General features: G+C 53.7%; 2 protein-coding genes across 2 annotated transcripts; both read right to left on the reverse strand.

Moving 5' to 3' along the window:
* Positions 1-2531: 2531 nt before the first annotated feature.
* Positions 2532-46469, reverse strand: LOC133277470 (hydrocephalus-inducing protein-like). The gene is made up of 38 exons (XM_061469311.1): positions 46457-46469; positions 45449-45650; positions 44508-44679; positions 41160-41259; positions 39939-40057; positions 39347-39570; positions 37841-37908; positions 36223-36458; positions 35539-35639; positions 34246-34381; positions 33621-33785; positions 30897-31049; positions 27884-28122; positions 26111-26351; positions 24885-25028; positions 23099-23242; positions 22003-22316; positions 19931-19970; positions 16404-16613; positions 15380-15517; positions 14369-14546; positions 13765-13895; positions 12918-13051; positions 11899-12035; positions 10951-11078; positions 10672-10863; positions 10124-10273; positions 9159-9386; positions 8886-8996; positions 8562-8720; positions 7715-7995; positions 7145-7364; positions 6182-6394; positions 5292-5455; positions 4842-4992; positions 4363-4593; positions 3527-3751; positions 2532-3060 (listed from the first exon to the last, which is right to left on the reverse strand). Exons 1-38 carry the CDS (start codon positions 46467-46469, stop codon positions 2602-2604), a joined length of 6651 nt encoding a protein of 2216 aa, XP_061325295.1. The 3' UTR covers positions 2532-2601.
* A 17993-nt stretch (positions 46470-64462) lies between these two features.
* On the reverse strand, positions 64463-115487 carry LOC133277471 (hydrocephalus-inducing protein-like). The gene is made up of 43 exons (XM_061469312.1): positions 115360-115487; positions 114494-114641; positions 111010-111144; positions 110259-110458; positions 109057-109181; positions 107375-107580; positions 107229-107236; positions 106438-106609; positions 103090-103189; positions 101869-101987; positions 101277-101500; positions 99771-99838; positions 98153-98388; positions 97469-97569; positions 96176-96311; positions 95551-95715; positions 92828-92980; positions 89815-90053; positions 88042-88282; positions 86816-86959; positions 85030-85173; positions 83934-84247; positions 81862-81901; positions 78335-78544; positions 77311-77448; positions 76300-76477; positions 75696-75826; positions 74849-74982; positions 73830-73966; positions 72882-73009; positions 72453-72794; positions 72055-72204; positions 71090-71317; positions 70817-70927; positions 70493-70651; positions 69646-69926; positions 69076-69295; positions 68113-68325; positions 67223-67386; positions 66773-66923; positions 66294-66524; positions 65458-65682; positions 64463-64991 (listed from the first exon to the last, which is right to left on the reverse strand). The coding sequence occupies exons 1-43, from the start codon at positions 115485-115487 to the stop codon at positions 64533-64535; spliced, it is 7536 nt and encodes a 2511-aa protein (XP_061325296.1). The 3' UTR covers positions 64463-64532.
* Positions 115488-141234: the final 25747 nt, after the last annotated feature.

Below are 141234 nucleotides of genomic sequence, written 5' to 3' on the forward strand. Positions count from 1 at the left end.
TAAGCCTGAAACAGCTGCTCCTGAAGAGAGAAGCAACACAAGCACCTCCCGCCACATCCCTCCAAAGCCCTGCTCGGTCCCTGCTGCCACCATGGGCTCCCTCTGCCTTCCCAAATTCCCCCCATGACATCCCCGCTGCCCCAAGTCTACCTACAGGTCCATCTGGCAGCTTCACAGCACAGCAGTTGTCTTGCCAGTGAAAGTCATTCGTCTAGAAGAGAAAAGGCAACCAGCATCTGCTTCCCCAGCAGCGCTTGCAGCCGACAGGAATACTGCCACATTTCTACATGCTTTAGAATGCTTCTTTCCTCTCCCTTTCACTCCTCAAAGCACACCACATGGGTCATCGGCAGGATCAAGCACAGAACCACGCCAAAATTCAGGTGAAAGAGACTTTGCGTGTCCCCGGCCTAACGCCTCCGCACAAACGGACTGTGCAGGGATGTGTCCAGCAATGTGAAATCTCTCCTAGCATGGACATTCCCTGCTTCCCGGAATCACGTAAAACTTTCATCTCCCTTTACAGTTACCACACAGTCACGGTCGTCCTCAACCTTAGCACAGCCAAACGACTCTAAACATGGCACAAAATCAGTGAAAACAAGCAGCACATCTCTCAGCTTTAATGCAACTCAGAACAAAATCCCCACAGCATTTTCACTCAGAGGAGTACCCAATTCATCCAAGCCTCAGGCAACTGATTTCAAAATGTTACGCTGGCTCCAAAAAAACTTCTGGTTTCAGAAAAATCATGTCGCTCACAGCTAATCACCGGGCCTACATATCTGTCCTTCACTGGAAACCTGCAACAGCAGGGCTGCAAAACTAAACTGACCTCAAGTTTGCACGACTCTCGGGCACATCACAACCGACTTATACTGAGACACTTCATCAGCTTTCACCCCAAACCACATTTGCCAAAACCTGGCAGCCTCAGCGAAGGTGGGAGTCATCAGACGATCTCCCCAAAGTTAAACACGTTCCTCCTGTGCTTCCTTACATATGCCAAAAGTCACAACAGAAATTAAGTGTCACTTCTCTCCGAAACCTGGGCTCAAAAGAGAGACAGGACAAAGCAGCATTCTCACCATTAAAAGGACAAGTGCCATTCCTAACTTTGAAACTCCTGCCATTAAGCAGTAGGCATAATAATAACAATAATCATAACAGACGCGCCAAACCGCATCCTTTATTGTTAACAGAAGGAGCAGCTGCTATCAAAGCATCCTTTCTCCCATCACCTCCCTGTGTCTGCCAAGAAAAAAGCTCCAGCCTATATGGGGCATCAGGACCCACCGGACATGCATTTCCTTCAGTTTAGAGACCTGCCTTTGCGCGGAAGGGTGCGCACACATTTTTGGGGGGATACTTCCAAACAGCTGGATTCCAGTTCCCCACCAACTCAGTCCACGGGATCTTGATGTGCACAGTCAGAGAATCGGAGAATCAGAGAATAGTTAGGGTTGGAAAGGACCTTAAGATCATTTAGTTCCAACCCCCTTGCCACAGGCAGGGACACCTGGCACTAAACCGTGTCACCCAAGGCTCCGTCCAGCCTGGCCTTGAACACTGCCAGGGATGGAGCATTCACCACTGCTTTGGGCAACCTGTGCCAGGGCCTCACCACCCGCACAGTGAAGAATTTCTTCCTTCTAGCTGACCTGAACTTCCTCCAGTTCACTTTAAGCCCATCACCCCTCGTCCTGTCGCTACCGTCCCTGACCAAGAGTCCCTCCGCAGCATCCTTGTAGGCCCCCTTCACGTACTGGAAGGCTGCTATGAGCTCTCCACGCAGCCTTCCCTTCTCCAGGCTGAAGAGCCTCGACTTTCTCAGCCTGTCTTTGTACAGGAGCTGCTCCATCCCCCTTAGCAGCATGGCGGCCCTCCTCTGGATTTGCTCCAACAGCTCTATGTCCTTCTGTTCAGGACACCGGAAGTGTACACAGTGCTCCGCGCGGGGTTCTCATGAGAGCAGAGGAGAGGAGCAGGATCACCTCCCTTGACCTGCTGCTCATGCTGTTGGTGATACAGCCCAGGACACAGGCGGTTTCGGGGCTCAAGCGCACGCTGAAGCCGGCTCATGTTCCCACCCCCAGGTCCTTCTCCTCAGGCTGCTCTGAATCACTTCTCTGCGCAGCCTGCAGCTGTGCCTGGGATTGCCCTGACCCAGGGGCAGGAGCCTGCACTCGGCCTTGTTGAACTTGATGAGGCTGGACACCTCTCCAGCATGTCCGGGTCCCTCTGGATGCCATCCCTTCCCTCCAGCGCATCGACTGCACTACACCGCTCGGTGGCGTCAGCAAACTTGCTGAGGGTGCTCGATCCCACTGTCTGTGTCGCCGACAAAGACGTTGAACAGGGTCTGCCCCAACACCGACCCCTGAGGGACTCCATTCGTCACAGGTCTCCAGCTGGACATTCAGCCATTGACCGCGACTCTCTGTGCGCAGCCATCCAGCCAATTCCTTGTCCACCGGCTGTCCATCCAGCAAATTCATGTCTCTCCCGTTTAGAGACAAGGACGTCGTGTGGGAGGGATTTAAATGAAATTTATTTGCTCCAGAGAGCACGAACGTGGCGGGAAGGGCCGCGGGCAGCTGGTCACTTGAGGGTGGAGGGCAGGCCCCGGAGGTGGTAGATCCAGGAGCCCCCAGGGCAAGAGACCACCAGCCTGCTGGTGACAGGAGCCCGGCCGCCCCTGAAGGAGACGGTGATGGTGGTGCTGCTCTTGGCGCGCAGCATCTCGGGGGCCCTGACGGTGAAGGCCGGGTGCTTTACTGCATACTGGAACGCCGTGGCCTTCGGGAAGACGTTCCTGAAGGAGATGGAGGTGGAGCCGCCGGCTGGGATGAGGAAGGGGCCCTGGGCTTCAGGGGGCAGTGCAAGGCCGATGAGTGGGATGCGGTACTGCCCGCCCAATGCGGAGCTGAGCTGCAGCGTGGCCTTGGCTTCGCCCAGCTGGCAGGGCTCAAAGGTCACTTCCACGCTCAGGTCCGAGCCCCCAGCGCCAGCAGGTGCCGCACTGATGGATTTTGCCGTCTGGAAGTCGGCACAGTCGGTCTGCGCAGGGGAGACAAGAGACCATGGAGGGCGGGTCACAACAGCAGAGCCAGCACCTCGGGAAGAACACGATGGTCCCCTGGCCCTGGCCTCTCCCACCCACACCACACCCCTGGTGAGTGCCTGCCCTGAATGGGCATGACAACTGTGCAAACGTGCCCATCAGGGACAACCCTGCACCCAAGCCCCAAGACCCCTGACTGCCAGACCTGGGCTGCAAGGGGGAAGCAAGCCCAGGCACCACAGGGCCTGCAAAAGCAGCTCCGACCAGGGCAGCAGACACGCGCCCACACGGGAGGACAGTGCAGCTGGCAACAAGCCCACACGAGTGGCAAGACCCCTGGGCTCACGTGGCCACCTTGGCTCTGCCAGGCCAAGCCAGAGGCACTTGGACCCCTTGGTGGAGAGGGCTGGTGCTGGCCAGAGGAGCTGCCTGCCAGCCAGAGCCCCGGCAGCCCGGGCTCACCTGCAGCAGGTACTCGGTCTTCTGCTGGGCAAAATTCCGTATTTTGGTGGTGATGGTCTGACGGGAGCCCAGCGTGGCGCGGAAATACACGGGCTTCTCTGGCCTCTGCGAGATGGCTTTCAGCTGCAGGTTGTAAGACAGAGAGCCCAAGTCGCTGCTCTGGAGCACCAGGTGCCCGGTGCTCTCACCCGTTTTCAGGGGCTGATACTCCAAGACAAGATCCGCCTGGGAGGAAGGAAGGAAGGAAAAAGCCACTGCGTCAGGCAGAGGCAGGGAACACGCCAGCCTGAGAAGGGGGCAGCTGGTCCCTGCTGTGCTCAGGCAGTGCTGGAAGGCTGTGCCGCCTTCCCTGCTCTGATTCCCTCTCTCTCGGGCACAGCCTTGCTCCTTCTGGGAGACGGTTCACTTAGGGACAGATCCCAACAGCTCAGAGCCCTCCAGCATCATGCTAGAAGCTTCCCACCCTAGAAAGCCCCAGGGCACACACCGCCTCCTGTCAATCCAGGCTGCAGACAACCCGGCCGTGGGCTGAGGCTTGTCCTGCAGCCACTCACAGCTAGAAGCACCACACTGAACGAGGGGCACGTGGCACAAGGACCTGCCACGTGAGGCCCAGTGGCAGCGTGTTACAGGGGGCAGCAGGGCAGACTCCACCAGCGCAGGAGGATTCCCACTGGGGATATTCTCGCACCCTGCTCCCTCTCTAGATCATCGGCAGGGAGCTGCCACCACGGAAAGAAGCCCCAGAGGGCTCCTTTCAGGCATCACCCTTCAAGAGCACCCCCTCTAGCCAGGAGCAGGGAGAGCAGAGTGAGCCGGAGGAGCTTTGCTCCTACCTTCGACTGTGCAGGAACAGTAAAGTGCTGTGGAGCGCTGACGTCGGGCACTTCGCAGGTGACGTCAAACGTCACCGGGACAGGCAGAGGGTTGTCCACCTTGACGGTGGAGGACACCCTCTGCCGAACAGCGGTGCTCATTTTCACAGTGCCGATGGGTCCCGAAGCCGTCACCTTGAAAGTCACCACGTGGAACAAGTACTCTCCGGTTGTCTCGTTGAGGAAGGTCACCTGAATCAGACAGAAAGGCAAGTGCTGCTCACTGCACACATGAAAATAGACCCAAAAGAGCCCAGTGAGCTCAGCGCCCTGCTTCCAGGAATGGCTATGAGCACCCACCGAGGAAGAGTGCCAGACCAGAGAAAGCACGTGTGCTATTTCATAGGACCCGTGCACACGGAGGTATGAAAAGAGGCGTGTAGCTTCTCGGTGAGCCAACAGCTCCTTGAAGGGCCCTGCAGACCAGTGTCCTCACTCACCTTTGCCCTGAAGACTCCTTCTTTGTAGGAGAAGAAGGTGAGCTGGTAGTCCTTCTTTGCAGAGCTTGGCACGTCAATGTAGGAACACCCCTGCAGCACAGAACTGCTTTCCACGTTCTCTGGTTTCAGCATGTCAATAACCACCAGGAGCCTGTGGGTGAGAAGGATGCAGTGAAGGTCAACAGAAAGGACTCGCCTAGGATACCCATCCTGTGGGGGTACAATACAGCCCCTCTCATCCTCAGTGCCTCAGGCACAGGGCGCCAGCTCTCATCCCCCTTGGAGGAAAGCCCTCCAGGATGGCTCTGCACAGGCAGAACGTGGGGATGGCCAGACATGGCCAAGGAGAGGGAAAAGCTTCCAGGAAGGCGCTTCCAGGCACTGGAAGCTTCCTTCCTTGTGCTGCTGCAGGGATTGCTGATGGGACCAGACTTCCTGGGCTGGACTCACCTCTGTGGGCTGTGCAGCCAGTTGGACACAGGGATGAGCTCCGTGTGGGAACTCCTGCATGGAACCTGCCGGGAAATGGCCCCTGAACACCGGGGGGCTTCAGCAGTTCCTTCCAGGTGGTAGCGTAAGCCTGTCCCGTCCGGCAGGGGGAAGAAGATGGAGCCCTACAGACAACGAATAGGACAAGTCGGCTCTGCAGCACCCCGGGACAGTTCCATGCCTGAGGCTCTCACTGGAGCAGCTCCAGCACCCCAGAGCCCTTCTCAACTGACCCCTTTCATTTAGGAGCTTGTCGCTGGCGTGGCACAGAAAACATTGCAGAGGGGCTAGTCACCCCCATGTGCCCAGCCTGAGACCTGCAGGAAGGGCTCCTCCCAAAGCTCCTGCATGACTGTCAAGAGATCTCTCTCGTTTCCCACCTGCCTGCTCACGGCCAGGGGGGCACTGAGAAACTGCAGGGCACCTTTGCCCTTCTTGCTCCCTGCAAGCTGCAGGACACCAGCCAGGTGGTGCTGGCAGAAGTGGTCGTGCCCAGGGCTTGGAGAGCCTGTGCAGCCTGTGCACTGAGCATGGGGGTCTCTGAGCCCCCTGGGCTGCCACAAGCAGCAACCAGGAGCTGCGCAGAACAAACTTCATTTCTTGCCCTTCAGAAAGCCTGCCTTGTTAGCTTAGCTGCTCCAACACCTGTGGGGTCACTCCCCAGTTCCCGTCTGCCCTTTGCCCGGGCCTGGCCTCCAGCCACCACAAAACCCAGCTTCCAACAGAGAGCACAGGACACCTTCAGCTTGGACAGGACCTCTGAAGGTCATCTCCTCCAGCCTCCTGCCCAAAGCAGGGGGAGCTACGAGGGTCGTGCCACCAGGCTCAGCACGCTGGCACAGCTCACGTACCTGATGCTTCTTGTTCTCAGAGCTCATGCTTAGGGGTCTGTAGGTGACCTGGTAGGCCTTTTCTTTTTGCCTGGCCTCCAGATGGATAAATTCAGGCCCTTTCCAGTACTTCCCCTCAATGATGGGCTGCAGGGTCCAGGCCTCGTTGCTTGGGTTGGAAAGGAGGATGGTCTGGCTCTGCCTCTCACGCACACTGCAGCTGAAAGTCAGGGTCTGGAACAGAGGAGCACAGAGGCTGCTGGCTCGCACCCACAACCCTTCCCACTCTTCTCACGCTGGCTCTACACCAGCACCTGGAGCACAGGGAGCAGCTTTCCCTTGTCACGTGCAAAAATTACACTTTGGCCATAGCTTTTGGAGTAAATCCAGCTGCTTGTTGTTGAAGAAGGGAGCAGAACAAGCCTTTCGCATGCTGGCTGAAAGGAAACGGGGAGTCCTGAAAGGAAACTCCAGTGCAAGGACAAGATCTGCAGCCACACAGCCCCTTCCTTCATGGGCAGGATGAAGAGGACCTCCACGCTCTCTTTGGGAGCAAGAGCCAACAGCTGCCAAGTTGCCCGCTCCCAGGGGCTGGATGCAGATGCCTTGCCCCTTCCTACTGCTGAATGCCCTAGCCCTGGCCCGGCAGGGGGGAGAAGTGTGGCTGCGGGTGCAGTGCCGGCATCCAGCGGGGTGGCTCTGTGGGGAGGGTCTCAGAAGAGCCCGGCAGGGTGTTCCCATGGCACGGATGCTGCAGTGCAGAGCCACGACAGCCCAGCTGCTCACTGCAGGAGCAGCACCTTGAACAGGGGAGAAAGGCAATGAGAGGGCTCAGGAATTCTGGCAATCCTGCCCAGCACTTTCTCTCTGGGATACTCTGGCACGAGCAAGTCTGTGCTCACAAGTGTCCTTCAGTTCCTGCCCTGCGAGAGATGTGGTGCAAATGCTGGGCTCCAGGGGCCCATCCTGTCCCTGCTGCGTTACCTCTTTGGGGCCAGGGGCCTCCACGCAGGATCCTGACAGCGTAAGCCGCAGCGCCTCACTGCCCTGGATGAAGCACCGCAGCCCCTCGTACTGGACAGCCTGGCTCAGCTTCGAGGGGCGGAAGGTCACAACGAAGGGGACATCCCTCCCTGGGCTGATGTAACCCTTCGTGGGGCTGATGGAAAAGTCCGGCTTGAAGCTCTCCACGTCCCACGTAAACCTTGCCCAGGAAAGCACAAGCACAGGAAAGAAGGATTAGCCACGGGGAGCTCTGAAGGCAGGGTAAGTCTGAGTGTGAGGCTCTAAGTCTCTTGTGGGTTTTCCCACCACATCTCAGGCCTGATGCTGAGCCACCTGGCAATAAGGCTTCAGGCTGGGCAGGACCCACTGCACCCACAGGCAAGGGGGCTTGTACCCTTTTGCTAACTTCTAGGGCCTGACTGCACGGCCATGGCTGCACAACTCTCCACCGGGATGGAGAAGCACAGGGGAACTATCTGGGCACACTACGGCCCCACACAACCCTCATCCAAGCTCTCAGCCCTCAGAGGGGGCGGGCTTCTGCTTTACCTGACTCCTGTGACGCCCGCGTTCCGCATGACCACGCGCCGCCACGTGTAGCTCTGCTGCACCACGGCTCCAAAGCTGAGCTGCTCCTGGTCCAAGCTCACGAGGCTGCCCTGGCAGGAGCCCCGCACCACAAAGAGGGAGCGCGCCAGCCCGCCGCACTCCAGCAGCACTTCCCCGCTGAACGGCTGGATGGGGCGCTTCGGGGAGAAGGTCACCTCCACTTTGCCTCTGTCTCCTCTGGGCTTCAGCTTTAGCTCCTTGCTGGGCTTCAAGCACAGAACCTACCCCAAGAAATGAAGGCAGACTATTTCATCTGGCAAGCGAGCTGTGGAGCCTCCCTCATCAGACTCACGGAAGAGGCTTCCAATTCCTCTTCTGTCCCCACCAACACTGCCCCACTCCCACTCATTCCCTCCTAGGCATTCCTAGCTAATACCAAAGGTGTTTCTGCCACGTGTCCACCTGGTCACGCTGAGCTCAGCTCTGTCTTCTAAAGCTTTCAGGGAAGTTCAAACAGAGCTGTAAATCTCCCTCTTGCAAGATTCACCTCCCTCACCTTTCCACACCTAAAATACATGGCTGCATCCTGATGTATGTGTCTAAAACAGCTTAGAGGAATTGTGCCGCCTTCTCCCTTCTGGCTCTCCGGGTCTCCTGGCACCCAGCTCAGCTGAAGCATTCACACTGCAAGCATCTGCTGGCAGAGCAGTGCCAGCAGGGAGGACAGGGCAGGCACAGGCAGCCAGGGCAGCCCACAGTTCTCATTGGCTACTAGCTCCCACCCACAGCGCCTCATCGCCCCCTGCAGGCACACCAAAGTGCTCTGCGGAGAAGGAAAGGGCCTTACCCCAGCTTCCTGCAACTCTGGCGCGGTGGATGTGACTCTGAGCTGAAAGGCCAGAGGGGCTGCACTCTTGTTGGCTATGGTGACGATCTTCTTCACCGTCTGCCCAATGCAGACGTTTCCTAGCTTCACCACCTTTCCCGGTGGATCCACAACGTCAACCTGAGGCGGCAGGGACCGATATCAAGCAAAAGGAAAGAAGGAGAAAAGGTTTTCTGCCACTCTCCTGGCAGAAACCCAAACCATGGTAGGCTGGGGAAGAGATGAGGAAATGAGTAAAACATGCTGCTTGCCACCTGGAGTTTTAGCGTTTAGATTTCATCTCACCTTCACTTTTATGCCCCTTCCTTGGGCCTCACCGGTCAGCTTCCCGGCCGGGGCACAGGGAGGCAGCAACAAGCTGTTGTGGCTGTTGTCACCTTGCGGTGTCCGTAGGAGCTGCGCAGAGAGGGAAGAGAAACCATAGACAGGATGAGTTTCTTGACCCTCACTACGTGAACAGACTCCCCAGCCAAGCCATCCCCCCGTCTCCCTGGCACAAGCCTGGGAATGCTGGAGCGCTGGGAATCTACAGGAGTGTGCACAGACCTTCCCTCTCACCTGCTCCTCAGCAAGGCGCTGCTGGTCAAACTCCAGCGAGTAAACCTCACAGGGGGTCTTCACCACCACTGTCCCCTCTTCCCCATGGCTCTGTGGCAGCAGCGGTCCCAGCTCGAGCTCCGCGGGGCTGAACTCCAGCCGTGGCTCCAGACCACGTCCCAAGACCGGCACCTGGAGGCGTTGGCTGCTCTGGCAAATCTGGATGTGCAGCTCGCCCCGGTAGCACTTCTGCAAAGAAGCAGCACAGAAAGCTCCTCCGTGAAGCCCCAGGTGACAGCGCCTCCAAGTCAACAGTCGCCCCAGGCTCAGGGGTCTTGTCAGCACCTCTAAGCTGAACCCAAAAGAGGTATTTACTTAGAGCAGGGGCTACAGCATCTGCATGGCTCTGAGTAACTGCGGTGAGTCCTGCTGTGGACTGTAACTGGAGAGTTGGCTACCAGGTGGATCTAAAATGCGCTGTCAGAGGTTTTCACCTAGTCATGGGGGAGCGCAACGCTCATCAGAAAGGTCTGCTTTCTCAGACACAGTCTTGGCACTGCAGCACCAGGCAAACATCAGTTGTGTGAAAGAGGCAGCTGCGCTCTCACTGGACACAAATAAGGATCGTCTTCTCTGCTCAGTGCTCGGCTCTGGTCAAAGCCAGACACGAGACGGTGAAATCTCCACGAGCAATTCAAAGATCCCTGGGACTGTCCCCTGCCATGGAAGCACTTGCGTCCATCCTGTCACACGCTGCCAGTTTCCAAGTCACGGTGTCCACATGCAAACTGCCTTTGGCAATGCTCCATCATTTAAGGTGACTCCCGAACTGCGTGGGAATGTGCAGGGGAAACTGAGGCACGGTGGGCACAGGGCTGGCAGAAAGCTCCATGTGGAGGCAGAGCTCATCCCCCGCTCCCTCTGCTGGCCTCCCCTTACCACACTGCCCTGCCACACCTCCTGGGGGTGACACCCTCCAATCTCACCTCTTCCGTGGGTGAAAAACGGACTTGGACATGGCACTGCTGTCCTGGAGCGAGCGTTCCAGCTGACGGCAGCACCTCGAAGCCACAGGGCGCAGACTTCATCTCCTCGAGCAGCTTCTGATGCTCGCTCGCCGGCAGATGTTTGTTCACCTGTGCACAGAAACCACTCGCGTGAGGTCTCCTTGGTCTGGGAGGACAGAGCCTCGGCTCCTGCAGTGCTTCGACATGCTGGCACGGTGCAGGGAGCACCCTCATCCCACCCAGACGTGGCCACCACTGCCTAGAACTGGAGGGCAAACGTGTTGGCAGGGCAGGTAGATGGGGAGGCAGTGTCCTCAGAGGAGGAAGAGGAATGGGTGAAGATGGCAGGCAAGTGAAGCATCAGCTAGTCAACAGGCCCAGGTGAACCAGCCTTGCTCTGTACCCTCAAAAGCTCCCTCAAGCCAGCTGCAGCCCAAGTGCTCAGGCAGCCAGAGGGGCAGGAAAGGCAAGAGAGGCAAAGACAACCCACCCGAGAAGCTGCGTGTTACACCTTGTCTGCGCTTTACCTCCTTAACAGGCTCATTCACGCTGATGGACCATTGACAGGGGACCTGGAACGTGTTGTGGAGCTGGATGGTTTCTTCCTGGCACTGCCCACACTGGACAGCGGAGAACTCCAGCCTGTCCCTGGAGAGGCTGAGGGACGGCTCAGCCACGATGGCACGGAGGCGGACCTGCGATGTGGGGCCTCCTCTGACCTAGAGAAGGACAGAGCATCCAGTTGAGAGCCCGGCTGACACTCGCTGCTGTGCCCAACCTGCTGCCTGCCCCAGAAGCTGGAGTACCTTGATGGGCAGGAGCACATCCACCTTTCCCAGAGGCCGGCTGGCACTTTGTGGGTCGAAGCACACTTCAAATGTCTTGCTCTCACAGGAGGGCAGGCGCTTCACACGGTCCAGGCACACGCTGAAGCCTGAACACAGGAAAATAAAGCAGCTGAGATACACAAGCAACAGGAAGCAACATCAGAAGCACGGTAAGGCCACAGGGCTGTCCTGGCTGGCAGCTCCGTGAAAGACTCCTTTGCACCTCCAGAGAAGCTGCTCTTCTCCCCTTGTCACTGCCCAAAGCAAAAGGATTTTCACAGCCAGAACCCAGGGCTTGCGTGGTAGAAATGAACCACATTGGTTGAGGAGCTCCAGCAATTTCTTCAGCGGGCATCTCAGGGAAGGATGCACAGACCTCTCCAAAGGAGAATTTCCAACTAAGATACCGAATGCTCTGCTGTTCCCTGGACAGCGGCTTAGGAGAGATGCCTGACCACCCCTCAGAGACAGCAGTCACCACGTGACGGAGCTGCAGCCTTACCTCAAGGCCTCTTTGGGAAGCCTGTTTCGATACAGCAGAAGATCCCACAGAAGATGGGGGATCCCTTCAGGAAAGGCTGAGCACTATGAACTCTAAGCAAAGCACTTCCGAACCACAGAGGGGCCTTCTCCTTGCAACATAAACCCTCAGAGTGCACAAAGAAACTCAGAAGAGGCCGAGAGGCGGTCGAGGGCATCAGCCCTTCTGGCCCCTGCAATGAGTTTTTAGGGCAGCCACACGCGGACCAGGTCTCTGGGCACTGATCGCCACAACTCAGGCTCTTAACAGGGCACCCAGCAGGGGGGCACTAAGGAGGAAAAAGCTATCCAAGGAAGTACTCAAATCTCCCCATGTCCAATGGCTTCAGCTGATGTGTCAGAGACAGCTCCTTCAAGCCCCTGTGAAGCCTCTCCACCACTGGTTACCTGTGTTATCTAGGACATATCCATCAACATGGAAAGATGCAGGGAAGTGCCCGGTGTTGGTGACCTTCACGATGCGTGTGTGGATGTCACCGGGAACAACATAGCCAAGGTCCAGGACGTATTCGGGCAGCTCAGCTCTGAAAGGAGGAGTAAGAACACTCAGTAAAGCCCAGCATGGCGTGGGGTGGAGAAGCAAACGGAGTGGATAATTGCGTATTCACTGCTGTGAAAGCTCAACCCAAGCTCAGGAAACCCAAGGCCTGAGCACCCAGTAATAAGACTTGGCTAAATCATGGGGAGTGCAGGGCCTAGGATTTATCAGCCACCAGTGGGATCTTCGGCTGAGTTTCAAGTGGGTACTGGACACAGTTCCTATGCTGTGAAAAGCCATTGCAGAGAAGTGCACTGCATCTCCACTGGTCTCAGTGAAACCACTAAACGGGTGTTTGGCCCAAGCCTGAAACTGCTTCAGGACCTTGTCATAGGATTTCCTTGCAGAGGATACCTCCACTGCTCTGCAACCACATCTGTCCCCAAAGCAGCACCTGACACTATCGCATGCAGTAACCAACGCTTACAAGACTGCTGAGAGGGTCTTTTTGCAGGCAATCCCACTTGGAAAAGCACATAAGGGATCTGGACCATTCCCTGCTCTTCCTGCTTAGCACAGACCCCTCTTGGCGCAACGACGCCAGCTTTGAGATGCCCCTTTCAGAGCTGGTCAGCTGGGGCGGTGCCTGTGCTGTCTGGAAGGGCTTGCTGCTCTGCACCCCCTCAGCTCTGAGAACAGAACCCAGCAACTGTGGGGAGTGGAGCACCTCCAGAGCTCAGGGTAGCACTGTGCAAGTGAGAACACCGAGCTGCCCACAGGGAGCACATCGTAGCTCCCAGCATCAGGCCCTTTCTCAAGTCTTCAGCTATTTCCAGCTCTGAGACACAAGAGCTCTCAGGAGCAGGGCTGCACTGCTGGCTGTTACCCTCGGGGCCCCTGGAGACAGGCCACAGGAGTCCCTACTAACTTGAGAAGCCTCCGATGTACACGCTGGTGAAAGGCAGTGTCCTCCGCAGGACGGGACGTGAGAGCTTTCTGCTGCTCCAAGGCATGCTCCTCAATAAGCATCTCCTCCATCTGCATCTGCAGCTCAGCATCCCACTGAGGAAAGTAAACACAGGGGCTGGTTAGCAGAGGTCCTTCCCAAGGCACAAGCTTGTCTCACGTGCAGGATCCCACCCTGCTCTTGTTGAGAGGGGTGACGGAGTCATTCTGTCTCACTGCTCAGTGTCTGTGACACTCCCTGCTCTCTCAGGCAGGATCGTATCTCCAAAGAAATGAACTCAAGCACCTCTGCCTGCCCACTTATCAAAGCTGATCTGGACAGACGGACAGGCAAGCCAGAAACCTTCCAAAGCTCCAAGTATGGCCCTGCCTCCAGTCAGTGCCAAAGCAGCTTGCACAAAAGCTCTCCTGCAAAGGGAACCATGAGAGAGCTGGAGCCTCTTGGAGATGACAGAACACAGCACAGCCTCAGGGGGCATTCAGGCTGCCGCTTTACGCTCAGTAAACCTGGCAGGGCTTGGCCGGTGAGCAACAAACCCCCCTGCACCGACCTGTGTGTCCTTCAGAGCCCCATAAACCCAACTGCTTGAGCACAGCCTTTAGCATCTCCCTGGGGTAGTCAGGAGCTGGGGACAACTCCCAGAGGCGGGCAGCCCACGGGGCACGCTGAGCTGACACAGTCCGTTGCCAGGGCTGTGCAGGGAGGCCCCCAGTGCCAGCAGGGCCCTGGGCAGGTGCCGTGGGGCGCAGGGGCTCCAGTGACACGCAGCAGGGTGGCACGTGCGGGACAGGGCAGCAGCTCTACTCACCACGGTGCCCGAGTCGTCCATGCGGGGCTCGCCTGCCACAGCCTCCCCCAGAGCAATGGCCTCCTCTCTCTGTCTGCCTTTGTCCACCTTTTCTTTGGCCTTTTGGAGGATCTTCTCATATTTGGCATTGCCTGAAAGCGCAGAACACCACCAATAGCAGTGGGGCAGCACAAATCCCACGCAAGACGAGAAGCCCCGTTCCCCCGACACCCGGACACAAACTGCTCCAGCAATGCAGGGAAAGGAGATCCTGCTGCTTCTCACCCCCACCCGTCTTTCTCGCCACACAGGTGCATCTCAGCCACCAAACGGGATGCAAACCCAACCCTGTCAAAATCCCTGCCGGCCTCTCTTACAGCTTTCCCAAGCTTTTCTGCCCAGCCATCATCTTCCCAGACCTCTGGCAAGCTGTGCAGGATGGTTCCTGCGGCAAAGCCCACATGGGCTTGTCTGCCAGAGACTAAGGAAGCAACCAGAGGGCTGAGTTTGCCTGACAGCCCTGAAACCTCCAGGCCTGCTGGAAGTGCCTGTGAGCTGCCCTATGGGCATATGGCACGAGGGAAAGCCAGGGCACCTTCCTGGCGAGCACACAGGCAGTGCTCACCTTTGATGTTCCTGGGCAGGTCCAAGTGGATCCTGGGAAAGGTCCCTTCTCCTTTCAGCGTGATTTTCTCTGGCTCCAGGTGACCCACTTGGATCTGGAAAGCCCTGCAGAAGACTCCAGGCACTCCTGGCAGGTAATAGACTTTGAGCACTTGCTGCTTGCCAGGTTCAGCGTAACCCTGCAGGGCACAGAAGAGGGAGGGAGGGAGTGTACCAAAGAGGATTCAGTGGGGGGATGGCTCACATGACAGACACGCTGAGAAGGCAAGACAGGTTCTCATACATAAGGAAACTGATATCAGACATCACTACCTCCAGCTTTCTTGGATCCAAACGCCCCAGTCTCCTACACCAAGATGCAGTATGTCTTTCAGAGGCCTCGCAAGGCTGCCCTCTGCTCAGCATGAGCACAGCTCTTCTGCTGACAGGGTTTACCCTCTGCTAGCCAGAGCCAGGCACAACAAACCAAAGCTTTGCACCAGCTGCTCTGGAAGAGCAGCGAAGGGCCTGTGCTTCCAGCAGGGCCAGCAGCTCCTGGCAGCAGCTTGCAGGACAGGACATCAGCGTCTCATCCCTCAGACGCACAGGCGCTGAGGAAGGTGGAAGCCACTTGGCCCTTTGGCTTCCTCTTCCCGTTGTAAAAGGGCACCAAGGCAGGAACACTGCTCCAGCTCTGAGACACCCAGGCAGGACGACAAGCTGGAATGGAGTGATGCTCCAGTGATGGCACAACCCAGGAGCTCAGCACTCAGCTCCAAAGAGCTCCCGGAGCACTCGTGCCTCCCACTGGTGGTTGCTGTAGGACAGCAGAGCCAGCGGCGGCCAAGGCCACTCAGCGGCTCCATTAGGATTGGGCTCGATGGACCTCCTCTGCATCTGCAGCAATCGCTCACAGCCCTGTCTCTCCTGGCTGGTTTTGGACGGGGCTTGTGTCTTCATTCCCCCTGTTTTCCCCCAGAACTCTCTCCTGGGCAGCCTGACACAGGCCGGCTGAAGCCCTTGTGCTACTCACCGTGCTAGGCACGACCAGGGGCACGCCAGGCAGAGGGCTGGCTGCAGTGCCTGTGCCGGGGCTCAGCACCACAAAGGCAAATCCCAGCTTCCCGCTGTTCTGCAGGGTCACCGCTGCTTCCGTGACTTTGTTAAACACCTGAGGAGAGGACAGAAGAGCAGGAAGTTACAGGCACACGTCTGCTGCTGAGAATGTCATTCCTCTTCCATTGCGTTGAAAGCAAAGGAGCACAGCCCAGAAGCAGGCAGCGCACAGGAGAGATGGGCACTGGGCTCTCTGCGTTAACCTGGGCAACCCGCGGCCACAGGGTACCTCTGAGCCCTGCACGGGAACAGCTATTTGTGGCAGAGGTGCGATAACAACCGTGGAAAGATCAGAAACAAACCAAGTAGGGGACACAAGCCCTCTGCACTTGAAGGTGTCACCCAACAGCGAGCTGAAACACAGGAGGAGGCATTGAAGCACTTCAGGAGAAAAGGCACCTGCACGCAAGTATTTGCGGGCACAACACAAGCCGAAAGGGAGGGAGACAGGGCAACGCGCACAGGGCCAACAGCTGGAAACAGCTGTGGGGGTCGTAACTGGAAAGACGTACAGTGGGGGCTATTCTGGGACATTCTCTGCAGCTACAGCGACTGGAAGCCCAAGTCAGCTGCCTCCTGGCTTCATGAATCAGGAGCATTAAAAGAGAGAGCACCTCCTTGGACCTCTGGCTTTAGGAGCAGATCAGCGGATGGATGTCTGAGGGACACGTCCCTCTGGAGATCACCACTGGGATCCTGCCTGCCCCAGGAGGCAGCGTTACTTACCTCCAAGAGGAGGGATTCCCAGCTTTGGGCTGGGCTGGGCTGGGCTGGAGATGGCCATTAAACACCAGCTTGGAGGTATCACCCAAATGTTGGACTTCCAAGCCACAGAGCCAGCAAAGCAGCTGGGAAGGGGGGAGAGCCCTCGCCCCGGGTGGGCAGCAACCCACCGGTCATGGGTGGAGACAAGGAGCTCTGACAAGAGCAGCGTGCGGTACCTGCAGCCCGCAGTCGATCTCGGTGGTGTCCAGGAGGTAGCTGATGCGCGAGGCCTCCCCACGCAGAGCCACCTCGTAGCTCGGGCCTCCCTCCACCCTGCACAGCGCCGTGACCTGGGTGACGGTGTTGGCGTGGCCGAAGAAGGAGAAGGTGACACGCTGGCTCTGGCCCGGCTGCAGCTCACCGTGCAGCGGCAGGATATCGAAAACCTGCAGGCAGGGAGGAGAGATCCACACGTGGAGCACGGCAATTGATGCAGAAGAGCAGCCTCGGCTTGGCCCAAAGGACAGACGGGGCTGCAGGGGCCTCTTCCTCAAACACCGGCAACATCAGCCTCATCTCACCCTGCAGCCATTCCACTTACCAACGGGGTAAGAGACCATGGGGAAAACCTTCTCCCACACTCCTAATTAATGCAGGAGTGCTACGCTACATTCATTTCTGGTGTCTCCTGGCAGCAAGAAATGCTCTCTGCTGCAGAATTTGCCTTCAAAAACACCTTTTCCTGCCCTCACAAGAACACGAGACTGGGAGCTGAGAGCCCGGGGGCAGGATCCAGCCCAGCTCCTCGCACTCCTGGTGCTTTTCCCTGGCTCTGATTCACATCCTGCTCTCTCCAGATGCTGCAGCAAATGCTGCTGCAGGAATTTCCTACCCACCACCTGATCAGGACCAAGATGGAGAATGGACTCCATAGGTGCCGCACAAGGAGTGCTCTTGACCAGCCCTACAGCACCTCCCATGTGGCCTCTCCAGTGACCAGCCATGCGCTTGTGTTGTGGTTTAAACCCAGTCAGGTAACTCGTTCACTCACTCCCCCACTTCTTTCCCTCCCCCTGCCCCCGGAGGGACGGAGAGGAGAGGCAAAAAGAATGCAACTCCCACGGGTTGAGATAAGAACAGTTTAGGAACTAAGGTATAACACAAATCACTACTGCTACCACCAATGATAATAATGATAAAGGAAAATAACAAGGGAAGAGAATACAACACCTCACCACCAGCCAACCGATAACTTGCCACCCCCCCAGCCCGACCAAGCTGCGACCGATACCTCCTCCAACCCTGCAGTCTCCCAGCCCTTCCGGCTAACTCCCACTTACATCCTGGGCATGATGTGCTGTGGTATGGAATACCTCTTTGGTCAGTTTGGGTCAGGTGTCCTGTCTCTGCCTCCCCCCGGCCTCCCCTCCTCCCTGGCAGAGCACGAGGCTCACAAAGTCCTTGGCCAAACCAAAACATCGCTATCAGCTCTGTTCCCAGGCCGAAAGCCAAAACACCGCACTGCACCAGCTACCAAGAAGGAGAAAAATGACTGCTACTGCTGAACCCAGGACATTATCCACCCCTTATCCCATACCATCCACGTCATGCTCAGATCCCACATTTTCAATATACCATCACTCTTATCTAAGTGCATGGACCAGTAGCTATAAAGCTGCTGCGTCCATCTGGTCCATGATGCCAGGCTCCATCTCTTTTAACAGTCTTTCAGAGCAGGAGAGACTGTGTGCAGTGTTCACACTTGTGAATAACCTGGGCAATAGTGTCCATTGCTAAGTCCACCCCTCGATCATGAGTCCATCTCTATGTTGCATCTCTGCCCTGATGGCCTGAAGTGCCATGGGCCCACCAGGCTCAAAATAATTCACTGTCCCCTTCAGCAGTTTCTGCAGCTTGTTGCTGGGGACTCCATACGGCTGCCTTCCATCTCCGATGCTTCCAAAGCACTGGAGGGGCCCAGTGGACTAGATACTTGCCCATACTGTCCCACACACCCTGCCACTCATGACTGTCCAGCCTTGGGGAAAATCTCTTGGTCCCCCTGCATCGTCGTCTAACCCCAGACAAGACCCAAACCTCACACTGCTTAACTTTTGAGATCAGACAAAATGGTGGTGGGTAGAAGACAGTCTGTGTGTGTGCCAACATACTAATCCCCATCACAATCAGCAGGCAGGTCCCAAGGATACCCAAAGGCCATTCAAAACCTTCAGAACTCTCAAACGATGCTGCTGCACTTGTCACTGGGGCTGGTGCAGCTGCTGGGCTTGCCGGCTCTCCCACCGCCAGCTTCTCTTTTCCTGAGTCCAGCTCTTCCTCCTCTGCCTTGCTGGGAAATGCTGCGTGGTCTCCTGCACCCTCCTGGGGCTCTGCGGGCGGCTGCCGGGGAATGCTCTCGGCCGTCGCAGGGCTGGGCTCCTCCGCGGGCCTGGGCTCGGCCGCGGGGCTGGGCTCCGCCGCGGGCCTGGGCTCGGCCGCGGGCGCCTCCGCGGGGCTGGGCTCCTCCGCGGGGCTCGGCTCCGCCGCCGCCGCCTTTTCCCGCTGCTCAGCAGCCGCCTCCTTCCGCTCCTCGACCGCCCCAACCTCCTCCACCCGCAGCCGTCCCCTCGCGGCCTCCGGCCCCGCTCCCGCCGCCGTTTGGTCCCAGGAGCCGCTCTCCCGGGCCGCTTCAGCAGCCGCCGGCTCCCGGGGCCGCTCCCCCTCGGCTCCCCGCGGCCTCACGAAGATGGAGGCGAGGGCGAGGGCCAGGCCGGTGAAGAGCAGCGGGACGGGCAGGTACAAGTCCACGGCCACGTCCGTCCCGCCCTGCTGCTGGAGCCCGCCCGTATTACAAGTCATTGCCATAAAGCACAGTGAGACAAGAACCTTAGCCCAAGCAACACACTTGATAAACACTAACACAGCAAATACCGGCTCTAAGTAATGTACTGCATTCTGAAGCTGTGAGATCAACAAGAACAACTCTGAGAGCCAATAAATCAGCATTGTGACAGATGACTATTAATCCGATCAGATCTGTCGTTATCTCAACCCCTCGTGCCCCACGTTGGGCGCCAAAAACAATTGTCGTGGTTTAAACCCAGTCAGGTAACTCGTTCACTCACTCCCCCCCTTCTCTCCCTCCCCCTGCCCCCGGAGGGACGGAGAGGAGAGGCAAAAAGAATGCAACTCCCACGGGTTGAGATAAGAACAGTTTAGGAACTAAGGTATAACACAAATCACTACTGCTACCACCAATGATAATAATGATAAAGGAAAATAACAAGGGAAGAGAATACAACACCTCACCACCAGCCAACCGATAACTTGCCACCCCCCCAGCCCGACCAAGCTGCGACCGATACCTCTTCCAACCCTGCAGTCTCCCAGCCCTTCCGGCTAACTCCCACTTACATCCTGGGCATGACGTGCTGTGGTATGGAATACCTCTTTGGTCAGTTTGGGTCAGGTGTCCTGTCTCTGCCTTCCCCCGGCCTCCCCTCCTCCCTGGCAGAGCACGAGGCTCACAAAGTCCTTGGCCAAACCAAAACATCGCTATCAGCTCTGTTCCCAGGCCAAAAGCCAAAACACCGCACTGCACCAGCTACCAAGAAGGAGAAAAATGACTGCTACTGCTGAACCCAGGACAGCTTGTTAGGACATGAGGCCACTCTGGGAGCAGCACCCAGGACCGCAGTGACAGTGGCAGTACGTAACTGCTTGCTACACAGGAAACGTGGAAGTGAGACACACTGCCACTTACCTCCTCCACACCCAAGGCGAGGGGCTCTGTCTCCAGGAACCTGCAAAAAGAACAGAACTTTGCTCAGGGACCTTGCAGTGGAGGGAGGGAGGGAGGGAGGGAAGTCTGCACAGCAGCTCCTCGGCAGGATGGGGCCCCTGGGTGGGCATCAGTGGTGTGAGCTCAGTAATGAGCTCCAAAACCGGGATGGAGCAGGTCGACGCTTCGCGTTGACACTGCTAGAGCAGTGGTGCAGGCAGCTGGCCACTGCTTGACTCCACATCTGCTCTCTCCTGCTGCGTGATTCTGAAGATCCATTCTGGCACGGGAGGAAACAGCTTGGTGCAAAGGCTTAGCTCAGCTTTGAGCTCTCAGAGGTCCAAGGGGTGAGGGTTAGGGTGTCTCTAACCACGTGGGTCTAGAACAAGAGTAACCATGAGAGATTCATGGCTCAGAAGTCAGAGAAGGGGCACAGGTTGGTGTACGCTGCCTATGTCCAACCACACAGCAACCGTCGGATTGTCTTGCTCAGGTGATCACTCTGCCCCAGGTAGCAGCAATGACCAAAGAGTAGGGAGGAAAGAAGGGGTTGGACAATTAGAAGGATAAAAATGTAAGCACACAAAGTCTTGTTGAGGCAGAGAAACAGCATTTTTCTCTCCGGACCAAAATAAATGTGCGTGACTGATCCTGGGAGTCTCTGATGACCAGCTCCAGCAAGGTTCGAGGTAGGGAAAGTCCCAATCTTTGATCTCACCTTCATGAGACCTGATGTTTGATTCCCTCCATGTCAGACTGAGTTAGAGCTGATAATTTAGAATACCAACAGTGCTTAGTGTGGACCAGAAATAACATCTGACACGCTGCCCGTCTGCAGGCTCCTAATGAGCACCTTGGAGACCATCTTCGTTTCCAGCTCTGGCACAGAGCATCCCACGGTGTCTGCTGAGCGCCCCAGAGGGGTCACAACACTGCTTAAGGACCATGCAGAGCAGCAGAGGAGCTCTCGTCACGTCCACAGCACTAAGGAGCAGCCAAGGGGCTGTGCAAACCCTCTGGAGAGGTGGACACCCCTCGGCAGGGGCAGGACAGAGGCCGTGTCCTGCCGAGGTGCTCAGCACCCTCTGCTGCCAACAACGCAACCACTCAGCACCCACCACTGATCTAAGTTACGGGAGAGGGCAGGGGGCTCCCAGCAGAGCTGACAGCCCTGCTCACCTCCCTCCAGCTGCTTTTTCAGACTTGCCTCTGCATTTTAGGGTCTGCTCTTGAAGGTGTCGTGCATCAAGCAGGGCCCCACTAAAGACTTGGTGTTACTTGGGAAGACTCAGCTGAGAATGGGCCACCCCAGTGCCCTGCTCATCTCCCCCAAGCCCTCCTAGTAGCCACAGCTCATCGCCAGTTCCCACGAGGTCACCTCCTGCGAGTCAGATCCCAATTCCCTTCACACAACTGCTTCTTGATCAGCTCTCTTGTTTGGAATAGCAGCACTGCAGTGCGCCACGGTGAACTTTGCTGGCTTTCCTAGGGCATTACAGAAAACCGTTTGCTACTGTCCTTCAAACTGCCTACACCAGACTTTTGTACCATGCAGAGAAGCCACAGCAGGAGGACCACTAGGAATGTGCTTCTAGATGGGCTTCAGCACCACTACAAGATTGCTCTTGGGCTTGGAAACCACAGACCACCACTGGATGGTCCTCCTCCCCAGGGATGTCCATACAAGGGCTCCCTCCAGCATCTACAGCTGGACCTAAAGCCACAGCAGAACCTGCCATTCCTCTCTAAAACTCTAAATAGCTCTTCTGTGAATGTGACGTGCAGTTCAACAGATGAACACTCGCTTCGAGGGGCTGTTTGCCTCAGGCCCAGAAGCTCTGAGAAAGCAGCTTTCTACATCAGCCTTCCCAGCATCAAACTGGCGCAGATCACCTATTCCCTGAGCACCTTGGCTGAGCACAGCTGAGAGGTGGGATTTCCTCAAGGCAAGGTTGAAAACAATTTGGCAGATCAGACAAACGGCCTCGGCCTTTGCAAACCACAAACAGGACATCAGGAAGAAGAGCTTCCAGGAGAGGGAAAGGTGCACATACCTCACTGGGTTCACCTGGCTGTCCTTCAGGAATGACCAGTGGTACTGGACAACCAGCGGGCTGCAGTTGCTCATCTCCATGTAACGCACATCCTTGGTGTCATTCAAGATGCAGCCAAAGTCCAGGGCCGTGGTCTGGAGCTGGAGATTCGGGAAGTAGACTTCTCCCCGAACAGTGACCTGCTCTTCATGAGGATGCTCCAGGAACCTGATCTTCAGAGCCTTCTCTGCTGCCCGGATAAGCAAGTCCTCCTCGTAAGCAGGGTTAAATGCGATGCAGAGTTGAAGTTCCTCCCCTCTCCTCAGCTTCGTGGGCTGCAAGGAGATGAAGAGAAAATGTTCCACGTGTGACCCCAACATGAGCTTCTCGCTTCATCCTCCGTTTTCTTCACAGCGTCTGACCAAGCACCACACTTCTGTCTGAAGCTAGCTGAGGCTCACGCTTCTGTGCTCTGCACCAATACAAGAGGAAATCCACACTGGTCTCCTCAATTCTGGATCCCCAGAAGCCACGTGCTAAACACAACCAAAGCAGCACTCTGGCATCCAGGCCTCCGCCCTGACTCTGGAGGAACTCCTTCATCCTGCAGCACAAGCACAGTGGCTTTGCAGCCTCACCCATGCAGGCGCTGATCACTGGCAGGCACAGAAACGGTGGCTGGACCTATGACAACACGTGCCTCACAGAGCCCATGCCCAGCACCTTCCGCAAACACCAGGGCAGGAGCCAGACAGCAGCTGGAGAAGCCTACCTCAGCCTTCCCAAAAGCAGGGCTGCCCTCAAAGACAGCAAGCTGCTCCCCACGTTATCTGAGGATGGCTGCTAGAGAGCTGGCATGCTTTCCAGGAGGCACCTTTCCTACAGCTTGCCCAGACCTGCTCCCTCCTCCTCCTCTCTTCAAGCCAGGAGGTCTCCTCCCGATTCAGATGGCATTCTGTTTCCTTCAGCAGCTCATTTTACATCTGATTTAGCTCGGCCCAGTTTACTGCAGACTCTACAGAACACACTTCCCTGCTGGAAGACCTCCCAACAGAGACACACCACCACGTTCATCCCTCTTCAAAGCTCAGCAGCAAGAAGGTCCAGGGCTGCTCACCTGAGCATCTGCAGGGAGAGGCTGCTGGTCCGCACCGCAGATGGAGAAGGGCTGCTCTAAGGCAAGGACCACAGTGAGGGGCAGGCAGCAGATGTTCTTTAAAGAGAGAGGCTTGTACTGAAGAGTCAGGACATCACTGGGGTGCTACAGAAACAGGAAACAAGAAAAAAGGACCTTGAAGCGGCCATGGACTTCCTCCCCAACCCCAAAAGCGCATCCATCTCTATTTACTCTTTTGATTGGTTTCTACCCCTCTGGAAAGTTTGTCCTCCAACTGTATCAGACGCTTTCATGTTTAGAACCCACAGCATCCCCCAGGGGACAGGCAAACAGGCTCGCCTACAGATGAAGGAGCAGGCCCCCAGAGGAGGCAGCTGCTTCAGCAAGATCCAAACCAGAAAGTGAACCCAGTCTGGCTCCACTTGCGTGTCCTCTCCTGGGCAGAGAGGACACACAGGCACAAGGCCATTTCCACTCACATACAGTACTTTCTTACCACCTTATCAGCTCTGCCAGGCCCGTAAAGCAGTGACGCTGCTCACAGGAGACAAGGCCTGCAGCGGAGAGCCTGCAGCAGCCCGAGGTCAGCTTTGAACAATTACGGGCACACGCAGACAGCTCCAAACCTCAACAGTCTGGCCGCAACCTGCTGCCCCTGCTCCAGTGACAAGATGTTGCAGTCTCAAAGCTAAGCCCAGCCGAAGCCTTTTCCTCCTGTCCGTGCATTGCTCCGGGCTTCCGGCAGGGTTTAGCTAACCTAGACAGTGGTTGGGAAACTAATTCTGGATGTATTGACATCCAACTCCTGCAGTGTCGTAGCACTCAATACATGGGAGCATGTGGCATCAAGCAGACCCCAGGCAGACAGCAGGGGGAGCTGAAAAGCTTCTGATTAGATGTGAACTGCCTGCTCGCAGGATCTGGGCTTCTCCGGAAGCCTGGGAACCGGAGGAGGGACCTGAAACCACAGAAACTAAATCAAGAGCTATCTGCTCTTTTTCAGACACCTGGCACGAGGGGGAAAGATGATGCAGGAGTCGGGATCCAGACACTAAAGGGCACACACTTTGCACTGGTGCTCTCGTCACTGCAGCTGAAGGGCACCCGTGGGTCCTTTGAAGAAGGTGAGGCTTGGGAAAGGCAAAGAGGCAGCATCCACAGCGACAGCAGGGAAGGCAAAGAGGCACAAGAGACGCCAGTTTTTCCTCATCAGCTTGAGGAGTTGACAGGAATGGCAGGTTTTCTCAGCTTCCCTACACGATCGCTGCTCAGACATCACCACGCCTTGGAAGATCCTCAAAACCCTGAGTACAGACACTGGTGTCTCTCGAGAAGGGGCCATGCTCCCCCTCGGCAGAGCAGCTGCAATCTCAGTTTTACCTGGGTGAAGTTAGAGAACAGCCTCATCTCTAGCAGCATCCTCACTCCTTTCACCACCAGCTCAGGGAGAGTGAGCAGGGATCTGCTCTCCACCTGCAGCCCCAGCACACGAGGTGGCTCTTCCAAAGCCCACGCTGCTCTCACGGCTCCCACACCTCGGCCCGTGCCCTTGGCTCAGCAGCTCAATTCCCTCTCCACATCAAGAAGGGCAGAATAGAGCCGTGGAGACTGTCCCCAGCCCCAGAGGGGTGAAAGAACGAGCTCGCCATTCATGACAAAAGCTTGGCCTGGCTTAAATCAACAGCCAAAGCTCTGTGGACTTGGAGAAGCTGTTGAGCTTCCTCCTTTGGACACAGGCACACCCCAGCCACACCAGTCAGTGCCAGCATGCAATCCAGAGACTCACCTTCTCCACCCGGAAAGGGATTTCTCTGCTGGATATTTGCAGGGCGGGAGCAATGAACTCGCACGTGACGTCCACCTGCATGATCAGATTCTTCACTCCCTCCTTGCCCACGATGGCGTGACACAGCAGCTTCTCCTTCACCACCTGCATGCGAGTCACACGGCACCCAGGGGGTGTTACCAGGGTGTCCAGAAAACATACTGCAGCTGTGAGCCACCCACCCACAGACCCCATTACTGCAGGAAGTTACAGCCATTGGTCTCCTCAGGAGCTCTCTCTTCTTTAGATGCTGCATCCTCTTCCTTCTGCACTCACATGTCCCTGATGTTACAACCCAACCGCCACAAAAGGCCCTCGGGAGTCTTGTGCTGCCTACAGCTGTCACAAGAATCCCTGCCACAAATGATTATTGGTTTGATTTGTCCCACTGACAAGCAAAATGCTTACTGAGAGCTCTAGGAACTCATTCAAAAAACCAAACCAGACGGTATGAAGGGAAACAGGTGATAGAAGGATCAATGCCAGCAAATCCTCCCTTGGAAGTTTAGTGGAAAGGATCCGTGGGAAAACCCCAAACAGCCAGCCTGCCTTCCTAGGATGTACTGTGTCCTCCGAGAGCTGGCTTTAAACCAAACCTCCCCAGGAAACAGACGTCTTCCACTTGGCATGAAAACCCTTTCCTTAAGCTGGATGCCCTTACATCCAAGACTTTTCCTCATTCCTCATGGTTTCACTTCCCCACATTCCTCCCTTTATTCCTCTCCCTTCCCTCTGACACACCACCACAACCCAACTCCTCCTCAGAGCCTACACACTTCAGAATCACCTGTGCTGCACGTGCAACGCAGGGTCTTGGGCTTCTAACCAACCTCAAGAGTGTGAAGTTCTCAAGACCCAGGGAAGGTGGAAAACCCAGTCCCAGGGTCTTGGCTTGGACTGCAGGAGCCAGGTAGCCACGGCTGAGCTCACAGATGCCCATTTGGCTTTCCAGGTAGGACACCCTCACCAGTGGCCTGACCACTTCATTCCCTTTCCGGTACCTTCTTCCCCCTTCAGCAAAGCCTTACGGGCTCAGGACTGCACAGGGACAGTCCCGTCGGAGTCAACCAGCTGAGAAATCAAGTCTTCCTCAAGCTACCACTGAGGCAATCCTTTAAAACACCTCTCAAACTCTAGGAGCAAATGTCAAGGGGCTGCAGAAATGCCCTGATGCGGACGGAACTCACCTGGGGGGTGCTGCAGGAGCCTTCCAGCACCATCTCCGCTGTCTGGCCAGGCATCAGCTCCGTCCTCAGCGGCTGAAGCTTAAACACGGGGCCGCAGGAGGAAACCTTGCCCTTGGTGTTCCTGACGGGAGGGAGATGCTTGCGCTGCTCAAGTGTGGTGCCACCTTCTGTGGTCCAATAGAGCAGATGGGTGCGTTGTCCTTTGTTTGTCATCTTGAAGCGGTAACAGCAGGGATCCAGGCTAGAGGAGAAGCAGAAACACAAAATGGCAGGGGAGCTGCTATTTGCCAGGGGTCACCCAGCGTCAGCACCCTGAGGGCACGACCTGATTGCACACTCGGCAACAAAACCACCTCCAAGAAGGCTGACCGAGCGTAAAGCTTCACCAAAAGGCAGACCTTGGCTGCCCCTAGGTTTGTCACCATCCACCAGCTGCTCTGCTTGCAGCCAGCAAGGAAGAGCTTCGTACACAGCCTGCCCCAGATGCAAGTGGGGGCAGGAACAGCCTCGCTGCCGTTCCACCTTCCCCTTGGCACCTGTTGTTCATGCCTCTGAGGCGTCTCTTAGGGAGCATCCAACCCTCATTGCCCCCAGCGTACCACCCTCTGGGGGCAGCCGACAGCAATGGCAACAGCTCCAAACTCAGCCCGCAGGCAAAGGCATGAAGGGCGGCAGAAGACGTGAATCACATGGACGCTGTCCCCTCCCTTGTGCAGCCACCCTGTGCAACCACACTGAGCGCAGCAAACTCCGGACAAGCACCAACCTCCCTGCAATGGCCCTGCTTACGTGGACGGCTCGTGGCTGCCTATTTTACCTCTCCAAATCTGTCCCAAGTGCTTAAGGTAGGATTAACCTGCTCTTTCTGCCCCAAGAATTCAGGTATCGGAGCACCACGGACCCCCTCTGCAGCCAGAGAAAGGAAGAGGCACCCCAAGAAGACGGTTCTTCTTGCCTGAGGAGGTCTCCAACACAAGGCAAACAGCACTTTTTTCCTCCCGTCTTTAAGAACATGCCTGCTTTCAGACACACACGTTGGGACCAGTGAATCCTCTCCTGCCAGCTCAGCGATTTCAAGTCAGACTCTTTGTTCATCCCACTCCACCTCAGCAGACTTCCACACTTCCTTCCCCTTCCAGGGCTGGTCCTGCACCCACCCTCGCTTGCCCGTGCCTCGCAAAGCAGGCAGGAGAAACCAGGAAAGAGCCACCACGCCTAATAAAGAGCAACCGGGCACGGAGTGCGGTAGAGGAGCCAACTGGGGAGTGACACAGGGCAAAGAAATTCTGCTGCTCCTCCAGGGCTCCCCGGCAGAGGTAGAAATAAACCAGCACCATTCATTCAGTCGAGGAGCTGCTAACAAGCTACTGCCCAGGCTTGCTGCTGCTCTGAGATGATACTCCAGAGCGAATGGGAAAGCAAGCAATATCACTGCAAAGAGAAACCTGGTTACACTTGCAAGGCAGCATTTCCCAGCTGGAGGCTTCCAGGACCTGCTCTTTTCCTCCAAATCTTTCTTCCATAAAGTGAGGAAATAAATGGATTAGGACTAAAGATATAATTTAGCAGCAACAATTTAGCAACTGGTCTGCAGCTGGGTGGCTTTTCAGAGTACCTAACGACTTTCAGATGGCCATCAAATGTTTCTAAAGGAACCCCTGTGGCTTCAGGGAAGCAGAGCCAGGACCTTGAGCACTGAAGAAGCTTGAGGGACTGCAGCAGAACTCCTCCTTGCTGAGCCCATGGGGAAGTGGGAGCCGAGAGATTCCCTACCTGAAGCAGGGGCCCAGCTTGAGCTCCGGGCCAAAGGGTTTGTCAACGACAATCGTGGTGCCAACGCCAACAGCCTGGACGGGGATGACGCAGGCATGACTGTTCTCAATGAACAGCACCACCTCGTCCTTGAATTGCTCCGTGTCATCCAAATTCGCAGTGACAACCACAGACACCTCGGCCTTGGCAGGGATCACTCCTTGACTGGGTCCAATACTCCACCACGCGTTTTCGCCAGCCTGCAAGACAACCAAACACTCATTTAGGATGCAAACCACGGACCTGGCTGCCACCAGCCAAGGGCTGCCCAGACAACACGGTCACACCAAGCCAGTGGCTGGGAAGATTCCACTGACATTCACGTACGACTTCTCGGGTTCATGCTGACACAGGGCAGCTCGCTTGGAAAGGAGCCCTGAGAGCACTGCTCCAAAGGTGAATCTGCGAGTCTGCTCCCTCACAAAGCTCATTTATCAAAGCTTGGCAACAAGCCCGCCAGAAAATTGTACCCCAGAAACTATTCCTGAGGAGTGAGGATGGGCGTCTCGACGGAGCCAGACCTTCAACTCCCTGGGGTGACCCGGCACAGCCCTGCTGTCCCAGCCAGGCCAACAGCCCGTGTCAGGGGAGGAGGATTTGCAGCCTGCCCTCATTCTTTCAGTCAGCATCTGCTCTGGCTCCAAGGGGCAGCACAGCGCAGTGCTGAACAGGAGACCTGCCAGGGCCACAAGGCTCTGCCGAGACACTTTCTCTTGGCTTTCTAGGTCAGCTTGCCTGCCCCCAATCCAGCCTGTGTCCCACAGACAAGAAATCTCTTGGAACCACGCTACAAAATCCCCCCACTTTCCAGACAAATACCCAACCTCTGATAACATCTCTGCTACTTGCTTATCCTTGAGTGTGCCGGAAAACGATGCCACAGCTGCATGCATTCGATGCACAAAGGCAGTGGCTATTTCTGACCCTGTAGGAGCTTCTTATACTATTGGACATCAGAGTTCCTGAGGAACCAGTAAGGGTTGGGATCCATCACTTCAGAACTTCACCACAACAGTCAGAATCTTATCCCAGCACAGACGTCCATCGTGAACAAAAGCTTCCACAGTCTGCTTACAATGGACACCAGTGCGCAGCTGATGGATAGAGGGAGGGAGGGAAGGAGAGAGGGAGGAAGGGATGGAGAGCTGCCCTAAGGGACGACTGAGGAGACACCAGTCAGTTCTCTTGAAGCTACTTACAGCTGATTCACTGAAGTGATCTGGTCACTCTGGCCTTGCACAAGTGACAGAGGAAGCAGAACACCGCATTACAAATGCAGCTGCGCTTGATCAAGCCGTGGCTCTAGCAAGAGCCATAGCTCTAACAACAGCATTCCCACTTTGTCAGGCTGACCCACTGGCCTCGTAGGGCTGCTCATGAAGGGGAAATAAACCCCGTCCTGCACCGGCTGGGTGCAGAGCCTTGTCCTGGGTGGTTCAGCATTCCTGGTGGCGGGGGACCCTCTGTTCTTCATTTCAAAGCTGCTCCTTATCCACACAAACAGCCAGCGCCAGGAAACAGCCCAAAAGCACCCCGAGCCCTGCACGAGGAGGAGATCAGAGCCTGAGGCTGGCTACCTGCTCCCACCACCAACCGGCCTCCTCCTGGCTCCTCAGCATCAGCATCTCCTCAGCACAAGCGTGGGGACCACTGCGGTTTAGCCTCTGCCCCGAGCACCAGCAAGGGGATGTTTCACAGAATCAAGGGGCAGAGCTTGTCTCCGTTTGTGTTCCCTGTCCACAGCTCACCCCTCCAGGATCGCATCTGCCCTCCCTGCCAGGCTGGGGAGGTCAGGGACACCACTCTGACCATCGCGGTTCTCCAGGACACGGCTACGGCTTGGCCAGCTGTTGCCACGCACAACGTTTCATAACCAAACTGCCCCTGCTTTTCCTCTGGGAAAAGCTCTCAGCTTGCTTCTAGAAGCACAGCCGTCTTGAAGACTTCTAAGCCTCTGTAATTCAGCTGCCAACAGGCACAGCACAACAGGACATGTTTGCTTTCCCCTGACGAGCAGAGTAACAAGTGCTTTGGTTACCAGCAAGTCAGAAAGGGCACTCAAGGAGGCAGCTGCTGAGGGCACTGGGGTGCTTGCTCTTTGCAGAGATGGAAAGCAGATTTTTATGGTGCGGACAAAGAAACCTGCCTGGGAATCTCCCACTTTGAGGGTCTCTTGAACCCCCAAACAGCTGCAAAAGCAGCAGGAGGGAAATTCAGCCCCCTCCTCCTTGCCCAGGGGGCTGAGCCTCTGCTCTCACACACTGCTGCTTGCTCCATGCGCGGACACAACCAAGTCCCCAGCGACAGGCCTGGGTGAAGCAGCTCCACAGCTTCAACAACCCAGCCTGCACCAGAACAAACCTCCTCTGAAGCCCCTCACAGACTCCCCTCCGCTGGGAAGCACCCCCCAGCCCCAGCACACTAGCCCTTCCCGCCCGCATCAGCCCATCAGAGGATCCCACAACCTTCTTCTGCTCCGCAGCCTGTTCCACCACGCGGCTTCCAGGAATTAAACAGCCTTCTTCTGCAGCCACACGCTCTACAACGCTACAGAGCCCACAGGCTCTGCAGGTACACAGACCTTACGAGTCTACTTCTGGCCAACAACCCAGCTGGTTTCACCCCCAGGGAGGTGTGAAACCCACTTCACCGTAAGCACCTTGAGGACAGACCTCTCAGTTCCAAAAACAAAGACTCCCACAGCTAAACGCCTTCCACAGAATAAAGGGAGAACTTGCAGAAATGAGCTCCTTTCTGCTCAAACATCTCTGCAAACTCTGCTTTACTGACGGGTGCCCCAGCTACAACTGCCCCCAGAGCCAGGCTTCTCTTGCTCCACTGGGATGGAACATCTTGCTTTCTCTCTCAAGACACGTCTCAGGGATGTGGAAATGTTGCACAGAAATAAAGAATTCAGTCACAGGCTGCTATGGGCCAGTCACTTGCACTGGAAAACAGCCCCAGCGACACTTACCATCTTTGCCGAGAAGGATGCAGGGATGACAGACTGATTGCAGAGGTGGAGGCTTCGGGAAGCATCTTGTAGAACTTGGATGCAGCCAAAATTTATCTCACTTGGGTGCACGTGGACAACTGGTCCTTCGCCAGTGCTCAGTAAATGGATTTTCTGCTCCAGGAGGCAGGCAGGAAAAAGAACAAAACAACAGGGAAAGTCTACAATGACTGGACAGCTCTAAGGGTGCTCGTAGGCTGGGGGAATTCTGACTCTTTGAAGCTCTCAGGGTTGGGAGGCTGAAACAGGAAGGCTGGAGCAAAGGTGGCACCTGGAGTGATCCCTGCGGATCGGAAAGCCACAAGATCCCATCATGAGGGGATACAGAACCCCCATCTCCCATGCATGCTTTTCACACCTCCTCCACGCTGTCAGCTCTCCTTCCTCTACCCTGTGCCTACGCCTGCTCCTTCTACTGCTCCATCACGCCATAAACCACCCTCCCTGACTGCTGCGGCTGCACGGCCACACTGCACAGCAACTTCTTCAACCTTCCGAAAGCTTCTCCTGTCAAAACCAGCACAGCCTGGAAGCAAAGCTCCTCTGCACAGTAGAGATCATGCAAGCTAGCTGCCTCTCATTTCTGCTTGTGTGCATTCCTGGGATTAGTTCTTTCTTGCATTGAGACATTCATTATTAATTGCATCATTCCAGCAGTATTTTTTCTGGTGACAGCCTGAGACCCAAAAGTTTCTTCCTGCAGAAGGGGCACAAACTAGTGGAGGAGGAATGGGGATCCTTTTGATAAGCCCCCTTCTCACGTCACTAAAACCAATGAGAATTCATTCAGTCTGGCTGGATCTCCCCAGCTCCAAACACCCCAAGCCTTAACCAGGCTTGTAGAGCCTCAAGAAAGCAAGGCTCTAGGGAGACCTTAAAGCAGCTTCCAGTGCCTAAAGGGGCCAACAAGAAACCTGGAGAGGGGCTTTGGATAAGGGCCTGTGGGGACAGAACAAGGAAGAATGGCTCTAAATTGACGGGGGGGGGTGGGGTTGTGTGTGATCAAGATGGGATCCCGGGAAGAAGTTCTTCCCTGTGAGGGGTGGTGAGGCTCCGGCACAGATTGCCCAGAGGAGCTATGGCTGGCACAGGCTGCCCCATCCCTGGTACTGTTCAAAGCCAGTCTGGATGTGGCTTGGAGCTACCAGGTTTAGTGGAAGGTGTCCCTGCCTGTGGCAGGGAGTTTGAACTGGAGGAGCTTTGAGGTCCCTTCCAACACAAACCACTCTGAGACGCTGCAATATCTTGCGTTCTGGAATAAAAACCAGCCACTCCCCTGAGCTCAGGTTTGCATCAGATGATGCACAGGATGTGTAACAGGACAGCGGTGGTTCTGCTGGCCCTGAAAGCTCTGCAGCAGTCAGCTACCAGGGAACTCCTGAAGCTGCACTCAAGCCATAAGGCAGAGCCAGAGAAAATGACACCCAGAAACTCCCATTTGCGCAGGCAACAGCCAGCCAGGTTTTGACCGGCATTTGCTGGCTGCGAGCAGCAGCCCAGCACGAGCGCAGCGCCTTGAGGATGGACTGACCGGGCACAGGGTCACTCAGTCCCATGTGTCGTGTCTTTAGGGACAGCCACGATCCTCCGACTGAAATGCTCACCCTTTGGGCAAAAGATTGACACGTTCACCTCCACGTCCAAAAGATTAAGTTAGGGCGAACTTTGAAACTAAAAACTGTTAGCCCAAGGGCAAAAGCTGTGCAAGAAACCAGTACTTAAAAAGCAGCTCACAGTTAAACAACTGGTTATTCTAGTGGGGAGAAACCTTCCTCTTCAAGGGAAATATTCCTTCTATATAAAGAGAAGTTGCTCCTAAGAGCAGCTGTGGTCAAACTTCAGACCTCCAGCACTGCCTGGCCTTCCTCTTCACTCTTTACACACATATCCACAACAGGGTGGAGTGGAGATACTTGGTGGCACCCAGGGGATTTAGGAGCAGCATTTCTGTTCACTTTCAGAAAAGTCTGAATGCCTGCAAGTACTTTCAAAATGTCAGCCTTATTTGTCGTTGCAGAAAGCATCAGGTTCCCAGCAACCCTCTGACATCCTCTTTCATGCCCCAAGGTTTGACAAGACTTTTTAATACAGCTGCTTCAAAAGTTAGTACCATTTTAAAGTTTCATTAACTAGATTCATTCTCAGTTTCAGCCAGATGAAGCCAGGAGACTACAGACACCACCCCCTTGTCTACATTTTGTTGTCATTGCTGCTGTTGCGAACTACATCTTTTAGCAGGCTTCAGCCCACGAAGGCTTTGCCTCATCCGCTTCCAAGCTTGGTGGACAAAGAAAGACTGTGCTCCAGATGCAAGCCCTGTGGAGACTCTGGTGTCCTTGGTGGGGCTTTTGGCAAGGACATCTGATGGATGGCTGTTGCTCACACATGACGGACCTGACTTTCAGCAAAGCTCGGGGTTTCAGGTTAAGCTCGTTATCCTGTCTCACATCCCCGTAATTAAATGCTGTGTCAGACACTTCCACACAGACACACGCAAGTGTCAGACACACCACCTAAGGGGATACCAGCCTCCCTCTCCTCCAGGCATTAGTGTTGCTTATGCCACGAATCCCTTCTTTCCTTGTAGACAACAGCCATAGATCATTTTCTCTGGAAGATCCCCTACACGCTTTACACGCCACCAAGATGAGAGGCACAAAGCTGCAGGTCTGCCCCAGCACTCACCAGTGGGGATTCTTTACTCCCAAACACCGCAACATGAGCAACGGTGTCCTGCTCTCCTGTCACCTGGACTTCCAGTGTGAACGGGATCTCCACCGAGCTGTGAGGCTGGATAATCCCACGGGGCTCAGGGCTGGAGTACCACACAGCAGCAGCATCCTTGTTCTCCTGTAAGGGACAGAATCAAGCACGACTTCAGAGCGACCTTTGAGGAAACTTTCAACTCTTCAACATCTACCACAACGGCAACTCGCACACGGGCCTAAAAATCCCTAGGAGGAAGCAGAAAGGCACAACTCAAGATGCAAGACATGTATGGGTTCAGCATCCTGAGGGGGTTCAAAGCTGCTGCCTCCACAACCCCCCGTCCCGTGCCGACAGCCTCCTTGCAGCAGCTTTTCACAACCCTGCAAGCTCTCCTGCATTGAAAGCATCCTGAAGACTAGAATATAATCTGCTTCCTGGAGAGTTTAAGCTGCTTCCTCAAGCTGATATTCAGGTAGCTTCCTGTTCCCAGCAAACCTTTAGGCTTGAATACAAACCAGCAACATCTTAACCAAGCCTGTTGTTTCCCTAACAACAAACCCCTAGGTGACATTGGAGCCAAGAGGCGGATGCGATGGCAAACCTGAGGAAGAGCCCAGTAGCAGCCTGGCAGGTTGCTGTCGTTCACAAGGGTCAGCATCTGCTGATAAGGGACTTTGAGAGAGCATCGTCCAAATGTCACAGCTGGGTGGAGCACTCGCAGCAGGGGAATGCCACATCTAGGCAGAGAGATGAGCAAAAGGGAATTAGGTTCTGAGACAGTGTTGCTTGCTTGTTTACTTCTCAATGAGCACCAAATGGAGCAGATACATTTGTCACCGTCAAGTAGACATCTGATACCCCTACAGTGACAAACAGCCTTTAATTTCTTTTCACCCAACAACCTCTTGCAAAAGAGGGGCAGACCCCGAGTCTCAGCATCACAAAAGCTGCTCAGTGCCCAGGCAGAGCACGTTGCCCTGTCCCAGGTCAGCTTTGCCCCTCCTTTGCCCCAGGAGGCTTGCAAGGACCCTCTCAGTGGCCCCAGCAAGGTGTGAGCTCTGAGGGAGCTTTCCCACTGAGGAGCAGCGCCCTGTGCCGTCAGCCGTAACCCTCTCCCACGCCCTGTGGCTGCCTTGGTCCTTTCCCCACGGGTCCACACACCAGCTGCTCCCATTTGCACTTGTTCTACTCAACTGCAGCCCAGGCACTGACTGCGCAACTCTGCCTGGGAGAGGGAACAGCACCGCTGAGCTGCATCCCTCTTGCCATTGAACTGACGCCCACCGCAGCACAACAGGCCTGAATCTGCCTGAAGCAAGAACAACTTTTAGCTTAACTCTGAGAACATCAATGCTCAACAGAGCCAGAGGGAAGCACAAAAACCTGAGCTCACCTTCCACACCAAGGACTACTTTGTCTTTCAGAAGATCTCACCTTTACTTTTCCCTCACCACTCCTGCCCTAAGCCCCTCACCCATCTGCACGCCCCCTCCTTAACTGAGACAGACAACACCTTGCAGCAGCTGCTCGCTGTAGCCCAAACCAGCGTTGCATTCTGGTCACAACCCAGCACAAGTCCAACGCTTGCAGGAAGGAGGAGAGGCGGCCCTTTGGAAACATTACACCTCAAGCCCCCAGAGCAGGCCAATAGGGAATAGAATCACAGTTTCCTGTAGGAAAAGGCTCTGGGCCGTGCCTGTGGCTGAGCACAAGTGCTGCTCATCATGGACTGCTTTCCATGCGCTGCTCTTCTCCTGTCTAGCTGGGCACAGCTAGCTCATTGAGCAATGCTCCTCGTTTGGAGCTGGAGCCAGCCAGCTCTGTGCAAGGCACCACCACTTGCTCGTGGCAGATGCACAGCGAAAGAAGACGGGCTGCAAGGAAGCGCTGGTACCTGGCTCTGATGGGCAGTGATAACACCTCTCTGCCAACACCATCCACATCGACCACCAGGGCCAGCTTGTATCTCTTCACGGTGTTGGAGCACAGGGTGACCTGGGAGACAAGAGCATCAAATACTTCATCACTCCCCAAACCCATCGTCCATACGCAGAGCCCTCCAGATCTCGTTCCACGGCAAGGAAAGGGAGGATTTAGTAGATATTAGGAAAATGAGGTATCAGGAAGAAGTTCTTCCCTGTGAGGGTGCTGAGGCCCTGGCACAGGTTGCCGAGAGAAGCTGCGGCTGCCCCATCCCTGGCGCTGTTCAAGTCTAGCTTGGACGTGGCTTGGAGCAACCTCATCTGGTGGAAGGTGTCCCTGCCCATGGCAGGGGGTTGCAACTGGATGAGCTGTAAGGTCCCTTCCGACCCAAAACAGCCTAGGGTTCTCTGATGTTTGCCTTTAACTCTTCTGCTGGTTCACGTGTAGAGCACAGTCTCTGGCAGTAACAGAAGTCTTTGGACAATATCTGAATTACTGAATACGCTTTGCGGTTGCCAGGGCAGATGTAGAGCCCAACACTAGCGCACATCTCTTACTCGCATGATGCTCAGAGCCAGCAGTGCTAAAGCCCCCTCAACATCACTGAAGCTCCAGCTCCACCTCTGAAGCACGCAGGGCTGGACTCTTCCCGTACCTGGATATCCAAGTGTCCCTTGGAGCAGACGGTCCCTGTCAAGGGCCTGATAGTAAATTCAGCTGGCTTCTTGGCACCTCGCGCTGGCTTTCTCCACGACGGACCAGTGCTGTCTGACACCTGAGCAAAACTGGTCACGCTGGGTGCTCCTGAGCCGTCCCCAGGAATGCGAAGGTTGAAGTTGAAGGGCACCGGGGAAGTGTTAGTGAGGCGGCAGCACAGGGTGCGAGGAAAGCCTGGGAAAAGAACACAACAGCAGTTTATTACCCCCTGATTCCTGGGGTGGACATCCTGCTGTGATGAAACTGCGCTTGGAGTTTGCCTCCTTTCAACGGCAATTACAGCCGATTGAGAAGCTCTGTGGGGAAGTCGTCCTCAATTAAGTTCCCTTCTACGCTTGTCACACAGAAATGCCCACTCTGTGTGACGCTGAACACCGCAAGTGTCTCTCTCTAACTGTGAGGAGCTCTCACCTCCCCCAAACCAGCACCAACTCCTTCTCAACCATGACGGTGCATCCAGAACATTTACTCTGAAAAGTCAATCCGGAAAAGTCCCTGTGAACTCCACAAACACTCCCACAGTTTTCAAGAGATAAAAGCAGTATGTTGGCATCAAAGGGATGACCCAGGAAAGGAAAGGAAAGGAAGGATGAACTTGGGAGCCACAGCATGATGCAGAGCACTCTAAAGCACCTTCTCCAGACAGGAACCCCGATGCATCTCCTGGTTTGGGACAACCAAGACTGAGCCCGTGACAGCTCACAGCCCACTTCACTGGAGGCAAACCTGATGCTTGCTCAAGAACAAGCAGGACCTGTGTCTCACCCTCCCAAAGGAGTGGGGTCACACAGCCACGCTGCACGCTGGCTTTCATTACCCCACAAAGGCTGACATGGCTTCAGCTTTGCTACTTGCTTTCCATAATGGAAGCCACTGACACAACCACAGCTCATCTGGGGGGTTGAGTTCACATTTAAACTTTAGACCATCTCAGAGACAAGTCCTTTGTGAGACTGAGATGGAGAACCAGAATCTGCATCTCAGCGGACATGCTCTGCGTGCACAGCCACCAGCTCTGCCAGCAGAGCTGGCCTTTTGGTGGGGAAGGAGGAGCCCACGTCTGAAGACATGGCTGCCCCATGCAGAGCTACTGCTTGGCCATGTTACCCGGGAGCTGACAACGAGTTGGCCTCGCAGCACTAATTGATTTCTCACGCTAACGGTCAGGTGGGGAAATGGTGCCCTTGCCTCACAACAGCAAAATTCACCCAGGGCACCTACAACGGGCCTTCAGCTCCCGGGAGAAAGACTTTCACAGTCATTCTGTTGCCAGGGACTGGGAGACTGGGGCTGGACTGACTGTGAGGGACACCAGAGAACACTGACTTTCTACTCCTTAGGTTCTATTTGAACCATTCAATTGGCTCCGTGCCGTTCTATCTGGTAATGTTTGAGCTCACCACGGCAAAATACTGCCTAGCAGCTGGCAGTCCTGCTTTTGACACGCTGAAGGTGGCTACGGAGGAACACAAGTGACAATGCTGTCCTGGCCAAGTGCTCCATTTGGGTAAGGCTCAGACCTCCCACCCTGCAGCCCAAGCCCAGGGCACACTCACCAAAGGAGACTTCACCGAAGCTGAGGGACGACACATTGAAATGAAATGCCGGCCCGATGACACAGCCGCTGTGAGGACAAAGGCAGACGAGACATTGCCTTGGTTAAAGAGAACTGCAAAGCCTTCAGCTTTCCTTGCCGTTGCGGTGGGTAAAAGCCGGCCTGAGAACCTCAGCGCCTTTCAAATCAACCCCTCACCCTCATGCTCAGCACAGCATCCAGGTGGACAGGAGGCAGCCAAAGCAAAGTGGTCAGCAGCCCATAGCTGCTGGTGGGGCTTGGGGCACAGTGTCGTGCAGGGTATGCCCCCAAGTTGGTGATGGCCTGAGGAAGGACACCAAACGAGTGACGGCTGCGTGCCTCACTTTCCCCATCTGGAACGTGTTGGACGCAGGGGTGTCCCCACTCAAAGAGGGTCAAGGTAACTACCCTTGCCAGCCACAGGTTTCCTGCTTTGGCATTTCTTAGCTGGAACTGCTCTTCCCATGGAGTACACGAGCACCTTTCTAAGAAGATCTTGATCCACGCAATCGTTACGGGGGCAGGACTTTGAGACATGAAGCCAGGGGAGCCCCAAACATCCCTTGACAACAGCAGCAACAATTCAACACAGTGGACAGTTGAAGCTGGGACGAAAGCATCAGCTTATCACCAGGGCACCAGCTGACACATCCAAGAGCAACACGTCTTAAACCACCCAACACAGAAGCGTCAAATCATCTACGGTGCAAAAGATTTTTAGGATCATCAAGTCCAACTGTCACCCCAGCACTGCCAAGGCCACCACTAAAGGGTGGTGTCACCGTGTCACTAAGGGCCTCATCTACACGGTTTGGGAACACTTCCAGGGATGGTGACTCCACCACTGCCCGGGGCAGCCTCTTCCAATGCCTGACCACCCTTTCGGGGAGAAACTCTTCCTAACATCCAGTCTAAAACTGCCCTGCGCAGATTGAGGCCGTTTCCTCTTGTCCTTTCCCTTCTTACCTGGGAGAAGAGACCAGCCACCTCCTGGCTCCATCATCCTTTCAAGTAGTTGCAGGGATAATGAAACCTGAACCCACCACACCACCTCACCTGCCCTTAAATTCATCAGACTTTGAGGCTCCAAATTCCAGAACTCACCAACATCCACCTGAATCACCACGTGAAGCTGCACAACACCCATTCATATATTTCATGGCTCATGCCAACCAATGCCAGCTCTGCCTCTCAGTTCAAAATCAAGGACCACAGCAAATGGTGCCTTCAACCCAAACTATTCCATGGCTCCCTCTTGCTGACAATTACACTGCATTTGCTGCTGCCGCTGTTGCAAGGAGTCAGGGTCAAACTGGAGTCGAGGTTAGCGTGGGCTCTTAGTGTGGGGATGCCAGGATGACAGCCAAGATCAAGACCTCAGACAGGCCTTTTCTTTCTCTGCTCCGTCAGCAAATGAGGGAGGTGGGACATGATTACCCAGAGAGAGCTACAAAGGTGACCACCAAGCTCTTAGAACCCGCCTCACCTCACAGTCAGCGTCAGAGGCTCAGGGGATCCCTTCACCCTGAACTGGAATTCTTCTGTGAACTGCCCCAGGACAGTAGCATTGAAGGAGATCCAGATGACCTGATGCTCGAAAGGCAAAAGCACGCCCTCCCGGGGGGCAAAGGTGAAGCAGGAGCCCAGAGCTCTCTCCGCATAGACCACGCCGAAGGGAGCCTCAAGAACTCCTCTGTTGAGCAGGATCACCTGCAGCAGCAGCAAGAAAGCAACACGGAAATACATGAGGAATCCTCCTTGCTTACAGAAGGCTCACTTCTTTCCTAATTTTGCAATTAACGTCTGTAAAAGGCAGAAGATGCTGAGCACTGCTGCCAAATACAAGAGGCCAAGTTCTGCCTCGGGGGGGGGGTTCATGCAAAGCAGGGATAACTTCACACAAATAGAGCCACTCTGGGCTTATTCCCCTGACACAGAGCAGTCCACTTGCCCTGCAGTGCCAAGGACCTGCTCAGCACCACCAAGTTCATTCAGACCCATCCCACAGCTCCATGAGGCTCACTGCTGCCCAGGAGCCATCCGCATCCACCCCATGCCCTGCGACCCGTCCTGCTCACCCTGTAGCTGTGGCTTGAGCCCACAGACACCTCCCCGATGCTCAGCTGCTCACAGCTGAGTTCCACCTGGGGCCCGACGCCTTCCCCGCTGATGCACAGGGGCAGCCTGCTCTCACAGCCTGTGGAGGGAAATCTCTGTGAGTGCAATTCCCTCTGCTACCCGGCAGTTCCCAGCTTGTCTCAGTGCTGCTGCCGGTCCCTGGGCTGCATGGAACCAGCTCTACGTCCTCCAGGAGAAGACAGGGGACCCATCTCATCCCTCAGGAGATACGGCTTGGGGCTGGGTTCTCCTTTCTAACCAACGGCCTGGGCTGGTGTCTCAGAGAAACACAGACTGCTTTGCGTTAGAAAGGACCTCAAGATCATCCACTTCCAATTCCTTGCCATGGACAGGGACACCTTCCACTAGACCAGGTTGCTCCAAGTCCCGACCAGCCTGAACTTGAACATTGCCACGGATGGAGCAACTTCCTTGGCCAGCCTGTTCCAGCGCCTCACCACTCTCACAGGAAAGAATTCCTTCTGTATATCAAAACTAAATCTCCCCTGTTTAAGCTCGAACCCACCACCCCCCTTGTCTTATCTCTCCAGTCCCCGATGAAGGGTCTCTCTCCAGTCGTGGAAAACCAGCCTCCTCATTGAGCAGATCACATAAGCCATACCCGTACTGCTAACGTACACATCCCTCGGTGCAAAGGCAAGCGAGACCTCGACGCTTACAGCCAAACTCCAAGGTGGGTCCTTTCCCTTAAATTTGCTACAGATGACAGAGCACAAGATCTTCAGGCTGAAAGCTGCTCTCAGCCACTGAAGCAGCCTAAGGTGCCTGAATCCTGGCTCAAACTTTGGATGAGGTCTCACTGCCATCCCATTCTACTCTGCACACAAAGCGAGCAGCACGAGGAGGAGGAGAGAGCCACGCAACAAAGACTCATCTTGGACGTAAATGGTCTACAGGGGCCTGGTGCTCCTTCACTAAAGCTGTGTTGCAAATGCTGCCAAACCCATGGCAGGAAAGCTTATTCCTTCACTGCTTTGTCTCTTCTGGCATCAGGAAGCCAGAGCCCTGCTCTCGGACAGGAGACCACCAGGAACCACAGGGACAGCGGCATGTGCCAGCACTGCTCTCTTGAGCCCTCCAGAACTACATGAGATCCGAGTGGGCTGGAAGAGTGTTTGTATCTCCTCTGTGGCAACAGGAGCAGGAGGAAGGAGCTGTACCTGAGATGTCACAGTAGACTGTCTCTTGGTAGACTCCGGCTTCTTTGGGCTTAAAGATCACGCTGATTTCAAGTGAAGAATTTGGCAAGATATCTCCCTCCTGAAACAGAAGTGACAGCAAACCATTTATCTTCAAACATCACATTCTTGTTTCCACTACAGCCCTGTAAGCCTTTCTTTAGAGCACCAGCAAAGAGCAAGGAGCAAGCGACACTTGTCAACAGAATTTATAGGAGAGCTTGCAAGCAGCTGTAGAAACACCTTCCAAAGTCCCTCGCCTTTACTGGCACCCGCAAGGGGCATTTTGTTACCCTCAGAAGAGATTGAGCTCTTGCTCAGGGATTTAAGTCTGGGCCACGCTACCACTTTCTGCAACTGTCTGCTGCTTCCTCAGGGTCTTCTCTCTCCGCTGCTCTCCCAGAGGATCCTGGCACTGGTGCTCAGTCCCAGGAAGCCTTGTCACACATTTCAGGAGGCATCCCTGGTTTCTATAGGCTCTCGCTTCCTGCAACTGGTTTAAGCAAAGGCACCTCTTACAGCCCTTCAGCCCTTAGCATTACAAAGACAGCTGACCTAAGTAGCTACACCTCTGGCAACTGTAATACTGCCCTACAAGAATTAAATATTTAGTTTACAGAAGCAGATAAAAAGAACAGAGTCGCTTTTCTAGCAGCACAGCCAGGCTTTGATTCTGCTCTGCCGTTGGGTATTCTCAGGAATTTGCCCAGAACGGCCTTGAACTGAGTGGAGCCTCCAGCACTCCTGCAGCATAAATATTCACTAGCTACGGTTCTTCCCACTGACACAGCACTTACAGCTTAGAGGACAGCCCCCACAAAAATTAAAGAGCTAGAGCATGGGAAGTTATTGGCCTCCAGCTGTAAAAAAATCCCCAATGCACAACCTGCTCTGAGTCAGGAGAACACGGCGAAGGACAGGTAGAGAAGAACCCTTTCAAACACCAACCGACCAGTAACTGGAAAAGTCTGAAAGAAGAAAGTCACTTGCAATCTTCTCAAAACCTAGAGAAACTCTCCGTGTGGGGCAGGAGACACTGCCCGTGACACAAAGCCCTTGCTCTCCCGGCCTCCTCCCTTTCCTGCCTCCCCGTTCCTCTTGCCAGGGCAACTGGAGCTGGCTCAGTGCCTCAAGGCATCTGTCTGACTCTGCATTTGATCCTAGCCCCACATAACTCAAACTCAACATCACGACGGTGAGCTGCCACTGCACCAAAAAGTACAGTTTCAGCAAGAACCTGGAGAACACCGCAAAGGTGCATCTCAAACAGTGAGGACTCTAAAGGAGTTTCTCAGAGTGGTCAAGTCCCTAGGGGCATGATTTGCTCCATACCAAGACCACACCGATTGCTGGGATCATTCTGTACGCACTCGTTAACTAGTGCAGGAGGCAGCTTTGAGCTTTGGGCACGTGCCATTTCTTCCTTTACAAGCTAATCAGAGGAGGGTGAAGCACACAAACCCCCTTGCCAGGGATGATGTCTTGCCATCCGCCAAGCACCAGGAAGCCATCCACTCATGCATCACGATCCTCACAAGGGACACATCTCCATACATCCAAGGTGCTGCTGGGTCCCAAGGCACAGCAGATGAAACTCCTCTAAGGCACCTGAGGAACAAGCTTATGGACTAGCATTAAGGCCTCTCCTTTTCCAGGGATCAGCACAGCTCTCAGGAACAATGCTAATACAGCACCCCTACTGGAGCCTTGCATTCGTATCCTCGCTCCCAAGAGAACCGGCCCAGCAGTTAACAGGCTCAGGTCTCTTGAGCTCCTGACAGGAAATCACCATCCAGCGGGATTCAGCGTATCGGGGTGGAAACTTCTGGCAGTCCATCCACAGAGATGTTCCCTGCATTGGCAGTGAAGCTGTAAGCCAGAGCGTTTGACTCCAATGACGGAAGGCCAGGAGAAATCATCACTTTATCCTACTATTATTATTATCCTATTTATCCTACTAGTCCATGGCCAAACCCCATTCTTTAAAGACAGAACTATGATGGGAAACCCTTCGTCACTTCTCCCTTCATTCCTGCTCTATGGCAGGCTATAAAAGCAGAACGTTATTTCTCTCGGGAAATTCCAATAGGCTGTTGAAGAGGTTCTTCACGTGCCTGCTACTCCCCAGGAAAAAGAACTGCTGCATAAAAGGATGTCATAACACTGCACAAGACAGCAGGGGAGAGACTCGTGTAGGAGCCTGCTTTGATTCAGCCCTAGAGCAAACTGTGTCACAGAAACACGGCCATTTAGGAAAGGTTTCCACTCCCAGCTTGGGGCTTCATGTCGCTACATCATCACATCTTGATGTGGACAGGACTCGGCCAGAATTCCAGAGCTCCCCTTAATGCACCTCAGGAGCTCAAGAGCAGGTGAAGCTCATTGTGGAGACATAGTGACCGTAATGAAGCAGGAGCCCTGGGGCACACTCCAGAACCAGCTCTGACACACCACAGGATGCTCTGAATGCTCAGCTCAGCAGCTCCCACTCTCCCCGATATCCTTGCTGCTCTGACACACTGGTGGCTCTCAGCCTTACATGGGTTGCAGGAGCAACCGAGAAGAGAACAGCAGCCCCTTCCTCGGAAAACAAAATAAAACAAATAAACTAGTTTCACCCACTGTAAAAGAAAGAAGAGGTTGGGATTATTCCAGGCTTTACTCCAAGATGAGAAGGGATGTTGCACTGCTCAGACAGCAGGCATTCTTCATCCCAGACCATGCAACTATTCAGAACGACGGCTCTGGCTGATTGAAGGACATGGGCGTTTTGCTTGCATCACCAGGTAAGGGAGCACTTTTCTCTACCTATCTGCAGTAGAACTCAAAAAGCCTGTTTAAATCTGAGAGCCTCGTGTCCAGGCTCACAGACGACACTGGAAGGGAGACTCAGATGTGGTATACATCCAGGTTTTAGGAAGGGATTGCTGTTCCCGTGATTAAACCTGGGCTCAATGGGGGCTCCTTTCCACAGGGGACCATTTCATTCTGCAGGTCAGTATGTGAACCAACAGTGCACCAGTGTCCTTTCTTCAGCCCCATGCGCTACGTGGAAACGTGTCCTTACAGAGAATAACTGATAACCTCTGGCCACTGTGAAGACACTCACAAAGTGCCCTTAATTCACAGCCCTTGCAGCAGAGCCCAGCCTGGGGGCGGCTCTTGCTGCTGTTCAGAAAGGCTTTTTGCAACAAGCGCCCCCAGCCTCACCAGAAACCTGAGGTCTCCTCTCTTGGCACATCAAGCAGCTGACGTGGGATCTGCCAACGGACCTCATTCAGAGATGACAAGGAGGAGGAGCAGGAAGGGAGGTTCTCAGCCATCACTCACCATGGGCACAATGGTGAAAATATCATTGCAGAAAGGCACGGAGTCTCCCTGCACCTCTGTCCCCTGGTTCTGGGAGGTGCAGATGGGAAGGGAAGGCTGTTCTCCGAGAGGGCGCACCACCCCGTGCTCCTTAGGAACATCAACCAGCTTGTCCTCTTCCTGCCTCTGCAGCCTGTGCCATGGGAGAGACGAGCCAAACAGATAACTGAAGAAGCAGCACATTTGCAGAGCCTGTGCATGAGCAGCAAAGCACCTGGGGAGGAAGAGCAGCAGCTCTGCATGGGGCTGCCCTGAGACAGGGGCTCCCACATGGATCCCATTATTCCCCTCGTTCCCAGCACAGCAGGGCCTTTTACTCCTCACTGACAAGCTAACAAGAGGTTTCTTAAAGCTGGCAGCCCTCAAGAAAAAGCCTCCTGCACTGGGAGGAGGGGCCACAAACCAGGACACTGAAAGGCAATTCCCCAGCCTACAGCAGGTCGGCCTCCACCTTCTGGGCCAACTAAGCACTCTACCCTGCGTGTGACTGCAAAAGGAGCCTGCCAGCTTATCAAAGAAGAAACCGCTTGACTATCACAATAGTTGTGCCACCTGCAGCTCTTCAGTGCTACTGCTCAGTGCAGTCCCAGGTACCGAGTGCCGACACCTTCCTCAGCCTCACGGACCCTCCGTAGTGCACGGAGCTCTGAACTCAATAGTCTGCGGCTCCCAAATGTGAATTTGCCCTCTGAGGCAATCCAGGGATTGCAATCAACCTTCTCTCCCCAGAACATCATCCTCAGCTGTAGCACGGGTGGCACTGGAATGGCAAGGGTTAAGCTCCACGCTGTGCATGGCTTCATGGGCCCTAATCCGTTCAAAAGCCCCAACAGCCCTCTGAGGCTGTGCGTTAGTTTTCCCCTGGGGCATCTATCTTTCTGAGGTGAATCTCTCAAACAAACCTCAGCTTCTGCCGCTCCTCCTCTTCCTGATCAACAGAACGCTTCCACTGGAAGTGAGCCGTGATGGCACTCTGATTGTGGATGACCACGCATCTTTGGTTTGACAGCGTGACGGAAGTCTTCTCAACCGTCAAGGAGCTCTTGTCAAGCCTGATGTTGACATTTACAGCTCTTCCACAAAGGCTTTTGTGAACATCTTCACCTGGAACAAAGCAAAGGCAAGACTCAGCTCATCTCACTCGCTGATGGAAGTACAAGGAACAGAGCAATCTGCAGGCAACGGAAGAAAGAGCTGCAGCTTTGAGCTGCATCAGCAGTTCCCCGCACCTGGACATACATCATATCCTGACAGCTGCACACGGTACAGCATGAGGATGTCCTAGCACCACCTTAGGCACCTTATTCTGGGGGGGTGTTCGTGGAGGTTTATCCCCAAGGTGACAGCATTTACAGTGAGACTTTTCACTTCTGCCCAGCTGCCTTTGGGCCGCCATCCCACTCAGCTCACAGGGAATTCTACATCCAAGTCACTCAGTGACGCTGAGGACCCTCACCTCAGTCAACCCTTGCCCACGCTCTCCTGCAGGCAGGAGATGCCCCCGTGTCGTCTCATCCTCATCTCCTGGTCCTGAAAGATTGGGCAGAGCTCTCATCTCAGAATCCGAGCGGGAGCATTTGAAATGAAATGGAGAAGGGAAGAAGGAACAATGGAAAGCACAGAGCAGCTTCTGTGCTGAGCTCTGCACTTAAAAGGGTGCTACTGGGCCCTCAGATCCACCTGCCAACTCCTTCTTTTGCTCCTGCTACTCTCACAGCCGAGTGCCTCACCACTGCCAGCACGTCCTTCCTTGTCAAACGTGCTGCTGTTACCACTTCACCACTGGAGAAGTGAGTCCCTTCACTAGGGTAAGTGTCCTCTGGAAAGCTGGAGACTTCCAGCACCAGAGCAACACGCACAGCAGCACAGCCATTTCAAAGTGTTTCTCCAAGGTGGTCTTCACAACCTACCTTCAGACATCATTACCCCCCTCACATTACTGACTCCAGCCCTAGCAGCAGCTTGTTCATAAACCCCACCATTAAATAACTGCTGCTAACATGGGGGTTTCTACAGAATCATTCCCAGGCTACAGCAAAGCTCAGAGCACCCTAATGGCTACCGCTGCCACAGTTACTGCTCCTCACGGTCACAAGTCCTCAGCATGGCCCAGCTCTCAGCACAGCACCCACTGCACCCACGCGGCACATCACAAGAAGAGGGTCTCTACCTCAAAGGCCTTGCCAGGAACTGTAACACAACAGATCGGGATGAAAAGCAATGACCAGTCAGGAGAGCTCTACGGGACAGGTTGCAGGCTCTTCAGACAGCTCTCCTGCACGTTAAAAGCCATCTCCTTTTCAATCAGGCTCCTTGCTATGCACCCTTCTGCAATGGAGCACTCAGAATATTCACCGTCGCCCCCTGTGCACCGTGCTTAGGAAGATCTGCCGGCCTTGTTACAGGCTGAAATAGTCCAGCCCAGGAATATCTGGCAGCCAGCATGGAAGCTTTGCTCTACCCAGTGTGAAGGAGCCTTGCAGAAGGGATTCAACGGACAATGAAGCCATCAGATGATGACAGACAGTGCAGACACCGCTCTGTTTGGAAGGACACACAGAGGGTGCACCACGCACTTACCTGTGTCATAATGAACTATCATGGGACTGGAATAAACACCGGTCTTTGGCGGGTGAAATTCCACCGTGACTTGCATCGCTTCTCCAACGCCAAGAGTCCCAATGGAGGGATCCACAGAGAACGGGCTGCAAGGCAAAGAGAGAGATCAGGACTGTACGGGAGATCTGGGCCCTCCGTTAATTTTGCAGTCCACCTCACTTCAGCTCACTTGTGCAAGCAAGGAGCAAGCAAACCACCGTCGGTACAACAAAACCAGAACATCCAGGATCAGAAACAGAGCGGGTGACTCTCCCTGCTGAAGAGAACCAGACCTCAGAAGATCCCGGGGCATAACATGACCTCAGGCCCCCATACTCTGCACCCAGTTCTCAGTTCTCAGCTCTCCACCTCTGCACACGTGCAATCCAGTTACTCAGAATTCCACTTTTTTGTGGAGTTCACTTCAAACTTCTGTAATGCTTCCCATTTCTTTATTGCAAATCGGGACTGAAATAGTTCATTGCTGAAGTTGGGGAACTCCTAAAACCCTTGTCAAGGAGCTCTCGACACACGCTCTAGCACCCAAGCGAGTAGTTGGCAAGTGCATTGCAAATAGCAGGTCTTGGAGTATCTTTCACCTGCACCCTCCCTAGCTTTCTGGTTTGGGCTGTAGTCCAGTTCTGAAGGCACTGCCTGCTCCTCTCCACTTCAGAGCTCCTTCTGCTTAGGCATATTTGGTCCCAGGCATCAGACCAAGCCCACGGGAAAACAAAGTCCCCGCACCACACACTCGTATTGCCAGGGCCTCCACAGCAATTGCTTTCATCTATGATCTCTGCTTGCTAATGTAGACACAGCTGCTGATGAACTCTTCAGTGCCTCTCACCAGCTCATTGCTCGCCCATTTCTTGATGCTGCGTTTGGCCTCCGTGACCTGAGCCCCTCGAGCTCTCCTCTGCCACGCAGCACCTTCTTCAGCAGTCAAGCTGCCTTCCTACCTTGGCTCTTCCAATCTAACAGCATCAGACCTGCAAGATGCTGCCTTGGAGACACCACTGCACTGTAAAACTTGCTTGCAGAGCTTTCTCAAAACACTCTAAGCAATGGCAAACCCCACGGATCCTGCCCATGTCCAGCACCTCAGATACTCTGCCTCCTTTTTCTCACTGTTTACAACTCCATGACCACGCAACAGCGTCTGCACAAGACATGAGCTCCTTTACCTCAGAGTGGTGATGCTGTAGCAAGCCTCCCGATTCCCCACGTTGCGCACCAGCAGAGTTTTCTGGGTGCTGAACCTGACTGGACAGTTGGAGAAGTTCAGCTGCTCAGGGAAGTCCAGGCTGGCTCGGGCACCTATGGCTCGGATAGGCACAAAGAACTTCTCCCTCTCTGTGATGATGATAAGCTCGTCGAAATAATCCTGCAGGGAAAGAAACAATCTCAGCACAGTGCCTTTAGCACCATGCCCATGGCAGAAGAAGAGCTGCTGCTTTCTGGGACTCTCGCAGTAGCATTCCATAATGCACTCGCACTTTTTACCTTCATGGCCTTTCATGACACATTATTGCACAAGCAGGGGCAGCCAGGGACCATGGGGCAGGTCCTCTTTAGTTTTCTATAGGCATGCTGCTTGAGGATTGCACAGAGTATTCAACTACATTTAAGCAGCAAACAGAAGATGAGTAAAAGGCCATGCACAGACAGCAGACTCTCGGCCCTGAAGCCAACAGACATTACCTTAGATATTCCACCACGGAAGGAGAAAACAGCCTGAAACTGGCAAGAGCCTCCAGCCTACGGGAGCACAACCTTCACCACCAGGAAAGAGTCTCCCCCACGTCTAGATCCAGTGCAACCCTACTGAACCCAGCACCAGTTCTTCAAAACACACACCAGATGCCTGCTTTGGAATCCAGCCCTGCAGGTTCCCCTTCCCCTCAAGGCGCCATCTCTCGAGACCTTCAGTCTCACCTTGTTCTCATCAGGTCTGAAAAGGATGCGGTAGGTTGAAGACATGCCCGGTGCTACCTTATAGTCCTCATCACTCGGGCTGATCAACTCGAAGTAAGGAGAGTTCCCCAGGATGACGTTCAGCAGACGAGGAACCTGCAGGAAAGACACAGAACTATGATTTTGTCGCTTGTGGAAACATGAGAAGGGACCAGGACGGGCCACGTGCCATCCTTCCTTACCACCTTTCCAAAACACTTTTAGCTCTGCGTAACGCACAAGGGTGGACTTGAATCCCTTCTGCTTAGCTACATAGCTGCAGGACAGAGGCCGTAGGAACAACATGCCCTGCTGTGAAGGAAGCAGGAAGGAGATGCAGTACCTCAAGTCATTCAACAAGCCCAGAGAACATGCCTGCTTCTGCCTGCACACACCCGTGCAATCATGCCTCTGGAGGCGGAATGTATTATCTGAAGGCAACCCAGCGTGGGTTATACGGGGGGGGGGGGGGAGGGGGCGGGAAGGAAGTCACTTCTGACACACCAGCGTGGAGTGCGGCGGTCAAGCTGCGGTGCTACTCATGGGGGTGGACCAGCAAGAGAAGGAGACCACAAACACTCTGGCCTTCCTGAGAATAAAAGCTTACCTCAAGAGCAACCATCCCCAGGAGGAAGCAGATGGCAAAGAGAATTTAAAGGGGGCTGCAAAGCAGCAAGGGAGATCCATAACAAAAGGAAAGGCTGGTGCAGAGATGAGAACTAACGTGCCTGTATGAACCCCCACAGGCCGTGCCTACCAATGATGGTCCTCAAAGGCACTTTCTGCTTTGAGATAGGTGGCCAGCACTGCCTCACACTGTGGTGGCTTCATCACCGAAAGCCACCCTGAGCTCTCTGGAGGCTCTTGCTGCCTGGGGACTGCAGCCAGGCCTCTGCCAGTGCAGGAGAGCCACATTTCTGGGTATCCCTCCTCAGAGCCAGCCTTTCCTGCAGGCATCCTGCTGCAAGTGTCTGTCCTCTGCGATACCACAGGCACGGGGACAGCAAACAGGCATTCTCTAGCACACAGGCAGCAACCCCCCAGCACCCAATCCCAGCTCATAAAGTATAACAAGGAGACTTTGAATGACAGGCAGCTCCACTGATGAACACACGAGGCTTGGAAAAAAGGGAGGCTCATTCTGCACCCCCGACCCAAGCCTCATAACCCATGGCCAAGGCAGCCCTGGACGCTCTAAACACCCTTTGCTCCCAGCAATGCCCTGGGGCAGACAGCTCCAGGAGCCCATTTCCCACTGCAGCCACACGTTCCGGTCGCCAAATCCCTTGGCACGTGAGCCCAGGTGGCAAAGATCTTCAGCAGGAGCCACCCAGGGCACCTCTTGAGGGTGGGGAGGAGCAGCCTGAAGACAGGAAAGCAATTCCACAGCAAGTAGGCAAGAGCACTGAGCAGAGAGCGAAGCACTTCCGTACTGGAGTGATTACAGAGCACCTACTGGGCTCCATTACACTTTGCCTCTCCTACACTTTGCTGCTAGCTGCAGTTCTAGGGAGCAGACAACCTCAGCACCAGGCAGGATACATCAGTAGGACTCAGAGGAGTCTGGGGAACTCCTGAGACAGAGCGCAATGGTCCTTTTCTCCAGGACATGACCAAAACCCAGCAAAATTAGAACATGATACGCTCTCTTGGCATTATCATCTCTAGCTTTGCGCATTTAAAGATGACAAGGCTTTTCCTTAGAGCTGATCTTCCTTTTACACCAGGGCCGTCCAATGCCTGAGGTCGTACTAGCTTCACAACTAATACATTTGGGCTAAAATCAACAGTTCACACACTGCCTCCCCTTCACAGGGCATAGAAATCCCAAGCTGCAGCTGTACCCGCCTATTACGTTTTATTGGGAATGGCACCAACATCAGTGCAGATGTTGTTTTCCACTTGGGAAGCACGAATAGAGCAAATTCACTGCTTGCCTCTTCGCTGCTACTTGGCAAAGGCAAACATTCTGCGGTGCTGCATGGATGAGGGAGCAGCTGAAGCCAAAAGACACAGTGGGAATGAAGCAGAGCAGTAGGAAAAGAGAAACTGAGGCCCATTTTAATAAGCAAAGGCTACACCTACAGCAAAGATTGCCCAAAGTCACTGTGAAACACACCACTGGTGTCCCTTGGGCATAGGTAGCCACGCTGCAACTTCCCAGTATTCCCAAGCTATACCAGGAACGATACACAACTCTCTGGGGGTAACTGAGCGACCATACCTTCATCCTTTCTTGCCAAAGGGTCTTCCATGCTCCACCACGTCCCTGTAAAACCTGTTCTCTCAGGAGATAACTTTGACTTCTCTTGCTCTTCCTCCCCCTACATTAAGCCCTGACAGTGTCACTCCTTTTGTCCCCCTCTTTGTTTCTCCCAACAGGGGGATTTGAGGAGGGGGTTAATTCACCTGCACACTTCCACCTCCCCCGTGCCCTCCTCTCACGCACACATCTTGCTCTTTCTTACGCAACAGGAGCTTGAATTACGCCTGTTTCTGACCTTTCTCTGCTTCCAGCACACTTCCTGTTACGTACCGAGAGAATCCCTGTGTGGAAGAAAGTGCTCCGGGACAGGACACTCAACTCAGCCCCTTTCCTCCCTCCTGTCTTTTCCCATCAGCTTGCTCTTGGCACATGCCTCTCTGGAGCAAATGTTTCCCCAACTGAAATTCAAAAGCTCTCCATTTCCCCCTTTACAGCAGAGCAGAACAAAATTGCTGACATTTCTCAACTTTTCCCTGCTCAAGTTTCTCAGGACATCTCCAAAGGATCACAATCTTTCCAGCTCAAGTTGGAGACCTTCTGGAGCACATTACCCTGCCCGTGCTGGGATTCTCCAAAGAGAACGCACAGCCACGCTGCCTTAGAAACACCTGAGCAGAACTGAGCTAAGCTTAGCAGGAGCCTCAAGTGGCACCTCAAGTCCTCCCCTTTAACTGCTCCTGCTAAGCCAGCCTCTTTCCACTGCTCTTCTGAAACACCCGGCCTGGAGTGCTAATGCCAGCAGTTACAACTTACTCCAGCACAAAGTGGAGAAGACTCAACCCCTGTGCTGTGACAGGGAGCTGCACACACGTGGCTGAACAGGCTGAGAGAGGGAAACATGCCCTGCCAGAAACCAACATTAACCAAGGAGCCAGCGGGATACGCTGCGCACTCGAGGTAAAGCATGACAGCAGGCAAGAACTGCACAGCCCTCGACATTCCCATCAGAGCAGGGCTTTCAAGGGCAAGCACGCTGGCTCAAAAAACTCCTTTGGCTTAGATACCACCAGTGCACGGCCAAAACCAGCGGCAGAACCCCCAGCACGGGAACATTTCCCCCATTTGCAGAATAACGCTGGTGAGACACTGGATTCTGCATGCGATGTGCTGCAGCAGGTAACTTGCTCTGCTGCACACCGTGTGAATTCCACTGCTCTCCTCCTCCAGCCCAGTGCTCAACCTCCACAGCCCAGCACTTACCCTGTCCGTGTTCCTCAGAGCTAGCGCCGCTATGTAGAACTGCTGGGGAACGTAGTTCTCAAACACCACCTCGGATGGGAAAGGCTGGAACAACCTCTGGTCCACGTCAACTGCTGACAACTGCAGACGCAAGACAGAGCAGAGAGAGCTTCAGCTGCTGGCAGAAACATCGACGAATGAAGATCCCACACTGATCTCCGGTAAATACAATCTCTTGGCGAGTACATCTGCCCAGCTCACACTAGGAGATGGCAGCTCACCCACCTCTGCTCTCAGCTGAGCAAAGCTTTCTGGACCAGCTTGAGCAGCCTCAAGCTAAGAAGCTCTTTTGGAGGCTGTTTCTCCACGTTGCCTTCTCCAAAAGGAAAAGCAGCGCTCACCTCCAGCAGAGCCCTCTGCTAAGGTGCTCACTCAGCTCCAGACACTTCCTGGAACAGCCACGAGCACTCGGGGAGCAAGCAAAACCCACGAGTTTCCATGGGCCTCCACAGGAAACAATTTGCGGGTGAACTTCCCCCTGACGCAGCAAGACTGAGTCCCACGCATCCCAAGTATCTTTTTTTTGATGTAGAGCCCAGAAACCAGTTGCAAGACACCAGTACCAGGGAGGAAAGGCCAACAAGAAAGTAACAGGGCAGTCGGGAAACAGACAAATGAGGTGAATGCTGGATGGGGATGAAGTTCAGCTCTTTCCCCAGCATTACTGGGCAACTGGAGCTAGACTGTAATTCGTATCCCCTTTCCCCGTGAGCTTGAAGTTGATGCTTCTCTGTATTCTATTACTGCTGGTTTATTTAATACTGCTGCAGAAGCAGCTCTGAAAAAATACACACAAAGACCAAACGCTGACCCAGCAGAGGCATTACTTGCAGATAATTCCTCCCTGCTTGCTCTCCCCTCTCCCAGCTGCACTGCTGCCACTCGAGAGACACAGGCAGGTCTCCTGCTTCTCCACGGTCAGGCTGAGGCCAGTAGCTGTAGCACTGCCAGTCATTTGGGCGCCCGTCTTACGTGTTCCCACCTCGTGCGCTGTCTGGGGCAACCCTTAACTGATGTGATACAGGTCTCTTGCTGGCAACTTTCTGCTCAACAGCCTACCTCAGTCATGCACCCACCTGGACTGTGTGTTAGAATGAGCAGTCCTGCAAGAAAAGCAGCTTTAAACATCCATCTAGGAGAGCACTGAGCCAGGTAAAGCGCATCCACTCTCCTCTGCCCAGGGCGATTCCCCTGGGTAGCCAGCAGACTGAAAACTCAAACACCCTGGAAGGGTTCCACGCCTTCTTACAAACCAAAGCATTAATGCAATTGGGTTTGTTACGGCTTAAGTAATTGCCACAGGCCCTCAGCCTTCAAAGGCCACTACTGCCACCATTGAGGGAGTCCTGTCACCCCATGCACGGGGCACTTGACTACACCAAAGCAAGAGGTGGCTGTTTGAAGAGCAGGATGAGGAACAGCAGCTCCTGCCCTTGTCTCCTGCCCCAGCCCTCCCCCACTAGCATGCTTTAGCGACGGTAGCTCAACTCCAGCAAAACCCACCAACTGCAGGAGAGCTTCCACTGGCTTCGTGCAGATAAGGACTTCAATGGCTCACTGGAGAAACACGGTTTGCTTTTCCCCCAGCAGAAAGAACTCCACCACCACCAGTTGGAAATGACAACAGGACCTAATCACCAAGCTGCTCGGGTGAGCTGGAGGCAAGCCTGCCCCAAGCACGTGCCCTCTTCAAATGTCACATCAAACAGCAAGGAAAAGGGCAGGGAAAGGCTACCTTTTGATGGGAGACGTCACCCACGTCCCGAAGCTGGAGAGGCCGGCGCCGCCTCATCTCCCGAGGGCTGGCCAGCCTCTGCTTGCTGCTGAGAGACTCTTCTGCCTCTCTGACCACCTTTGGATTACGAGATGCTACCACTCTGCTCTGGAATCCATCCGCCCTTCTGGAGGACCTCAGGGGCCGCGGGGTCTTGCCACTGGCCATGTCGCAGAGGTCACCTGGAAGAAGCAACAGTTGGACAATCCACAACCCCAGAACCTTAAAACCCTGGACCCGTGGAACCCCGCAACCTTAGGGAAGGGCCCTTAAAACTCACCCAGTTCCAACCCCCTGCCACGGGCAGGGACACCTTCCACTAGACCAGCTTGCTCCAAGCCCCTGTGTCCAACCTGCTCTTGAACGTTGCCAGGGATGGGGCAGCCACAGCTTCTCTGGGCAACCTGTGCCAGGGCCTCGCCATTCCTCGCACACCCAAAGGACTCAGCTGTGTCTCCAGCCTCTGGCATCCTTCCTAAGCAGAGAACACGGGGCCTCCCCACCCTCACTCATCATTAGACCATATTTAGGCTCCAGTCATAGACGGAAAACCCCACAACAAACAGCCCCTGAGCCAAAACAGCCTTTTGCTCTGGGGGCACTCCCACCAGCCACAGAGACACTCCAGGGGCTGCTGGCACTTCTCACCCTTTCTGCAAGGAGCCTGCTCCTGTTTCTAACTAACGCAGCACACAGCTCAAGACCCTGATTAAGAACTAGAGTTTCTCAAGGCTACTTTGCCTGCTTGAAGGTACAAAGGTTATCTGGCAAAAAACGCCTCCTTCCAGGCATCAAATCACCCCACTGCCCAAGAGCATTTCTCTGTGTCAAAGGACGCCCTCATTTCCGCTTCTTAACACCCAAACTCGAGGCTTCCTACAGGCATTCCAGGCTGTCACAGCAGGAAAAAAGCAGGAAACCATCAAAGGCACATGAGCAATTAGCTCAAATCTAAGTAAAATCCAGGATGATATTCCCTCCCGCTTCCCTGTGTTCCACATCACCTCTCTTGCGTGCACTTACTGCGCACACACAGCAAGACAGCATCTAGGCAAAGATGGCCATTCCCTGCCCCTCGACTGTTCCCCACGCTCTGCAAGGCAATGCAATCACCTCATTCCTTTACTCCCAAGGCAGCTACAGCACTGCACGTGTTTGTGGTGCTGGGCCCTTCCCAGCTTCAGGAAACAAGGCTACCGTTCCCTTTTGTTCTTGCAAGAAACACCAGAGCTCTGCACCACCCTATGGACAGGAGGCCCTGCTGCAGCAAGAGCTGGGATTTAGAGGTGGAAATAACTCCTTTTCAGGGGAGAAACCTAACGGGGATGATCCAACATTGATCTGGATTTGAGTGGTTTCTTACCGGGTCTTGAGAGTAACGGGCTCATTCGTTCCAATTCTCCAAACTGTGATTTCACTTCACTTGAAAGGAAACCTGTCGTCACCCCCACAACGCTTATTTCCAGAGGGCTTCCAACCTCCACATCCCAGCCAGCCCAGCAGCTTCCCCCCGAGCCCTGGAGCAAGGCTCTTCCACAGCCGCAGAGCCCGCAGGGACCAACCTCCCAGAGGAGCAGGAAAGGAGCACAACGGAGCAACGGGGCACATCTCCGTGCAGGGGCAGGACAAAGCAGCAACCAGGACACAGCACCCCTCCAGCCCCCCCCGCCCCCTGCCGTGGCTCCCTGCTCCCCACCTCAGACAGCCAAGGCTCCCTTTGCTGCAGGACCTACAGCCTAGCTCCAAGTCTCTACCATCACTGCAAGCTGCACGGCAATTGCAGAGCCCCTCCAAGCCCTTCTACTTGCCCAGCCCTGCTCTTAGCCCAGGGACATTTAAATCCTGCCGGCTATCACACAACTGCCCCATCCCTGCTGCCAACGGAGCCGCCTCCTCCCTGCTGCCCAGGGCCAGACGCTACCTGAGGACGGGTGATTCACGCTTCTCCTGGAGGATTCCTCCGGGCAGGGCCCAGCCTTGGCTCCTGAATGCCCTCGCGCTGCTCGGCAGCTGTGGGCAGCTGGAGGGACAGGAGCTGCCCAGGGACGCCTCGGGGTGGCTGTTGCCCACCAGCACAGAAGATAACTGCTGCTGGGCTGCCAACAGCCAGGGGAACCTGGGCAGCAAAGGACAGGGCGTGGACCTGGGCTGCCCAGCCCCTCTCCTCAATGCTCTGCCTTTGCCACCTAGGGCAGGCTTTCACCAGCGCCTCGAGGAAGCAGAGCTCAGAGCCTCACAGTAGCTCAAGCCTGCTCCTGTCTCAGCGGCTGAGCAACTCCTGCTCTGACTGCGCCACGGCTGCTGCTCGCATTTAACAGCAGCAGCTCCCCTCTACGTCACAATAGGCGAGCTCCACACGCCCTGTCAAGAAGGTGCTCACCCCCCCGCACCGCTTCCACACCAAGGCCGCCACCACTTGTGGCTCTGGCATTTCTCCAGCTCCAGCCTGGAGTGGGGACCGTGCTTCCTGCCTCCAGCTCTCTCGCTATCACTCTCGGCCACCTTGTCTCTCCTCTGCTGGCTTGCTTCCACGGCCACTGCAGGGCCTTGCTAAAGTTACAGCCTCGCAGATCCCTGCAGCGCCCCCCTACGCCTTCAAGGTCTCCCCGCAGTGAAGGCCTGCAGCAGGATTCAAGTGCACCTCACAGCAGCATTTCTTCACGCTCCGTCAGCGTCAGATCACTTGGTTTATACACTGCAGAGGAGACAATCATTTCTCTGCTTCAGGAGGAAAGAAAAAAGCCTCCACACTAACTACAAAGCAACGATTTCATTCCGACTTCGCTGGCCCTGCTGAGCACCCATCGATGACTTTGGACCCATTAAGCCTGCGCACACGGGCACACGCACCAGCCAAGGCCACCCAACTTCCCGGGGCATCTCAGCTGCCAGGAGCTTCACACGTTTGCCGCACAGCGTTTGCCGGAAACAAAAGCTATCCGTGAGACTCTCGGCCACACGCAAAGCAAATCCTCACATCGGCTTGGCGGGGAACGTGGAGCCCTCAGTTTGAAACCAACACGCACCAGCTGGGGCTTTACAACCCACTCAGGGAGGATAGGAGCCCCGAGTGCTAACTGGCTCTCCAGGCAGCCAGCCTCTGGAAACACTCCAAAACATGTCCCGCATGAACGTGTCCAGCCATGAATCCAGGTGGAAACTGGAGAGCTCAGGCAAAGACACCTCAGGTGTGGCACCCTTGTGTGCTGAAGGCACCAAGACAGAAGCTCTCTAAGGAAAGGAAACCTGTGACAAAAGCTCTACCACAGCTGAGATAATGAACAGGAGACCAGTAGTAGAGCTTCCTGCTATTTCTTTGATAACCTTCAACTGCCAGCCGACACTGAGACAGCCCAAGCTCCCTTCAAGGCTCTGCTGGAGGCTCCCCCGCTCCACATGCCACCATTCACAACTGCGCCTCCTGCCTTCAGTCCTTACACTACTACTGTCCCTTCCCACCTGCCTCTCCCGGCGTCTGCTCTCCGGATCCTGACTTTGCAGCTCCCTTTTAACCTCTTTTGTCCTGGCACCTGGATGTCATTTCAGAGACTCAAAGAGTCATTTAGCTTGGAAAAGACCCTTACGAGCAAGTCTAACCCAGTGTTGTGCTTTAAGGCCAGACGCTAAGTCAGACCCATGCAGCCGCTCACTCACTGCCCCCCATCCCAGCTCAGGCTCCCCCGAACACCAGCTCCTTCGCACCCAGCACTGCCAAGTCCACCACTAAACCCTGGAGCACCGCATCTACGGGTCATTTGAATGCCCCCAGGGATGGTGACTCCACCACAGCCTTGGGCAGCCTGTTCAGGGCTTGACAGCCCTTTCTGGGAAGGAATTTCCCCTAATAGCCAACCCAAGGTTTTCTTTTCCCTTCACACTAGGAAACCATTTAACCCAGCAGCTGCAACCCTTTGTGTAAATTTCAGAACATTCAAGAAGTTACTCCCAGTTCGGGGGGAATCTCTGACACGAGCAGGGCAGCAGCCGAGGCTGTGACTGCCAGCAGACAGTGCACACAAAGATGGGTGCATTCGGGACGGAGGTTCAGGCCCAATTCCGCAAGGTACCACGTCTCACTTTAAACAAGAAAGGGGACAGATGTCAGGGGCACTGAGAACTCTGCACTTACAGAATGGTTCGACAGTCGCTCCTGGGGCTGACACTGCCTTCACCCTAACTGCCTTGGCCTCGTGTCTCCACTGGCAGCTAAAAACCATCTAAGTCACCACGATACTGAGGACAGAAACATCCTTCAGTACCCCCACACTGCAGGACCAGGGCTTAGTCAAAGTCACACAGGCAGAGCAGGGCTCAGCCTCTCTTCCCTCACACCCAGCTCTTCTCCCCCTCCTGCCAGGGCCTTCTCCATGCCACCCAGCACCACAGGACACTACAGGCTAGGGAGTACAGGGTCCTCCTCTCCTCCTCCCGAGATACAGAGCTTCCTTCAGAGCCTGAGCAGCAGCACCTACAGCCCAGCAAGATCCTCCCATGGTCAGCTCCAAGGGCCACACTAAGTGCCACAGGCGCTCCTTCCCTCCACCTTCTCCTGACCAAGAGAAAAAACAGCAAGCACGGCCTTTACCTGCTCCATCACAGCTTGCTTGGCATTTGCAGCTTCAGACATCCCCTGGCAGCTCCATTTGCAGCAGGACTGCTCTCCTTGGCTCCTGCCTTCACAGCAAGCTGCTCATCCACAGCAGGGCTACCACTTCTGCTGCGAGGCACCTTCAAACACCAGCATGTGCTTCTGTGATTGGAAGCAAGGGAGAGAAAGATCAGACCAGGAGACACAGGGAGGGGACAAGCCCAGCCCATGACGGGCCTTTCAACCTGAGCCCACAGGAGCACTGGGCACAAGCCCAGCAGCTACCAAGCCCCACAGGCTCTTCAGAAGCTGTGAAAGGAGCAGCTTGCCTTATTTCTCACTTGTGAAGCACTGCAGGGACAGGCCTATCTCTTGCTGCTCCCAGGCAGCTAGGGCAGCTCCCTGCAGCACACACGCTGTGCTGAGAGCTGCTGGGCAGGCTGCAGGCACCAGCCCTGCTGTGCAAGGAGCTTCCAAACTGAAGCAGGCACCAAGAAATAAAAGCAAAGCTGAATGTGGCTTTACCTGCTCCAGGCAGGTGCCTTCACAGGCCCATTACAACCATGCAACAGCCACAACCCTCTCAACTCAAGCCAAACCCCAAAGCAATCGCTGCTCGCTGAAGAAGGGACCACTGCATTGCCTTTTGCTTAGCCAGCTCTTTGACTGCATTTGTACCTGAAAGTCTTTTGCCAAAAAGACTGGGAGTTTTGTCAAAGAACAGCCCTGCAGAGGCTCTCCTGGGCTGCAACCCGAGCCAGGGCTTTGATTTTAGAAGACAAGACAGCAGCCACACCCAAAACCACACAAACAAACAAACCAAAGAAAGAGGATAAAAAGATGAAAAGACAGGCACCCAGTGGGTCAGGAGCAGCCACCTTGGCAACTGTGACCATCGACACAAGCATCTCTGACTTTCAAGGCTCAGAGCTGCAGGACAGACCCACTCGATCTGGAGCCGTCAGCCTCACTGCAGGGGTTTTGTTTCCCATTACAAGGTCTGTTACAGGAGCAGCTCAAGGGGGTGCAGGTTTCATTTGAGCAGCCTCTCCCTGCCAAGGATGAAAGCAAGGACCCCAGTACCCCATTGGTGACTTCCTCTCACACTGGGAAGTCTTCTCATTAAAAGGGAAGAGAGGGGATGGATGGAAACGGAAAAGGAAGCCGGAGGCTGCCAGCCACTGGCCCATCCTGACTCCATCCCTCTCCCCACTGCAGCAGGAGCACAACTGGCTGCTCTTGGAAGGACAACAAGGCCATCGGGAGACAAGGAGGATTTCAGGTGGGCAACAGACAGCAGGAGCAGACGAAATCTTGGTCAAGAAGAGCTCCTTTTGTCAGGAAAGGACAGTCCTTTCCTGTCTGCCATCAGGAAAGACGACACATGAGGACTGTCTGGAAGCCTCCCGTCCCTGCAAACAGCAAGGGGTGCTTGTGCTGGCCCAAAGAGCCACGATGCCCAAAGCCTTTCTTTCCAGCATGCCTCTGCCTCCCAGCACCAGCAAACCCTGGAGCAAAGTCCCTGTATGGGAGCTGAGATCCCCAGCAGGGCCTGCAGGAATCTCACGCTCCCAGCTCCCAGCCTGTAGCTCGGGTATTCCAGCATTCCAGGAAGCCTCAGCACACCCAGGTGATGTCCTAATCCCAAGAACATAAGAGAAGCTTCACAGAGCCACCACCCTTCCTGTGGGGGTGGGCCTTTGCTTCATTCCTGTCCCCAGGGCAGCCCTGCAAAACTCTCCCTTACAAAGCAGCACAGGGACTCCAAGAGCAGGGGAGGTGGATGGACCAAGGGTGACACAGCAGGTGACAAATTTGCGCTTGTCTAATTACAGCTCTGCCAGGCACCAGGCAAGGGGGTTGATCTCACAGGGAACCAACTTTCCTACCTGTGAGGCAAGGCCAGCCCTACCTGCTTGGGAGCAGCAGAGTCACAAGGGCTGGCAAACAACTCGCACCCAACACAGTGCTGTGGGTACTACGGAGAGCCTGATCTACCCCCTCTCTCTGTAATCAGCCTCTCTAACACCTCAAACAACATACGCAATGAGCTTTCGTAGCAGAAAACGGTATCTTTTACCAGACTAACTCACTGGGAGCAACAAGCATGGCTGACAAACCTTAACTTACCTTTCAGCACGCTGCCTGGACCAACATGTCTTTAAAACAGGTGCCTGCAGCAGTCCTGAAGGCAGACAGAAAAGCACCTCAGCTTGGCGGGTAGAACAGACGATAATGCGCAGGAAAACTAACGTCTACCTTTATGACACATCAGCTTTTCTCCAGCAACTGCCTACAAGCAAGGTCTTGTCCCACGGGGGACACAAGGTTTCACAGTCCAGATCTGCTGTGGGCTTCGATGCCCATCACATCTGCAGTCAGGTTACAGCTGCTGCCTCCTGCCTCGGTCACCCACCTAAACACCTTCAAGAGGGACGTGGAAGGGCACCGAGCATCCAGCTGGTGTCTTCAGCGCCCTCTATTGATGAAGAAAACCAGAACAGGGCAAGGAAAATCAGCCGCATCAGGGCAGCCCTTTCTCCAGCCTCCCTGGCAAAGGGAGCTGAAATGCAGCTGGGGAGGAGCATCCACTTGGCAGAGAAGGATTTCTCCTCCCCAGCGAGCAGCACTTGCACGGCAGCAGACAAACTGGCTGACATCTACAGAGAGCTCTGAAGGCACAGAATCCTCTAGAAATGCCAATCCTTAGTCCTGCTCTTCCTGGCCCACCAGGCTTCTTTGTCTCCCACAAAAGCTACGAGACACCACAACTTACACACCTCCTGTCTCCCTGAGAACTGATCCTGCGCTCGTCCTCCTTGACTTCACTGTCCATTTGAGCCCACAGCACAATTTCAAGGCCTAGAAACACCAGGCACAAAGTGAAAACAAAGGGCAGGCATAGTGCACCCCTCCTGGGGACGTAGGCCCAACAAAACCCCTCTCTCGTTACCGTCATCATCCAGGTAAGCCTGAAACAGCTGCTCCTGAAGAGAGAAGCAACACAAGCACCTCCCGCCACATCCCTCCAAAGCCCTGCTCGGTCCCTGCTGCCACCATGGGCTCCCTCTGCCTTCCCAAATTCCCCCCATGACATCCCCGCTGCCCCAAGTCTACCTACAGGTCCATCTGGCAGCTTCACAGCACAGCAGTTGTCTTGCCAGTGAAAGTCATTCGTCTAGAAGAGAAAAGGCAACCAGCATCTGCTTCCCCAGCAGCGCTTGCAGCTGACAGGAATACTGCCACATTTCTACATGCTTTAGAATGCTTCTTTCCTCTCCCTTTCACTCCTCAAAGCACACCACATGGGTCATCGGCAGGATCAAGCACAGAACCACGCCAAAATTCAGGTGAAAGAGACTTTGCGTGTCCCCGGCCTAACGCCTCCGCACAAACGGACTGTGCAGGGATGTGTCCAGCAATGTGAAATCTCTCCTAGCATGGACATTCCCTGCTTCCCGGAATCACGTAAAACTTTCATCTCCCTTTACAGTTACCACACAGTCACGGTCGTCCTCAACCTTAGCACAGCCAAACGACTCTAAACATGGCACAAAATCAGTGAAAACAAGCAGCACATCTCTCAGCTTTAATGCAACTCAGAACAAAATCCCCACAGCATTTTCACTCAGAGGAGTACCCAATTCATCCAAGCCTCAGGCAACTGATTTCAAAATGTTACGCTGGCTCCAAAAAAACTTCTGGTTTCAGAAAAATCATGTCGCTCACAGCTAATCACCGGGCCTACATATCTGTCCTTCACTGGAAACCTGCAACAGCAGGGCTGCAAAACTAAACTGACCTCAAGTTTGCACGACTCTCGGGCACATCACAACCGACTTATACTGAGACACTTCATCAGCTTTCACCCCAAACCACATTTGCCAAAACCTGGCAGCCTCAGCGAAGGTGGGAGTCATCAGACGATCTCCCCAAAGTTAAACACGTTCCTCCTGTGCTTCCTTACATATGCCAAAAGTCACAACAGAAATTAAGTGTCACTTCTCTCCGAAACCTGGGCTCAAAAGAGAGACAGGACAAAGCAGCATTCTCACCATTAAAAGGACAAGTGCCATTCCTAACTTTGAAACTCCTGCCATTAAGCAGTAGGCATAATAATAACAATAATCATAACAGACGCGCCAAACCGCATCCTTTATTGTTAACAGAAGGAGCAGCTGCTATCAAAGCATCCTTTCTCCCATCACCTCCCTGTGTCTGCCAAGAAAAAAGCTCCAGCCTATATGGGGCATCAGGACCCACCGGACATGCATTTCCTTCAGTTCAGAGACCTGCCTTTGCGCGGAAGGGTGCGCACACATTTTTGGGGGGATACTTCCAAACAGCTGGATTCCAGTTCCCCACCAACTCAGTCCACGGGATCTTGATGTACACAGTCAGAGAATCGGAGAATCAGAGAATAGTTAGGGTTGGAAAGGACCTTAAGATCATTTAGTTCCAACCCCCTTGCCACAGGCAGGGACACCTGGCACTAAACCGTGTCACCCAAGGCTCCGTCCAGCCTGGCCTTGAACACTGCCAGGGATGGAGCATTCACCACTGCTTTGGGCAACCTGTGCCAGGGCCTCACCACCCGCACAGTGAAGAATTTCTTCCTTCTAGCTGACCTGAACTTCCTCCAGTTCACTTTAAGCCCATCACCCCTCGTCCTGTCGCTACCGTCCCTGACCAAGAGTCCCTCCGCAGCATCCTTGTAGGCCCCCTTCACGTACTGGAAGGCTGCTATGAGCTCTCCACGCAGCCTTCCCTTCTCCAGGCTGAAGAGCCTCGACTTTCTCAGCCTGTCTTTGTACAGGAGCTGCTCCATCCCCCTTAGCAGCATGGCGGCCCTCCTCTGGATTTGCTCCAACAGCTCTATGTCCTTCTGTTCAGGACACCGGAAGTGTACACAGTGCTCCGCGCGGGGTTCTCATGAGAGCAGAGGAGAGGAGCAGGATCACCTCCCTTGACCTGCTGCTCATGCTGTTGGTGATACAGCCCAGGACACAGGCGGTTTCGGGGCTCAAGCGCACGCTGAAGCCGGCTCATGTTCCCACCCCCAGGTCCTTCTCCTCAGGCTGCTCTGAATCACTTCTCTGCGCAGCCTGCAGCTGTGCCTGGGATTGCCCTGACCCAGGGGCAGGAGCCTGCACTCGGCCTTGTTGAACTTGATGAGGCTGGACACCTCTCCAGCATGTCCGGGTCCCTCTGGATGCCATCCCTTCCCTCCAGCGCATCGACTGCACTACACCGCTCGGTGGCGTCAGCAAACTTGCTGAGGGTGCTCGATCCCACTGTCTGTGTCGCCGACAAAGACGTTGAACAGGGTCTGCCCCAACACCGACCCCTGAGGGACTCCATTCGTCACAGGTCTCCAGCTGGACATTCAGCCATTGACCACGACTCTCTGTGCGCAGTCATCCAGCCAATTCCTTGTCCACCGGCTGTCCATCCAGCAAATTCATGTCTCTCCCGTTTAGAGACAAGGACGTCGTGTGGGAGGGATTTAAATGAAATTTATTTGCTCCAGAGAGCACGAACGTGGCGGGAAGGGCCGCGGGCAGCTGGTCACTTGAGGGTGGAGGGCAGGCCCCGGAGGTGGTAGATCCAGGAGCCCCCAGGGCAAGAGACCACCAGCCTGCTGGTGACAGGAGCCCGGCCGCCCCTGAAGGAGACGGTGATGGTGGTGCTGCTCTTGGCGCGCAGCATCTCGGGGGCCCTGACGGTGAAGGCCGGGTGCTTTACTGCATACTGGAACGCCGTGGCCTTCGGGAAGACGTTCCTGAAGGAGATGGAGGTGGAGCCGCCGGCTGGGATGAGGAAGGGGCCCTGGGCTTCAGGGGGCAGTGCAAGGCCGATGAGTGGGATGCGGTACTGCCCGCCCAATGCGGAGCTGAGCTGCAGCGTGGCCTTGGCTTCGCCCAGCTGGCAGGGCTCAAAGGTCACTTCCACGCTCAGGTCCGAGCCCCCAGCGCCAGCAGGTGCCGCACTGATGGATTTTGCCGTCTGGAAGTCGGCACAGTCGGTCTGCGCAGGGGAGACAAGAGACCATGGAGGGCGGGTCACAACAGCAGAGCCAGCACCTCGGGAAGAACACGATGGTCCCCTGGCCCTGGCCTCTCCCACCCACACCACACCCCTGGTGAGTGCCTGCCCTGAATGGGCATGACAACTGTGCAAACGTGCCCATCAGGGACAACCCTGCACCCAAGCCCCAAGACCCCTGACTGCCAGACCTGGGCTGCAAGGGGGAAGCAAGCCCAGGCACCACAGGGCCTGCAAAAGCAGCTCCGACCAGGGCAGCAGACACGCGCCCACACGGGAGGACAGTGCAGCTGGCAACAAGCCCACACGAGTGGCAAGACCCCTGGGCTCACGTGGCCACCTTGGCTCTGCCAGGCCAAGCCAGAGGCACTTGGACCCCTTGGTGGAGAGGGCTGGTGCTGGCCAGAGGAGCTGCCTGCCAGCCAGAGCCCCGGCAGCCCGGGCTCACCTGCAGCAGGTACTCGGTCTTCTGCTGGGCAAAATTCCGTATTTTGGTGGTGATGGTCTGACGGGAGCCCAGCGTGGCGCGGAAATACACGGGCTTCTCTGGCCTCTGCGAGATGGCTTTCAGCTGCAGGTTGTAAGACAGAGAGCCCAAGTCGCTGCTCTGGAGCACCAGGTGCCCGGTGCTCTCACCCGTTTTCAGGGGCTGATACTCCAAGACAAGATCCGCCTGGGAGGAAGGAAGGAAGGAAAAAGCCACTGCGTCAGGCAGAGGCAGGGAACACGCCAGCCTGAGAAGGGGGCAGCTGGTCCCTGCTGTGCTCAGGCAGTGCTGGAAGGCTGTGCCGCCTTCCCTGCTCTGATTCCCTCTCTCTCGGGCACAGCCTTGCTCCTTCTGGGAGACGGTTCACTTAGGGACAGATCCCAACAGCTCAGAGCCCTCCAGCATCATGCTAGAAGCTTCCCACCCTAGAAAGCCCCAGGGCACACACCGCCTCCTGTCAATCCAGGCTGCAGACAACCCGGCCGTGGGCTGAGGCTTGTCCTGCAGCCACTCACAGCTAGAAGCACCACACTGAACGAGGGGCACGTGGCACAAGGACCTGCCACGTGAGGCCCAGTGGCAGCGTGTTACAGGGGGCAGCAGGGCAGACTCCACCAGCGCAGGAGGATTCCCACTGGGGATATTCTCGCACCCTGCTCCCTCTCTAGATCATCGGCAGGGAGCTGCCACCACGGAAAGAAGCCCCAGAGGGCTCCTTTCAGGCATCACCCTTCAAGAGCACCCCCTCTAGCCAGGAGCAGGGAGAGCAGAGTGAGCCGGAGGAGCTTTGCTCCTACCTTCGACTGTGCAGGAACAGTAAAGTGCTGTGGAGCGCTGACGTCGGGCACTTCGCAGGTGACGTCAAACGTCACCGGGACAGGCAGAGGGTTGTCCACCTTGACGGTGGAGGACACCCTCTGCCGAACAGCGGTGCTCATTTTCACAGTGCCGATGGGTCCCGAAGCCGTCACCTTGAAAGTCACCACGTGGAACAAGTACTCTCCGGTTGTCTCGTTGAGGAAGGTCACCTGAATCAGACAGAAAGGCAAGTGCTGCTCACTGCACACATGAAAATAGACCCAAAAGAGCCCAGTGAGCTCAGCGCCCTGCTTCCAGGAATGGCTATGAGCACCCACCGAGGAAGAGTGCCAGACCAGAGAAAGCACGTGTGCTATTTCATAGGACCCGTGCACACGGAGGTATGAAAAGAGGCGTGTAGCTTCTCGGTGAGCCAACAGCTCCTTGAAGGGCCCTGCAGACCAGTGTCCTCACTCACCTTTGCCCTGAAGACTCCTTCTTTGTAGGAGAAGAAGGTGAGCTGGTAGTCCTTCTTTGCAGAGCTTGGCACGTCAATGTAGGAACACCCCTGCAGCACAGAACTGCTTTCCACGTTCTCTGGTTTCAGCATGTCAATAACCACCAGGAGCCTGTGGGTGAGAAGGATGCAGTGAAGGTCAACAGAAAGGACTCGCCTAGGATACCCATCCTGTGGGGGTACAATACAGCCCCTCTCATCCTCAGTGCCTCAGGCACAGGGCGCCAGCTCTCATCCCCCTTGGAGGAAAGCCCTCCAGGATGGCTCTGCACAGGCAGAACGTGGGGATGGCCAGACATGGCCAAGGAGAGGGAAAAGCTTCCAGGAAGGCGCTTCCAGGCACTGGAAGCTTCCTTCCTTGTGCTGCTGCAGGGATTGCTGATGGGACCAGACTTCCTGGGCTGGACTCACCTCTGTGGGCTGTGCAGCCAGTTGGACACAGGGATGAGCTCCGTGTGGGAACTCCTGCATGGAACCTGCCGGGAAATGGCCCCTGAACACCGGGGGGCTTCAGCAGTTCCTTCCAGGTGGTAGCGTAAGCCTGTCCCGTCCGGCAGGGGGAAGAAGATGGAGCCCTACAGACAACGAATAGGACAAGTCGGCTCTGCAGCACCCCGGGACAGTTCCATGCCTGAGGCTCTCACTGGAGCAGCTCCAGCACCCCAGAGCCCTTCTCAACTGACCCCTTTCATTTAGGAGCTTGTCGCTGGCGTGGCACAGAAAACATTGCAGAGGGGCTAGTCACCCCCATGTGCCCAGCCTGAGACCTGCAGGAAGGGCTCCTCCCAAAGCTCCTGCATGACTGTCAAGAGATCTCTCTCGTTTCCCACCTGCCTGCTCACGGCCAGGGGGGCACTGAGAAACTGCAGGGCACCTTTGCCCTTCTTGCTCCCTGCAAGCTGCAGGACACCAGCCAGGTGGTGCTGGCAGAAGTGGTCGTGCCCAGGGCTTGGAGAGCCTGTGCAGCCTGTGCACTGAGCATGGGGGTCTCTGAGCCCCCTGGGCTGCCACAAGCAGCAACCAGGAGCTGCGCAGAACAAACTTCATTTCTTGCCCTTCAGAAAGCCTGCCTTGTTAGCTTAGCTGCTCCAACACCTGTGGGGTCACTCCCCAGTTCCCGTCTGCCCTTTGCCCGGGCCTGGCCTCCAGCCACCACAAAACCCAGCTTCCAACAGAGAGCACAGGACACCTTCAGCTTGGACAGGACCTCTGAAGGTCATCTCCTCCAGCCTCCTGCCCAAAGCAGGGGGAGCTACGAGGGTCGTGCCACCAGGCTCAGCACGCTGGCACAGCTCACGTACCTGATGCTTCTTGTTCTCAGAGCTCATGCTTAGGGGTCTGTAGGTGACCTGGTAGGCCTTTTCTTTTTGCCTGGCCTCCAGATGGATAAATTCAGGCCCTTTCCAGTACTTCCCCTCAATGATGGGCTGCAGGGTCCAGGCCTCGTTGCTTGGGTTGGAAAGGAGGATGGTCTGGCTCTGCCTCTCACGCACACTGCAGCTGAAAGTCAGGGTCTGGAACAGAGGAGCACAGAGGCTGCTGGCTCGCACCCACAACCCTTCCCACTCTTCTCACGCTGGCTCTACACCAGCACCTGGAGCACAGGGAGCAGCTTTCCCTTGTCACGTGCAAAAATTACACTTTGGCCATAGCTTTTGGAGTAAATCCAGCTGCTTGTTGTTGAAGAAGGGAGCAGAACAAGCCTTTCGCATGCTGGCTGAAAGGAAACGGGGAGTCCTGAAAGGAAACTCCAGTGCAAGGACAAGATCTGCAGCCACACAGCCCCTTCCTTCATGGGCAGGATGAAGAGGACCTCCACGCTCTCTTTGGGAGCAAGAGCCAACAGCTGCCAAGTTGCCCGCTCCCAGGGGCTGGATGCAGATGCCTTGCCCCTTCCTACTGCTGAATGCCCTAGCCCTGGCCCGGCAGGGGGGAGAAGTGTGGCTGCGGGTGCAGTGCCGGCATCCAGCGGGGTGGCTCTGTGGGGAGGGTCTCAGAAGAGCCCGGCAGGGTGTTCCCATGGCATGGATGCTGCAGTGCAGAGCCACGACAGCCCAGCTGCTCACTGCAGGAGCAGCACCTTGAACAGGGGAGAAAGGCAATGAGAGGGCTCAGGAATTCTGGCAATCCTGCCCAGCACTTTCTCTCTGGGATACTCTGGCACGAGCAAGTCTGTGCTCACAAGTGTCCTTCAGTTCCTGCCCTGCGAGAGATGTGGTGCAAATGCTGGGCTCCAGGGGCCCATCCTGTCCCTGCTGCGTTACCTCTTTGGGGCCAGGGGCCTCCACGCAGGATCCTGACAGCGTAAGCCGCAGCGCCTCACTGCCCTGGATGAAGCACCGCAGCCCCTCGTACTGGACAGCCTGGCTCAGCTTCGAGGGGCGGAAGGTCACAACGAAGGGGACATCCCTCCCTGGGCTGATGTAACCCTTCGTGGGGCTGATGGAAAAGTCCGGCTTGAAGCTCTCCACGTCCCACGTAAACCTTGCCCAGGAAAGCACAAGCACAGGAAAGAAGGATTAGCCACGGGGAGCTCTGAAGGCAGGGTAAGTCTGAGTGTGAGGCTCTAAGTCTCTTGTGGGTTTTCCCACCACATCTCAGGCCTGATGCTGAGCCACCTGGCAATAAGGCTTCAGGCTGGGCAGGACCCACTGCACCCACAGGCAAGGGGGCTTGTACCCTTTTGCTAACTTCTAGGGCCTGACTGCACGGCCATGGCTGCACAACTCTCCACCGGGATGGAGAAGCACAGGGGAACTATCTGGGCACACTACGGCCCCACACAACCCTCATCCAAGCTCTCAGCCCTCAGAGGGGGCGGGCTTCTGCTTTACCTGACTCCTGTGACGCCCGCGTTCCGCATGACCACGCGCCGCCACGTGTAGCTCTGCTGCACCACGGCTCCAAAGCTGAGCTGCTCCTGGTCCAAGCTCACGAGGCTGCCCTGGCAGGAGCCCCGCACCACAAAGAGGGAGCGCGCCAGCCCGCCGCACTCCAGCAGCACTTCCCCGCTGAACGGCTGGATGGGGCGCTTCGGGGAGAAGGTCACCTCCACTTTGCCTCTGTCTCCTCTGGGCTTCAGCTTTAGCTCCTTGCTGGGCTTCAAGCACAGAACCTACCCCAAGAAATGAAGGCAGACTATTTCATCTGGCAAGCGAGCTGTGGAGCCTCCCTCATCAGACTCACGGAAGAGGCTTCCAATTCCTCTTCTGTCCCCACCAACACTGCCCCACTCCCACTCATTCCCTCCTAGGCATTCCTAGCTAATACCAAAGGTGTTTCTGCCACGTGTCCACCTGGTCACGCTGAGCTCAGCTCTGTCTTCTAAAGCTTTCAGGGAAGTTCAAACAGAGCTGTAAATCTCCCTCTTGCAAGATTCACCTCCCTCACCTTTCCACACCTAAAATACATGGCTGCATCCTGATGTATGTGTCTAAAACAGCTTAGAGGAATTGTGCCGCCTTCTCCCTTCTGGCTCTCCGGGTCTCCTGGCACCCAGCTCAGCTGAAGCATTCACACTGCAAGCATCTGCTGGCAGAGCAGTGCCAGCAGGGAGGACAGGGCAGGCACAGGCAGCCAGGGCAGCCCACAGTTCTCATTGGCTACTAGCTCCCACCCACAGCGCCTCATCGCCCCCTGCAGGCACACCAAAGTGCTCTGCGGAGAAGGAAAGGGCCTTACCCCAGCTTCCTGCAACTCTGGCGCGGTGGATGTGACTCTGAGCTGAAAGGCCAGAGGGGCTGCACTCTTGTTGGCTATGGTGACGATCTTCTTCACCGTCTGCCCAATGCAGACGTTTCCTAGCTTCACCACCTTTCCCGGTGGATCCACAACGTCAACCTGAGGCGGCAGGGACCGATATCAAGCAAAAGGAAAGAAGGAGAAAAGGTTTTCTGCCACTCTCCTGGCAGAAACCCAAACCATGGTAGGCTGGGGAAGAGATGAGGAAATGAGTAAAACATGCTGCTTGCCACCTGGAGTTTTAGCGTTTAGATTTCATCTCACCTTCACTTTTATGCCCCTTCCTTGGGCCTCACCGGTCAGCTTCCCGGCCGGGGCACAGGGAGGCAGCAACAAGCTGTTGTGGCTGTTGTCACCTTGCGGTGTCCGTAGGAGCTGCGCAGAGAGGGAAGAGAAACCATAGACAGGATGAGTTTCTTGACCCTCACTACGTGAACAGACTCCCCAGCCAAGCCATCCCCCCGTCTCCCTGGCACAAGCCTGGGAATGCTGGAGCGCTGGGAATCTACAGGAGTGTGCACAGACCTTCCCTCTCACCTGCTCCTCAGCAAGGCGCTGCTGGTCAAACTCCAGCGAGTAAACCTCACAGGGGGTCTTCACCACCACTGTCCCCTCTTCCCCATGGCTCTGTGGCAGCAGCGGTCCCAGCTCGAGCTCCGCGGGGCTGAACTCCAGCCGTGGCTCCAGACCACGTCCCAAGACCGGCACCTGGAGGCGTTGGCTGCTCTGGCAAATCTGGATGTGCAGCTCGCCCCGGTAGCACTTCTGCAAAGAAGCAGCACAGAAAGCTCCTCCGTGAAGCCCCAGGTGACAGCGCCTCCAAGTCAACAGTCGCCCCAGGCTCAGGGGTCTTGTCAGCACCTCTAAGCTGAACCCAAAAGAGGTATTTACTTAGAGCAGGGGCTACAGCATCTGCATGGCTCTGAGTAACTGCGGTGAGTCCTGCTGTGGACTGTAACTGGAGAGTTGGCTACCAGGTGGATCTAAAATGCGCTGTCAGAGGTTTTCACCTAGTCATGGGGGAGCGCAACGCTCATCAGAAAGGTCTGCTTTCTCAGACACAGTCTTGGCACTGCAGCACCAGGCAAACATCAGTTGTGTGAAAGAGGCAGCTGCGCTCTCACTGGACACAAATAAGGATCGTCTTCTCTGCTCAGTGCTCGGCTCTGGTCAAAGCCAGACACGAGACGGTGAAATCTCCACGAGCAATTCAAAGATCCCTGGGACTGTCCCCTGCCATGGAAGCACTTGCGTCCATCCTGTCACACGCTGCCAGTTTCCAAGTCACGGTGTCCACATGCAAACTGCCTTTGGCAATGCTCCATCATTTAAGGTGACTCCCGAACTGCGTGGGAATGTGCAGGGGAAACTGAGGCACGGTGGGCACAGGGCTGGCAGAAAGCTCCATGTGGAGGCAGAGCTCATCCCCCGCTCCCTCTGCTGGCCTCCCCTTACCACACTGCCCTGCCACACCTCCTGGGGGTGACACCCTCCAATCTCACCTCTTCCGTGGGTGAAAAACGGACTTGGACATGGCACTGCTGTCCTGGAGCGAGCGTTCCAGCTGACGGCAGCACCTCGAAGCCACAGGGCGCAGACTTCATCTCCTCGAGCAGCTTCTGATGCTCGCTCGCCGGCAGATGTTTGTTCACCTGTGCACAGAAACCACTCGCGTGAGGTCTCCTTGGTCTGGGAGGACAGAGCCTCGGCTCCTGCAGTGCTTCGACATGCTGGCACGGTGCAGGGAGCACCCTCATCCCACCCAGACGTGGCCACCACTGCCTAGAACTGGAGGGCAAACGTGTTGGCAGGGCAGGTAGATGGGGAGGCAGTGTCCTCAGAGGAGGAAGAGGAATGGGTGAAGATGGCAGGCAAGTGAAGCATCAGCTAGTCAACAGGCCCAGGTGAACCAGCCTTGCTCTGTACCCTCAAAAGCTCCCTCAAGCCAGCTGCAGCCCAAGTGCTCAGGCAGCCAGAGGGGCAGGAAAGGCAAGAGAGGCAAAGACAACCCACCCGAGAAGCTGCGTGTTACACCTTGTCTGCGCTTTACCTCCTTAACAGGCTCATTCACGCTGATGGACCATTGACAGGGGACCTGGAACGTGTTGTGGAGCTGGATGGTTTCTTCCTGGCACTGCCCACACTGGACAGCGGAGAACTCCAGCCTGTCCCTGGAGAGGCTGAGGGACGGCTCAGCCACGATGGCACGGAGGCGGACCTGCGATGTGGGGCCTCCTCTGACCTAGAGAAGGACAGAGCATCCAGTTGAGAGCCCGGCTGACACTCGCTGCTGTGCCCAACCTGCTGCCTGCCCCAGAAGCTGGAGTACCTTGATGGGCAGGAGCACATCCACCTTTCCCAGAGGCCGGCTGGCACTTTGTGGGTCGAAGCACACTTCAAATGTCTTGCTCTCACAGGAGGGCAGGCGCTTCACACGGTCCAGGCACACGCTGAAGCCTGAACACAGGAAAATAAAGCAGCTGAGATACACAAGCAACAGGAAGCAACATCAGAAGCACGGTAAGGCCACAGGGCTGTCCTGGCTGGCAGCTCCGTGAAAGACTCCTTTGCACCTCCAGAGAAGCTGCTCTTCTCCCCTTGTCACTGCCCAAAGCAAAAGGATTTTCACAGCCAGAACCCAGGGCTTGCGTGGTAGAAATGAACCACATTGGTTGAGGAGCTCCAGCAATTTCTTCAGCGGGCATCTCAGGGAAGGATGCACAGACCTCTCCAAAGGAGAATTTCCAACTAAGATACCGAATGCTCTGCTGTTCCCTGGACAGCGGCTTAGGAGAGATGCCTGACCACCCCTCAGAGACAGCAGTCACCACGTGACGGAGCTGCAGCCTTACCTCAAGGCCTCTTTGGGAAGCCTGTTTCGATACAGCAGAAGATCCCACAGAAGATGGGGGATCCCTTCAGGAAAGGCTGAGCACTATGAACTCTAAGCAAAGCACTTCCGAACCACAGAGGGGCCTTCTCCTTGCAACATAAACCCTCAGAGTGCACAAAGAAACTCAGAAGAGGCCGAGAGGCGGTCGAGGGCATCAGCCCTTCTGGCCCCTGCAATGAGTTTTTAGGGCAGCCACACGCGGACCAGGTCTCTGGGCACTGATCGCCACAACTCAGGCTCTTAACAGGGCACCCAGCAGGGGGGCACTAAGGAGGAAAAAGCTATCCAAGGAAGTACTCAAATCTCCCCATGTCCAATGGCTTCAGCTGATGTGTCAGAGACAGCTCCTTCAAGCCCCTGTGAAGCCTCTCCACCACTGGTTACCTGTGTTATCTAGGACATATCCATCAACATGGAAAGATGCAGGGAAGTGCCCGGTGTTGGTGACCTTCACGATGCGTGTGTGGATGTCACCGGGAACAACATAGCCAAGGTCCAGGACGTATTCGGGCAGCTCAGCTCTGAAAGGAGGAGTAAGAACACTCAGTAAAGCCCAGCATGGCGTGGGGTGGAGAAGCAAACGGAGTGGATAATTGCGTATTCACTGCTGTGAAAGCTCAACCCAAGCTCAGGAAACCCAAGGCCTGAGCACCCAGTAATAAGACTTGGCTAAATCATGGGGAGTGCAGGGCCTAGGATTTATCAGCCACCAGTGGGATCTTCGGCTGAGTTTCAAGTGGGTACTGGACACAGTTCCTATGCTGTGAAAAGCCATTGCAGAGAAGTGCACTGCATCTCCACTGGTCTCAGTGAAACCACTAAACGGGTGTTCGGCCCAAGCCTGAAACTGCTTCAGGACCTTGTCATAGGATTTCCTTGCAGAGGATACCTCCACTGCTCTGCAACCACATCTGTCCCCAAAGCAGCACCTGACACTATCGCATGCAGTAACCAACGCTTACAAGACTGCTGAGAGGGTCTTTTTGCAGGCAATCCCACTTGGAAAAGCACATAAGGGATCTGGACCATTCCCTGCTCTTCCTGCTTAGCACAGACCCCTCTTGGCGCAACGACGCCAGCTTTGAGATGCCCCTTTCAGAGCTGGTCAGCTGGGGCGGTGCCTGTGCTGTCTGGAAGGGCTTGCTGCTCTGCACCCCCTCAGCTCTGAGAACAGAACCCAGCAACTGTGGGGAGTGGAGCACCTCCAGAGCTCAGGGTAGCACTGTGCAAGTGAGAACACCGAGCTGCCCACAGGGAGCACATCGTAGCTCCCAGCATCAGGCCCTTTCTCAAGTCTTCAGCTATTTCCAGCTCTGAGACACAAGAGCTCTCAGGAGCAGGGCTGCACTGCTGGCTGTTACCCTCGGGGCCCCTGGAGACAGGCCACAGGAGTCCCTACTAACTTGAGAAGCCTCCGATGTACACGCTGGTGAAAGGCAGTGTCCTCCGCAGGACGGGACGTGAGAGCTTTCTGCTGCTCCAAGGCATGCTCCTCAATAAGCATCTCCTCCATCTGCATCTGCAGCTCAGCATCCCACTGAGGAAAGTAAACACAGGGGCTGGTTAGCAGAGGTCCTTCCCAAGGCACAAGCTTGTCTCACGTGCAGGATCCCACCCTGCTCTTGTTGAGAGGGGCGACGGAGTCATTCTGTCTCACTGCTCAGTGTCTGTGACACTCCCTGCTCTCTCAGGCAGGATCGTATCTCCAAAGAAATGAACTCAAGCACCTCTGCCTGCCCACTTATCAAAGCTGATCTGGACAGACGGACAGGCAAGCCAGAAACCTTCCAAAGCTCCAAGTATGGCCCTGCCTCCAGTCAGTGCCAAAGCAGCTTGCACAAAAGCTCTCCTGCAAAGGGAACCATGAGAGAGCTGGAGCCTCTTGGAGATGACAGAACACAGCACAGCCTCAGGGGGCATTCAGGCTGCCGCTTTACGCTCAGTAAACCTGGCAGGGCTTGGCCGGTGAGCAACAAACCCCCCTGCACCGACCTGTGTGTCCTTCAGAGCCCCATAAACCCAACTGCTTGAGCACAGCCTTTAGCATCTCCCTGGGGTAGTCAGGAGCTGGGGACAACTCCCAGAGGCGGGCAGCCCACGGGGCACGCTGAGCTGACACAGTCCGTTGCCAGGGCTGTGCAGGGAGGCCCCCAGTGCCAGCAGGGCCCTGGGCAGGTGCCGTGGGGCGCAGGGGCTCCAGTGACACGCAGCAGGGTGGCACGTGCGGGACAGGGCAGCAGCTCTACTCACCACGGTGCCCGAGTCGTCCATGCGGGGCTCGCCTGCCACAGCCTCCCCCAGAGCAATGGCCTCCTCTCTCTGTCTGCCTTTGTCCACCTTTTCTTTGGCCTTTTGGAGGATCTTCTCATATTTGGCATTGCCTGAAAGCGCAGAACACCACCAATAGCAGTGGGGCAGCACAAATCCCACGCAAGACGAGAAGCCCCGTTCCCCCGACACCCGGACACAAACTGCTCCAGCAATGCAGGGAAAGGAGATCCTGCTGCTTCTCACCCCCACCCGTCTTTCTCGCCACACAGGTGCATCTCAGCCACCAAACGGGATGCAAACCCAACCCTGTCAAAATCCCTGCCGGCCTCTCTTACAGCTTTCCCAAGCTTTTCTGCCCAGCCATCATCTTCCCAGACCTCTGGCAAGCTGTGCAGGATGGTTCCTGCGGCAAAGCCCACATGGGCTTGTCTGCCAGAGACTAAGGAAGCAACCAGAGGGCTGAGTTTGCCTGACAGCCCTGAAACCTCCAGGCCTGCTGGAAGTGCCTGTGAGCTGCCCTATGGGCATATGGCACGAGGGAAAGCCAGGGCACCTTCCTGGCGAGCACACAGGCAGTGCTCACCTTTGATGTTCCTGGGCAGGTCCAAGTGGATCCTGGGAAAGGTCCCTTCTCCTTTCAGCGTGATTTTCTCTGGCTCCAGGTGACCCACTTGGATCTGGAAAGCCCTGCAGAAGACTCCAGGCACTCCTGGCAGGTAATAGACTTTGAGCACTTGCTGCTTGCCAGGTTCAGCGTAACCCTGCAGGGCACAGAAGAGGGAGGGAGGGAGTGTACCAAAGAGGATTCAGTGGGGGGATGGCTCACATGACAGACACGCTGAGAAGGCAAGACAGGTTCTCATACATAAGGAAACTGATATCAGACATCACTACCTCCAGCTTTCTTGGATCCAAACGCCCCAGTCTCCTACACCAAGATGCAGTATGTCTTTCAGAGGCCTCGCAAGGCTGCCCTCTGCTCAGCATGAGCACAGCTCTTCTGCTGACAGGGTTTACCCTCTGCTAGCCAGAGCCAGGCACAACAAACCAAAGCTTTGCACCAGCTGCTCTGGAAGAGCAGCGAAGGGCCTGTGCTTCCAGCAGGGCCAGCAGCTCCTGGCAGCAGCTTGCAGGACAGGACATCAGCATCTCATCCCTCAGACGCACAGGCGCTGAGGAAGGTGGAAGCCACTTGGCCCTTTGGCTTCCTCTTCCCGTTGTAAAAGGGCACCAAGGCAGGAACACTGCTCCAGCTCTGAGACACCCAGGCAGGACGACAAGCTGGAATGGAGTGATGCTCCAGTGATGGCACAACCCAGGAGCTCAGCACTCAGCTCCAAAGAGCTCCCGGAGCACTCGTGCCTCCCACTGGTGGTTGCTGTAGGACAGCAGAGCCAGCGGCGGCCAAGGCCACTCAGCGGCTCCATTAGGATTGGGCTCGATGGACCTCCTCTGCATCTGCAGCAATCGCTCACAGCCCTGTCTCTCCTGGCTGGTTTTGGACGGGGCTTGTGTCTTCATTCCCCCTGTTTTCCCCCAGAACTCTCTCCTGGGCAGCCTGACACAGGCCGGCTGAAGCCCTTGTGCTACTCACCGTGCTAGGCACGACCAGGGGCACGCCAGGCAGAGGGCTGGCTGCAGTGCCTGTGCCGGGGCTCAGCACCACAAAGGCAAATCCCAGCTTCCCGCTGTTCTGCAGGGTCACCGCTGCTTCCGTGACTTTGTTAAACACCTGAGGAGAGGACAGAAGAGCAGGAAGTTACAGGCACACGTCTGCTGCTGAGAATGTCATTCCTCTTCCATTGCGTTGAAAGCAAAGGAGCACAGCCCAGAAGCAGGCAGCGCACAGGAGAGATGGGCACTGGGCTCTCTGCGTTAACCTGGGCAACCCGCGGCCACAGGGTACCTCTGAGCCCTGCACAGGAACAGCTATTTGTGGCAGAGGTGCGATAACAACCGTGGAAAGATCAGAAACAAACCAAGTAGGGGACACAAGCCCTCTGCACTTGAAGGTGTCACCCAACAGCGAGCTGAAACACAGGAGGAGGCATTGAAGCACTTCAGGAGAAAAGGCACCTGCACGCAAGTATTTGCGGGCACAACACAAGCCGAAAGGGAGGGAGACAGGGCAACGCGCACAGGGCCAACAGCTGGAAACAGCTGTGGGGGTCGTAACTGGAAAGACGTACAGTGGGGGCTATTCTGGGACATTCTCTGCAGCTACAGCGACTGGAAGCCCAAGTCAGCTGCCTCCTGGCTTCATGAATCAGGAGCATTAAAAGAGAGAGCACCTCCTTGGACCTCTGGCTTTAGGAGCAGATCAGCGGATGGATGTCTGAGGGACACGTCCCTCTGGAGATCACCACTGGGATCCTGCCTGCCCCAGGAGGCAGCGTTACTTACCTCCAAGAGGAGGGATTCCCAGCTTTGGGCTGGGCTGGGCTGGGCTGGAGATGGCCATTAAACACCAGCTTGGAGGTATCACCCAAATGTTGGACTTCCAAGCCACAGAGCCAGCAAAGCAGCTGGGAAGGGGGGAGAGCCCTCGCCCCGGGTGGGCAGCAACCCACCGGTCATGGGTGGAGACAAGGAGCTCTGACAAGAGCAGCGTGCGGTACCTGCAGCCCGCAGTCGATCTCGGTGGTGTCCAGGAGGTAGCTGATGCGCGAGGCCTCCCCACGCAGAGCCACCTCATAGCTCGGGCCTCCCTCCACCCTGCACAGCGCCGTGACCTGGGTGACGGTGTTGGCGTGGCCGAAGAAGGAGAAGGTGACACGCTGGCTCTGGCCCGGCTGCAGCTCACCGTGCAGCGGCAGGATATCGAAAACCTGCAGGCAGGGAGGAGAGATCCACACGTGGAGCACGGCAATTGATGCAGAAGAGCAGCCTCGGCTTGGCCCAAAGGACAGACGGGGCTGCAGGGGCCTCTTCCTCAAACACCGGCAACATCAGCCTCATCTCACCCTGCAGCCATTCCACTTACCAACGGGGTAAGAGACCATGGGGAAAACCTTCTCCCACACTCCTAATTAATGCAGGAGTGCTACGCTACATTCATTTCTGGTGTCTCCTGGCAGCAAGAAATGCTCTCTGCTGCAGAATTTGCCTTCAAAAACACCTTTTCCTGCCCTCACAAGAACACGAGACTGGGAGCTGAGAGCCCGGGGGCAGGATCCAGCCCAGCTCCTCGCACTCCTGGTGCTTTTCCCTGGCTCTGATTCACATCCTGCTCTCTCCAGATGCTGCAGCAAATGCTGCTGCAGGAATTTCCTACCCACCACCTGATCAGGACCAAGATGGAGAATGGACTCCATAGGTGCCGCACAAGGAGTGCTCTTGACCAGCCCTACAGCACCTCCCATGTGGCCTCTCCAGTGACCAGCCATGCGCTTGTGTTGTGGTTTAAACCCAGTCAGGTAACTCGTTCACTCACTCCCCCACTTCTTTCCCTCCCCCTGCCCCCGGAGGGACGGAGAGGAGAGGCAAAAAGAATGCAACTCCCACGGGTTGAGATAAGAACAGTTTAGGAACTAAGGTATAACACAAATCACTACTGCTACCACCAATGATAATAATGATAAAGGAAAATAACAAGGGAAGAGAATACAACACCTCACCACCAGCCAACCGATAACTTGCCACCCCCCCAGCCCGACCAAGCTGCGACCGATACCTCCTCCAACCCTGCAGTCTCCCAGCCCTTCCGGCTAACTCCCACTTACATCCTGGGCATGATGTGCTGTGGTATGGAATACCTCTTTGGTCAGTTTGGGTCAGGTGTCCTGTCTCTGCCTCCCCCCGGCCTCCCCTCCTCCCTGGCAGAGCACGAGGCTCACAAAGTCCTTGGCCAAACCAAAACATCGCTATCAGCTCTGTTCCCAGGCCGAAAGCCAAAACACCGCACTGCACCAGCTACCAAGAAGGAGAAAAATGACTGCTACTGCTGAACCCAGGACATTATCCACCCCTTATCCCATACCATCCACGTCATGCTCAGATCCCACATTTTCAATATACCATCACTCTTATCTAAGTGCATGGACCAGTAGCTATAAAGCTGCTGCGTCCATCTGGTCCATGATGCCAGGCTCCATCTCTTTTAACAGTCTTTCAGAGCAGGAGAGACTGTGTGCAGTGTTCACACTTGTGAATAACCTGGGCAATAGTGTCCATTGCTAAGTCCACCCCTCGATCATGAGTCCATCTCTATGTTGCATCTCTGCCCTGATGGCCTGAAGTGCCATGGGCCCACCAGGCTCAAAATAATTCACTGTCCCCTTCAGCAGTTTCTGCAGCTTGTTGCTGGGGACTCCATACGGCTGCCTTCCATCTCCGATGCTTCCAAAGCACTGGAGGGGCCCAGTGGACTAGATACTTGCCCATACTGTCCCACACACCCTGCCACTCATGACTGTCCAGCCTTGGGGAAAATCTCTTGGTCCCCCTGCATCGTCGTCTAACCCCAGACAAGACCCAAACCTCACTCTGCTTAACTTTTGAGATCAGACAAAATGGTGGTGGGTAGAAGACAGTCTGTGTGTGTGCCAACATACTAATCCCCATCACAATCAGCAGGCAGGTCCCAAGGATACCCAAAGGCCATTCAAAACCTTCAGAACTCTCAAACGATGCTGCTGCACTTGTCACTGGGGCTGGTGCAGCTGCTGGGCTTGCCGGCTCTCCCACCGCCAGCTTCTCTTTTCCTGAGTCCAGCTCTTCCTCCTCTGCCTTGCTGGGAAATGCTGCGTGGTCTCCTGCACCCTCCTGGGGCTCTGCGGGCGGCTGCCGGGGAATGCTCTCGGCCGTCGCAGGGCTGGGCTCCTCCGCGGGCCTGGGCTCGGCCGCGGGGCTGGGCTCCGCCGCGGGCCTGGGCTCGGCCGCGGGCGCCTCCGCGGGGCTGGGCTCCTCCGCGGGGCTCGGCTCCGCCGCCGCCGCCTTTTCCCGCTGCTCAGCAGCCGCCTCCTTCCGCTCCTCGACCGCCCCAACCTCCTCCACCCGCAGCCGTCCCCTCGCGGCCTCCGGCCCCGCTCCCGCCGCCGTTTGGTCCCAGGAGCCGCTCTCCCGGGCCGCTTCAGCAGCCGCCGGCTCCCGGGGCCGCTCCCCCTCGGCTCCCCGCGGCCTCACGAAGATGGAGGCGAGGGCGAGGGCCAGGCCGGTGAAGAGCAGCGGGACGGGCAGGTACAAGTCCACGGCCACGTCCGTCCCGCCCTGCTGCTGGAGCCCGCCCGTATTACAAGTCATTGCCATAAAGCACAGTGAGACAAGAACCTTAGCCCAAGCAACACACTTGATAAACACTAACACAGCAAATACCGGCTCTAAGTAATGTACTGCATTCTGAAGCTGTGAGATCAACAAGAACAACTCTGAGAGCCAATAAATCAGCATTGTGACAGATGACTATTAATCCGATCAGATCTGTCGTTATCTCAACCCCTCGTGCCCCACGTTGGGCGCCAAAAACAATTGTCGTGGTTTAAACCCAGTCAGGTAACTCGTTCACTCACTCCCCCCCTTCTCTCCCTCCCCCTGCCCCCGGAGGGACGGAGAGGAGAGGCAAAAAGAATGCAACTCCCACGGGTTGAGATAAGAACAGTTTAGGAACTAAGGTATAACACAAATCACTACTGCTACCACCAATGATAATAATGATAAAGGAAAATAACAAGGGAAGAGAATACAACACCTCACCACCAGCCAACCGATAACTTGCCACCCCCCCAGCCCGACCAAGCTGCGACCGATACCTCTTCCAACCCTGCAGTCTCCCAGCCCTTCCGGCTAACTCCCACTTACATCCTGGGCATGACGTGCTGTGGTATGGAATACCTCTTTGGTCAGTTTGGGTCAGGTGTCCTGCCTCTGCCTTCCCCCGGCCTCCCCTCCTCCCTGGCAGAGCACGAGGCTCACAAAGTCCTTGGCCAAACCAAAACATCGCTATCAGCTCTGTTCCCAGGCCAAAAGCCAAAACACCGCACTGCACCAGCTACCAAGAAGGAGAAAAATGACTGCTACTGCTGAACCCAGGACAGCTTGTTAGGACATGAGGCCACTCTGGGAGCAGCACCCAGGACCACAGTGACAGTGGCAGTACGTAACTGCTTGCTACACAGGAAACGTGGAAGTGAGACACACTGCCACTTACCTCCTCCACACCCAAGGCGAGGGGCTCTGTCTCCAGGAACCTGCAAAAAGAACAGAACTTTGCTCAGGGACCTTGCAGTGGAGGGAGGGAGGGAGGGAGGGAAGTCTGCACAGCAGCTCCTCGGCAGGATGGGGCCCCTGGGTGGGCATCAGTGGTGTGAGCTCAGTAATGAGCTCCAAAACCGGGATGGAGCAGGTCGACGCTTCGCGTTGACACTGCTAGAGCAGTGGTGCAGGCAGCTGGCCACTGCTTGACTCCACATCTGCTCTCTCCTGCTGCGTGATTCTGAAGATCCATTCTGGCACGGGAGGAAACAGCTTGGTGCAAAGGCTTAGCTCAGCTTTGAGCTCTCAGAGGTCCAAGGGGTGAGGGTTAGGGTGTCTCTAACCACGTGGGTCTAGAACAAGAGTAACCATGAGAGATTCATGGCTCAGAAGTCAGAGAAGGGGCACAGGTTGGTGTACGCTGCCTATGTCCAACCACACAGCAACCGTCGGATTGTCTTGCTCAGGTGATCACTCTGCCCCAGGTAGCAGCAATGACCAAAGAGTAGGGAGGAAAGAAGGGGTTGGACAATTAGAAGGATAAAAATGTAAGCACACAAAGTCTTGTTGAGGCAGAGAAACAGCATTTTTCTCTCCGGACCAAAATAAATGTGCGTGACTGATCCTGGGAGTCTCTGATGACCAGCTCCAGCAAGGTTCGAGGTAGGGAAAGTCCCAATCTTTGATCTCACCTTCATGAGACCTGATGTTTGATTCCCTCCATGTCAGACTGAGTTAGAGCTGATAATTTAGAATACCAACAGTGCTTAGTGTGGACCAGAAATAACATCTGACACGCTGCCCGTCTGCAGGCTCCTAATGAGCACCTTGGAGACCATCTTCGTTTCCAGCTCTGGCACAGAGCATCCCACGGTGTCTGCTGAGCGCCCCAGAGGGGTCACAACACTGCTTAAGGACCATGCAGAGCAGCAGAGGAGCTCTCGTCACGTCCACAGCACTAAGGAGCAGCCAAGGGGCTGTGCAAACCCTCTGGAGAGGTGGACACCCCTCGGCAGGGGCAGGACAGAGGCCGTGTCCTGCCGAGGTGCTCAGCACCCTCTGCTGCCAACAACGCAACCACTCAGCACCCACCACTGATCTAAGTTACGGGAGAGGGCAGGGGGCTCCCAGCAGAGCTGACAGCCCTGCTCACCTCCCTCCAGCTGCTTTTTCAGACTTGCCTCTGCATTTTAGGGTCTGCTCTTGAAGGTGTCGTGCATCAAGCAGGGCCCCACTAAAGACTTGGTGTTACTTGGGAAGACTCAGCTGAGAATGGGCCACCCCAGTGCCCTGCTCATCTCCCCCAAGCCCTCCTAGTAGCCACAGCTCATCGCCAGTTCCCACGAGGTCACCTCCTGCGAGTCAGATCCCAATTCCCTTCACACAACTGCTTCTTGATCAGCTCTCTTGTTTGGAATAGCAGCACTGCAGTGCGCCACGGTGAACTTTGCTGGCTTTCCTAGGGCATTACAGAAAACCGTTTGCTACTGTCCTTCAAACTGCCTACACCAGACTTTTGTACCATGCAGAGAAGCCACAGCAGGAGGACCACTAGGAATGTGCTTCTAGATGGGCTTCAGCACCACTACAAGATTGCTCTTGGGCTTGGAAACCACAGACCACCACTGGATGGTCCTCCTCCCCAGGGATGTCCATACAAGGGCTCCCTCCAGCATCTACAGCTGGACCTAAAGCCACAGCAGAACCTGCCATTCCTCTCTAAAACTCTAAATAGCTCTTCTGTGAATGTGACGTGCAGTTCAACAGATGAACACTCGCTTCGAGGGGCTGTTTGCCTCAGGCCCAGAAGCTCTGAGAAAGCAGCTTTCTACATCAGCCTTCCCAGCATCAAACTGGCGCAGATCACCTATTCCCTGAGCACCTTGGCTGAGCACAGCTGAGAGGTGGGATTTCCTCAAGGCAAGGTTGAAAACAATTTGGCAGATCAGACAAACGGCCTCGGCCTTTGCAAACCACAAACAGGACATCAGGAAGAAGAGCTTCCAGGAGAGGGAAAGGTGCACATACCTCACTGGGTTCACCTGGCTGTCCTTCAGGAATGACCAGTGGTACTGGACAACCAGCGGGCTGCAGTTGCTCATCTCCATGTAACGCACATCCTTGGTGTCATTCAAGATGCAGCCAAAGTCCAGGGCCGTGGTCTGGAGCTGGAGATTCGGGAAGTAGACTTCTCCCCGAACAGTGACCTGCTCTTCATGAGGATGCTCCAGGAACCTGATCTTCAGAGCCTTCTCTGCTGCCCGGATAAGCAAGTCCTCCTCGTAAGCAGGGTTAAATGCGATGCAGAGTTGAAGTTCCTCCCCTCTCCTCAGCTTCGTGGGCTGCAAGGAGATGAAGAGAAAATGTTCCACGTGTGACCCCAACATGAGCTTCTCGCTTCATCCTCCGTTTTCTTCACAGCGTCTGACCAAGCACCACACTTCTGTCTGAAGCTAGCTGAGGCTCACGCTTCTGTGCTCTGCACCAATACAAGAGGAAATCCACACTGGTCTCCTCAATTCTGGATCCCCAGAAGCCACGTGCTAAACACAACCAAAGCAGCACTCTGGCATCCAGGCCTCCGCCCTGACTCTGGAGGAACTCCTTCATCCTGCAGCACAAGCACAGTGGCTTTGCAGCCTCACCCATGCAGGCGCTGATCACTGGCAGGCACAGAAACGGTGGCTGGACCTATGACAACACGTGCCTCACAGAGCCCATGCCCAGCACCTTCCGCAAACACCAGGGCAGGAGCCAGACAGCAGCTGGAGAAGCCTACCTCAGCCTTCCCAAAAGCAGGGCTGCCCTCAAAGACAGCAAGCTGCTCCCCACGTTATCTGAGGATGGCTGCTAGAGAGCTGGCATGCTTTCCAGGAGGCACCTTTCCTACAGCTTGCCCAGACCTGCTCCCTCCTCCTCCTCTCTTCAAGCCAGGAGGTCTCCTCCCGATTCAGATGGCATTCTGTTTCCTTCAGCAGCTCATTTTACATCTGATTTAGCTCGGCCCAGTTTACTGCAGACTCTACAGAACACACTTCCCTGCTGGAAGACCTCCCAACAGAGACACACCACCACGTTCATCCCTCTTCAAAGCTCAGCAGCAAGAAGGTCCAGGGCTGCTCACCTGAGCATCTGCAGGGAGAGGCTGCTGGTCCGCACCGCAGATGGAGAAGGGCTGCTCTAAGGCAAGGACCACAGTGAGGGGCAGGCAGCAGATGTTCTTTAAAGAGAGAGGCTTGTACTGAAGAGTCAGGACATCACTGGGGTGCTACAGAAACAGGAAACAAGAAAAAAGGACCTTGAAGCGGCCATGGACTTCCTCCCCAACCCCAAAAGCGCATCCATCTCTATTTACTCTTTTGATTGGTTTCTACCCCTCTGGAAAGTTTGTCCTCCAACTGTATCAGACGCTTTCATGTTTAGAACCCACAGCATCCCCCAGGGGACAGGCAAACAGGCTCGCCTACAGATGAAGGAGCAGGCCCCCAGAGGAGGCAGCTGCTTCAGCAAGATCCAAACCAGAAAGTGAACCCAGTCTGGCTCCACTTGCGTGTCCTCTCCTGGGCAGAGAGGACACACAGGCACAAGGCCATTTCCACTCACATACAGTACTTTCTTACCACCTTATCAGCTCTGCCAGGCCCGTAAAGCAGTGACGCTGCTCACAGGAGACAAGGCCTGCAGCGGAGAGCCTGCAGCAGCCCGAGGTCAGCTTTGAACAATTACGGGCACACGCAGACAGCTCCAAACCTCAACAGTCTGGCCGCAACCTGCTGCCCCTGCTCCAGTGACAAGATGTTGCAGTCTCAAAGCTAAGCCCAGCCGAAGCCTTTTCCTCCTGTCCGTGCATTGCTCCGGGCTTCCGGCAGGGTTTAGCTAACCTAGACAGTGGTTGGGAAACTAATTCTGGATGTATTGACATCCAACTCCTGCAGTGTCGTAGCACTCAATACATGGGAGCATGTGGCATCAAGCAGACCCCAGGCAGACAGCAGGGGGAGCTGAAAAGCTTCTGATTAGATGTGAACTGCCTGCTCGCAGGATCTGGGCTTCTCCGGAAGCCTGGGAACCGGAGGAGGGACCTGAAACCACAGAAACTAAATCAAGAGCTATCTGCTCTTTTTCAGACACCTGGCACGAGGGGGAAAGATGATGCAGGAGTCGGGATCCAGACACTAAAGGGCACACACTTTGCACTGGTGCTCTCGTCACTGCAGCTGAAGGGCACCCGTGGGTCCTTTGAAGAAGGTGAGGCTTGGGAAAGGCAAAGAGGCAGCATCCACAGCGACAGCAGGGAAGGCAAAGAGGCACAAGAGACGCCAGTTTTTCCTCATCAGCTTGAGGAGTTGACAGGAATGGCAGGTTTTCTCAGCTTCCCTACACGATCGCTGCTCAGACATCACCACGCCTTGGAAGATCCTCAAAACCCTGAGTACAGACACTGGTGTCTCTCGAGAAGGGGCCATGCTCCCCCTCGGCAGAGCAGCTGCAATCTCAGTTTTACCTGGGTGAAGTTAGAGAACAGCCTCATCTCTAGCAGCATCCTCACTCCTTTCACCACCAGCTCAGGGAGAGTGAGCAGGGATCTGCTCTCCACCTGCAGCCCCAGCACACGAGGTGGCTCTTCCAAAGCCCACGCTGCTCTCACGGCTCCCACACCTCGGCCCGTGCCCTTGGCTCAGCAGCTCAATTCCCTCTCCACATCAAGAAGGGCAGAATAGAGCCGTGGAGACTGTCCCCAGCCCCAGAGGGGTGAAAGAACGAGCTCGCCATTCATGACAAAAGCTTGGCCTGGCTTAAATCAACAGCCAAAGCTCTGTGGACTTGGAGAAGCTGTTGAGCTTCCTCCTTTGGACACAGGCACACCCCAGCCACACCAGTCAGTGCCAGCATGCAATCCAGAGACTCACCTTCTCCACCCGGAAAGGGATTTCTCTGCTGGATATTTGCAGGGCGGGAGCAATGAACTCGCACGTGACGTCCACCTGCATGATCAGATTCTTCACTCCCTCCTTGCCCACGATGGCGTGACACAGCAGCTTCTCCTTCACCACCTGCATGCGAGTCACACGGCACCCAGGGGGTGTTACCAGGGTGTCCAGAAAACATACTGCAGCTGTGAGCCACCCACCCACAGACCCCATTACTGCAGGAAGTTACAGCCATTGGTCTCCTCAGGAGCTCTCTCTTCTTTAGATGCTGCATCCTCTTCCTTCTGCACTCACATGTCCCTGATGTTACAACCCAACCGCCACAAAAGGCCCTCGGGAGTCTTGTGCTGCCTACAGCTGTCACAAGAATCCCTGCCACAAATGATTATTGGTTTGATTTGTCCCACTGACAAGCAAAATGCTTACTGAGAGCTCTAGGAACTCATTCAAAAAACCAAACCAGACGGTATGAAGGGAAACAGGTGATAGAAGGATCAATGCCAGCAAATCCTCCCTTGGAAGTTTAGTGGAAAGGATCCGTGGGAAAACCCCAAACAGCCAGCCTGCCTTCCTAGGATGTACTGTGTCCTCCGAGAGCTGGCTTTAAACCAAACCTCCCCAGGAAACAGACGTCTTCCACTTGGCATGAAAACCCTTTCCTTAAGCTGGATGCCCTTACATCCAAGACTTTTCCTCATTCCTCATGGTTTCACTTCCCCACATTCCTCCCTTTATTCCTCTCCCTTCCCTCTGACACACCACCACAACCCAACTCCTCCTCAGAGCCTACACACTTCAGAATCACCTGTGCTGCACGTGCAACGCAGGGTCTTGGGCTTCTAACCAACCTCAAGAGTGTGAAGTTCTCAAGACCCAGGGAAGGTGGAAAACCCAGTCCCAGGGTCTTGGCTTGGACTGCAGGAGCCAGGTAGCCACGGCTGAGCTCACAGATGCCCATTTGGCTTTCCAGGTAGGACACCCTCACCAGTGGCCTGACCACTTCATTCCCTTTCCGGTACCTTCTTCCCCCTTCAGCAAAGCCTTACGGGCTCAGGACTGCACAGGGACAGTCCCGTCGGAGTCAACCAGCTGAGAAATCAAGTCTTCCTCAAGCTACCACTGAGGCAATCCTTTAAAACACCTCTCAAACTCTAGGAGCAAATGTCAAGGGGCTGCAGAAATGCCCTGATGCGGACGGAACTCACCTGGGGGGTGCTGCAGGAGCCTTCCAGCACCATCTCCGCTGTCTGGCCAGGCATCAGCTCCGTCCTCAGCGGCTGAAGCTTAAACACGGGGCCGCAGGAGGAAACCTTGCCCTTGGTGTTCCTGACGGGAGGGAGATGCTTGCGCTGCTCAAGTGTGGTGCCACCTTCTGTGGTCCAATAGAGCAGATGGGTGCGTTGTCCTTTGTTTGTCATCTTGAAGCGGTAACAGCAGGGATCCAGGCTAGAGGAGAAGCAGAAACACAAAATGGCAGGGGAGCTGCTATTTGCCAGGGGTCACCCAGCGTCAGCACCCTGAGGGCACGACCTGATTGCACACTCGGCAACAAAACCACCTCCAAGAAGGCTGACCGAGCGTAAAGCTTCACCAAAAGGCAGACCTTGGCTGCCCCTAGGTTTGTCACCATCCACCAGCTGCTCTGCTTGCAGCCAGCAAGGAAGAGCTTCGTACACAGCCTGCCCCAGATGCAAGTGGGGGCAGGAACAGCCTCGCTGCCGTTCCACCTTCCCCTTGGCACCTGTTGTTCATGCCTCTGAGGCGTCTCTTAGGGAGCATCCAACCCTCATTGCCCCCAGCGTACCACCCTCTGGGGGCAGCCGACAGCAATGGCAACAGCTCCAAACTCAGCCCGCAGGCAAAGGCATGAAGGGCGGCAGAAGACGTGAATCACATGGACGCTGTCCCCTCCCTTGTGCAGCCACCCTGTGCAACCACACTGAGCGCAGCAAACTCCGGACAAGCACCAACCTCCCTGCAATGGCCCTGCTTACGTGGACGGCTCGTGGCTGCCTATTTTACCTCTCCAAATCTGTCCCAAGTGCTTAAGGTAGGATTAACCTGCTCTTTCTGCCCCAAGAATTCAGGTATCGGAGCACCACGGACCCCCTCTGCAGCCAGAGAAAGGAAGAGGCACCCCAAGAAGACGGTTCTTCTTGCCTGAGGAGGTCTCCAACACAAGGCAAACAGCACTGTTTTCCTCCCGTCTTTAAGAACATGCCTGCTTTCAGACACACACGTTGGGACCAGTGAATCCTCTCCTGCCAGCTCAGCGATTTCAAGTCAGACTCTTTGTTCATCCCACTCCACCTCAGCAGACTTCCACACTTCCTTCCCCTTCCAGGGCTGGTCCTGCACCCACCCTCGCTTGCCCGTGCCTCGCAAAGCAGGCAGGAGAAACCAGGAAAGAGCCACCACGCCTAATAAAGAGCAACCGGGCACGGAGTGCGGTAGAGGAGCCAACTGGGGAGTGACACAGGGCAAAGAAATTCTGCTGCTCCTCCAGGGCTCCCCGGCAGAGGTAGAAATAAACCAGCACCATTCATTCAGTCGAGGAGCTGCTAACAAGCTACTGCCCAGGCTTGCTGCTGCTCTGAGATGATACTCCAGAGCGAATGGGAAAGCAAGCAATATCACTGCAAAGAGAAACCTGGTTACACTTGCAAGGCAGCATTTCCCAGCTGGAGGCTTCCAGGACCTGCTCTTTTCCTCCAAATCTTTCTTCCATAAAGTGAGGAAATAAATGGATTAGGACTAAAGATATAATTTAGCAGCAACAATTTAGCAACTGGTCTGCAGCTGGGTGGCTTTTCAGAGTACCTAACGACTTTCAGATGGCCATCAAATGTTTCTAAAGGAACCCCTGTGGCTTCAGGGAAGCAGAGCCAGGACCTTGAGCACTGAAGAAGCTTGAGGGACTGCAGCAGAACTCCTCCTTGCTGAGCCCATGGGGAAGTGGGAGCCGAGAGATTCCCTACCTGAAGCAGGGGCCCAGCTTGAGCTCCGGGCCAAAGGGTTTGTCAACGACAATCGTGGTGCCAACGCCAACAGCCTGGACGGGGATGACGCAGGCATGACTGTTCTCAATGAACAGCACCACCTCGTCCTTGAATTGCTCCGTGTCATCCAAATTCGCAGTGACAACCACAGACACCTCGGCCTTGGCAGGGATCACTCCTTGACTGGGTCCAATACTCCACCACGCGTTTTCGCCAGCCTGCAAGACAACCAAACACTCATTTAGGATGCAAACCACGGACCTGGCTGCCACCAGCCAAGGGCTGCCCAGACAACACGGTCACACCAAGCCAGTGGCTGGGAAGATTCCACTGACATTCACGTACGACTTCTCGGGTTCATGCTGACACAGGGCAGCTCGCTTGGAAAGGAGCCCTGAGAGCACTGCTCCAAAGGTGAATCTGCGAGTCTGCTCCCTCACAAAGCTCATTTATCAAAGCTTGGCAACAAGCCCGCCAGAAAATTGTACCCCAGAAACTATTCCTGAGGAGTGAGGATGGGCGTCTCGACGGAGCCAGACCTTCAACTCCCTGGGGTGACCCGGCACAGCCCTGCTGTCCCAGCCAGGCCAACAGCCCGTGTCAGGGGAGGAGGATTTGCAGCCTGCCCTCATTCTTTCAGTCAGCATCTGCTCTGGCTCCAAGGGGCAGCACAGCGCAGTGCTGAACAGGAGACCTGCCAGGGCCACAAGGCTCTGCCGAGACACTTTCTCTTGGCTTTCTAGGTCAGCTTGCCTGCCCCCAATCCAGCCTGTGTCCCACAGACAAGAAATCTCTTGGAACCACGCTACAAAATCCCCCCACTTTCCAGACAAATACCCAACCTCTGATAACATCTCTGCTACTTGCTTATCCTTGAGTGTGCCGGAAAACGATGCCACAGCTGCATGCATTCGATGCACAAAGGCAGTGGCTATTTCTGACCCTGTAGGAGTTTCTTATACTATTGGACATCAGAGTTCCTGAGGAACCAGTAAGGGTTGGGATCCATCACTTCAGAACTTCACCACAACAGTCAGAATCTTATCCCAGCACAGACGTCCATCGTGAACAAAAGCTTCCACAGTCTGCTTACAATGGACACCAGTGCGCAGCTGATGGATAGAGGGAGGGAGGGAAGGAGAGAGGGAGGAAGGGATGGAGAGCTGCCCTAAGGGACGACTGAGGAGACACCAGTCAGTTCTCTTGAAGCTACTTACAGCTGATTCACTGAAGTGATCTGGTCACTCTGGCCTTGCACAAGTGACAGAGGAAGCAGAACACCGCATTACAAATGCAGCTGCGCTTGATCAAGCCGTGGCTCTAGCAAGAGCCATAGCTCTAACAACAGCATTCCCACTTTGTCAGGCTGACCCACTGGCCTCGTAGGGCTGCTCATGAAGGGGAAATAAACCCCGTCCTGCACCGGCTGGGTGCAGAGCCTTGTCCTGGGTGGTTCAGCATTCCTGGTGGCGGGGGACCCTCTGTTCTTCATTTCAAAGCTGCTCCTTATCCACACAAACAGCCAGCGCCAGGAAACAGCCCAAAAGCACCCCGAGCCCTGCACGAGGAGGAGATCAGAGCCTGAGGCTGGCTACCTGCTCCCACCACCAACCGGCCTCCTCCTGGCTCCTCAGCATCAGCATCTCCTCAGCACAAGCGTGGGGACCACTGCGGTTTAGCCTCTGCCCCGAGCACCAGCAAGGGGATGTTTCACAGAATCAAGGGGCAGAGCTTGTCTCCGTTTGTGTTCCCTGTCCACAGCTCACCCCTCCAGGATCGCATCTGCCCTCCCTGCCAGGCTGGGGAGGTCAGGGACACCACTCTGACCATCGCGGTTCTCCAGGACACGGCTACGGCTTGGCCAGCTGTTGCCACGCACAACGTTTCATAACCAAACTGCCCCTGCTTTTCCTCTGGGAAAAGCTCTCAGCTTGCTTCTAGAAGCACAGCCGTCTTGAAGACTTCTAAGCCTCTGTAATTCAGCTGCCAACAGGCACAGCACAACAGGACATGTTTGCTTTCCCCTGACGAGCAGAGTAACAAGTGCTTTGGTTACCAGCAAGTCAGAAAGGGCACTCAAGGAGGCAGCTGCTGAGGGCACTGGGGTGCTTGCTCTTTGCAGAGATGGAAAGCAGATTTTTATGGTGCGGACAAAGAAACCTGCCTGGGAATCTCCCACTTTGAGGGTCTCTTGAACCCCCAAACAGCTGCAAAAGCAGCAGGAGGGAAATTCAGCCCCCTCCTCCTTGCCCAGGGGGCTGAGCCTCTGCTCTCACACACTGCTGCCTGCTCCATGCGCGGACACAACCAAGTCCCCAGCGACAGGCCTGGGTGAAGCAGCTCCACAGCTTCAACAACCCAGCCTGCACCAGAACAAACCTCCTCTGAAGCCCCTCACAGACTCCCCTCCGCTGGGAAGCACCCCCCAGCCCCAGCACACTAGCCCTTCCCGCCCGCATCAGCCCATCAGAGGATCCCACAACCTTCTTCTGCTCCGCAGCCTGTTCCACCACGCGGCTTCCAGGAATTAAACAGCCTTCTTCTGCAGCCACACGCTCTACAACGCTACAGAGCCCACAGGCTCTGCAGGTACACAGACCTTACGAGTCTACTTCTGGCCAACAACCCAGCTGGTTTCACCCCCAGGGAGGTGTGAAACCCACTTCACCGTAAGCACCTTGAGGACAGACCTCTCAGTTCCAAAAACAAAGACTCCCACAGCTAAACGCCTTCCACAGAATAAAGGGAGAACTTGCAGAAATGAGCTCCTTTCTGCTCAAACATCTCTGCAAACTCTGCTTTACTGACGGGTGCCCCAGCTACAACTGCCCCCAGAGCCAGGCTTCTCTTGCTCCACTGGGATGGAACATCTTGCTTTCTCTCTCAAGACACGTCTCAGGGATGTGGAAATGTTGCACAGAAATAAAGAATTCAGTCACAGGCTGCTATGGGCCAGTCACTTGCACTGGAAAACAGCCCCAGCGACACTTACCATCTTTGCCGAGAAGGATGCAGGGATGACAGACTGATTGCAGAGGTGGAGGCTTCGGGAAGCATCTTGTAGAACTTGGATGCAGCCAAAATTTATCTCACTTGGGTGCACGTGGACAACTGGTCCTTCGCCAGTGCTCAGTAAATGGATTTTCTGCTCCAGGAGGCAGGCAGGAAAAAGAACAAAACAACAGGGAAAGTCTACAATGACTGGACAGCTCTAAGGGTGCTCGTAGGCTGGGGGAATTCTGACTCTTTGAAGCTCTCAGGGTTGGGAGGCTGAAACAGGAAGGCTGGAGCAAAGGTGGCACCTGGAGTGATCCCTGCGGATCGGAAAGCCACAAGATCCCATCATGAGGGGATACAGAACCCCCATCTCCCATGCATGCTTTTCACACCTCCTCCACGCTGTCAGCTCTCCTTCCTCTACCCTGTGCCTACGCCTGCTCCTTCTACTGCTCCATCACGCCATAAACCACCCTCCCTGACTGCTGCGGCTGCACGGCCACACTGCACAGCAACTTCTTCAACCTTCCGAAAGCTTCTCCTGTCAAAACCAGCACAGCCTGGAAGCAAAGCTCCTCTGCACAGTAGAGATCATGCAAGCTAGCTGCCTCTCATTTCTGCTTGTGTGCATTCCTGGGATTAGTTCTTTCTTGCATTGAGACATTCATTATTAATTGCATCATTCCAGCAGTATTTTTTCTGGTGACAGCCTGAGACCCAAAAGTTTCTTCCTGCAGAAGGGGCACAAACTAGTGGAGGAGGAATGGGGATCCTTTTGATAAGCCCCCTTCTCACGTCACTAAAACCAATGAGAATTCATTCAGTCTGGCTGGATCTCCCCAGCTCCAAACACCCCAAGCCTTAACCAGGCTTGTAGAGCCTCAAGAAAGCAAGGCTCTAGGGAGACCTTAAAGCAGCTTCCAGTGCCTAAAGGGGCCAACAAGAAACCTGGAGAGGGGCTTTGGATAAGGGCCTGTGGGGACAGAACAAGGAAGAATGGCTCTAAATTGACGGGGGGGGTGGGGTTGTGTGTGATCAAGATGGGATCCCGGGAAGAAGTTCTTCCCTGTGAGGGGTGGTGAGGCTCCGGCACAGATTGCCCAGAGGAGCTATGGCTGGCACAGGCTGCCCCATCCCTGGTACTGTTCAAAGCCAGTCTGGATGTGGCTTGGAGCTACCAGGTTTAGTGGAAGGTGTCCCTGCCTGTGGCAGGGAGTTTGAACTGGAGGAGCTTTGAGGTCCCTTCCAACACAAACCACTCTGAGACGCTGCAATATCTTGCGTTCTGGAATAAAAACCAGCCACTCCCCTGAGCTCAGGTTTGCATCAGATGATGCACAGGATGTGTAACAGGACAGCGGTGGTTCTGCTGGCCCTGAAAGCTCTGCAGCAGTCAGCTACCAGGGAACTCCTGAAGCTGCACTCAAGCCATAAGGCAGAGCCAGAGAAAATGACACCCAGAAACTCCCATTTGCGCAGGCAACAGCCAGCCAGGTTTTGACCGGCATTTGCTGGCTGCGAGCAGCAGCCCAGCACGAGCGCAGCGCCTTGAGGATGGACTGACCGGGCACAGGGTCACTCAGTCCCATGTGTCGTGTCTTTAGGGACAGCCACGATCCTCCGACTGAAATGCTCACCCTTTGGGCAAAAGATTGACACGTTCACCTCCACGTCCAAAAGATTAAGTTAGGGCGAACTTTGAAACTAAAAACTGTTAGCCCAAGGGCAAAAGCTGTGCAAGAAACCAGTACTTAAAAAGCAGCTCACAGTTAAACAACTGGTTATTCTAGTGGGGAGAAACCTTCCTCTTCAAGGGAAATATTCCTTCTATATAAAGAGAAGTTGCTCCTAAGAGCAGCTGTGGTCAAACTTCAGACCTCCAGCACTGCCTGGCCTTCCTCTTCACTCTTTACACGCATATCCACAACAGGGTGGAGTGGAGATACTTGGTGGCACCCAGGGGATTTAGGAGCAGCATTTCTGTTCACTTTCAGAAAAGTCTGAATGCCTGCAAGTACTTTCAAAATGTCAGCCTTATTTGTCATTGCAGAAAGCATCAGGTTCCCAGCAACCCTCTGACATCCTCTTTCATGCCCCAAGGTTTGACAAGACTTTTTAATACAGCTGCTTCAAAAGTTAGTACCATTTTAAAGTTTCATTAACTAGATTCATTCTCAGTTTCAGCCAGATGAAGCCAGGAGACTACAGACACCACCCCCTTGTCTACATTTTGTTGTCATTGCTGCTGTTGCGAACTACATCTTTTAGCAGGCTTCAGCCCACGAAGGCTTTGCCTCATCCGCTTCCAAGCTTGGTGGACAAAGAAAGACTGTGCTCCAGATGCAAGCCCTGTGGAGACTCTGGTGTCCTTGGTGGGGCTTTTGGCAAGGACATCTGATGGATGGCTGTTGCTCACACATGACGGACCTGACTTTCAGCAAAGCTCGGGGTTTCAGGTTAAGCTCGTTATCCTGTCTCACATCCCCGTAATTAAATGCTGTGTCAGACACTTCCACACAGACACACGCAAGTGTCAGACACACCACCTAAGGGGATACCAGCCTCCCTCTCCTCCAGGCATTAGTGTTGCTTATGCCACGAATCCCTTCTTTCCTTGTAGACAACAGCCATAGATCATTTTCTCTGGAAGATCCCCTACACGCTTTACACGCCACCAAGATGAGAGGCACAAAGCTGCAGGTCTGCCCCAGCACTCACCAGTGGGGATTCTTTACTCCCAAACACCACAACATGAGCAACGGTGTCCTGCTCTCCTGTCACCTGGACTTCCAGTGTGAACGGGATCTCCACCGAGCTGTGAGGCTGGATAATCCCACGGGGCTCAGGGCTGGAGTACCACACAGCAGCAGCATCCTTGTTCTCCTGTAAGGGACAGAATCAAGCACGACTTCAGAGCGACCTTTGAGGAAACTTTCAACTCTTCAACATCTACCACAACGGCAACTCGCACACGGGCCTAAAAATCCCTAGGAGGAAGCAGAAAGGCACAACTCAAGATGCAAGACATGTATGGGTTCAGCATCCTGAGGGGGTTCAAAGCTGCTGCCTCCACAACCCCCCGTCCCGTGCCGACAGCCTCCTTGCAGCAGCTTTTCACAACCCTGCAAGCTCTCCTGCATTGAAAGCATCCTGAAGACTAGAATATAATCTGCTTCCTGGAGAGTTTAAGCTGCTTCCTCAAGCTGATATTCAGGTAGCTTCCTGTTCCCAGCAAACCTTTAGGCTTGAATACAAACCAGCAACATCTTAACCAAGCCTGTTGTTTCCCTAACAACAAACCCCTAGGTGACATTGGAGCCAAGAGGCGGATGCGATGGCAAACCTGAGGAAGAGCCCAGTAGCAGCCTGGCAGGTTGCTGTCGTTCACAAGGGTCAGCATCTGCTGATAAGGGACTTTGAGAGAGCATCGTCCAAATGTCACAGCTGGGTGGAGCACTCGCAGCAGGGGAATGCCACATCTAGGCAGAGAGATGAGCAAAAGGGAATTAGGTTCTGAGACAGTGTTGCTTGCTTGTTTACTTCTCAATGAGCACCAAATGGAGCAGATACATTTGTCACCGTCAAGTAGACATCTGATACCCCTACAGTGACAAACAGCCTTTAATTTCTTTTCACCCAACAACCTCTTGCAAAAGAGGGGCAGACCCCGAGTCTCAGCATCACAAAAGCTGCTCAGTGCCCAGGCAGAGCACGTTGCCCTGTCCCAGGTCAGCTTTGCCCCTCCTTTGCCCCAGGAGGCTTGCAAGGACCCTCTCAGTGGCCCCAGCAAGGTGTGAGCTCTGAGGGAGCTTTCCCACTGAGGAGCAGCGCCCTGTGCCGTCAGCCGTAACCCTCTCCCACGCCCTGTGGCTGCCTTGGTCCTTTCCCCACGGGTCCACACACCAGCTGCTCCCATTTGCACTTGTTCTACTCAACTGCAGCCCAGGCACTGACTGCGCAACTCTGCCTGGGAGAGGGAACAGCACCGCTGAGCTGCATCCCTCTTGCCATTGAACTGACGCCCACCGCAGCACAACAGGCCTGAATCTGCCTGAAGCAAGAACAACTTTTAGCTTAACTCTGAGAACATCAATGCTCAACAGAGCCAGAGGGAAGCACAAAAACCTGAGCTCACCTTCCACACCAAGGACTACTTTGTCTTTCAGAAGATCTCACCTTTACTTTTCCCTCACCACTCCTGCCCTAAGCCCCTCACCCATCTGCACGCCCCCTCCTTAACTGAGACAGACAACACCTTGCAGCAGCTGCTCGCTGTAGCCCAAACCAGCGTTGCATTCTGGTCACAACCCAGCACAAGTCCAACGCTTGCAGGAAGGAGGAGAGGCGGCCCTTTGGAAACATTACACCTCAAGCCCCCAGAGCAGGCCAATAGGGAATAGAATCACAGTTTCCTGTAGGAAAAGGCTCTGGGCCGTGCCTGTGGCTGAGCACAAGTGCTGCTCATCATGGACTGCTTTCCATGCGCTGCTCTTCTCCTGTCTAGCTGGGCACAGCTAGCTCATTGAGCAATGCTCCTCGTTTGGAGCTGGAGCCAGCCAGCTCTGTGCAAGGCACCACCACTTGCTCGTGGCAGATGCACAGCGAAAGAAGACGGGCTGCAAGGAAGCGCTGGTACCTGGCTCTGATGGGCAGTGATAACACCTCTCTGCCAACACCATCCACATCGACCACCAGGGCCAGCTTGTATCTCTTCACGGTGTTGGAGCACAGGGTGACCTGGGAGACAAGAGCATCAAATACTTCATCACTCCCCAAACCCATCGTCCATACGCAGAGCCCTCCAGATCTCGTTCCACGGCAAGGAAAGGGAGGATTTAGTAGATATTAGGAAAATGAGGTATCAGGAAGAAGTTCTTCCCTGTGAGGGTGCTGAGGCCCTGGCACAGGTTGCCGAGAGAAGCTGCGGCTGCCCCATCCCTGGCGCTGTTCAAGTCTAGCTTGGACGTGGCTTGGAGCAACCTCATCTGGTGGAAGGTGTCCCTGCCCATGGCAGGGGGTTGCAACTGGATGAGCTGTAAGGTCCCTTCCGACCCAAAACAGCCTAGGGTTCTCTGATGTTTGCCTTTAACTCTTCTGCTGGTTCACGTGTAGAGCACAGTCTCTGGCAGTAACAGAAGTCTTTGGACAATATCTGAATTACTGAATACGCTTTGCGGTTGCCAGGGCAGATGTAGAGCCCAACACTAGCGCACATCTCTTACTCGCATGATGCTCAGAGCCAGCAGTGCTAAAGCCCCCTCAACATCACTGAAGCTCCAGCTCCACCTCTGAAGCACGCAGGGCTGGACTCTTCCCGTACCTGGATATCCAAGTGTCCCTTGGAGCAGACGGTCCCTGTCAAGGGCCTGATAGTAAATTCAGCTGGCTTCTTGGCACCTCGCGCTGGCTTTCTCCACGACGGACCAGTGCTGTCTGACACCTGAGCAAAACTGGTCACGCTGGGTGCTCCTGAGCCGTCCCCAGGAATGCGAAGGTTGAAGTTGAAGGGCACCGGGGAAGTGTTAGTGAGGCGGCAGCACAGGGTGCGAGGAAAGCCTGGGAAAAGAACACAACAGCAGTTTATTACCCCCTGATTCCTGGGGTGGACATCCTGCTGTGATGAAACTGCGCTTGGAGTTTGCCTCCTTTCAACGGCAATTACAGCCGATTGAGAAGCTCTGTGGGGAAGTCGTCCTCAATTAAGTTCCCTTCTACGCTTGTCACACAGAAATGCCCACTCTGTGTGACGCTGAACACCGCAAGTGTCTCTCTCTAACTGTGAGGAGCTCTCACCTCCCCCAAACCAGCACCAACTCCTTCTCAACCATGACGGTGCATCCAGAACATTTACTCTGAAAAGTCAATCCGGAAAAGTCCCTGTGAACTCCACAAACACTCCCACAGTTTTCAAGAGATAAAAGCAGTATGTTGGCATCAAAGGGATGACCCAGGAAAGGAAAGGAAAGGAAGGATGAACTTGGGAGCCACAGCATGATGCAGAGCACTCTAAAGCACCTTCTCCAGACAGGAACCCCGATGCATCTCCTGGTTTGGGACAACCAAGACTGAGCCCGTGACAGCTCACAGCCCACTTCACTGGAGGCAAACCTGATGCTTGCTCAAGAACAAGCAGGACCTGTGTCTCACCCTCCCAAAGGAGTGGGGTCACACAGCCACGCTGCACGCTGGCTTTCATTACCCCACAAAGGCTGACATGGCTTCAGCTTTGCTACTTGCTTTCCATAATGGAAGCCACTGACACAACCACAGCTCATCTGGGGGGTTGAGTTCACATTTAAACTTTAGACCATCTCAGAGACAAGTCCTTTGTGAGACTGAGATGGAGAACCAGAATCTGCATCTCAGCGGACATGCTCTGCGTGCACAGCCACCAGCTCTGCCAGCAGAGCTGGCCTTTTGGTGGGGAAGGAGGAGCCCACGTCTGAAGACATGGCTGCCCCATGCAGAGCTACTGCTTGGCCATGTTACCCGGGAGCTGACAACGAGTTGGCCTCGCAGCACTAATTGATTTCTCACGCTAACGGTCAGGTGGGGAAATGGTGCCCTTGCCTCACAACAGCAAAATTCACCCAGGGCACCTACAACGGGCCTTCAGCTCCCGGGAGAAAGACTTTCACAGTCATTCTGTTGCCAGGGACTGGGAGACTGGGGCTGGACTGACTGTGAGGGACACCAGAGAACACTGACTTTCTACTCCTTAGGTTCTATTTGAACCATTCAATTGGCTCCGTGCCGTTCTATCTGGTAATGTTTGAGCTCACCACGGCAAAATACTGCCTAGCAGCTGGCAGTCCTGCTTTTGACACGCTGAAGGTGGCTACGGAGGAACACAAGTGACAATGCTGTCCTGGCCAAGTGCTCCATTTGGGTAAGGCTCAGACCTCCCACCCTGCAGCCCAAGCCCAGGGCACACTCACCAAAGGAGACTTCACCGAAGCTGAGGGACGACACATTGAAATGAAATGCCGGCCCGATGACACAGCCGCTGTGAGGACAAAGGCAGACGAGACATTGCCTTGGTTAAAGAGAACTGCAAAGCCTTCAGCTTTCCTTGCCGTTGCGGTGGGTAAAAGCCGGCCTGAGAACCTCAGCGCCTTTCAAATCAACCCCTCACCCTCATGCTCAGCACAGCATCCAGGTGGACAGGAGGCAGCCAAAGCAAAGTGGTCAGCAGCCCATAGCTGCTGGTGGGGCTTGGGGCACAGTGTCGTGCAGGGTATGCCCCCAAGTTGGTGATGGCCTGAGGAAGGACACCAAACGAGTGACGGCTGCGTGCCTCACTTTCCCCATCTGGAACGTGTTGGACGCAGGGGTGTCCCCACTCAAAGAGGGTCAAGGTAACTACCCTTGCCAGCCACAGGTTTCCTGCTTTGGCATTTCTTAGCTGGAACTGCTCTTCCCATGGAGTACACGAGCACCTTTCTAAGAAGATCTTGATCCACGCAATCGTTACGGGGGCAGGACTTTGAGACATGAAGCCAGGGGAGCCCCAAACATCCCTTGACAACAGCAGCAACAATTCAACACAGTGGACAGTTGAAGCTGGGACGAAAGCATCAGCTTATCACCAGGGCACCAGCTGACACATCCAAGAGCAACACGTCTTAAACCACCCAACACAGAAGCGTCAAATCATCTACGGTGCAAAAGATTTTTAGGATCATCAAGTCCAACTGTCACCCCAGCACTGCCAAGGCCACCACTAAAGGGTGGTGTCACCGTGTCACTAAGGGCCTCATCTACACGGTTTGGGAACACTTCCAGGGATGGTGACTCCACCACTGCCCGGGGCAGCCTCTTCCAATGCCTGACCACCCTTTCGGGGAGAAACTCTTCCTAACATCCAGTCTAAAACTGCCCTGCGCAGATTGAGGCCATTTCCTCTTGTCCTTTCCCTTCTTACCTGGGAGAAGAGACCAGCCACCTCCTGGCTCCATCATCCTTTCAAGTAGTTGCAGGGATAATGAAACCTGAACCCACCACACCACCTCACCTGCCCTTAAATTCATCAGACTTTGAGGCTCCAAATTCCAGAACTCACCAACATCCACCTGAATCACCACGTGAAGCTGCACAACACCCATTCATATATTTCATGGCTCATGCCAACCAATGCCAGCTCTGCCTCTCAGTTCAAAATCAAGGACCACAGCAAATGGTGCCTTCAACCCAAACTATTCCATGGCTCCCTCTTGCTGACAATTACACTGCATTTGCTGCTGCCGCTGTTGCAAGGAGTCAGGGTCAAACTGGAGTCGAGGTTAGCGTGGGCTCTTAGTGTGGGGATGCCAGGATGACAGCCAAGATCAAGACCTCAGACAGGCCTTTTCTTTCTCTGCTCCGTCAGCAAATGAGGGAGGTGGGACATGATTACCCAGAGAGAGCTACAAAGGTGACCACCAAGCTCTTAGAACCCGCCTCACCTCACAGTCAGCGTCAGAGGCTCAGGGGATCCCTTCACCCTGAACTGGAATTCTTCTGTGAACTGCCCCAGGACAGTAGCATTGAAGGAGATCCAGATGACCTGATGCTCGAAAGGCAAAAGCACGCCCTCCCGGGGGGCAAAGGTGAAGCAGGAGCCCAGAGCTCTCTCCGCATAGACCACGCCGAAGGGAGCCTCAAGAACTCCTCTGTTGAGCAGGATCACCTGCAGCAGCAGCAAGAAAGCAACACGGAAATACATGAGGAATCCTCCTTGCTTACAGAAGGCTCACTTCTTTCCTAATTTTGCAATTAACGTCTGTAAAAGGCAGAAGATGCTGAGCACTGCTGCCAAATACAAGAGGCCAAGTTCTGCCTCGGGGGGGGGGTTCATGCAAAGCAGGGATAACTTCACACAAATAGAGCCACTCTGGGCTTATTCCCCTGACACAGAGCAGTCCACTTGCCCTGCAGTGCCAAGGACCTGCTCAGCACCACCAAGTTCATTCAGACCCATCCCACAGCTCCATGAGGCTCACTGCTGCCCAGGAGCCATCCGCATCCACCCCATGCCCTGCGACCCGTCCTGCTCACCCTGTAGCTGTGGCTTGAGCCCACAGACACCTCCCCGATGCTCAGCTGCTCACAGCTGAGTTCCACCTGGGGCCCGACGCCTTCCCCGCTGATGCACAGGGGCAGCCTGCTCTCACAGCCTGTGGAGGGAAATCTCTGTGAGTGCAATTCCCTCTGCTACCCGGCAGTTCCCAGCTTGTCTCAGTGCTGCTGCCGGTCCCTGGGCTGCATGGAACCAGCTCTACGTCCTCCAGGAGAAGACAGGGGACCCATCTCATCCCTCAGGAGATACGGCTTGGGGCTGGGTTCTCCTTTCTAACCAACGGCCTGGGCTGGTGTCTCAGAGAAACACAGACTGCTTTGCGTTAGAAAGGACCTCAAGATCATCCACTTCCAATTCCTTGCCATGGACAGGGACACCTTCCACTAGACCAGGTTGCTCCAAGTCCCGACCAGCCTGAACTTGAACATTGCCACGGATGGAGCAACTTCCTTGGCCAGCCTGTTCCAGCGCCTCACCACTCTCACAGGAAAGAATTCCTTCTGTATATCAAAACTAAATCTCCCCTGTTTAAGCTCGAACCCACCACCCCCCTTGTCTTATCTCTCCAGTCCCCGATGAAGGGTCTCTCTCCAGTCGTGGAAAACCAGCCTCCTCATTGAGCAGATCACATAAGCCATACCCGTACTGCTAACGTACACATCCCTCGGTGCAAAGGCAAGCGAGACCTCGACGCTTACAGCCAAACTCCAAGGTGGGTCCTTTCCCTTAAATTTGCTACAGATGACAGAGCACAAGATCTTCAGGCTGAAAGCTGCTCTCAGCCACTGAAGCAGCCTAAGGTGCCTGAATCCTGGCTCAAACTTTGGATGAGGTCTCACTGCCATCCCATTCTACTCTGCACACAAAGCGAGCAGCACGAGGAGGAGGAGAGAGCCACGCAACAAAGACTCATCTTGGACGTAAATGGTCTACAGGGGCCTGGTGCTCCTTCACTAAAGCTGTGTTGCAAATGCTGCCAAACCCATGGCAGGAAAGCTTATTCCTTCACTGCTTTGTCTCTTCTGGCATCAGGAAGCCAGAGCCCTGCTCTCGGACAGGAGACCACCAGGAACCACAGGGACAGCGGCATGTGCCAGCACTGCTCTCTTGAGCCCTCCAGAACTACATGAGATCCGAGTGGGCTGGAAGAGTGTTTGTATCTCCTCTGTGGCAACAGGAGCAGGAGGAAGGAGCTGTACCTGAGATGTCACAGTAGACTGTCTCTTGGTAGACTCCGGCTTCTTTGGGCTTAAAGATCACGCTGATTTCAAGTGAAGAATTTGGCAAGATATCTCCCTCCTGAAACAGAAGTGACAGCAAACCATTTATCTTCAAACATCACATTCTTGTTTCCACTACAGCCCTGTAAGCCTTTCTTTAGAGCACCAGCAAAGAGCAAGGAGCAAGCGACACTTGTCAACAGAATTTATAGGAGAGCTTGCAAGCAGCTGTAGAAACACCTTCCAAAGTCCCTCGCCTTTACTGGCACCCGCAAGGGGCATTTTGTTACCCTCAGAAGAGATTGAGCTCTTGCTCAGGGATTTAAGTCTGGGCCACGCTACCACTTTCTGCAACTGTCTGCTGCTTCCTCAGGGTCTTCTCTCTCCGCTGCTCTCCCAGAGGATCCTGGCACTGGTGCTCAGTCCCAGGAAGCCTTGTCACACATTTCAGGAGGCATCCCTGGTTTCTATAGGCTCTCGCTTCCTGCAACTGGTTTAAGCAAAGGCACCTCTTACAGCCCTTCAGCCCTTAGCATTACAAAGACAGCTGACCTAAGTAGCTACACCTCTGGCAACTGTAATACTGCCCTACAAGAATTAAATATTTAGTTTACAGAAGCAGATAAAAAGAACAGAGTCGCTTTTCTAGCAGCACAGCCAGGCTTTGATTCTGCTCTGCCGTTGGGTATTCTCAGGAATTTGCCCAGAACGGCCTTGAACTGAGTGGAGCCTCCAGCACTCCTGCAGCATAAATATTCACTAGCTACGGTTCTTCCCACTGACACAGCACTTACAGCTTAGAGGACAGCCCCCACAAAAATTAAAGAGCTAGAGCATGGGAAGTTATTGGCCTCCAGCTGTAAAAAAATCCCCAATGCACAACCTGCTCTGAGTCAGGAGAACACGGCGAAGGACAGGTAGAGAAGAACCCTTTCAAACACCAACCGACCAGTAACTGGAAAAGTCTGAAAGAAGAAAGTCACTTGCAATCTTCTCAAAACCTAGAGAAACTCTCCGTGTGGGGCAGGAGACACTGCCCGTGACACAAAGCCCTTGCTCTCCCGGCCTCCTCCCATTCCTGCCTCCCCGTTCCTCTTGCCAGGGCAACTGGAGCTGGCTCAGTGCCTCAAGGCATCTGTCTGACTCTGCATTTGATCCTAGCCCCACATAACTCAAACTCAACATCACGACGGTGAGCTGCCACTGCACCAAAAAGTACAGTTTCAGCAAGAACCTGGAGAACACCGCAAAGGTGCATCTCAAACAGTGAGGACTCTAAAGGAGTTTCTCAGAGTGGTCAAGTCCCTAGGGGCATGATTTGCTCCATACCAAGACCACACCGATTGCTGGGATCATTCTGTACGCACTCGTTAACTAGTGCAGGAGGCAGCTTTGAGCTTTGGGCACGTGCCATTTCTTCCTTTACAAGCTAATCAGAGGAGGGTGAAGCACACAAACCCCCTTGCCAGGGATGATGTCTTGCCATCCGCCAAGCACCAGGAAGCCATCCACTCATGCATCACGATCCTCACAAGGGACACATCTCCATACATCCAAGGTGCTGCTGGGTCCCAAGGCACAGCAGATGAAACTCCTCTAAGGCACCTGAGGAACAAGCTTATGGACTAGCATTAAGGCCTCTCCTTTTCCAGGGATCAGCACAGCTCTCAGGAACAATGCTAATACAGCACCCCTACTGGAGCCTTGCATTCGTATCCTCGCTCCCAAGAGAACCGGCCCAGCAGTTAACAGGCTCAGGTCTCTTGAGCTCCTGACAGGAAATCACCATCCAGCGGGATTCAGCGTATCGGGGTGGAAACTTCTGGCAGTCCATCCACAGAGATGTTCCCTGCATTGGCAGTGAAGCTGTAAGCCAGAGCGTTTGACTCCAATGACGGAAGGCCAGGAGAAATCATCACTTTATCCTACTATTATTATTATCCTATTTATCCTACTAGTCCATGGCCAAACCCCATTCTTTAAAGACAGAACTATGATGGGAAACCCTTCGTCACTTCTCCCTTCATTCCTGCTCTATGGCAGGCTATAAAAGCAGAACGTTATTTCTCTCGGGAAATTCCAATAGGCTGTTGAAGAGGTTCTTCACGTGCCTGCTACTCCCCAGGAAAAAGAACTGCTGCATAAAAGGATGTCATAACACTGCACAAGACAGCAGGGGAGAGACTCGTGTAGGAGCCTGCTTTGATTCAGCCCTAGAGCAAACTGTGTCACAGAAACACGGCCATTTAGGAAAGGTTTCCACTCCCAGCTTGGGGCTTCATGTCGCTACATCATCACATCTTGATGTGGACAGGACTCGGCCAGAATTCCAGAGCTCCCCTTAATGCACCTCAGGAGCTCAAGAGCAGGTGAAGCTCATTGTGGAGACATAGTGACCGTAATGAAGCAGGAGCCCTGGGGCACACTCCAGAACCAGCTCTGACACACCACAGGATGCTCTGAATGCTCAGCTCAGCAGCTCCCACTCTCCCCGATATCCTTGCTGCTCTGACACACTGGTGGCTCTCAGCCTTACATGGGTTGCAGGAGCAACCGAGAAGAGAACAGCAGCCCCTTCCTCGGAAAACAAAATAAAACAAATAAACTAGTTTCACCCACTGTAAAAGAAAGAAGAGGTTGGGATTATTCCAGGCTTTACTCCAAGATGAGAAGGGATGTTGCACTGCTCAGACAGCAGGCATTCTTCATCCCAGACCATGCAACTATTCAGAACGACGGCTCTGGCTGATTGAAGGACATGGGCGTTTTGCTTGCATCACCAGGAAAGGGAGCACTTTTCTCTACCTATCTGCAGTAGAACTCAAAAAGCCTGTTTAAATCTGAGAGCCTCGTGTCCAGGCTCACAGACGACACTGGAAGGGAGACTCAGATGTGGTATACATCCAGGTTTTAGGAAGGGATTGCTGTTCCCGTGATTAAACCTGGGCTCAATGGGGGCTCCTTTCCACAGGGGACCATTTCATTCTGCAGGTCAGTATGTGAACCAACAGTGCACCAGTGTCCTTTCTTCAGCCCCATGCGCTACGTGGAAACGTGTCCTTACAGAGAATAACTGATAACCTCTGGCCACTGTGAAGACACTCACAAAGTGCCCTTAATTCACAGCCCTTGCAGCAGAGCCCAGCCTGGGGGCGGCTCTTGCTGCTGTTCAGAAAGGCTTTTTGCAACAAGCGCCCCCAGCCTCACCAGAAACCTGAGGTCTCCTCTCTTGGCACATCAAGCAGCTGACGTGGGATCTGCCAACGGACCTCATTCAGAGATGACAAGGAGGAGGAGCAGGAAGGGAGGTTCTCAGCCATCACTCACCATGGGCACAATGGTGAAAATATCATTGCAGAAAGGCACGGAGTCTCCCTGCACCTCTGTCCCCTGGTTCTGGGAGGTGCAGATGGGAAGGGAAGGCTGTTCTCCGAGAGGGCGCACCACCCCGTGCTCCTTAGGAACATCAACCAGCTTGTCCTCTTCCTGCCTCTGCAGCCTGTGCCATGGGAGAGACGAGCCAAACAGATAACTGAAGAAGCAGCACATTTGCAGAGCCTGTGCATGAGCAGCAAAGCACCTGGGGAGGAAGAGCAGCAGCTCTGCATGGGGCTGCCCTGAGACAGGGGCTCCCACATGGATCCCATTATTCCCCTCGTTCCCAGCACAGCAGGGCCTTTTACTCCTCACTGACAAGCTAACAAGAGGTTTCTTAAAGCTGGCAGCCCTCAAGAAAAAGCCTCCTGCACTGGGAGGAGGGGCCACAAACCAGGACACTGAAAGGCAATTCCCCAGCCTACAGCAGGTCGGCCTCCACCTTCTGGGCCAACTAAGCACTCTACCCTGCGTGTGACTGCAAAAGGAGCCTGCCAGCTTATCAAAGAAGAAACCGCTTGACTATCACAATAGTTGTGCCACCTGCAGCTCTTCAGTGCTACTGCTCAGTGCAGTCCCAGGTACCGAGTGCCGACACCTTCCTCAGCCTCACGGACCCTCCGTAGTGCACGGAGCTCTGAACTCAATAGTCTGCGGCTCCCAAATGTGAATTTGCCCTCTGAGGCAATCCAGGGATTGCAATCAACCTTCTCTCCCCAGAACATCATCCTCAGCTGTAGCACGGGTGGCACTGGAATGGCAAGGGTTAAGCTCCACGCTGTGCATGGCTTCATGGGCCCTAATCCGTTCAAAAGCCCCAACAGCCCTCTGAGGCTGTGCGTTAGTTTTCCCCTGGGGCATCTATCTTTCTGAGGTGAATCTCTCAAACAAACCTCAGCTTCTGCCGCTCCTCCTCTTCCTGATCAACAGAACGCTTCCACTGGAAGTGAGCCGTGATGGCACTCTGATTGTGGATGACCACGCATCTTTGGTTTGACAGCGTGACGGAAGTCTTCTCAACCGTCAAGGAGCTCTTGTCAAGCCTGATGTTGACATTTACAGCTCTTCCACAAAGGCTTTTGTGAACATCTTCACCTGGAACAAAGCAAAGGCAAGACTCAGCTCATCTCACTCGCTGATGGAAGTACAAGGAACAGAGCAATCTGCAGGCAACGGAAGAAAGAGCTGCAGCTTTGAGCTGCATCAGCAGTTCCCCGCACCTGGACATACATCATATCCTGACAGCTGCACACGGTACAGCATGAGGATGTCCTAGCACCACCTTAGGCACCTTATTCTGGGGGGGTGTTCGTGGAGGTTTATCCCCAAGGTGACAGCATTTACAGTGAGACTTTTCACTTCTGCCCAGCTGCCTTTGGGCCGCCATCCCACTCAGCTCACAGGGAATTCTACATCCAAGTCACTCAGTGACGCTGAGGACCCTCACCTCAGTCAACCCTTGCCCACGCTCTCCTGCAGGCAGGAGATGCCCCCGTGTCGTCTCATCCTCATCTCCTGGTCCTGAAAGATTGGGCAGAGCTCTCATCTCAGAATCCGAGCGGGAGCATTTGAAATGAAATGGAGAAGGGAAGAAGGAACAATGGAAAGCACAGAGCAGCTTCTGTGCTGAGCTCTGCACTTAAAAGGGTGCTACTGGGCCCTCAGATCCACCTGCCAACTCCTTCTTTTGCTCCTGCTACTCTCACAGCCGAGTGCCTCACCACTGCCAGCACGTCCTTCCTTGTCAAACGTGCTGCTGTTACCACTTCACCACTGGAGAAGTGAGTCCCTTCACTAGGGTAAGTGTCCTCTGGAAAGCTGGAGACTTCCAGCACCAGAGCAACACGCACAGCAGCACAGCCATTTCAAAGTGTTTCTCCAAGGTGGTCTTCACAACCTACCTTCAGACATCATTACCCCCCTCACATTACTGACTCCAGCCCTAGCAGCAGCTTGTTCATAAACCCCACCATTAAATAACTGCTGCTAACATGGGGGTTTCTACAGAATCATTCCCAGGCTACAGCAAAGCTCAGAGCACCCTAATGGCTACCGCTGCCACAGTTACTGCTCCTCACGGTCACAAGTCCTCAGCATGGCCCAGCTCTCAGCACAGCACCCACTGCACCCACGCGGCACATCACAAGAAGAGGGTCTCTACCTCAAAGGCCTTGCCAGGAACTGTAACACAACAGATCGGGATGAAAAGCAATGACCAGTCAGGAGAGCTCTACGGGACAGGTTGCAGGCTCTTCAGACAGCTCTCCTGCACGTTAAAAGCCATCTCCTTTTCAATCAGGCTCCTTGCTATGCACCCTTCTGCAATGGAGCACTCAGAATATTCACCGTCGCCCCCTGTGCACCGTGCTTAGGAAGATCTGCCGGCCTTGTTACAGGCTGAAATAGTCCAGCCCAGGAATATCTGGCAGCCAGCATGGAAGCTTTGCTCTACCCAGTGTGAAGGAGCCTTGCAGAAGGGATTCAACGGACAATGAAGCCATCAGATGATGACAGACAGTGCAGACACCGCTCTGTTTGGAAGGACACACAGAGGGTGCACCACGCACTTACCTGTGTCATAATGAACTATCATGGGACTGGAATAAACACCGGTCTTTGGCGGGTGAAATTCCACCGTGACTTGCATCGCTTCTCCAACGCCAAGAGTCCCAATGGAGGGATCCACAGAGAACGGGCTGCAAGGCAAAGAGAGAGATCAGGACTGTACGGGAGATCTGGGCCCTCCGTTAATTTTGCAGTCCACCTCACTTCAGCTCACTTGTGCAAGCAAGGAGCAAGCAAACCACCGTCGGTACAACAAAACCAGAACATCCAGGATCAGAAACAGAGCGGGTGACTCTCCCTGCTGAAGAGAACCAGACCTCAGAAGATCCCGGGGCATAACATGACCTCAGGCCCCCATACTCTGCACCCAGTTCTCAGTTCTCAGCTCTCCACCTCTGCACACGTGCAATCCAGTTACTCAGAATTCCACTTTTTTGTGGAGTTCACTTCAAACTTCTGTAATGCTTCCCATTTCTTTATTGCAAATCGGGACTGAAATAGTTCATTGCTGAAGTTGGGGAACTCCTAAAACCCTTGTCAAGGAGCTCTCGACACACGCTCTAGCACCCAAGCGAGTAGTTGGCAAGTGCATTGCAAATAGCAGGTCTTGGAGTATCTTTCACCTGCACCCTCCCTAGCTTTCTGGTTTGGGCTGTAGTCCAGTTCTGAAGGCACTGCCTGCTCCTCTCCACTTCAGAGCTCCTTCTGCTTAGGCATATTTGGTCCCAGGCATCAGACCAAGCCCACGGGAAAACAAAGTCCCCGCACCACACACTCGTATTGCCAGGGCCTCCACAGCAATTGCTTTCATCTATGATCTCTGCTTGCTAATGTAGACACAGCTGCTGATGAACTCTTCAGTGCCTCTCACCAGCTCATTGCTCGCCCATTTCTTGATGCTGCGTTTGGCCTCCGTGACCTGAGCCCCTCGAGCTCTCCTCTGCCACGCAGCACCTTCTTCAGCAGTCAAGCTGCCTTCCTACCTTGGCTCTTCCAATCTAACAGCATCAGACCTGCAAGATGCTGCCTTGGAGACACCACTGCACTGTAAAACTTGCTTGCAGAGCTTTCTCAAAACACTCTAAGCAATGGCAAACCCCACGGATCCTGCCCATGTCCAGCACCTCAGATACTCTGCCTCCTTTTTCTCACTGTTTACAACTCCATGACCACGCAACAGCGTCTGCACAAGACATGAGCTCCTTTACCTCAGAGTGGTGATGCTGTAGCAAGCCTCCCGATTCCCCACGTTGCGCACCAGCAGAGTTTTCTGGGTGCTGAACCTGACTGGACAGTTGGAGAAGTTCAGCTGCTCAGGGAAGTCCAGGCTGGCTCGGGCACCTATGGCTCGGATAGGCACAAAGAACTTCTCCCTCTCTGTGATGATGATAAGCTCGTCGAAATAATCCTGCAGGGAAAGAAACAATCTCAGCACAGTGCCTTTAGCACCATGCCCATGGCAGAAGAAGAGCTGCTGCTTTCTGGGACTCTCGCAGTAGCATTCCATAATGCACTCGCACTTTTTACCTTCATGGCCTTTCATGACACATTATTGCACAAGCAGGGGCAGCCAGGGACCATGGGGCAGGTCCTCTTTAGTTTTCTATAGGCATGCTGCTTGAGGATTGCACAGAGTATTCAACTACATTTAAGCAGCAAACAGAAGATGAGTAAAAGGCCATGCACAGACAGCAGACTCTCGGCCCTGAAGCCAACAGACATTACCTTAGATATTCCACCACGGAAGGAGAAAACAGCCTGAAACTGGCAAGAGCCTCCAGCCTACGGGAGCACAACCTTCACCACCAGGAAAGAGTCTCCCCCACGTCTAGATCCAGTGCAACCCTACTGAACCCAGCACCAGTTCTTCAAAACACACACCAGATGCCTGCTTTGGAATCCAGCCCTGCAGGTTCCCCTTCCCCTCAAGGCGCCATCTCTCGAGACCTTCAGTCTCACCTTGTTCTCATCAGGTCTGAAAAGGATGCGGTAGGTTGAAGACATGCCCGGTGCTACCTTATAGTCCTCATCACTCGGGCTGATCAACTCGAAGTAAGGAGAGTTCCCCAGGATGACGTTCAGCAGACGAGGAACCTGCAGGAAAGACACAGAACTATGATTTTGTCGCTTGTGGAAACATGAGAAGGGACCAGGACGGGCCACGTGCCATCCTTCCTTACCACCTTTCCAAAACACTTTTAGCTCTGCGTAACGCACAAGGGTGGACTTGAATCCCTTCTGCTTAGCTACATAGCTGCAGGACAGAGGCCGTAGGAACAACATGCCCTGCTGTGAAGGAAGCAGGAAGGAGATGCAGTACCTCAAGTCATTCAACAAGCCCAGAGAACATGCCTGCTTCTGCCTGCACACACCCGTGCAATCATGCCTCTGGAGGCGGAATGTATTATCTGAAGGCAACCCAGCGTGGGTTATACGGGGGGGGGGGGGGAGGGGGCGGGAAGGAAGTCACTTCTGACACACCAGCGTGGAGTGCGGCGGTCAAGCTGCGGTGCTACTCATGGGGGTGGACCAGCAAGAGAAGGAGACCACAAACACTCTGGCCTTCCTGAGAATAAAAGCTTACCTCAAGAGCAACCATCCCCAGGAGGAAGCAGATGGCAAAGAGAATTTAAAGGGGGCTGCAAAGCAGCAAGGGAGATCCATAACAAAAGGAAAGGCTGGTGCAGAGATGAGAACTAACGTGCCTGTATGAACCCCCACAGGCCGTGCCTACCAATGATGGTCCTCAAAGGCACTTTCTGCTTTGAGATAGGTGGCCAGCACTGCCTCACACTGTGGTGGCTTCATCACCGAAAGCCACCCTGAGCTCTCTGGAGGCTCTTGCTGCCTGGGGACTGCAGCCAGGCCTCTGCCAGTGCAGGAGAGCCACATTTCTGGGTATCCCTCCTCAGAGCCAGCCTTTCCTGCAGGCATCCTGCTGCAAGTGTCTGTCCTCTGCGATACCACAGGCACGGGGACAGCAAACAGGCATTCTCTAGCACACAGGCAGCAACCCCCCAGCACCCAATCCCAGCTCATAAAGTATAACAAGGAGACTTTGAATGACAGGCAGCTCCACTGATGAACACACGAGGCTTGGAAAAAAGGGAGGCTCATTCTGCACCCCCGACCCAAGCCTCATAACCCATGGCCAAGGCAGCCCTGGACGCTCTAAACACCCTTTGCTCCCAGCAATGCCCTGGGGCAGACAGCTCCAGGAGCCCATTTCCCACTGCAGCCACACGTTCCGGTCGCCAAATCCCTTGGCACGTGAGCCCAGGTGGCAAAGATCTTCAGCAGGAGCCACCCAGGGCACCTCTTGAGGGTGGGGAGGAGCAGCCTGAAGACAGGAAAGCAATTCCACAGCAAGTAGGCAAGAGCACTGAGCAGAGAGCGAAGCACTTCCGTACTGGAGTGATTACAGAGCACCTACTGGGCTCCATTACACTTTGCCTCTCCTACACTTTGCTGCTAGCTGCAGTTCTAGGGAGCAGACAACCTCAGCACCAGGCAGGATACATCAGTAGGACTCAGAGGAGTCTGGGGAACTCCTGAGACAGAGCGCAATGGTCCTTTTCTCCAGGACATGACCAAAACCCAGCAAAATTAGAACATGATACGCTCTCTTGGCATTATCATCTCTAGCTTTGCGCATTTAAAGATGACAAGGCTTTTCCTTAGAGCTGATCTTCCTTTTACACCAGGGCCGTCCAATGCCTGAGGTCGTACTAGCTTCACAACTAATACATTTGGGCTAAAATCAACAGTTCACACACTGCCTCCCCTTCACAGGGCATAGAAATCCCAAGCTGCAGCTGTACCCGCCTATTACGTTTTATTGGGAATGGCACCAACATCAGTGCAGATGTTGTTTTCCACTTGGGAAGCACGAATAGAGCAAATTCACTGCTTGCCTCTTCGCTGCTACTTGGCAAAGGCAAACATTCTGCGGTGCTGCATGGATGAGGGAGCAGCTGAAGCCAAAAGACACAGTGGGAATGAAGCAGAGCAGTAGGAAAAGAGAAACTGAGGCCCATTTTAATAAGCAAAGGCTACACCTACAGCAAAGATTGCCCAAAGTCACTGTGAAACACACCACTGGTGTCCCTTGGGCATAGGTAGCCACGCTGCAACTTCCCAGTATTCCCAAGCTATACCAGGAACGATACACAACTCTCTGGGGGTAACTGAGCGACCATACCTTCATCCTTTCTTGCCAAAGGGTCTTCCATGCTCCACCACGTCCCTGTAAAACCTGTTCTCTCAGGAGATAACTTTGACTTCTCTTGCTCTTCCTCCCCCTACATTAAGCCCTGACAGTGTCACTCCTTTTGTCCCCCTCTTTGTTTCTCCCAACAGGGGGATTTGAGGAGGGGGTTAATTCACCTGCACACTTCCACCTCCCCCGTGCCCTCCTCTCACGCACACATCTTGCTCTTTCTTACGCAACAGGAGCTTGAATTACGCCTGTTTCTGACCTTTCTCTGCTTCCAGCACACTTCCTGTTACGTACCGAGAGAATCCCTGTGTGGAAGAAAGTGCTCCGGGACAGGACACTCAACTCAGCCCCTTTCCTCCCTCCTGTCTTTTCCCATCAGCTTGCTCTTGGCACATGCCTCTCTGGAGCAAATGTTTCCCCAACTGAAATTCAAAAGCTCTCCATTTCCCCCTTTACAGCAGAGCAGAACAAAATTGCTGACATTTCTCAACTTTTCCCTGCTCAAGTTTCTCAGGACATCTCCAAAGGATCACAATCTTTCCAGCTCAAGTTGGAGACCTTCTGGAGCACATTACCCTGCCCGTGCTGGGATTCTCCAAAGAGAACGCACAGCCACGCTGCCTTAGAAACACCTGAGCAGAACTGAGCTAAGCTTAGCAGGAGCCTCAAGTGGCACCTCAAGTCCTCCCCTTTAACTGCTCCTGCTAAGCCAGCCTCTTTCCACTGCTCTTCTGAAACACCCGGCCTGGAGTGCTAATGCCAGCAGTTACAACTTACTCCAGCACAAAGTGGAGAAGACTCAACCCCTGTGCTGTGACAGGGAGCTGCACACACGTGGCTGAACAGGCTGAGAGAGGGAAACATGCCCTGCCAGAAACCAACATTAACCAAGGAGCCAGCGGGATACGCTGCGCACTCGAGGTAAAGCATGACAGCAGGCAAGAACTGCACAGCCCTCGACATTCCCATCAGAGCAGGGCTTTCAAGGGCAAGCACGCTGGCTCAAAAAACTCCTTTGGCTTAGATACCACCAGTGCACGGCCAAAACCAGCGGCAGAACCCCCAGCACGGGAACATTTCCCCCATTTGCAGAATAACGCTGGTGAGACACTGGATTCTGCATGCGATGTGCTGCAGCAGGTAACTTGCTCTGCTGCACACCGTGTGAATTCCACTGCTCTCCTCCTCCAGCCCAGTGCTCAACCTCCACAGCCCAGCACTTACCCTGTCCGTGTTCCTCAGAGCTAGCGCCGCTATGTAGAACTGCTGGGGAACGTAGTTCTCAAACACCACCTCGGATGGGAAAGGCTGGAACAACCTCTGGTCCACGTCAACTGCTGACAACTGCAGACGCAAGACAGAGCAGAGAGAGCTTCAGCTGCTGGCAGAAACATCGACGAATGAAGATCCCACACTGATCTCCGGTAAATACAATCTCTTGGCGAGTACATCTGCCCAGCTCACACTAGGAGATGGCAGCTCACCCACCTCTGCTCTCAGCTGAGCAAAGCTTTCTGGACCAGCTTGAGCAGCCTCAAGCTAAGAAGCTCTTTTGGAGGCTGTTTCTCCACGTTGCCTTCTCCAAAAGGAAAAGCAGCGCTCACCTCCAGCAGAGCCCTCTGCTAAGGTGCTCACTCAGCTCCAGACACTTCCTGGAACAGCCACGAGCACTCGGGGAGCAAGCAAAACCCACGAGTTTCCATGGGCCTCCACAGGAAACAATTTGCGGGTGAACTTCCCCCTGACGCAGCAAGACTGAGTCCCACGCATCCCAAGTATCTTTTTTTTGATGTAGAGCCCAGAAACCAGTTGCAAGACACCAGTACCAGGGAGGAAAGGCCAACAAGAAAGTAACAGGGCAGTCAGGAAACAGACAAATGAGGTGAATGCTGGATGGGGATGAAGTTCAGCTCTTTCCCCAGCATTACTGGGCAACTGGAGCTAGACTGTAATTCGTATCCCCTTTCCCCGTGAGCTTGAAGTTGATGCTTCTCTGTATTCTATTACTGCTGGTTTATTTAATACTGCTGCAGAAGCAGCTCTGAAAAAATACACACAAAGACCAAACGCTGACCCAGCAGAGGCATTACTTGCAGATAATTCCTCCCTGCTTGCTCTCCCCTCTCCCAGCTGCACTGCTGCCACTCGAGAGACACAGGCAGGTCTCCTGCTTCTCCACGGTCAGGCTGAGGCCAGTAGCTGTAGCACTGCCAGTCATTTGGGCGCCCGTCTTACGTGTTCCCACCTCGTGCGCTGTCTGGGGCAACCCTTAACTGATGTGATACAGGTCTCTTGCTGGCAACTTTCTGCTCAACAGCCTACCTCAGTCATGCACCCACCTGGACTGTGTGTTAGAATGAGCAGTCCTGCAAGAAAAGCAGCTTTAAACATCCATCTAGGAGAGCACTGAGCCAGGTAAAGCGCATCCACTCTCCTCTGCCCAGGGCGATTCCCCTGGGTAGCCAGCAGACTGAAAACTCAAACACCCTGGAAGGGTTCCACGCCTTCTTACAAACCAAAGCATTAATGCAATTGGGTTTGTTACGGCTTAAGTAATTGCCACAGGCCCTCAGCCTTCAAAGGCCACTACTGCCACCATTGAGGGAGTCCTGTCACCCCATGCACGGGGCACTTGACTACACCAAAGCAAGAGGTGGCTGTTTGAAGAGCAGGATGAGGAACAGCAGCTCCTGCCCTTGTCTCCTGCCCCAGCCCTCCCCCACTAGCATGCTTTAGCGACGGTAGCTCAACTCCAGCAAAACCCACCAACTGCAGGAGAGCTTCCACTGGCTTCGTGCAGATAAGGACTTCAATGGCTCACTGGAGAAACACGGTTTGCTTTTCCCCCAGCAGAAAGAACTCCACCACCACCAGTTGGAAATGACAACAGGACCTAATCACCAAGCTGCTCGGGTGAGCTGGAGGCAAGCCTGCCCCAAGCACGTGCCCTCTTCAAATGTCACATCAAACAGCAAGGAAAAGGGCAGGGAAAGGCTACCTTTTGATGGGAGACGTCACCCACGTCCCGAAGCTGGAGAGGCCGGCGCCGCCTCATCTCCCGAGGGCTGGCCAGCCTCTGCTTGCTGCTGAGAGACTCTTCTGCCTCTCTGACCACCTTTGGATTACGAGATGCTACCACTCTGCTCTGGAATCCATCCGCCCTTCTGGAGGACCTCAGGGGCCGCGGGGTCTTGCCACTGGCCATGTCGCAGAGGTCACCTGGAAGAAGCAACAGTTGGACAATCCACAACCCCAGAACCTTAAAACCCTGGACCCGTGGAACCCCGCAACCTTAGGGAAGGGCCCTTAAAACTCACCCAGTTCCAACCCCCTGCCACGGGCAGGGACACCTTCCACTAGACCAGCTTGCTCCAAGCCCCTGTGTCCAACCTGCTCTTGAACGTTGCCAGGGATGGGGCAGCCACAGCTTCTCTGGGCAACCTGTGCCAGGGCCTCGCCATTCCTCGCACACCCAAAGGACTCAGCTGTGTCTCCAGCCTCTGGCATCCTTCCTAAGCAGAGAACACGGGGCCTCCCCACCCTCACTCATCATTAGACCATATTTAGGCTCCAGTCATAGACGGAAAACCCCACAACAAACAGCCCCTGAGCCAAAACAGCCTTTTGCTCTGGGGGCACTCCCACCAGCCACAGAGACACTCCAGGGGCTGCTGGCACTTCTCACCCTTTCTGCAAGGAGCCTGCTCCTGTTTCTAACTAACGCAGCACACAGCTCAAGACCCTGATTAAGAACTAGAGTTTCTCAAGGCTACTTTGCCTGCTTGAAGGTACAAAGGTTATCTGGCAAAAAACGCCTCCTTCCAGGCATCAAATCACCCCACTGCCCAAGAGCATTTCTCTGTGTCAAAGGACGCCCTCATTTCCGCTTCTTAACACCCAAACTCGAGGCTTCCTACAGGCATTCCAGGCTGTCACAGCAGGAAAAAAGCAGGAAACCATCAAAGGCACATGAGCAATTAGCTCAAATCTAAGTAAAATCCAGGATGATATTCCCTCCCGCTTCCCTGTGTTCCACATCACCTCTCTTGCGTGCACTTACTGCGCACACACAGCAAGACAGCATCTAGGCAAAGATGGCCATTCCCTGCCCCTCGACTGTTCCCCACGCTCTGCAAGGCAATGCAATCACCTCATTCCTTTACTCCCAAGGCAGCTACAGCACTGCACGTGTTTGTGGTGCTGGGCCCTTCCCAGCTTCAGGAAACAAGGCTACCGTTCCCTTTTGTTCTTGCAAGAAACACCAGAGCTCTGCACCACCCTATGGACAGGAGGCCCTGCTGCAGCAAGAGCTGGGATTTAGAGGTGGAAATAACTCCTTTTCAGGGGAGAAACCTAACGGGGATGATCCAACATTGATCTGGATTTGAGTGGTTTCTTACCGGGTCTTGAGAGTAACGGGCTCATTCGTTCCAATTCTCCAAACTGTGATTTCACTTCACTTGAAAGGAAACCTGTCGTCACCCCCACAACGCTTATTTCCAGAGGGCTTCCAACCTCCACATCCCAGCCAGCCCAGCAGCTTCCCCCCGAGCCCTGGAGCAAGGCTCTTCCACAGCTGCAGAGCCCGCAGGGACCAACCTCCCAGAGGAGCAGGAAAGGAGCACAACGGAGCAACGGGGCACATCTCCGTGCAGGGGCAGGACAAAGCAGCAACCAGGACACAGCACCCCTCCAGCCCCCCCCGCCCCCTGCCGTGGCTCCCTGCTCCCCACCTCAGACAGCCAAGGCTCCCTTTGCTGCAGGACCTACAGCCTAGCTCCAAGTCTCTACCATCACTGCAAGCTGCACGGCAATTGCAGAGCCCCTCCAAGCCCTTCTACTTGCCCAGCCCTGCTCTTAGCCCAGGGACATTTAAATCCTGCCGGCTATCACACAACTGCCCCATCCCTGCTGCCAACGGAGCCGCCTCCTCCCTGCTGCCCAGGGCCAGACGCTACCTGAGGACGGGTGATTCACGCTTCTCCTGGAGGATTCCTCCGGGCAGGGCCCAGCCTTGGCTCCTGAATGCCCTCGCGCTGCTCGGCAGCTGTGGGCAGCTGGAGGGACAGGAGCTGCCCAGGGACGCCTCGGGGTGGCTGTTGCCCACCAGCACAGAAGATAACTGCTGCTGGGCTGCCAACAGCCAGGGGAACCTGGGCAGCAAAGGACAGGGCGTGGACCTGGGCTGCCCAGCCCCTCTCCTCAATGCTCTGCCTTTGCCACCTAGGGCAGGCTTTCACCAGCGCCTCGAGGAAGCAGAGCTCAGAGCCTCACAGTAGCTCAAGCCTGCTCCTGTCTCAGCGGCTGAGCAACTCCTGCTCTGACTGCGCCACGGCTGCTGCTCGCATTTAACAGCAGCAGCTCCCCTCTACGTCACAATAGGCGAGCTCCACACGCCCTGTCAAGAAGGTGCTCACCCCCCCGCACCGCTTCCACACCAAGGCCGCCACCACTTGTGGCTCTGGCATTTCTCCAGCTCCAGCCTGGAGTGGGGACCGTGCTTCCTGCCTCCAGCTCTCTCGCTATCACTCTCGGCCACCTTGTCTCTCCTCTGCTGGCTTGCTTCCACGGCCACTGCAGGGCCTTGCTAAAGTTACAGCCTCGCAGATCCCTGCAGCGCCCCCCTACGCCTTCAAGGTCTCCCCGCAGTGAAGGCCTGCAGCAGGATTCAAGTGCACCTCACAGCAGCATTTCTTCACGCTCCGTCAGCGTCAGATCACTTGGTTTATACACTGCAGAGGAGACAATCATTTCTCTGCTTCAGGAGGAAAGAAAAAAGCCTCCACACTAACTACAAAGCAACGATTTCATTCCGACTTCGCTGGCCCTGCTGAGCACCCATCGATGACTTTGGACCCATTAAGCCTGCGCACACGGGCACACGCACCAGCCAAGGCCACCCAACTTCCCGGGGCATCTCAGCTGCCAGGAGCTTCACACGTTTGCCGCACAGCGTTTGCCGGAAACAAAAGCTATCCGTGAGACTCTCGGCCACACGCAAAGCAAATCCTCACATCGGCTTGGCGGGGAACGTGGAGCCCTCAGTTTGAAACCAACACGCACCAGCTGGGGCTTTACAACCCACTCAGGGAGGATAGGAGCCCCGAGTGCTAACTGGCTCTCCAGGCAGCCAGCCTCTGGAAACACTCCAAAACATGTCCCGCATGAACGTGTCCAGCCACGAATCCAGGTGGAAACTGGAGAGCTCAGGCAAAGACACCTCAGGTGTGGCACCCTTGTGTGCTGAAGGCACCAAGACAGAAGCTCTCTAAGGAAAGGAAACCTGTGACAAAAGCTCTACCACAGCTGAGATAATGAACAGGAGACCAGTAGTAGAGCTTCCTGCTATTTCTTTGATAACCTTCAACTGCCAGCCGACACTGAGACAGCCCAAGCTCCCTTCAAGGCTCTGCTGGAGGCTCCCCCGCTCCACATGCCACCATTCACAACTGCGCCTCCTGCCTTCAGTCCTTACACTACTACTGTCCCTTCCCACCTGCCTCTCCCGGCGTCTGCTCTCCGGATCCTGACTTTGCAGCTCCCTTTTAACCTCTTTTGTCCTGGCACCTGGATGTCATTTCAGAGACTCAAAGAGTCATTTAGCTTGGAAAAGACCCTTACGAGCAAGTCTAACCCAGTGTTGTGCTTTAAGGCCAGACGCTAAGTCAGACCCATGCAGCCGCTCACTCACTGCCCCCCATCCCAGCTCAGGCTCCCCCGAACACCAGCTCCTTCGCACCCAGCACTGCCAAGTCCACCACTAAACCCTGGAGCACCGCATCTACGGGTCATTTGAATGCCCCCAGGGATGGTGACTCCACCACAGCCTTGGGCAGCCTGTTCAGGGCTTGACAGCCCTTTCTGGGAAGGAATTTCCCCTAATAGCCAACCCAAGGTTTTCTTTTCCCTTCACACTAGGAAACCATTTAACCCAGCAGCTGCAACCCTTTGTGTAAATTTCAGAACATTCAAGAAGTTACTCCCAGTTCGGGGGGAATCTCTGACACGAGCAGGGCAGCAGCCGAGGCTGTGACTGCCAGCAGACAGTGCACACAAAGATGGGTGCATTCGGGACGGAGGTTCAGGCCCAATTCCGCAAGGTACCACGTCTCACTTTAAACAAGAAAGGGGACAGATGTCAGGGGCACTGAGAACTCTGCACTTACAGAATGGTTCGACAGTCGCTCCTGGGGCTGACACTGCCTTCACCCTAACTGCCTTGGCCTCGTGTCTCCACTGGCAGCTAAAAACCATCTAAGTCACCACGATACTGAGGACAGAAACATCCTTCAGTACCCCCACACTGCAGGACCAGGGCTTAGTCAAAGTCACACAGGCAGAGCAGGGCTCAGCCTCTCTTCCCTCACACCCAGCTCTTCTCCCCCTCCTGCCAGGGCCTTCTCCATGCCACCCAGCACCACAGGACACTACAGGCTAGGGAGTACAGGGTCCTCCTCTCCTCCTCCCGAGATACAGAGCTTCCTTCAGAGCCTGAGCAGCAGCACCTACAGCCCAGCAAGATCCTCCCATGGTCAGCTCCAAGGGCCACACTAAGTGCCACAGGCGCTCCTTCCCTCCACCTTCTCCTGACCAAGAGAAAAAACAGCAAGCACGGCCTTTACCTGCTCCATCACAGCTTGCTTGGCATTTGCAGCTTCAGACATCCCCTGGCAGCTCCATTTGCAGCAGGACTGCTCTCCTTGGCTCCTGCCTTCACAGCAAGCTGCTCATCCACAGCAGGGCTACCACTTCTGCTGCGAGGCACCTTCAAACACCAGCATGTGCTTCTGTGATTGGAAGCAAGGGAGAGAAAGATCAGACCAGGAGACACAGGGAGGGGACAAGCCCAGCCCATGACGGGCCTTTCAACCTGAGCCCACAGGAGCACTGGGCACAAGCCCAGCAGCTACCAAGCCCCACAGGCTCTTCAGAAGCTGTGAAAGGAGCAGCTTGCCTTATTTCTCACTTGTGAAGCACTGCAGGGACAGGCCTATCTCTTGCTGCTCCCAGGCAGCTAGGGCAGCTCCCTGCAGCACACACGCTGTGCTGAGAGCTGCTGGGCAGGCTGCAGGCACCAGCCCTGCTGTGCAAGGAGCTTCCAAACTGAAGCAGGCACCAAGAAATAAAAGCAAAGCTGAATGTGGCTTTACCTGCTCCAGGCAGGTGCCTTCACAGGCCCATTACAACCATGCAACAGCCACAACCCTCTCAACTCAAGCCAAACCCCAAAGCAATCGCTGCTCGCTGAAGAAGGGACCACTGCATTGCCTTTTGCTTAGCCAGCTCTTTGACTGCATTTGTACCTGAAAGTCTTTTGCCAAAAAGACTGGGAGTTTTGTCAAAGAACAGCCCTGCAGAGGCTCTCCTGGGCTGCAACCCGAGCCAGGGCTTTGATTTTAGAAGACAAGACAGCAGCCACACCCAAAACCACACAAACAAACAAACCAAAGAAAGAGGATAAAAAGATGAAAAGACAGGCACCCAGTGGGTCAGGAGCAGCCACCTTGGCAACTGTGACCATCGACACAAGCATCTCTGACTTTCAAGGCTCAGAGCTGCAGGACAGACCCACTCGATCTGGAGCCGTCAGCCTCACTGCAGGGGTTTTGTTTCCCATTACAAGGTCTGTTACAGGAGCAGCTCAAGGGGGTGCAGGTTTCATTTGAGCAGCCTCTCCCTGCCAAGGATGAAAGCAAGGACCCCAGTACCCCATTGGTGACTTCCTCTCACACTGGGAAGTCTTCTCATTAAAAGGGAAGAGAGGGGATGGATGGAAACGGAAAAGGAAGCCGGAGGCTGCCAGCCACTGGCCCATCCTGACTCCATCCCTCTCCCCACTGCAGCAGGAGCACAACTGGCTGCTCTTGGAAGGACAACAAGGCCATCGGGAGACAAGGAGGATTTCAGGTGGGCAACAGACAGCAGGAGCAGACGAAATCTTGGTCAAGAAGAGCTCCTTTTGTCAGGAAAGGACAGTCCTTTCCTGTCTGCCATCAGGAAAGACGACACATGAGGACTGTCTGGAAGCCTCCCGTCCCTGCAAACAGCAAGGGGTGCTTGTGCTGGCCCAAAGAGCCACGATGCCCAAAGCCTTTCTTTCCAGCATGCCTCTGCCTCCCAGCACCAGCAAACCCTGGAGCAAAGTCCCTGTATGGGAGCTGAGATCCCCAGCAGGGCCTGCAGGAATCTCACGCTCCCAGCTCCCAGCCTGTAGCTCGGGTATTCCAGCATTCCAGGAAGCCTCAGCACACCCAGGTGATGTCCTAATCCCAAGAACATAAGAGAAGCTTCACAGAGCCACCACCCTTCCTGTGGGGGTGGGCCTTTGCTTCATTCCTGTCCCCAGGGCAGCCCTGCAAAACTCTCCCTTACAAAGCAGCACAGGGACTCCAAGAGCAGGGGAGGTGGATGGACCAAGGGTGACACAGCAGGTGACAAATTTGCGCTTGTCTAATTACAGCTCTGCCAGGCACCAGGCAAGGGGGTTGATCTCACAGGGAACCAACTTTCCTACCTGTGAGGCAAGGCCAGCCCTACCTGCTTGGGAGCAGCAGAGTCACAAGGGCTGGCAAACAACTCGCACCCAACACAGTGCTGTGGGTACTACGGAGAGCCTGATCTACCCCCTCTCTCTGTAATCAGCCTCTCTAACACCTCAAACAACATACGCAATGAGCTTTCGTAGCAGAAAACGGTATCTTTTACCAGACTAACTCACTGGGAGCAACAAGCATGGCTGACAAACCTTAACTTACCTTTCAGCACGCTGCCTGGACCAACATGTCTTTAAAACAGGTGCCTGCAGCAGTCCTGAAGGCAGACAGAAAAGCACCTCAGCTTGGCGGGTAGAACAGACGATAATGCGCAGGAAAACTAACGTCTACCTTTATGACACATCAGCTTTTCTCCAGCAACTGCCTACAAGCAAGGTCTTGTCCCACGGGGGACACAAGGTTTCACAGTCCAGATCTGCTGTGGGCTTCGATGCCCATCACATCTGCAGTTAGGTTACAGCTGCTGCCTCCTGCCTCGGTCACCCACCTAAACACCTTCAAGAGGGACGTGGAAGGGCACCGAGCATCCAGCTGGTGTCTTCAGCGCCCTCTATTGATGAAGAAAACCAGAACAGGGCAAGGAAAATCAGCCGCATCAGGGCAGCCCTTTCTCCAGCCTCCCTGGCAAAGGGAGCTGAAATGCAGCTGGGGAGGAGCATCCACTTGGCAGAGAAGGATTTCTCCTCCCCAGCGAGCAGCACTTGCACGGCAGCAGACAAACTGGCTGACATCTACAGAGAGCTCTGAAGGCACAGAATCCTCTAGAAATGCCAATCCTTAGTCCTGCTCTTCCTGGCCCACCAGGCTTCTTTGTCTCCCACAAAAGCTACGAGACACCACAACTTACACACCTCCTGTCTCCCTGAGAACTGATCCTGCGCTCGTCCTCCTTGACTTCACTGTCCATTTGAGCCCACAGCACAATTTCAAGGCCTAGAAACACCAGGCACAAAGTGAAAACAAAGGGCAGGCATAGTGCACCCCTCCTGGGGATGTAGGCCCAACAAAACCCCTCTCTTGTTACCGTCATCATCCAGGTAAGCCTGAAACAACTGCTTCTGAAGAGAGAAGCAACACAAGGACCTCCCGCCACATCCCTCCAAAGCCCTGCTCGGTCCCTGCTGCCACCATGGGCTCCCTCTGCCTTCCCAAATTCCCCCCATGACATCCCCGCTGCCCCAAGTCTACCTACAGGTCCATCTGGCAGCTTCACAGCACAGCAGTTGTCTTGCCAGTGAAAGTCATTCGTCTAGAAGAGAAAAGGCAACCAGCATCTGTTTCCCCAGCAGCGCTTGCAGCCGACAGGAATACTGCCACATTTCTACATGCTTTAGAATGCTTCTTTCCTCTCCCTTTCACTCCTCAAAGCACACCACATGGGTCATCGGCAGGATCAGGCACAGAACCATGCCAAAACTCAGGTGAAAGAGACTTTGGGTGTCCCTGGCCTAACGCCTCCGCACAAACAGACTGTGCAGGGATGTGTCCAGCAATGTGAAATCTCTCCTAGCATGGACATTCCCTGCTTCCCTGAATCACATAAAACTTTCATCTCCCTTTAGAGTTACCACACGGTCACGTTTGTCCTCAACCACAGGACAGGCTGTGTTGTGATCCTGCAGCTCTTCTTCTGGAAGTTAACCTCAGCACGCACCTTCAATGTCCTTGGCTCCCTGAAAAGAAGAACAAGTCACCTGGCTTGGGTGGTTTTGGTTTTAAGGAGCCATCTGCTGAACTACAGTCACATGGGTTCATGTGCTTCTCCCACCATCCAGCCTGACACCTCGGTGCTCCTTGGGGTGGGGAGGCAGGTGATGGTGGTACAAGGGTCATCCCTGTGGCCACTGTGGGGAGGGAGCACGTATATACCATGCCAAGTCAAGATTCGCCAGTGGCATTCAGCAAGTGACACACAGGAGCTTTTGGTGACGATTATTTGAAGGGAAAACTAAAGCTCACAGGTACAACCATGGGAAGGCTCTCACAGAGTGTTAATGGCATCAACTGGCAGATTTAAGCATGCTCTAGGAAGTGTTTGTGCTGTCAAGGTTTGACAAAGCTCTGCAGCGAAGCCCCAGCAAGGGGCTCCTGTGGGCTCATTTCTGAGAACACAGACTGATGGGCCATCACGCTGCCAACAGACACCAGCTTGTGAGCATGTGGTACATAAAATACAGCACCCTCAAAAGAGAAAGTTCATCCCACTAAGACATTCAGCATCTCCCTCCAGTACCTGCAGCATCTGCAGCCCAGCCCTGCTGCCAGAAGTCTCTCAGCACGGCCAGCTCAGTGCTCCAGGCTTCCAAACCCCGTCTCTCTGGAAGCAGCACTCAGTCCCTTCCAGGAAAAGAAGATTAAGACATTCTTTAACTCCATCAGGAGACTTCTTGCCACAGGGAAAAGGAAATGAAAAGGACATTTGTTTCAGTTGTTCTGAAGCAAGAGAAAACCAATCACTGCAGCAGCGAGACAGCTGTCACTGGAGTAGAGGTCTTCAAAGTCCTGGAACAAATAGCCTTGCCTCTAGCTGCCAGCTGCATGGGATTGCTTTGTACCACCTTACACAGACCTCAAATAAAATACCTCCTACAAGTGAACCAAGAAACAGCATCGAGGCTGACCATAGGATTAGGCACTGCCTTCTGAACCTCATTTCCTTGGTACCTACAGCAAATCTCCAGGTCCCATTCAACCCTCACATGAGGTTGGTCTTCTGCAATGGTAACAAAAGCAGCTTCAGCAACATCAGTTGGAGCACAAAAGCTTCCTTCCTTACTAGGTGGAGCTCGGCTCTGCCTGACCAGCTCTATTCCCACCAGAGCCACTCGGGTCCTACAATTCAACAGCTCCAGAGTCCCACCACGGCAGGAGGCAAAGCCTGCAGAGAAAGGCGGCTGTGACACAGAGTGACAGAGCTAGGACATGATCAAGGGTTGGCAGCACTGGGATCTGAACCCCCACCATCCCTTCAGAAGAGGTGTCTCCCACTGGCACTACAACTATCAGTCCTTATGCACTAATGCTCCAAGAAAGAGACAGCTGATTTCCTCTGCCCTTGCTTGGCACATCAATACTTAAGCGACAGATGCCTTCACATCACCTCTAAGACAGGCAGTTAAGACGACACCTCTCCTTTGAGTGGAAACAAGGAGAAAGAGAGAAAATGTGGGGCAATACTTTCCAAAGAAGAGTAAAAGAATAAAGGCTTCACGAAAAGCATCCTTGTTGTAGACACAGACGTGAGTGTACTTGGAATGGCAGAACAGGCAAATCTATGGCACATGGAGAACAGAGAAGCTTTGGAGCAAAACCTTTAGTGCCAGCAGAGCACACCTCCTCCCGGGGGTGGACAGCTCTAATTGCCACAGTGCTTCCCAGGAATGACAGGGGGAGAGAGTCAGGACAGCTGCAAAAAGTCAGTAAGATGTCTCAAAGGGGGAAAAAAGAGAAGATAACCAAGATATTTTTAGCATGGTATTTGTGACAAGAGCCATCAAAACATGAGAGTTGGTGATGGACAGCTGGGGAGAACAGTCAGGATTAGACAAAACAGTTCAGACAGCTGGAAACCAGGCTGAAAATTAACATTCGTCAAAAGAAAAACATGGCATTTCGCTCTGCCCTAGAGCTACCTCTGTGTCACAGGCAAATATCCCATCCTGCTACCCAGACCCAGACCAAAAGCACTCCTTCCCCAGAGGAGACTGTCTCGGCCCTGAGGCAGGGTGAGGATGGGACCCCACCATCTCTTCTCCAGCTCACACTTGTGTATGCTGGGATGGCAGTAGCACACGGGCTTCTCAGAGCCACAGCAGAAGGGAAATCCAAAACTCAGTCACGCCCACCTTACTCTCCTGCTCTGCTGTCACTGAGAATAACTCCACACGACTCCACCTCTGTGCCACTGATCCCATCCTCAGTGGGGTTTGCTCCTTCCTTAAGGAACAAGAAAAGGGCAGGGGGCAGACCGAGCAAACTATTTCCCTTCCGTGGGGAGCATTTGCTCAGCCCTCCAGCACTGGGAGGCAAATTATCTTCTGGTGCAAGGGCACAGAGCTCAGCACAGTTCTGCCAGCAGACAGTTCAGCCCAGGGCTCCCTCTTGATTCCTGCTTTCTAACAAGCATCCCATTGCTGAGCTGGGAGTCCAACAAGGGACACCCACCAGCTGAGGAGACCAAGGCTCCCAATCCCTCCTCCTGCAGACCTAACCACAGCAGACCTAACACCAAGCAGAAAGATCTGGGAGTCACCAGCTGTAATATCTCACGCACTCCTTACAGCTGCCACTCTTCTTTCCCCCATGTCATTATGGTCCAGGAACATGGCAATTACAGCCCCCGCTGTGGGTACATTCTCCCCAAGGTTTGCACTGAGCTCTGAGGCAGAACTCCATCTCAACAGAGCCAGCTTTGAGGTCTGCAGCCCAAAGCTCAGCAGGCAGTGGGCACATCAAACCTGTGACAAAATGTGCTGGCACAGCCTGCCCAGAGAAGCTGTGGCTGCCCCATCTCTGGCACTGTTCAAGGCCAGCTTGGACACAGGGGCTTGGAGCAACCTGCTCTAGTGGAAGGTGTCCCTGCCCATGGCAGAGGGTTGGAACTGGATGAGCTTGGAGGTCCCTTCCAACCCAAACCAGTCTGGGACTCTGTGATTCTATGTTTACCTGACACTAAGGTACAGATCAAGCCCTGCACGGTTTGTGGTGCTGCTGGAAGCTGGTGGCTCCAGTTCAGGTAGATGCGCATTTAGACAAATCCCTTCTCCAGCACAGCCTCATTCCACCTGCCACAGCTCCCCACACACAGCCCACTGAGCCTGAAGGCACATTTTTCACTGCCCTCCAAGCCCCAAGCTCCAGAAGTTCCATTCTCCCCTTTCTCCAGGCATCCATGTGCCCAGGCACTCGGCAGCTCCCAGCACCTGAAACTGTCATTAGCCACTCCAATTAAGTAACTTGGGCAAGTGGCCCACGTCTGGTTTAGAGCCTTCTTCTTTCCCCTAGCTTGCTACAGCCACTCTTCTAGCTCCCCTACAGAACAGAGTTCAGGCAAAAGCACACAGCTTTGACTATTTTCTTCTGCAAGGAAGCTGCACCTCAGATCCAGGCATGACCTCACACCTTTACAAGACCAGCTGTGCTGTGACAGTCCAGAACTAGGTGCCTGGACCACACTAACCCACAGGGTGTCTAGGCCCCAGTCAGTACCCCCAGTGGTACTGGGGGTAAGGACAACTCTTCAAGAAGCACATTTCCCATTTATTCTTAAAAAGGAGCAGTGTGTTTTACACAGCGTTTTCCAGACAGCTCACTACAGTGGGGTTGGAATGTATCGAAATTGTCAGAGACCATGGGAAGGAGGAACTACATCAGGCAATTATGAGTGACCCGTCCCTGACTGGTACTTGGAAGATGTTGGAACCGGCAAGGAACAAGGACGTCGGAACTGGAAAGAGGGTGTTGATAAGAAAATCAGATAGACCTTTCACCTGATGTAACCACAAGGCAAACACAGATGTGCTTGGCTAATTGCTTGGAAGCATATAAATATTGTGTAACCTTTGCAATAAATGATCCAGCTTGTACTCTACCTCTGGGTCTGTGCCTCCATCCTCACAAATGGCGCCCAAACAGGGACTTGCTGAAGAGCCGTGACTCAGCAACCAGTGAGGACGCCCAGCCAAACTCCAAAAGGCTGCAGCAATTAACTGATACCTCTGACTGAGGTAAGCGGCTGGGAACAGGAACATGGAAAATTCAGTATCCCCCAAGCACAAATCAGTGTTCAGAGTGCTAGTAAAATTCCTAGAGAAGAAGGGGGTTACTGTGAATGAAGATAAACTGAAAGACTTGTTAATATGGGTCTCGACCCATGCCCCTGAGGCAACATCAACTAATATTTATCAGAAGGGAATAGGGGACTAGATTGGGGTCTGCCTCTGGGATGCAGCATGAGGGTGGACTGGGAAGTCCTGGTGAACACAGGGCATGGGACACAGCAGAGCACTGAAGGGGCAGGGCAGAAAAAGCTTTTTCTTAGCCACATCATGTACGCATCAGTTTGTATCTCTTATTAATGAGAAAAAAGGTGGGTCTGTGCTACAGAATACAGTGGGCAAGAGGAAATCATTCACTGCCAAAGTGCTATTTTCACTACATTTTACCCAAGTGATTAAATTTTCTTTTAAATTCCAGATAACTCATACTTGTGGGTTTTTTGTGTATTCATGCAAAATGTTTGTAATTTAGCAAAACAATTTCCTGACAAGGGTTCTTTGAAAAAGAATTACTGTCAAATTCTACCAGAGTTTTTTATGTGCCCTGCATATGTGCATAGTACTTCGAGCTGCATGCCATGATTAGTCAGAAGGCAACAAAAGACAGCAAGAGTCTTGAGTTTTATTTTACTGAAGGAAGCAACCAAATAGTATACAACACTAAAATATCTTAAAAAACAAACAAACAAACACTTTCTGTACTTATGGAAATATAAACAGTATTTAAACAAGTGGGAAGTTTTAAGCTAGACAGTGCGTGGATTTGGCAAACACTTTGCTAGCACAAATAAATTCTGTCTTTTCAGAGCATCAGTGAAGAGGAACAGCATTGCTACAGCTGAAGGAACTCTAGAAAGGCTGGACTGGGTGCTATGTGCATTTCTTACACCAATACAGAAGGAAACACTTTAGGTCAGTTAAAATAGAACATAATGTTGGCTTGGTGCAGTGAAGTAACTGATGAGTTCCCATCTTTATGGGTTTGCTCTTTATCAACATTTTTTATTAAATTTCTTCATAAATAGTCTTGCCTCTGAAATGAGCAAAAGCTCATATTACTGCAGGAGTGAATCAATGGAATAAATATCCATTTCTGATTGCTATCAGGTAGACAACAGTTAAGAAGAACAGTTAAGCTGTAAAGAGGAAGCGTAAATCTTACTGGAGACAATTACATTCTTTACTGAATTTAAACTTAAGAAGATGGTTTTACCACATTTACCATGTTCATGGGTATGTTCAGCAGTAAAATAAATATCAGTAAAAGGTAATAATAGAGTAAACCAGACACAAAAATATGTAAGACAAATGGAAATTACCTGCTGAATCAAACGCATCATATTAAAATATGAGTTCTTCCAGCTCCAAATTGAAACAGTGGGGCAGACTGTATTTCTGAAAGGAGTAATATTTTAAAAGTACCCTTTGCTACAGAATGGCCATAAGAATGTCCTGGTTTCTGCATCCTTGCTCTAATTCTCATCATCCGTCTTGTAACTGGGAGGATTTCCAACAAACCCTACATCCACAGCAAAATTAATCAGTGTTATGTAGAATTAAATTTCAGTTCATTTTTCAAACTGAAAGAGGGTGTCCTGGGTTCAGCAGTAGCAGTCATTTTTTCTCCTTCTTGGTAGCTGGTGCAGTGCAGTGTTTTGACTTTCAGCCTGGGAACAGAGCTGATAGCAATGTTTTGGTTTGGCCAAGGACTTTGTGAGCCTCATGCTCTGCCAGGGAAGAGGGGAAGCCGGGAGGAAGCAGAGACAGAACACCTGACCCAAACTGACCAAAGAGGTATTCCATACCACAGCACATCATGCCAGGGATGTAACGGAGAGCTAGCCGGAAGGGCTGGGAGACTGCAGGGTTGGAGGAGGTATCGGTCGGTGCTCAGTCGGGCTGGGGGGGGGCGAGTTATTGGTCAGCTGGTGGTGAGGTGTTGTATTCTCTTCCCTTGTTATTTCCTTTATCATTATTATGATTGGTGGTAGCAGCAGTGATTTGTGTTATACCTTAGTTACTAAACTGTTCTTATCTCAACCTGTGGGAGTTGCATTCTTTTTGATTCTCCTCTCCGTCCCTCCGGGAGTAGGGGGAGGGAAAGAAGGGGGGGAGTGAGTGAACGAGTTACCTGACTGGGTTTAAACCACGACAGAGGGTTAAGCCAATTTAAGCTTTCATGACATCAGCCCAGAAAGAAACATGAGATTAGTGAAGGCCAGATTGTCAGTGGGCATCAAGGCTATAAAATACAGTGATACCTAACAGGATCCCTGTCTCACAGGATGTTTCTTGTACTTTGTGATAATGTTATGCCTCTGTGCTTCTTTAACCAGATCAGGTGGGATTTGTTGGCATCTTTCTAATTTGACTCATGTACTGTCTATATGTTAAGTGACAGTTTTGCCACTCAAGTGTCAGTAAAGTTTTTTTAGGACTCAGAATATCCTGATGAAAGGTTTTGTTGGGAAGTTCCCAACCAAGTCTGTAAAGAGGGCTCAGGAAACTCTTTACTTCCCCCTAAGCTCCCCACCCCCCTTGATGTAACGTCAACCTCTGATATCTCTGAAAATTTAAACTGAAAGCAAATATTATCTTTTAATGGTTCCATTTTACAAAAATCTTGGAGCTTACTGCAGAAGTGAGTTGGGTTTAGTCATATTCTGTATTAGAAAATCTTTAAAGAAGTCACAAATGTCTGACCAATTAGACCTGCAGTTGTGAAGCAAGGGTAGGTTTTAGTTTCAAACAATATGCAGTCATATTGCTGAAGCGAGCAGTTCCAGAAAGGACGCCTTCAACACTGGAGCGTCCAGGGCCCTCAACTCAGAGCGGCAACAGCCACCGAGGGAGCCTCGAGTCCTCCCCCGGCCTTGCCCAGGAGCCGGCCGCTCAGCTGACAGGGGCAGGGACTCAAAGGGGGCGGAGCCAGGAGCAGCGGCACCAGCCCTCACTGGGTAAACCTGCCCCAGGGAGCACGGCGAGCAGAGCGGGTAGAGGCAGATTTGTGCGGACAGACGAGCGGGATGGAGAGCACTCGCCTTATGAGCAGGGCGCAGTCCGGGAGCTCTCCTCTGGCTGTCCCGGCGGTGGCCAGCGCAGGCACCCAGACAGAGCCGATGACAGGGGAGGCTGCAGCGCAGAGCTCGGGGTGTAGAAAGTGCCTGCACTGTTCTGGTGAGGGGAGGGGGCACAATGGGCAGGGCTGCACTCGGTGCTCCCTGGTGGAGGTCCTGCAGGAGGGGCTGAGCTGCGGGATGCTATTAACAGGCTGCAAGATGTCAGGGAAGCTGAGAGGAAGCAGGACTGCTTGCTCCAGGCCCAAACTGTGCAGGGGCCTCAAGGTGCCCCTCTAGCTCATGGAGGAAAGAAGGAGGCCATTAACCCGGGAAGCTGGGTAATAGTAACAAAAAGAAAAAAAAAACCAAAACAACAAAACGGGAGAAAGAGGACAATTAAAAGCGAGGGGCTTCCGCCTAAATCTGTTGTCCCCAAGCAGAACCTCTTTGCTGTCCTGCAGGCGGCTCATGAGGAAATGCACCAGAAACAGCCGCCTGATGCACTGGTAAAGAAGATCTCTACTGGTGCTGCGAGGAAAAAGCAGCGGGTCATAGTAGTAGGGGACTCTGCTTTGAAAGGGACAGAAGCACTAGTCTGTCGGCCTGACCCGGTCTCAAGGGTGGTGTGTTGCCTAACAGGGGCACGTATCAGGGATGTTGCAGAGAGGCTGCCTGCTCTAGTAAGTCCCACGGACTATTGCCCACTTCTGGTGATATATGTGGGTGCTAGACATATAGATAGTAGCAGCCTGGGGATCATAAAAAAGGACTACAGAGCCCTGGGAGAGGTGGTTAGGGGCTCTGGAGCTGATTGTCTTTCCCTCAGTTCTCCAGGATACAGGGGAGGACCCTAAAAAGGCTAGGAGGATTGGCCAGGTTAATAAATGGTTAAAAAGGGTGGTGTCATAGTCAGGGGTTTGGGTGTCTTGAACACGGGACCCAAGTTTGTAGGGCAGGTCTACTGGGGGGCCGCTCTGATAAGGAAGGGAAAGAGGAGTTTTGGTAGGAAGCTTGCCAGACTGGTCAAGGATGCTTTAAACTAGATGTGTTGGGGGAGGGGGCATCATTCCATCCCAACACACCCAGTCAGATGCCAGCACCTATAATAAATGCTCAGAGCAATGTAGAGATATTCCAGCCGCTCCAGCCAATGAGCCGGCTTCATTTGGAGCTTGGCTCAGATGCCTCTATACAAACACCTGCAGCATGGGAACAAATAAGAGGAATTAGAGGTGTGTGCACGTCTACAGGGGTGTGATATAATAGGCATCACAGAAACATGGTGGGATGGCTTCTATGACTGGAGTGTTGGAATGGAAGGTTATAGGCTCTTCAGAAAAGACAGGCCCAGCAGGTGGGGAGGGGGAGTTGCCCTTTATATTAAGGATAGGCAGGAGAATATGGAACTCTGTCTGGGGACAAGTGAGCAGTAGACAGAGAGTTTGTGGGTCAGGGTTAAAAGGAGAACAGCTATGGGAGACATTACTGTGGAGATCTGTTATAGACCACCTGATCAAGAGGAACCTGTGGTTGAAGCACTCTATAGACAGATAGGAAAAGCCCCACACTCACAGGCCCTTGTTCTCATGGGGGACTTCAACCACCCTGACATCTGTCGGAAGGACGGTACGGCCCAGCGCAAGCAATCCAGGAGGTTCCTCAATTGTGTGGAAGACAACTTCCTTCTGCAAGTAATAGAGGAGCCAACAAGGAGAGGTGCCATGCTTGCCCTCATGCTCACCAACAGGGAAGGGCTCATTGGAAATGTGATGCTCCAGGGCAGCCTTGGATGCAGTGATCATGAGATGGTCGAATTTGAGATCCTCAAGACAGTGAGAAGAGCGTGCAGCAAGCTCACTGCCCTGGACTTCAAGAGGGCAGACTTTGGCCTCTTCAGGAACCTGCTCAGTAAGGTTCCATGGGATATAGCCCTAGAGGGCAGGGGTGGCCAAGACTGTTGGCTGATATTCAAGGATCACCTACTACAAGCTCAGGAGTGTTGTATCCCAACTAGGGACGGAAGGCTAGGAGACCTCCTTGGATGGATAAGGAGCTGCTGAGAAAAATTCAAAGGAAAAAAAGAGGCTTATAAAAGGTGGAAGCAAGGACAGGCAGCCTGGGAAGAGTATAGGGATGTTGTCTGGGAAGCTAGGGACCAGGTTAGGAAAGCTAAGGCCCAGTTAGAATTAAACTTGGCTAGGGATGTTAAGTATAACAGGAAGGGATTCTAAGGTACGTAGCAAATAAAAACCAGACTGTGGTCAAGGTAGGCCCCCTCTGGAAGCTGTCGGGATAACTGGCTACACAGGATTTGGAGAAGGATGAGGTTCTGAATGACTTCTTCGCCTCAGTCTTCACTGGCAAAGGCTCTGACCACACCACCCAAGTCTTGGAAGGCAGACACAGGGACTGTGAGAATGAAGACCTTGGGCCCACTGTAGGAGAGGATCAGATTCGAGACCATCTTAAGAACCTGAATGTACACAAGTCCATGGGACCTGATGAAATCCATCCGCAGGTCCTGAAGGAGCTGGTGAATGAAGTTGCTAAGTCAGTGTCCATCATCCTTGAAAAATCATGGCAGTCAGGTGAAGTTCCTGACAACTGGAAAAAGGGAAATATAGCCTCCATTTTCAAAAAAAAGGGAAAATGGATGACGCAGGGAAACACAGACCAGTCTCACCTCTGTGCCTGGCAAAATCTTGGAACAGATTCTCCTGGAAGGCATGCTAAGGCACATGAAAAACAGCAAGGTGCTTGGTGACAGCCAGCATGGCTTCACTAAGGGGAAATCCTGCCTGACCAGTTTGGTGGCCTTCTATGATGGCGCTATGGAGCTGATGGACAGGGGTAGAGCAGTTGACGTCACCTACCTGGACTTGTGCAGAGCATTCGACACTGTCCCACACGATAACCTTGTGTCTAAATTGGACAGACATCAATTTGATAGGTGGATCACTCAGTGAATAAAGAGCTGGCTGGATGGCCGCACGCAAAGAGTTGTGGTCAATGGCTCAATGTCTGGCTGGAGACCAGTAACGAGTGGTGTCCCTCATGGATCGGTGTTGGGACTGGTCTTGTTCAACATCTTTGTCGCTGACACGGACAGTGGGATTGAGTGCGCTCTCAGCAAGTTTGCTGATGACACCAAGCTGTGTGATTTGGTTGATATGCTGGAGGGAAGGAATGCCATCCAGGGCAACCTTGACCCACTTGTGAGGTGGGCTGATGCCAGCTTTATGAAGTTTAACCGTGACAAGTGCAAGGTCCTACACCTGGGTCAGAGCAGTCTCAGGCACAGCTACAGGTTGGGCAGAGAAGAGATTCAGAGCAGCCCTGTAGAGAAGGACTTGGGGGTGTTGGTCGATGAGAAAATGAACATGAGCCAGCAGTGTGCGCTTGCAGCCCAGAAAGGCAAACATATCCTGGGCTGCATCAAAAGGAGTGTGACCAGCAGGTTGAAGAAGGTGATCCTGCCCCTCTACTCTACTTTCATGAGACCTCACCTGGAGTGTAGTGTGCAGTTCTGGTGTCCTCAACATAAGAAGGACATGGAACTGTTGGAATAAGTCCAGAGGAGGCCAGAGGATGATCAGGTGACTGGAACAGCTCCTGTATGAAGGTGGGTTGAGAAAGTTGTATATGTTCAACTTGGAGAAGAGAAGGCTGCGTGGAGCCTTCCAGTGTCTGAAGGGGGCCTATACAGATGCTGGGGAGGGACACTTCATCAGGGACTGTAGTGACAGGACAAGGGGTAATGGGTTCAAACTTAAGCAGGGGAAGTTTAAATTGGATATAAGGAAAAAAGTCTTTCCTGTTAGGGTGGTGAGGCACTGGAATGGGCTGCCCAGAGAGGTTGTGAATGCTCCATCCCTGGCAGAGTTCAAGGCCAGGTTGGACAAAGCCTTGGGTGGCTTGGTTTAGTGTGAGGTGTCCCTGCCCATGGCAGGGGGGTTGGAACTAGATGATCTTAAGGTCCTTTCCAGCCCTAACTATTCTATAATTCTATATTATAAACAATATTAGTTGAAAACTAATTGAACTAGTTGAAATACCATCTGGGATGCTGTCAGGAAATCACAAAATAATTGAATGAAGTATGTATGATGTATGCAGGACAACTGCAGAGAAAAGAAGTTTATGTTTTTCAGAGTAGTGATCCTAGTTTTATGGTAATTGGACATACCAAGAGATTCCATTTTACTGGAACATATTAACATCTTGCTCTCTGTTCATATCCAGTTATTCTAAAAAGGTACTTCACACCAGTAAGCGTAATTCATGACGGTGGACCTTCAAAAATATTTTGATGTGAACACTACTGCTGGAAACTAAAATTACCTGTGCTTGAAAGGGAGATGTAAAGGCAATGGAATTCTGTCTGCAGTGTCAGATACTCTTCCTGATTCTCTTACCCTTCAAAATTCTGTTATTTATGCTGAAATCTGAAAGCAGTCAGCCACAGGAAATTCTCACTCTTCTTTAAAAGCCAACACACAATTGGAAAGCAGAACAAAACACAAAGCATTTTCCTCTTGCGGAGTTTTTCTTAATGCAGTCACACAAACTTTTGCACCATATTTCATGAGCAGTATCTGACCATGTGTCATGGTTTAAACCCAGTCAGGTAACTCGTTCACTCACTCCCCCCTTTCTTTCCCTCCCCCTACTCCCAGAGGAACGGAGAGGAGAATCGAAAAGAATGCAACTCCCACGGGTTGAGATAAGAACAGTTTAGTAATTAAGGTATAACACAGATCACTACTGCTACCACCAATCATAATAATGATAAAGGAAATAACAAGGGAAGAGAATACAACACCTCAGCACCAGCTGACCAATAACTTGCGCCCCAAGCCCGACCAAGCTCTGACCAATACCTCCTCCAACCCTGCAGTCTCCCAGCCCTTCCGGCTAACTCCCAGTTACATCCTGGGCATGACGTGCTGTGGTATGGAATACCTCTTTGGTCAGTTTGGGTCAGGTGTCCTGTCTCTGCTCCCTCCCGCCTTCCCCTCTTCCCTGGCAGAGCATGAGGCTCACAAAGTCTTTGGCCAAACGAAAACATCGCTATCAGCTCTGTTCCCAGGCCAAAAGTCAAAACACTGCACTGCACCAGCTACCAAGAAGGAGAAAAATGACTGCTACTGCTGAACCCAGGACACCATGCCAGAAAATACAATCATGTGTAATTGCCAGAAGTAGAAGCTTTAGGAAGCATTTTACAGAGAAAGGTAGTCAATATTATAAAAACTTCTAAGGTAATCTTCTTTCCTTCAGATGTTAAAGTTAATAGAAATCCGTAATCTGCAAATCACTACTTACCTAAGTAAGAGGTTTTGTAGGAAGAAACTCACAATCTTGCTTCAGCAGGGTTTTGGCATCTGTAATAGTAGAATTTGGCCTACAGGAAGCTTTAAACTAATTTGTATTGCAGATAACTAGTGACACAGAAATGAAAGCGGATGCAATATCCATAAAAAAGCTCTTATAATATTCAAACTTTTATTTGAAGTAATATTGTATACAGGGATGATCAGGGACTGGAGCACCTCCTGTATGAAGAAAGGCTGAGAACATTGGGGCTGTTCAGCCTGGAAAAGAGAAAACTCTGTGGAGACCTCATAGCAGCTTGCAGTGTCTGAAGGGGGCCTATAAAGATTCTGGGGAGGGACTCTTCATTAGGTACTGTAATGACAGGACAAGGGGTAATGGATTAAAACTTAAACAGTGGAAGTTTAGATTAGATATAAGGAAGAAATTCTTCACTGTAAGTGTGATGAGGCACCGGAACAGGTTGCCCAAGGAAATTGTGAATGCTCCATCCCTGACGGTGTTCAGGGCCAAGTTGGAAGAGCCTTAGAATCATAGAATCATAGAATAGTTGGGGTTGGAAAGGACCTTAAGATTATCTAGTTCCAACCCCCTTGCCATGGGCAGGGACACCTCACACTAAATCATGCCACCCAAGGCTCTGTCCAGTCTGGCCTTGAACACTGCTAGGGATGGAGCATTCACAACTTCCGTGGGCAACCCCTTCCAGTGATGACATGGTTTAGTGTGAGGTGTCCCTCCCCATGGAAAGGGGGCTGGAACTACATGATCTTAAGGTCCTTTCCAACCCTAACTATTCTATGATTCTATCCTACTCAAAAAGATGACATTCAACATGATCAGCAGGTGAGTAACAGTGGGGCTGAGTGCAAAATTGTGATGTGAGGCAAGGCAGCAGGAAATTCCATTTACAAAGAGAAATATATGTATCTTTGGTTTGTGAATAGACAAGATATAGCAGTTTTAAAATTCTACCTACATATTAATGGCCTAGATGTTTAGATTTGCATAAAGAGCCAGTTTTGGGCAGGGTTTGCAAAGCCTCATTTTTGAAAAGTTTAAATAGCAGAAAATATCTTTCTTTCTACAAACACATATCGTACATACAAAACACAAGAAAATAAGCACTCAACCACTGAAGGAAATCAATTGGGAAGAAAATTCCTATTTTGTTAATTTTGTTTATTGTTTGCTCATATTTTCTTTTGACCTTGGTGAAAGATACCCTCATGGGCAGGAATGAATGTTGTCAGCACTGGTTTTTATCATCTTGCAAACCCTGTTACTCTGCCGAGTTCATTCTGTGTCCTGTTTTCCATGACTGAATCATGCAAACAGTCCTCTCCCCTAAACCATTCATCTGTGGGAACATGAGAGGCCACTTTTTTCCTAGACCCATTTTGCATCCATCACTTTACAGTATGGTTTCCTCTGCTTTCTCTAACAAACGTAGCTCAAAGTTTCCTTATTCAAGGTTGTGTGGAGTGGCTCCATAGAGAATTATGGACGCTATGTGACATATTGGCATTGAGGCACCCAGGATAATCAGAAACAGAGCTGAAGTACAGTATCTTTAATTATGAATTTTTGATTTCATTTTATCTCCACTGATCCATATGTCAGACTGCTGACCACAGCCCTAGCTCATGTGGGGAAACCTTGTAGTGACAGGTAACCAATACAGTTAGATACAGTCAGCTGTAAAGCAAAAGCTGTAAAGCTGTAAAAGCTGTAAAGCAAAAGCTTTACAACACCAAGCTGTATAAAACTCCACATCATCAGGCACTCCTGCAGCTAGACCATTCAAGAAAAGCCTCACTGTGTTTTTTCACTGCAGCTATTTATCAAATGTAACAGAAGGAAAAAAAAAAAAAAAAAGACAAAAAGAACAAGGCAAACAGGCAACCACCACAGAACGATTTTGCTAATTCCTTCAAGTTTTCAGTTATTGCTGTTCTCAGAAGGAGCACAGAAATCCTAAAGACACCATGGCTTGCCACACTTGATGTAAAGCAAATAACTGCCCTTCAAATAGATTTTGAATACACCTTTTCTTTTTCCTTTGGAAGGAAGTGGGGAGAATTTTATTTTTTTGCCTGGATGAGATTTCACAGTTTTTAACCTTTCAGCAACCCCTAAGAGTAATAAAATGTTGTTCAGCTCCCAAAGCCCAGGAATGGAGGTGAAAGAAAAGGCATTGTCAGAACTGCTTTACTCTACATTCACTGCTCAAGGGAAGCAGGAAGACATCCCTGGATGAGGAAATAGCATAAACCACACTTCACCCTGTAGAATTCCTCATGACTGGCAGAGAATCCATCTGTTCAGTGTAACACCAGCACATTTGTCATTCTGTCAGTTATCACTAGAGATGTTGTTTATTCATGCTTTCATAATCCCCTGCGTATACAAAATATTCATCTGTGTGTCTTCAGTTATTCATGTCACATTGCCAAAGGGGAAAACAATTTCTCAGTAAAGCACAACTAACTCCCACCTTACACGTTACTCCACAAACTCCATGTAGCAAAGACCTAGCAAGAGGTGATTATGCATAAAACCAGAGAGCCTTGACAAATAAGAACAGGATACCTGTCAGCCTTTTTCACTTGGGTTGTCCCTGAGGTAGGTGACGCAGAGTGAATCAGATGTATTCCTATTTCCACAGAGAAAGTACAGTTCACTGTTTTATTTTTATGCTCTCAAATACTAGACACAGTTCCAGATTTTAAGCTCACAAAGTTATTTTATTAGGAACACATGTTTATCTCCATCTCCAGATTCAATGCAAAATACCCACTGGTCTAATATGGAAGTTCTCTCTTCAACAGACCATGGTGCAAATATGTGAGTGTACACATTTCACTACATATGGTGAAAACCTGTACTGAGAATGAACAGGCTACTGCAAAAGATGGTCAGCTGCCAAGGGGGGTGGAAGACTATTTCTAAAAGGAAGCACTAGTGCTTCCCAAAGGAAACACAGAGCAGAAGGGCTTTTTGAAAGGGACTCTCATTTGCATTTCATAAGTGCAGTCTCACTGAGTGACAGTTCAGACCACAGCAAGAAATAATCCCTGGGCTGGCCACAGAGCTATGGATTTGAAATGCCTCAACTCTTTTTCAATTGTCATTCTGTTTTCTAAACATATCCAAATACATAGCATTAAAAAGATGTGGAATATTAGAATTACTGTTAAGACATGACAAACTCTCATAGCAGAATATGAAATTTTCCACAACTACATGACAAGACATTAAAAAAGAAACCCAAAGAATGAACATACATTCACTATTGCACCACAGGACTTCAAAAAAATACTTAATTTGAGATGCAGATCAGAAACCTGAGAATAGCAGAAACATTACTGAAATCAACTGAAAGAAGAAGAAAATTCAATGGTTATAATAAAAGAAGAATCTTTTCCTAGTTACAGCAGCATAGCTGATAGTTTGATTTCAGAAACCTGGTTGCTTAAGAATAAAAAAGATAATAAAATCAGTTAATGCTAATGCTGGTCACGGCTCATTGGCTGCTTTACATATTATAGCAATAGTCATCAAAATGCAAATAAAAATTACATTTTTCAAAATTAATAAATATTAAAAAGAAGCAAGCAGCTAGAAAAAAAAAAACAAAAAACGTAAGGAAACAGGATCATTAAGGAATGTGAATACATTAATAGGGACAGATGAAGCTGATGCTGCTGAAGACATGAAGGAGTTAATTGCTTTAACACCCTTGAAATAATTTAGATAACATCCCTGAAACCAGAATACATTTTCATAGGGGAGGGCAACAGGGCAAATGAAACATGAGACAGTTTTATTATTCCATAAGTCACAGAATAGTTCAGTAATTACAACAACGAAAAGCTGACATTGTCTCAGCTTCCAGTAAGAATAACGGGTGCTCCAAATTGGTCCTTTCCAATAGGAAATGTGATACACAGCAGAAACTAGATAGTATTGAACTTAAAGCTGCTCAGAAATAAAAAGGCTGAACTGCTGGCTAAAGTAGTTCTTCATGTCCTAGCATGGAGGATGATTTCTTATGCAACTTCTCTTTTGAGACCTCCGTTATCCAGCTTCCAGGAAATTGGTTAAATAACTTGTCGTGGTTTAAACCCAGTCCGGCAACTCATTCACTCATTTCCCCCCCTTCTTTTCCTCTCCCCTACTCCCGGAGGGACGGAGAGGAGAATCAAAAAGAATGCAACTCCCACAGGTTGAGATAAGAA

Source organism: Pezoporus flaviventris, unplaced genomic scaffold (assembly GCF_033815535.1).
Source record: "Pezoporus flaviventris isolate CSIRO_AGI_PZ_B2104156 unplaced genomic scaffold, CSIRO_AGI_Pfla_v1 ptg000056l, whole genome shotgun sequence".
Taxonomy (NCBI): Eukaryota; Metazoa; Chordata; class Aves; order Psittaciformes; family Psittacidae; genus Pezoporus; species Pezoporus flaviventris.

What these genes read in the sequence shown, in the direction of transcription:
- LOC133277470 (XM_061469311.1), bottom strand. An exon ending in GTACATCGGAGGCTTCTCAA is followed by an intron (nt 12,036 to 12,917) that starts GTTAGTAGGGAC and finishes TCCTCCTTTCAG; the next exon opens with AGCTGAGCTGCCCGAATACG. An exon ending in CTGTTCCTGCACAGTCGAAG is followed by an intron (nt 3,752 to 4,362) that starts GTAGGAGCAAAG and finishes CCTTCCTCCCAG; the next exon opens with GCGGATCTTGTCTTGGAGTA.
- LOC133277471 (XM_061469312.1), bottom strand. Translation starts at nt 115,487, where the DNA reads ATGACTGGCAGTGCTACAGCTACTGGCCTCAGCCTGACCGTGGAGAAG. An exon ending in TGGACGACTCGGGCACCGTG is followed by an intron (nt 74,983 to 75,695) that starts GTGAGTAGAGCT and finishes TACTTTCCTCAG; the next exon opens with TGGGATGCTGAGCTGCAGAT. An exon ending in TGGCTGCACAGCCCACAGAG is followed by an intron (nt 66,924 to 67,222) that starts GTGAGTCCAGCC and finishes TCTCACCCACAG; the next exon opens with GCTCCTGGTGGTTATTGACA.